At 42.8% G+C, this 144,179-nt stretch overlaps 3 protein-coding genes, 1 long non-coding RNA gene, 5 other non-coding genes and 1 pseudogene across 11 annotated transcripts; 8 read left to right on the forward strand and 2 right to left on the reverse strand.

The window, feature by feature from the left end:
* The first annotated feature begins 13,457 nt into the window (after positions 1–13,457).
* On the forward strand, positions 13,458–90,564 carry TMC2 (transmembrane channel like 2). Its single transcript, XM_027559283.1, has 18 exons — positions 13,458–13,770; positions 17,269–17,421; positions 31,329–31,419; positions 38,084–38,165; positions 38,507–38,613; positions 48,447–48,545; positions 52,371–52,513; positions 55,035–55,182; positions 60,069–60,257; positions 65,353–65,532; positions 66,949–67,098; positions 69,331–69,459; positions 70,973–71,040; positions 72,043–72,282; positions 81,119–81,244; positions 84,549–84,627; positions 86,237–86,348; positions 89,063–90,564. Exons 1-18 carry the CDS (start codon positions 13,481–13,483, stop codon positions 89,278–89,280), a joined length of 2,604 nt encoding a protein of 867 aa, XP_027415084.1. The 5' UTR covers positions 13,458–13,480; the 3' UTR covers positions 89,281–90,564.
* Positions 90,565–101,154: 10,590 nt separating this feature from the next.
* Positions 101,155–103,649, reverse strand: LOC113903320. Its single transcript, XR_003514076.1, has 2 exons — positions 103,529–103,649; positions 101,155–101,407 (listed from the first exon to the last, which is right to left on the reverse strand). It is a non-coding gene; the product is annotated as an uncharacterized LOC113903320 (long non-coding RNA).
* A 66-nt stretch (positions 103,650–103,715) lies between these two features.
* On the forward strand, positions 103,716–109,006 carry NOP56 (NOP56 ribonucleoprotein). The gene is made up of 12 exons (XM_027559284.1): positions 103,716–103,791; positions 103,946–104,035; positions 104,400–104,514; positions 105,122–105,283; positions 105,429–105,627; positions 105,968–106,155; positions 106,237–106,388; positions 106,576–106,676; positions 107,044–107,192; positions 107,413–107,534; positions 107,721–107,855; positions 108,543–109,006. Exons 1-12 carry the CDS (start codon positions 103,789–103,791, stop codon positions 108,915–108,917), a joined length of 1,791 nt encoding a protein of 596 aa, XP_027415085.1. The 5' UTR covers positions 103,716–103,788; the 3' UTR covers positions 108,918–109,006.
* On the forward strand, positions 104,899–104,970 carry LOC113903756. Its single transcript, XR_003514295.1, has one exon. It is a non-coding gene; the product is annotated as a small nucleolar RNA SNORD110 (small nucleolar RNA).
* LOC113903740 lies at positions 105,715–105,850 on the forward strand. Its single transcript, XR_003514282.1, has one exon. It is a non-coding gene; the product is annotated as a small nucleolar RNA SNORA51 (small nucleolar RNA).
* Positions 106,740–106,825, forward strand: LOC113903752. Its single transcript, XR_003514292.1, has one exon. It is a non-coding gene; the product is annotated as a small nucleolar RNA SNORD86 (small nucleolar RNA).
* LOC113903803 lies at positions 107,251–107,321 on the forward strand. The gene has a single exon (XR_003514334.1). It is a non-coding gene; the product is annotated as a small nucleolar RNA SNORD56 (small nucleolar RNA).
* Positions 107,580–107,651, forward strand: LOC113903802. Its single transcript, XR_003514333.1, has one exon. It is a non-coding gene; the product is annotated as a small nucleolar RNA SNORD57 (small nucleolar RNA).
* IDH3B (isocitrate dehydrogenase 3 (NAD(+)) beta) lies at positions 108,996–113,982 on the reverse strand. Of its 3 annotated transcripts, XR_003514075.1 has the most exons (13): positions 113,874–113,982; positions 113,674–113,754; positions 113,450–113,548; positions 113,236–113,356; positions 111,397–111,457; positions 111,188–111,320; positions 110,950–111,083; positions 110,755–110,857; positions 110,528–110,674; positions 110,192–110,286; positions 110,025–110,085; positions 109,229–109,426; positions 108,996–109,133 (listed from the first exon to the last, which is right to left on the reverse strand). XR_003514075.1 is itself a non-coding variant. In XM_027559286.1 (12 exons), the coding sequence occupies exons 1-12, from the start codon at positions 113,907–113,909 to the stop codon at positions 109,053–109,055; spliced, it is 1,152 nt and encodes a 383-aa protein (XP_027415087.1). In that variant the 5' UTR covers positions 113,910–113,982; the 3' UTR covers positions 108,996–109,052. The 3 variants fall into 3 exon arrangements, 2 of the variants coding, with proteins under 2 accessions (XP_027415087.1, XP_027415086.1); XM_027559286.1 differs by lacking the exon at positions 109,229–109,426; XM_027559285.1 differs by having other exon boundaries at positions 108,996–109,426.
* Positions 113,983–128,959: 14,977 nt separating this feature from the next.
* Positions 128,960–130,088, forward strand: LOC113902809 (annotated as a pseudogene).
* The last annotated feature ends 14,091 nt before the right edge of the window (positions 130,089–144,179 follow it).

Consider the following 144,179-nt stretch of genomic DNA (forward strand, 5'->3'; position numbering starts at 1 on the left):
AAACAAACAAAAAACATGTTTGTTCTTATTAAACCAGAAGTATTAAACTAATTCCCCTGGAGTAGGAAATGGCAACCCACTCCAGTAATCTTGCCTGGAAAAATCTATGGACAGAAGAATCTGGCAGGCCACAGTCCGTGGAATTGCAACAAGTTGGACACAACTCGGTGGTTGAGCACGCACACACACATGCATTAAATTAATTCATTTGCCAAATGCTTATTAAATTCCTAGGATTTTTTGGAATATTTAATTTATATAAACACACTGATATCTTATGAACCAATCAAATGAGCTCCTTTATTTTATTATTACTCATGTATTTATGTATGACTGCACTGCATCTTCAGTGCTGCGTGTGCACTTTCTCTGGTTGTGGTGCCTGAACTCTAAGGCTTACAGGCTTCAGTAGTTGTGGCTTACAGGCTCTAGAGAGCAGGCTGAGTAGTGGTGCACAGGCTTCGTTACCCAGTGGCAAGTGGAATCTTCCCAGACCAGGGATCAAACTCATATCACCTGCATTGGCAGGTGGATTCTTAACCACTGGACCACCAGGAAAGTCCCTCCTACAAATTTTGATAAGTTTTATTTTCATTTAAATTTAGTTCAAAGTATTTTAAAATTTCTCTTGAGACTTCTTTATCCCATATGTTATTTAAAAGTGTGTTGTTCTATCTTCAATCATTTTGGTATTTTTTAAGTTATCTTTCTCTTAGGGATTTCTAAGTTAATTCCATTGTGATCTGACAGCATATTTTGAATAATTTCTATTCTTTTAAATTTGTTAACTTATGTTCTATGGGCCAGAATGTTGTCTATCTTGGTAAATTCTTTAAGAAGAGTGTATGTTCTGCTGTTGTTGGATGAAATGTTTTATAAATGTCAATGAGATTCACTTGATTGGTGGTGCTATTCAGTTCAATTATGTCCTTACTGATCTTCTGCCTGTTCTATCTTTCAGTTACTGATAGATGTGTGTTGAAGTCTCCAGCTGTAATAGTGGATTTGTCCATTTCTCCTTGCAGTTTTATCAGATTTTGCCTCACATATTTGGGTGCTCTGTTGTTAGGTGTGTAGATATGAGAGATTGTTATGTCATCTTGGAGAACCAGCCTGTTTACTAGTTTTTTAAACTTTTTATTTTGTATTGGGGTATAGTCAATTAACCGAAAGTGTTGTCACAGATTCAGATGAACAGCAAAGGGACTCAGCCATACATATACATATATCCATTCTCCCCCAAATCCCCCTAATGCCCTACTTTATCCCTAGTAACTTTCCCTGCTCTGAAATCTGTTTTGTCTGAAACTAGTACAGTTATTCTAGCTTTCTTTTGGTTACTGTTACCATGATATTTTTTCTCCATTCCTTTACTTTTAGTCTATATGTGTCTTTATATTAAGTGGATTTCTTATAGACAACACATAGTTGTCTTTTTTAATTCACTCTGACAATCTGTATCTTTAATTGCTATATTTAGACCATTGACAACATTTACCATATTGGCCACAGGACTGGAAAAGGTCAGTTTTCATTCCAACCCCAAAGAAAGGCAATGCCAAAGAATGCTCAAACTTCCACACAATTGCACTCATCTCACACGCTAGTAAAGTAATGCTCAAAATTCTCCAAACCAGGTTTCAGCAATATGAACTTCCTGATGTTCAAGCTGGTTTTAGAAAAGGCAGAGGAACCAGAGATCAAATTGCCAACATCCACTGGATCATGGAAAAAGCAAGAGAGTTCCAGAAAAGCATCTATTTCTGCTTTATTGACTATGCCAAAGCCTTTGACTGTGTGGATCACAATAAACTGTGGAAAATTCTGAAAGAGATGGGAATACCAGACCACCTGATCTGCCTCTTGAGAAATGTGTATGCAGATAAGCAACAGTTAGAACTGGACATGGAACAACAGACTGGTTCCAAATAGGGAAAGGATTTCGTCGAGGCTGTATATTGTCACCCTGTTTATTTAACTTATATGCAGAGTACATCATGAGAAACGCTGGACTGGAAGAAACACAAGCTGGAATCAAGATTGCCGGGAGAAAGATCAATAACCTCAGATATGCAGATGACACCACCCTTATGGCAGAAAGTGAAGAGGAACTAAAAAGCTTCTTGATGAAAGTGAAAGGAGAGTGAAAAAGTTGGCTTAAAGCTCAACATTCAGAAAACTAAGATCATGGTATCTGGTCCTATCATTTTATGGGAAATAGATGGGGAAACAGTGGAAACAGTGGCTGACTTTATTTTCCTGGGCTCCAAAATCACTGCAGATGATGACTGCAGCCATGAAATTAAAAGACGCTTACTCCTTGGAAGGAAAGTTATGACCAACCTAGATAGCATATTCAAAAGCAGAGACATTACTTTGCCAACAAAGGTTCGTCTAGTCAAGGCTATGGTTTTTCCTGTGGTCATGTATGGATGTGAGAGTTGGACTGTGAAGAAGGCTGAGCACCGAAGAATTGATGCTTTTGAACTGTGGTGTTGGAGAAGACTCTTGAGAGTCCCTTGGACTGCAAGGAGATCCAACCAGTCCATTCTGAAGGAGATCAGCCCTGGGATTTCTTTGGAAGGAATGATGCTAAAGCTGAAACTCCAGTAGTTTGGCCACCTCATGCAAAGAATTGACTCATTGGAAAAGATTCTGATGCTGGGAGGGATTGGGGGCAAGAGGAGAAGGGGACGACAGAGGATGAGATGGATGGATGGCATCACTGACTCGATGGATGTGAGTCTCAGTGAACTCCGGGAGTTGGTGATGGGCAGGGAGGCCTGGCGTGCTGCGATTCATGGGGTCGCAAAGAGTCGGACACGACTGAGCGACTGATTTGATCTGATCTGATCTGACCATATTTGTTGCTGTTGTCTATTCATTGCCCTTGTTTTTTGTTCCTATTCTTGTCTTCCGCTCTTTTTCCTGTATTTTGTGGTTTTTGATTGAGCATTTTCTATGACTCCAGTTTCTTTCCTTTGTAGCATATCAATTACACTCCTTTTTCACTTTTTTTTAGTGGTCGTAGAGTTTGCAATATACAGTTAGGACAAAGTCAAGTCCACTTTCAAACAAAACTATACCTCTTCATGGGTAGTGCAGGCACCTTATGACAGTGTTCCCAATTCCTCCTTCTCATCTCTTTAACATTGTTGTCATTCATTTCGCTTACCTATTAGCTATAATCATCTAATATATTGTTGCTATTATTATTTTAAACAAACTCATCTGTTAGATTGAGAATAAGAAAAATAAAATATTTTACCTGTCCTTTGTTCCTTCTTAAGTGCTCTTTCTTTATGACCTACGTCATTTTCTTTCTCTCTGAAGAACTTAACATTTTTTGCAAGGTAAATCAACTCAACTTTTGTTTGTCTGAGAAAGTCTATTTCTCCTTTATGTTTGAAGAATAATTTTGTTTAATACAAGATTAGGCTGTGGGGTTTTTTTTTTTTTCTTTTATTGCTTTAAAATATTTCACCTCACTCTCTTCTTGCTTGTGTGGTTTCTGAAGAGAAATCTAATGTAATTCTTATCTTTCCTCCTTTATAGGTAAAATGAGTTTTTTTCTTCCTCCCTCTGGCTTCTTGCAAGATTTTCTCTTTGTCTTTGATTCTCTGTAGTCTCAATACAATATGCTTTTAGATTAAAGCATATTGGCATTTGTTCTTCCTGTTATTTTCTGAGCTTCCTGCATCTGTGGTTTGGTGGTTGTCATTGATTTTGGACATTTTTCAGCCATTATTGCTTCAAATAGTTCTATTTTTTTCTCTCTTTCTTCTCCTTCTGGTATCCCCATTACTCTATGTTACACATTTTGTGATTGTCTCACAATTCTTGTGATATTCTGTTATCTTTCTTTTTTCCTCTTTGCTTTTCAGTTTTGGAAGTTTCTATTGACGTATCTTTCACTCAACTGATTTTTTTCTCCTTGACTATGATCAGTCTACTACTGAATCCATCAAAGATATCCTTCATCTCTCTTATGGTGTTTTTTGTTCCGATCATTTCCTTTTGATTCTTTTCAAAAGTTTGAATCTCTCTGCTTACATTACCCATACGTTTTTGTATACTGTCCACATTTTCCATTAGATTTGTTAGCTTATTAATCATAGTTATTTTTAAATTATTGGCCTGATAATTCTAAAACCTCTGCCATATCTGAGTCTGATTCTGATGTTTTCTCTGTCTCTACAAATTTTTTTTTTTTTTTTTTGCCTCTCAATGTCCCTTGTAATGTTTGTTGAGAGTCAGCATGATGTACTGGGTAAAAAGAATTGAGGTAAATAGGCCTTTAGCATGAGGTTTTATTTTTGTCTGGCTAGATGTTAGATCGTGTTCACTGTTCATTGTAGTTGTAGGTGTAAGAGGACCCAATTTCCTTTAAAGTTCTTGTTCTTGTCTCTCCAGATGTTTTGAGTTTACTTGGGAACTCCTTTTTTTTTTTTTTTTTAGTCTGGGCCTTGCAATTCTTTCCATTGTCATCTCCTGTCATTGTATCAGAATTCTGTTGATGTAGCGGTGAGATACGGGGCAGGGGAAGTTCTATAATCTTGTGACTAGATTTCAGTCTTTCGTGAGCCTGTGCCTCTGGGCTGTGACCTTCACAAATGTTTCTCAGCCTTCTCCTGCTAGCCTTCAGTGAGACAAATTATCTAGAGGTCTGGAGTGGGGTACTTCCCTTCCTCCAGGTCAGTTAAACTGGTAAACTCTGGTCAGTTAGGCTCACTCTGGGAAAATAGTTTCCCTGGAGCCTAGGTATAAAAGAAAAACTCAGTTTTTTCTTTCCCACCTAGGGAAATACCCAATTCTTCCCTACTGTGAGTTTCTTCCCTGTGTGTCTCCTTTATCACTTACACAGAATACTTCACTTCTGACATTTCACCAAATGTGTGGATAGTTTTCCTTATAACAAACAATTCTCAATGACATTGCTGGGTGTCCCACAATATAAGTCAACTGTGACACTACCTACCCAAAGATAGCATCAGACCCCACAGACTCATTTCCTCAAGACTACAACCCACTTCAGATGCCAATCACAAGCCCAGGTGCTTCTGACCAACCAGCTATAGATCAAAGTTTCCAAAGACCCCCTCCTTGTGTTCAGTTATATTTGCTAGTTTAGCTCACAGAACTCAGAGAAATATTTATTTACATTTACTAATTTACTAACAGACATAATAAAAAATGGGCTTCCCTGGTGGCTCAGATGGTATCTGACTGCCAATGCAGGAGATGTGGGTTTGATACCTGGGTCAGGAAGATCGCCCGGAGAAGGGACTAGTTACCCACTCCATTATTCTTGCTTGAAGAATTCCATGGACAGAAGAGCCTAGTGAGCTACAGTCTATGAGGTTGCAAAGAGTCAGACACAACTGAGCGACTAACACAACAACAACATGGTAGAGAATGGGCTTTCCAGGGTACTAGTGGTAAAGAAAAAGTTAGTCGCTCAGTTGTGTCTAACTCTTTGTGACCCCATGGAGTGTAGCCCTCCAGGCTCCTCTACCCATGGAATTCTCCAGGCAAGAATACTGGAATGGGTTGCCACTCCCTTCTCTAGAGATATTCCCAACCCTGTGATTGAACCCAGGTCTCCCACACTGAAAGTGAAGTCACTCAGTCGTGTGCAACTCTTTGCAACCCCATGGACTGTAGCCTACCAGGATCCTCCATCCATGGGATTTTCCAGGCAAGAGTACTGGAGTGGGTTGCCATTTCCTTCTCCAACACTACAGGCAGATTTTTTACCATCTGCGCCACCAGGAAAGCCTGCTAAAGAATCTTCCTGCTAATTCAGGAGACACAAGAGACACAGTTTCGATCCCTATGTCAAGAAGATCCCCTGGAGGAGAGCATGGCAACCCACTCCAGTATTCTTGCCTGGAGAATCCCATGGACAGAGGAGCCTGGTGGGCTACAGTCTACAGGGTCACAAAAAGTCGGACACAATGGAAGCGACTTAGCATGTGTGCACATGATAAAGAATACAGATGAAGAGATACAGACAGCAAGTCTGGGAGTTGGGGTATGTCACCCTCCTGGTCTGTGGATGTGTTTACCCATCTGGAAGCTCTCCAAATCCACTGTTACTGGAATTTTATGGAGACTTCCTCATGTAGACATTAGCATTTTTTACCTTCCTTTCTAGCCCCTCTCCCATCTCTTGAGAATGGGAGTGGGGTGGGGATGACAATTCCACGCTTCTAATCATGGAGTGGTTTTTCTGGTGACCAGCCCCCATCCAGCCATTCAGGAGCCCACCAGAGTCACCTCTTTAGAACAATAGATGCTTCTCATGCTGTTAGGGTTTTACAGAGATTTTGGGACCTCTGTGCCAGAAAGTGGGGACAGAGACCAATACACATTTTCCATTATCTCACAATAGGCCTTTGTTAAAGAGAACAGGACACTGAGTTACTTTTCATGTTTTAAAGTAACAACTTTCTCCTCCCTCTGCTAGAAGCACCAGGGATTTTTCTACAGTCTCCACAGTGAGAACCTGTTAGGGCGCTCAGGAGGTAAAACTCATTTAAGTGTGCCCCCTAGGCAAAGGAGAAAGGGAAAGATATACCCATTTGAATCCAGAGTTCCAAAGAATAAGAAGGAGAGATAAGAAAGCCTTCCTTAGTGATCAATGCAAAGAAATAGAGGAAAACATCAGAATGGGAAAGACTAGCGATCTCTTCAAGAAAATTAGAGATACCAAGGGAACATTTCATACAAAGATGGGCACAATAAAGGACAGAAATGGTATGGACCTAACAGAAGCAGAAGATATTAAGAAAAGGTGGCAAGAATACACAGAAGAAATGTACAAAAAAGATCTTCATACACACCGAGGAAACCAGAATTGAAAGAGACACGTGTACCCCAATGTTCATCACAGTGCTTTTTATAATAGCCAGGACATGGAAGCAACCTAGATGTCCATCAGCAGATGAATGGATAAGAAAGCTGTGGTGCATATGCACAATGGAGTATTACTCAGCCATTAAAAAGAATACATTTGAATCAGTTCTAATGAGGTGGATGAAACTGGAGCCTATTATACAGAGTGAAGTAAGCCAGAAAGAAAAACACCAATACAGTATACTAATGCATATATATGGAATTTAGAAAAACGGTAACGATAACCCTGTTTGCGATAAAGCAAAAGAGACACAGATGTATAGAACAGTCTTTTGGACTCTGTGGGAGAGGGAGAGGGTGGGATGATTTGGGAGAATGGCATTGAAACATGTATAATATCATATAAGAAATGAATTTCCAGTCCAGGTTTGATGCAGGATACAGGGTGCTTGGGGCTGGTGCACTGGGATGACCCAGAGGGACGGTATGGAGAGGGAGGTGGGAAGGGGGTTCAGAATGGGGAACACATGTACACCCATGGCGAATTCATATTGATGTATGGCAAAACCAATGCAATATTGTAAAGTAATTAGCCTCCAATTAAAATGAATTAAAAAAAAAAAGATCTTCATGACCCAGATAATCACGATGGTGTGATCACTCACCTAGAGCCAGACATCCTGGAGTGTGAGGTCAAGCAGGCCTTAGGAAGCATCACTATAAACAAAGCTAGTGGAGGTGATGGGATTCCAGCTGAGCTATTTCAAATCCTAAAAGATGATGGTGTTAGAGTGCTGCACTCAATATACCAGCAAATTTGGAAAACTCAGCAGTGGCCACAGGACTGGAATAGGTCAGTTTTCATTCCAATCCCAAAGAAAGGCAATGCCAAAGAATACTCAAACTACCACACAATTACACTCATCTCACACGCTAGCAAAGTAAATGCTCAAAATTCTCCAAGCCAGGCTTCAATAGTACATGAACCATGAACTTCCAGATGCTCAAGCTGGATTTAGAAAAGGCAGAGTAACCAGAGATCAAATTGCCAACATCCGTTGGATCATAGAAAAAGCGAGAGAATTCCAGAAAAACATCTACTTCTGCTTTATTGACTACACCAAAGCCTTTGACTGTGTGGATCACAACAAACTGTGGAAAATTCTTAGAGATGGAAAAACCAGACCACCTGACCTGCCTCCTGAGAAATCTGTATGCAGGTCAAGAAGCAAAAGTTAGAACTGGACATGAACAACAGACTGGTTCCAAATAGGAAAAGGAGTACATACGTCAAGCTGTATATTGTTACCCTGCTTATTTAACTTATATGCAGAGTACATCATGAGAAACGCTGGACTGGATGAAGCACAAGCTGGAATCAAGATTCCCAGGAGAAATATCAATAACCTCAGATATGCAGATGACACCATCCTTATGGCAGAAAGTGAAAAAGAACTAAAGAGCCTCTTGATGAAAGTGAAAGAGGAGAGTGAAAAAGTTGGCTTAAAACTCAACATTCAGAAAACTAAGATCATAGTATCCGGTCCCATCACTTCATGGCAAATAGATGGGAAAACAGTGGAAACAGTGACAGACTTTATTTTTCTGGCTCCAAAATCACTGCAGATGGTGACTGCAGCCATGAAATTAAAAGATGCTTGCTCCTTGGAAGGAAAGTTATGACAGCATATGAAAAAGCAGAGACATTACTTTGCCAACAAAGGTCCATCTAGTCAAAGCTATGATTTTTCCAGTAGTCATGTGTGGATGTGAGAGATGGACTGTGAAGAAAGCTGAGCGCCGAAGAACTGATGCTTTTGAACTATGGTGTTGGAGAAGACTCTTGAGAGTCCCTTGGACTGCAAGGAGATCCAGCCAGTCAATCCTAAAGAAAATCAGTCCTGAGTGTTCATTGGAAGGACTGATGTTGAAGCTGAAACTCCAATACTTTGGCCACCTGGTGTGAAGAACTGACCTATTTGAAAAGACCCTGATGCTGGGAAAGACTGAAGGCAGAAGAAGGGGATGACAGAGGATGAGATGGTTGGATGTCATCACCAACTCAATGGATGTGAGTTTGACTAAGCTCTGGGAGTTGGTGATGGACAGGGAAGCCTGGTGTGCTGCAGTCCATGGGATCACAAAGAGTCAGACACAACTGAGCGACTGAACTGAACTGAACTGAACCTCCTCCGAAGACTGGACCCTGCAGTTTTTAACTCTCAAGTTAGTCCACACTGAACCTCCAGCATTTCATCAATTACAGTTTGTATTCCTACCAGTAATAGCCATGCTTTTTATCTTCTAAAGTCTGATCCTATAACACCTTGAGGCTTTGCTGGCCCTGGAGAGACAGCCCTCCCAGTTTTAGCTAATTCTTAGAAATAGCAGACAAGTCATCAGCAAGCTTTCCTTTCATATGCAGACCCACCAACCCAGAGCTTATAAGCTCAACCACCTCCTTATCAAGTTCATACTCTGGACTTCTATCCACCTACCTTATTCAACCCAGGACCTGTTACCAGAAAACTAGGGAAAGTCCCTATGCTTCAGGGCCCACTGAAAGTATTCAAAATAGCCAATTATAGCTCTGCATATGCTGGCTCACCCTTTCCTTTCCCTAGAAACCATAATAAAATTTCTTCCCCACATCCTTCCTCTCTACCTTGCCATCGACTGAAACTGCTGCTGCCTCATGTAGCCCTATGTGGCATGGTGTCTCTTGGGATCTGTAAGTACATGATGATCATTTCTGTGTCTGAGTATCTAATTAAAATAAGCCCTGAATGCTCTTCCTTTGGGCTTCCCTGGTGGCTCAGGAGTAAAGAATCTGCCTGCAGTGCAGGAGACAAGGGTTCGGTCCCTGGGTTGGAAAGATCCCCTGGTGAAGGAAATGGCAACCCACTCCAGTATTCTTACCTGAGAAATCGCATGGACAGAGGAGCCTAGTAGGCTACAGTCCACGGGGTCACAAAAGAGTCGAATACGACTTAGCAGTGGAACAACAACTCTTCCTTTAAGCACTATGGGTACTGGCTTCCATGGAGGGCTTCTGCTCAAGATAAGCTATGATTCTCTGCCTCTCTCTCCAGTTTCTGGACGGTAGCTTGCCCTACAAACCCAATTCTCTGATGGATCTATTTATAATTGGTTTTTAGTTCACTAAGATTTTTTTTCTTATTGTTAGGATGGAGCTCTTTACAGATTGGTGTGAAACCCAGAAGCCCAATCATTTAATTTTCTTACCTATTTTCTCTATCTTCTTAGCCAAGGCAGAACATTTCTTTTCCCAGTATCCTTTGTGGTTATAGTTTCTCCAAGTATCTTTATCAATAAACTCCCTCCATTGGGGTTTGAATACCGAATGGGACCTTTATAAAAGCATGAACTGACCATATCTTCTCTGCTTAAAATATTTCTGGGTCTTTCCCACCCACTCACTACCTAACCCTACCCTATACCCACCCACTGCCCACACACACACCTCAACACACACAAACTCTGTTTTCAGGTCCTAGTTTAGAAGTTTCTTCCTCCAGTATATTTTTCTCAGGTCTGGGTAAAACTCACCACAGTACTTCTTGAATCCTACAGTATCCTAGCTTGAGATCCAAGAAGAGAATTTTGGGTAGTTTTTCTTTGAAACGCAAAGTAAATTCTGCTTGCTAAATCCAGCATGTTACAGCTTACATCACACTTGTAGACATGTTTTTTCAGTTGAATTTACCTACCACACTTTGAGATGGGTGTCTATAGATAGATCAGGTATCTAGAAGAGATGGGGATTCTTGTGCCTGTGATTTATTGAGGGCAGTTCTCAGGTGATAAGCAGTAAGGGAAGCAGGACAGATCAAGGGAAGAAGCTGAGCAATGATGTGCGTTCAGCTGGAGCCTAGCCTCTGCCTGATCCCATGGGGAGCCCTGGAACATGAATGAACCACCAGCCTTACTCTGCCTGGAGGCCAGAGGACTGGACATTTGTATTCCATATCAGTTAGCAATTGTCTGTCATCTGACTTGAAGAGAGGGGACAGATGTAAACTCCCAGGCATTTACCAGCAAGATGGTTTCCATCAACCTTGGGCTCCCTTGGAAAGGGAGAAGCTGTGAACTGTCAGGGCCAAGATGCAGAGCAGCTAAGGAACAATGCAGTGGCCAGATAATGGAGATCTGGTTAGACCACCAACAGCATACCCACGAGGAAACTGATTCGGGAGACTAGGCAACCTGCCCAGAGTTACCCAGGTAGTAACCAGCAGAACAAGGCTTCAGGCTCAGATACCCAGACTCTAAATCCCCAGTTCAGTCTGCCCAAATCCACCAGTGACCAGTTTTTGTTGCTGTTTCACAGGGTGGCTTGCTTCTCAGAATGTAAAGTGCAGGGATCAGGGGAGCAGTGAAGAAAACTCTCTGTGGCTGCTACATTACATGCACAACCTTGAGAGGCTGGAAAGGGAGTGGGACAGAGGCAAGAATTTGAGAACTTGGGACTCCTTGTCCTGGATTCCATCGCTGATGTGACTGCCACTGGGGATGTTGGGTGACAAAACTCCACTCTGTTCTGTTTTGCCCAAAGTTGGGGCTCTCAGAACTCTGTTGGGAAAATCAGCCTGGTCATAATCAGGCAGAAAAGCCTGGGTGGGGAGCCTCTGTGAACAGTGAGAAACTGTGCTCTGCAGCCAATCGGGTTCTAGGTGCCCACATAGAGCACAAAAGTGGCAAGGCAGGCTGAAGGGGCAGTAAGGGAAAGGCCTTTGTTGTGTTCCTCCCATGAATCAGATCCTTTATTCCTATTAATTTTTTTAATTGATTTATTTTATTTTATTTTATTTTTTAACTTTACAATATTGTATTGGTTTTGCCATATATCAAAATGAATCCGCCCCAGGTACACATGTGTTCCCCATCCTGGACCCTCCTCCCTCCTCCCTCCCCTTTATTCCTATTTGAATTAACCCAACCACGTAGGGGAATAGCAGCTACTAATGGCACCCCACTCAAGTACTCTTACTTGGAAAATCCTATGGATGGAGGAGCCTGATAGGCTGCAGTCCATGGGGTCGCTGAGGGTCGGACACGACTGAGCGACTTCACTTTCACTTTTCACTTTCATGCATTGGAGAAGGAAATGGCAACCCACTCTAGTGTTCTTGCCTGGAGAATCCCAGGGACAGGGGAGCCTGGTGGGCTGCCGTCTATGGGGTCGCACAGAGTCGGATACGACTGAAGTGACTTAGCAGCAGAGCCATTTTACAGATGAGAAAACTGAGGTTCGATAAAGCTAAGTAGTTTATCTGTGGTCACAGAGATAAGTACAAGATAGAACTGATATTTTCATGCAGACTGGCCTAGCTCCAAACCTGTGTTCTTTTTACAAGTAAGAAGATCTTATTTCTGGATAAGAGTATCAGAGTAATGATGTCTGTTCTCAGATGTCAGTCACTGTGTCATGTTCATTAACAAGCTGTTGGAGAGGTAACATCCCCATGTTAGAGATGAGCTGAGGCCCAGAGAGGTTAAGTGACTGGCTCAGACATCCTGCTAGTAAGTGATGGAGAGGCTGCTTATTAATACTAGAATCTCATTACAATTTTTCCTGTGTTTAATGTTGTAAATGCCCAGATAGGATAGTTGTGCTTAAACAAGGAGTTGGGCAAGCTGTTGCAGAAAGATCACACTGTAGAGCAGATTCTGTTTATGCTAAGTCACTTCAGTCGTGTCCGACTCTCTGCGACCCCATAGACGGCAGCCCACCAGGCTCCCCCGTCCCTGGGATTCTCCAGGCAAGAACACTGGAGTGGGTTGCCATTTCCTTCTTCAATGCATGAAAGTGAAAAGTGAAAGTGAAGTCGCTCAGTCTTGTCCAACTCTTAGCGACCCCATGGATTGCAGCCTAACAGGCTCCTCCGTCCATGGGATTTTCCAAGCAAGAGCCTTTTGCCAGTGTTATAAAGTAGTAGTTTAAAATAACAGCATCAAAAAATAAAATAACAGCATCAAGGTTGGGGCAGTGCTGAGGAGCAGGATAGGCTCTGGCACCTGCCCTGGCTCTCATGCCAGGCAGGACACATAAGGGGACAGCCCCTGGAGAGTGGAGCCAGCAGGCCAGTGGTCCAGCCTTACCAAACAGAGGCCCATGTTTGGCCTTGGTCCTGGGCAGAAGCAGAGGACTCAGCTGTGACCCCAGTGGACCGCACCCCAAGCAGAGGAAGGCCTGGGTCTTTAGCTGAGGTTTAGATGAGAGTGTGGGAGTGCCTGCTGCTCAGGGAGAGAGACCTTAGCTCTCACCCCAGACCAGAGGCTTTATCTGAAAGAGCCTTTGGAGCCAGTAAGCTCCAGGAAGCATCTATTTTTAAAAAACATATTTATTTATTTTGGCTGCACCAGGTCTTAGTTGTGGGCTGAAAGATCTTTTAGTTGCCATGCTAACTCTTAGTGTGACAGGTGAGATCTAGTTCCCTGACCACGGATCCAACCGGGCTTCCTGGTTGTAAGGAGGAGTCTTAGCCACTGGACCACTGACGTCTCACTGCTGGGGGCACTTTCCTGGGGAGGAGGCCCCTGAGGCCAGAACTACTTATTCTCTGCCCTTGCAGGTGACAGGTCCAGGAGGAGCCCCTCGATGAAGCGGCCTCATAGAGCCGAGAAGGCGCCAGTTCCGCGCAGAGCCCAGCCAGGCCAGAAGGAGCGGGCCGGGGGCAGCCCAGGGTCCGGGTCTCCTCGGAGGAAGCAGGCAGAGCGCAGGGGACGCCGGGAGCTGCTGGGGGACCGGGAGCGGGGGTCAGCAGAGAAGACCTGCCGAGGGAGGAGGAAGGATGGGAGGGCTTCCCTCAGGGAGCAGAGAGCTCCTTCAAAGAAGGAAAAGGAGGTCCGGAGGAAGGAAGAGATGTGGAAGCAGCTGAAGAAACACAGGTGTGTTGTGACCCGACTTCAGGCGCGTTTCAATGCGCCCTCTCCCTCCTGCCAGCCCTGCTCCCTCCCTTGAAAGGGTCAGGTGCCATCCTCCCTACCCCCTCCCACGAATGGACGGCCCTTGCTCTCTCCAGCTTCCCTCTGCCTCTACCTTCGTCCCTGCCCGGCTCACCGGCTCACCGCTGGGGCCAACCTGGATGAGGATCACACTCATCCCAGGTGGAGTGGCCCTGCGCACTGTTGTCCCAACCCCTCCAGTAGGGCAGGTGCAAGCGGAGGCTGTGAATGGGGAGGTGACACAGCGGCACAGTGGGACAAGATCCCAAATCTCCTGAATTTCAGCTGTAGTGGTGACTCACTACAGCTCTTGAAGAGGAGCTGAGAGAAATCTAAAATTAATTATTAAAAATTAAAATTTTTAAATTTCTAGTTAAAATTGGAAATTAAAAATTAAAATTGAATTTAGGAGTCATAAGAGGGCTTAAGCATGCCGTTTCCCAACCTGACCTGCATCCTCTTCTGTGAAATATGGTTTTGATCTAGAAGAACTTCAAGAGTCCCATCAGCTCTGAAATTCCAGGATTAGGGGGTTTATTTGCTGTATTTCCTTTGTTCTATTAGCATTGGCACACGGGGGGTTAATTGATAGAGTTGGTGTATGGAATCAACAGGTTGGGATTTTAGTTTCATTTTTTTGCTACCAATTTTGATGAACCATCTCCCTCTCTTTGCCTCCCTCTTCCACTTTACTTTGCATCACTTCTGAGGATGTTTTAAGAATCCCCATTGTTAATGGGTGAAGAGGCTTTGGAAACAGATACTAGGATTATGGCAAAGAGTTGATACTCCTTCCACCCATTTCTAATAAACCTTATTTGCCCACACTCTCACTCAGGTGTTCCACTGTACATCTCCAACTTTACAGAGGGGAAATTAAGGCCCTCAAAAGGGGCCACTGATTTCTTCCATCACCCCTGCCAGCCATTCCTGGCTCCCTTAGGGCTTTTGTTTATTGTCTGGTTGTCCCTGCTGCTGCTGCTGCTAAGTCACTTCAGTCATGTCCAACTCTGTGTGACCCCATAGATGGCAGCCCACCAGGCTCCCCCGTCCCTGGGATTCTCCAGGCAAGAACACTGGAGTGGGTTGCCATTTCCTTCTCCAATGCATGAAAGTGAAAAGTGAAAGTGAAGTCACCCAGTCGTGTCGGACTCCTTGCAACCCCATGGACTGTAGCCTACCAGCCTCCTCTGTCCATGGAATTTTCCAGGCAAGAATACTGGATTGGGTTGCCATTTCCTTCTCCAGGGGATCTTCCCAACCCAGGAATCGAACCCAGATCTCCTGCATTGTAGGCAGACGCTTTTGCCATCTGAGCCACCAGGGAAGTCTCCTGTCTGGAAGACAGATGCAAAGTAAGGGATAAGGACTCAATTGTGCAATTTTCAGCTTCATGCCATAGCAGGGCATAGAGATGAAAAATATCCAGCCTTCTTCCCCAGAGGCTGACAGTCTGACATGGGAAATAAGACAGGGTTATCAGCTATCATAGCACAAGTGTTAATTGCTCAGTTGTGTCCGACTCTTTGAGACCCCATGGACTGTAACCCACCAGGCTCCTCTGTCCATGGACTTCTCCAGGCAAGAATACTGGAGTGGGCAGTCATTCCCTTCTCCAGGGGATCTTCCAGATCCAGCATTCAAACCTGGGTCTCCTGCATATTTCAGGCAGATTCTTTACGGTCTGGGCCATCATCATAGCACAAAAGAGAAAGCAATATGTATACCAGAAAGGATTTGATGAAGAGTGTACTGCTGGGAGGCTGGGGTTCCTCTATGGAGAAGGTAAACATTTCAGTAAGACTTGGAAGACCAGATGGAATTTGAACAGTGACTGAATGTCGCACCTCCACCACCACCCAAACTGAGGGAACACCTTATACAGAAACTCAAGGGCAGATGTCCTGGGGTGTGCGTGAGGCACGGCAGAAAGCCCCTGTGCTCTAGGCTTCCTAGCATTCAAGAGCTAGGGTCCCTCCTCTCCACCTCATTCCTATGACCGCTCCTTGCTCCTCAGGAGTTGATCAGAAGCTAAACTCACAGAGTCTGCTGCAAACTGGTCTCTAAAGCCCATGGTAACCCAAGTCCACATCCTGATATTTCCAATTATGACTTGCTAAGCAGGCTGCCCAGGAGAACCCTTCTCCAGCCCCTCCCTTACCCTCTGTCAGTTGCTGCCAACTCAGCTGAGAGTCACTGTTTTTATGAGTGAAGGAGGCTGTGAGCCACACAGACAAGAACTTGGATTTTGTGGCAACTGAGCGCACAGTCTTTGTCAGATGGTGAGGGTCCTCACACCCTCCAGCTGGAAGGGTTCTGCAGCTGTGCTGTCCCATACAGCAGTCACTAGCCACATGTTGGGCATTTGAAATGTGGCTGCTACAACTGAGGAACTGAACTTTTAATTCAATTTAACTTTAATCTGATGTTAATACTACTGAGTTAAAACAAGAATTAGCCTTGCCCAATGGCTCAGCAGGTAAAGAAAGCTTCTGAAATGCAGGCGATACAGGTTCAATTCTGGGTCAGGAAGATCCCCTGGAGGAGGAAATGGCAACCCACTCCTGTATTCTTGCCTGAAAAATCCCATGGACAGGGGAGCCTGGTGGGCTACAGTCCAAAGGGTTGTAAAGAGTTGGACGCACTGAATGCACACACGCACACACACACACACACACACACACCAAGAATTAGTAAATTTACTTGGACAGATGTAGTTTTGAGGTTGATTTAATTTTGAAACCAAAGCATTTCTTCCCCCCAAAAAAGACAGTTTCATCAGTGCAGATGTGAACATCAAAGGAAAATGATATTCTATCACTTGATTCATTTATGAGAAAAGTTCTAAGTATGTCTAAAACAATTTAAATATGTGAATCTACTCTTTCAACTAAATTTTATGAAATCCAAATACAGATTAAATATGTTCAATGAAAATTTCATGTCTGAATTGACAGTGAGTACAAGGTGAACACTGGATTTTGAAGACAGAACAAAAAGGATGTAAATTGTCTCATTAATAATTTTTTCACTGATTATATGTTTAAATTATAAAATTTTAATATATTGGGTTAAATGAAGTGTATTATTAAAATTATTAATAATATATTCATGTTATTTTATAATATAGCCACTAGAAACTTTAAAATTATGACACGTTTCCATTGGGCAACCCTACGCAAGTGAGGATGTCTGTGTGGGTAGGATTCAGAGGCATGGAGTTTGGAGATGCAGCCCTCAAGGCACTCCAGGCTGCAGGAAGAGTAGTGGCCTCCTCTGCCAGATGGGTGAAGTCACAGAGGGTTCTGAGCAGGGCAGGCCTGTGCAAGGTGGCAGCTGGGAGCATCTCAGCATTCTGTGGGGCTCCTTGCATCCCACAGAATCCCCGAGGACCCCGCCCTCCTCCCCACTCTCCTCCACTCCACCCCGCCTCTGCTCCAGGTCATCCTCCGTGGCCTCCAGCACCTCCAGTGGGGAGTCTCTGTCTGAGGAGGAACTGGCCCGTATCTTGGAGCAGGTGGAAGATAAGAAGAAGCTGATCGCCAGCATGCGGAGCAAGCCCTGGCCCATGGCGAGGAAGCTGGCAGAGCTCAGGTGAGGGGTGGCAGTTGGCCAGGGCTCTCCCAGTTGAGAAGGCTCAGCTCCTCTAATGGGCTTGGGAATCCCTTCTCCTCTCCTCTCCACCTAAAAGAGTTCAACAAGAATGGGGGTTCACCCTTCCACCCTGCTTCGGTCCCCCTGTCCCCAGCACATGACTGGCCACTGGCCCTGCTGTTGGTTAGCACCGAGCCAGGCCTAGTAAGAGACAAGGAGGATCATGGCCCTTGGGCTACACCCTGCCTCCACTGCCTCGTCACCCCTTTGTCTCACACCCCACCCCATCTGGTGGCTTCTGCGCTTCCCTCACAACTAAACAGACATGCCTTCTTTGTATGTGTGTGTGTGTTAATTGCTCAGTCATGTCCAACTCTTTGAGACCCAATGGACTGTAGCCTGCCAGGCTCCTCTGTCCATGGAATTCTCCAGGCAAGAATACTGGAGTGGGTTGCCATTCCCTCCTCCAGGGGATCTTCCTGACCCAGGGATCGAACCTGGGTCTCCCTCATTGCAGGCAGATTCTTTACCATCTGAGCCACCAGGGAAGCCCATGCCTTCCTTGGTGGTGGTGGTGGGGTGGGGGGCGATTATGATCCCCCGCCTCAACAAGTTCCTACCTCTCTTGTGTTCTCTAAGCACCAGAATCTCTCCCCTTGTCACACACTCACCCTTGCAGTGTGGAGAACAGGGGGATGGGCTGTCTTAGCTACACTTGTGTCCCGGAGGCCTAACATGGGGCCAAGCTTGCAGTGACGCTCCATAAATATTGCCTGGCCTCGTGCCCATGCCCCTGAATTCTATTTTCAGCTCAGCTGCTTCCCTGGTTTCCATATGACCAGCCAGCTCATCACTCATCAGTCTCTGCTGCAGTTTTGAAAGAAGAGCAGGATGTTTCTACTAGAAAACTATAATCTGATTTTACTGTCTTCCCCCAAGTCCTGCCTCAATCTTTCTGCCATAAGATTGGGTGACTCCCTTCCTCGTTCCCTCTATATAAAGCTATTATTTTTCTCAGCTCTTCTCACACCTGAGTTTCCTCATTGCTCAAATGGCTCACCCTTTATCACAGAACAATTTGGCAGCCATATTTTGACCTTCAGCCTCTCTGTTTGTGTCTCCAAGGCACAGCAAGGATGTTGGCTGTGCAAATGGGGTCTGGCCCTGACAAGTAATCTGGTAAATAGAGCTTACTCCACTGTGTTGAGGGCTCCCCAGGTGGTGCCATGATAAAGAATCTGCCTGCCAATGCAGGAGATGTGGGTTCTATCCCTGGGTCAGGAGATCCCCTGGAAGGGGATATGGCAACCCACTCCAGTATTCTTGTCTGAAAAATGACATGGACAGAGGAGCCTGGCAGTCCATGGGGTTACAAAGAGTCGAACATGACTGAGCAACCGAACACACCTGCCACTGCCCTGAGAATATTACCTTCTCTCAAAGTCAGTTGCTGGAAGAAATGCCTCCCCGCAGTGCCTCCAGGCCAGTGCTGACCAACAGAACTTTCTGAGATAATGGAAATGTTCTAACTCTATGCCAATAGAGTAGCCACCAGTCACATGTAGCTAGTAAGCACTTAGAAAATAGCGCAACTGAGAAACTGAATTTATGTTTTATTTTAACTTATTTAAACTTAGGTAGTCACACAGAGAAGGCAATGGCAACCCACTCCAGTACTCTTGCCTAGGAAATCCCATGGACGGAGGAGCCTGGTAGGCTGCAGTCCATGGCGTCGCTAAGAGTCGGACACAACTGAGCAACTTCACTTTCACTTTTCACTTTCATGCATTGGAGAAGGAAATGGCAACCCACACCAGTGTTCTGCCTGGAGAATCCCAGGGACGGGGGAGCCTGGTGGGCTGCCGTCTATGGGGTCGCACAGAGTCAGACACAACTGAAGCGACTTAGCAGCTACAGCAGGTAGTCACAGGTAGCAACAGTTTAAGTGGTAGGTACAGCTTCAGGCAGTGGGCTGTCTGCCTTGCCAGCTCCCTTTTTCTGAGTCTCTTCTTCCTGCTCCCCCAGGGCCAAGTTCTTCCTCCTTCCATCTGTCTCTCTAACAGAACCTCATCCCCACTCAAGTGTCACTGGGACACATCTTTTATTAACAGTGGAAAAAGAGCAACCTTGCTGTTTATGGAAATGAGATAGCCAGCTGACTGGAACTCTCAGGGACCATGAACATCCCTGAGCTGCCCAGAGGAGAAGTCTGTATCTCCTCCAGGCCTGGGGGCAGAGTTCCTGCTCGTGGTCAGTGTGGGAAGTGGCTAAGGCCCGAGAAGCTGAAAGGACTCTCATCTCTCCCACTGGAGCAAGTCCTCCTGACAATAGTGATCTCTTCCCTCCAGCCTGCCCGCCTTCCTCTTCCCTCTTGCAAGGCTCCCTATCCCAGACTCAAGTTTCAGGCTCTCCAGCCTCTGGGTCTCAGCTCCAGTAATGCCTCTGCCTTGCCCACCTGGCGAGGTCCTACCTTTTGAGACTCAGGCCAAGTGTTGCCTCTGCAGGGAAGTCCCTACTGATCCTACCTGCATTCAGGCTGAGTTAGTTACCACTTCTCTGAGCCTTAAGGCCCTATCCCTCACTTGACTGGCTGCTCTAGTTTGCAAAGCTGTGTCTTATTCATCTTTTAATTTCTTTCTTTGTTATATTTTGCCAACATTTGCTGCATGCTCCCTATGTGCCAGATATTGTTCTGAGCCTGGATGTGTAAAAATTCATTTAATCTTCCTAATCACCCTCTGATGTAGATACTATTGTTATTGTCCCCATTTTACTGATGGCAAACTGAGACACAGAGCAATCTAATAATTTTTCCAGGCCACACAGTGAGTTTAGAGGCCTGGCCAGAATTTGAACTAAGGAATTCTGGCTCCAGAACTTGCACTCTTAAATTATAATTGCCTCTCTAGAATTCCTAGACATTCTAGAATACACCCTTTGCCTCCTGTATGATTTCCTCTTCTGGCATAAAGTCTTCAACTGCAGATCTGCAGATAGCATCCCCAGACTACATCTTTTTTTAGAAGCAATGGTGTGGGGACCCCAGTCTCTGGCCGACTCAGGCAGCTGGCTGACTTTGGCATACTTGTTGTAGACAATTGAAGAAGGGTGGTAAGGGATATAAAGCAGCAGCAGTGAACTGGGGCAAGCCTGCATTCACACTTCTACCATATCTGGGTGATTTGACTAGCTATTCAATCCCCCTCAGGCTGGCTTCCTTCCCTTAACCTCTCTGAGCCTCACAGCCTTTTTTGTAAATTAGGAGTAATATTATCTACCTTCAGAGTTATTTTGACAAATTCAAAATATTTATTTAAGAGCCCAGCATGTAATGTACAATTAATAGATAGTAGTTATTGCTATTATTAATGGTTGAACATCTTGTGCCAGACACTGTGCTAAACCCTGAGAAATGAGGATGGGGAACAAAGGTGAATCAGAGGAGACTTCACTAGTGATGCACATCAATAATGGCACAAGGCAGGCTGATGATGTTGGTAAATGAGTTTCTTGTGCCCTTGAGTCTGGGATGTTTGCTTTAATCATAGAATTAATTAGGTGTGTCACTCAGCTTTGTCAGAAACCCAATGTGCTAGAAAATTAGCCAAAGTGCTTGCTCTCTTCAGAGAGATCTGAAGAATTCCACTTCCAAAAAGACACAATAGACATACTTCTCCATAGTCTTCCCATGAAGCACAACTGAAACCCCAGACAGTATGTGTAAAGCAAACATAAGAGACTCAGAAAGGTGGAGAGAAGAAAGCAGACTGGCTAAGGACCTCAGGGTCAAATGGATGACAGGGCATCAAGTTCTAGGTTTCCTTTTTGTCTATGTATCCAAACTGGATACTGGGAATATTGGAGAAGCTGGCAGCCCCAAAACATGGACAGATACTCACAAAAACACCTCAAGAAAAGACAGAATACTTGGCAATGAAAACAGTCCTTCTCCAACCAAACACCATAAATAAAAAACATCTCTAGCCCCACTCCTGGCAGCAAAAGTCAAGTCAATGTTTCCTCTGTTGCCAGGATTTAACATGATATCCCAACACCCTTATTAATAAATTATCAGAGAAAGCCAAGTGAGGAGCAGGGACATTCATACCCACTGTAGTAGCAAGCTCTCCCTCTCCCTGTGGTGTCAGTGGAGACCACACAGGGAGCATGAACTTTCACCACAACCAGGCAGTAACAAATTATACCTTCAAGCCAGGATGGTATGAGTAGAATGCTTGTGGAAGCCTGAACTCCCATCCTGACTCACCAGTAACAAGGAGCTCCAGCCCAGTCCCAGGTGTCAAAGGAGGCCAAGTGAGTAATCTGGACTTCTACCTAGAAGTAACCGGGCAGCATCCCCCTTCACCTACTGAAGCAGTGTCAGAAGAGGCCTGCTAAAACACAAGATTTAAGTAAGATCCAGACTCGCATAACAAAAAATCCCAAATGTCTAGGCTTCAATTGAAAACTCACTCATCATACCAAGAAACAGAAAGATCTCAAACTGAATGATAAAAGATAATCAACAGATGCTAACATCAAGATTATATAGATGTTAGGGTTATCTGACAAAGATTTTAAAGAAATCATCACAAAAATGTTTCACTGAGCAGTTATGAACACACAAAACAAATAAAGAAATAGTCTCAGAAAATGAATAGAAGATATAAAAGAGAGGAACTGGAAATTTTAGAAATAAAAAATATAGTAACTAAAAATTTTTGAATGGGCTCAACAGCAGAATGGAGAAAACTGAGTAGATTATCAGTGAAGGTAGAACAAGACAGATCACTCAATCTGAACAATAGCAAGAAAACAGCCTGGAGGGAAAGTGAATAGAGCCTCAGGGACATGTAGGATTATTTTTAAAAAATCTAACCTTGGTGTCTCCTCCAAATCCCTAGATATGAAAGAAAAAAAGGAGTTGTCAGAACATAGAGTGGGGCTGGAAAAAAAGTCTTCAAATATATAAGGACTGAAAAATTTTCAAATTTGACAAAACTTAAGTATTCAAGAAGTTAAACAAAACCCCAGTAAGATAAATCCAAAGTAATCCATGCTAATACACATCATGGTCAAACTTCTGAATACTTTTAAGAGTCTGAGAGAAGCAATGCATTACTAAAGAAAAAAAAAAAAAAAACAAATAGAAAGACAGCATATTTCTCATCAGAAACCATGGAGAACAGAAGTACTAAGTGAAAAGAATTGTCAGTCCAGAATTCTATATCCAGCAGAAACATCCTTCAAGAATAAATGAAAAATCAAGACATTCTCAGATGAAGGAAAACTAGAAGAATCTGTTACCAGGTATACCCTAAAGTATAACTAAAAAAAGTTCTCTAAAAATAAAGGATATGATAAAAGAAGGCATCTTGGAACATCATGAAGGAAGAACATGGTAAGAGAAAAAATCTTGGGAAATACCATGTTTTTTCCTTCTCCTCTTGATTTTTAAAATTATGTTTGAAAGTTGAAGCAAAAATGAAAACACCACCTAATGTGATTCTCAAAAATGCAGAGAAAATAGTTAAGACCATTATAAATGAGTAGGATAAAGTGACATAAAGAGAAATAAGGCTCTACACTTCACTCTAGCTAGTAAAATGAATCCATAGGTTTTGATAATACATATAGATAGGTAGATAACAGATAGATGGACGACAGATATAGGTCGACACATAGTAATGCCTAGAGCAACTATTGAAAAGGCTATACAAATTGATATACTAAAAAACACTGCAGGTTAAACAAAATTGAATTCTAAAAAAATGTTCAGGAAGACAGGGAAGAAGGCAAGTAGAAATGAAAAACAGAAAACAAGAAATAAAATGTTGTATTTAAACTGTAACATCTAAATAATTATGTTAGTGGTCTAAATATATCAATTAAAAGACAGAGATTGGCAGACTGGATTTAAAAGATGATCCAAGTACATGCAGTCTATAAGAAACTCACTTTAAATATGATATACATAAGCTGCAAGTAAAGAATGGCAGAAAATACACCATGAAAAATTAACCAAAAGAAAGTAGGAGAAGCTATGTAAATGTCAAAGTCAATTTCAGAGCAAAGAAAATCACCAAGGTTACAGAGGGACACTATATAATGAGATGGCAAGAGTGAATGTCAACATTTTAGGAATCAGTGAACTAAAATGGATGGGAATGGGCAAATTTAATTCAGATGACCATATGTACAACTGTGGGCAAGAATCCCTTAGAAGAAATGGACTAGTCCTCCTAATCAACAAAAGAGTCCAAAATGCAGCACTCGGGTGCAGTCTCAAAAATGACAGGATGATCTCGATTCATTTCAAAGCAAACCATTCAATAACAGTAATCCAAGTCTATGCCCCAACTACTAATGCCAAAGAAGCTGAAGTTGAATGAGTCTATGAAGACCTACAAGACCTTGTAGAACTAACACCAAAAAAAAAAAAAAGATGTCCTTTTCATCATAGGGGACTGGAATGCAAAAGTAAGAAGTCAAGAGATACCTAGAGCAACAGGCAAGTTTGGCCTTGGAGTACAAAATAAAGCAGGACAAAAACTAACAGACTTTTACCAAGAGGATGTGCTGGTCATAGCAAACACCCTCTTCCCAAAACACAAGAGACAACTCTACACAGGGATGTCACCAGATGGTCAATACCAAAATCAGATTGATTATATTCTTTGCAGCTGAAAATGGATAAGCTCTATACAGTCAACAAAAGCAAAACCAGGAGCTGACTGAACTTATTGCAAAATTCAGACTTAAATTGAAGAAAGTAGGGAAAACCACTAGGCCAGGAAAACCGCATGACCTAAATAAAATCCCTTATGATTATACAGTAGAAGTGACAAATAGACTCAAGAAATTAGACCTGACAGATAGAGTGCCAAAAGAATTATGGACAGAGTGCTGGAGTCAGTGATCAAAACCATCCCCAAGAAAAAGAAATGCAACAAGGCAAAATGGTTGTCTGAGGAGGCCTTACAAACAACTGAGAAAAGAAGTGAAAGGCAAAGGGGGAAAAGGAGAGAGATACCCATCTAAATGCAGAGTTCTAAAGAATAGCAAGGAGAGATAAGAAAGCCTTAAGTGAACAATGTAAAGAAATAGAGGAAACAATAGAATGGGAAAGACTAGAGATCTCTTCAAGAAAATTAGAGATACCAAGGGAACATTTCATGGAAAGATGGGCACAATAAAGGACAGAAATGGTATGGACCTAACAGAAGCAGAAGATATTAAGAAGAGGTGGCAAGAATACACAGAAGAACTGTACAAAGAAGACCTTGATGACCCAGATAACTGCGATGGTGTGATCACTCATCTAGAGCCAGACATCCTGGAGTGTGAGGTCAAGTGGGCCTTAGGAAGCATCACTATAAACAAAGCTAGTGGAGGTGATGGAATTCCAGCTGAGCTATTTAAAATCCTAAAAGGTGATGCTGCAAAAGTGCTGCATTCAATATGCCTTAGCACTGGCCATAGGACTGGAAAAAGTCAATTTTCATTCCAATCCCAAAGAAGGGCAATGCCACAGAATGCTCAAAGTACTGCACAATTGCACTCATTTCACAAGCTAGCAAGGTAATGCTCAAAATCCTTCAAGCTAGGCTTCAATAGTATGTGAACTGAGAACTTCCAGGTATACAATCTGAGTTTAGAAAAGGCAGAAGAACAAGATATCACATTGCCAACATTTGTTGGATCATAGAAAAAGCAGGGGAATTCCAGAAAAACATCTGCTTCTGCTTTATTTACTACACTAAAGGCTTTGACTTTGTGGATAACAAGAAACTATAAAAAATTATTAAAGAGATGGGAATACCACCTTACCTGGGCTTCCCAGGTGGCTCAGACGGTAAAGTATCTGCCTGCAATGCAGGAGACCTTGGTTCGATCCCTGGGTCAGGAAGCTCCCAAGGAGAAGGGAACGGCAACCCACTCCAGTATTCTTGCCTGGAGAATCCCATGGACAGAGGAGCCTGGTTGGCTATAGTCCATAGGATCACAAAGAGTTGGACACGACTGAGTGACTAACACTTACCGCCTCCTGAGAAACCTGTAGGCAGCTCAAAAAGTAACAGTTAGAATCAGACATGGAACAACGGACTGGTTCCAAATTGGGAAAGAACATCTAGACTGTATATTGTCACACTGCTTATTTAATTATATGCAGAGTACATCATAGGCAATGCCAGGCTGGATAAAGCACAAGCTGGAATCAAGACTGCTGGGAGAAATATCAATAACCTTGGATATGCAGATGACACCACTCTTATGAAAGTGAAGATGAACTGAAGAGCCTGTTGATGAAAGTGAAAGAGGAGAGTAAAAAGCTGGCTTAAAACTCAACATTCAAAAAACTAAAATCATGGCTTTTAGTCCCATCACTTCATGGCAAATAGATGGGGAAACAATGGAAACAGTGACAGACTTTATTTTCTTGGGATCCAAAATCACTGCAGATGGTGACTGCTGCCATGAAATTAAAAGACACTTGCTCCTTAGAAGAAAAGTTATGACCAACCTAGACAGCATATTAAAAAGCAGAGATACTATTTTGTCAACAAAGGTCCATATATCAAAGCTATGGTTTTTTCCAGTCATCATGTAAGGATGTTAGAGTTGGACCATAAAGAAGGCTGAGCACCAAAGAACTGATGCTTTAGAACTGCGGTGCTGGAGAAGACTCTTGAGAGTCCCTGACAGAGATCAAGCCAGTCTATCCTAAAGGAAATCAACCCTGAATATTCATTGGAAGGACTCTTGCTAAGCTGAAGCTCCAATACTTTGGCCACCTGATGTAAAGAGCCAACTCATTGGAAAAGACCCTGATGCTGGGAAAGATTAAAGGCAGGAGGAGAAGGGGACAACAGAGGATGAGATAGTTGGATGGCATCACTGATTCAGTGGATATGAGTTTGAGCAAACTCCAGAAGATAGTGAAGGACAGGGAAACCCAGCATGCTGTAGTCCATGGGGTCGCAAAGAGTTGGTCACAGCTGAGCAAGAAAGAAAACATAATGATAAAAGGGTCAATATACCACGCAAACAGAACAATCCTAAATGTATATGCACCAAAGAGATCAGTGGTTTGGATTCTATTGGTTATTAATTTTCCAGTGCTATGTAATAAATTACCCTAAAACTTAATAATTGAAAACAATAAAAAACATGTGTTATCTTCTGTTAGTCAGAAATTCAGGATCAGTTTAGCTGGCAGCTCTAACTTGGAGTCTCTTGTTGAGGTCCTTTAATGGACCGGAACTTGGTGGTCCAGAGTCGATGAAAAGAAAGTAAAGGAGAGAAAGAGGCTGATAGTCCTTCGTTTACACAGAAAGCCAATAAAGCCCCTGCACAGGGCTTGCTCTGTTCACAGAGGCCTCAAGCGCCCTCTCGATGGGGTGAAGGTGCAGAGCACCTTCTCGAGAGGGTCTTAGAAGCCGGACAGGAAAGTGAACTCAGAGAGCCTCTGCGCTGCAGGGGATCAGCCTGAAAAAGAGAGAGAGAGAAAGAAAGAAAGACACGGGGACCAGAGCTCTGATGGAGCAAAGGTGTTTTAATCAACATGGTGTGGGCATATATACTGTCTTACAAAGTAGTTATTCTCAGCAAAGATAAAGATTAAAATTCCAGACTTACAAAACATAGGCAATCCATATTAAAGAGAGAGATTTGTAAACAATCACTTTTACCGTATGGCCGAAGAATTGATGCTTTTGAACTGTGGTGTTGGAGAAGACTCTTGAGAGTCCTTTGGACTGCAAGGAGATCCAACCAGTCCATTCTGAAGGAGATCAGCCCTGGGATTTCTTTGGAAGGAATGATGCTAAAGCTGAAACTCCAGTACTTTGGCCACCTCATGCAAAGTGTTGACTCATTGGAAAAGACTTTGATGCTGGGAGGGATTGGGGGCAGGAGGAGAAAGGGACGACAGAGGATGAGATGGCTGGATGGCATCACTGACTCGATGGACGTGAGTCTGAGTGAACTCCGGGAGTTGGTGATGGACAGGGAGGCCTGGCGTGCTGCAATTCATGGGGTCACAAAGAGTCAGACACGACTGAGTGTCTGAACTGAACTGAACTGAACTCACAAGAAGGAAGAGGGTACTTATCACCGTATAGAAACACTAATGAAGGAAATGCCTGGATTCCTCAGTCCCGGGAGAGGCTTGCCTCTCCTCTTAATTCCTAAATATTCAGGAATTAATACAGAGCAGAGAATTCCTGACAGATCCAAAACAGCACACAGGAAGCCTCCTGTTAAATGCTTCCTGACAGTCTCTCATAAGGTTGAGTCAAGTTGTTGGTCAGGGCTTCAGCCTTCAGATGACTGGGGGTGGCAAAGCCACTTCCAAGGTTGCTCATATACATGGATGACAAGGTGGTTCTGATTATTAGTAGGGGCCCCAGTTTCTCTCCATATGGGCCTCTCCATAGGCTGCTTAAGTATCCTCATAACATGACAGCTAGCTTCCTCCAAAAGAGGGAGATTTCAAGGGGAAAGTCACGACACATAGTTTCAGAAGTCCTAGTCTCAGAAGTCATAAGTTGTCACTTTTACCACTTTCTATTCCTTGGAGGCACATTGCTGAGTTTGGCCCACATTCAAGGAGAGAAAAATTCATTTCTCCATTTTAAAGGGAGGAATGTCAAGAAATCTGTTGACATAGTTGAAAACCAACACATATGGGAAGTTAGGTATGCTTGGTTAGCCTCAGGTACCTTTAGATTGATTCAGTGACATCTCTAGGCCTGGCTTTGAGTTTCCACTCAGAGTGAGCTCAGCATCTGTTTGATCTTTGCCTCCACAACTGAAAAATAAAAACCACTTGGAGCCAAAGGGAGACACCAAACCAGCGTAATCCAAATTACCTTCAACATCTGGCCATCTCCAATCTCTGGCCACCTCTCTTTGGCCATCTGTGTCCCCTACCTTAATCTAGATGTCTTCTGGATTTCTGGCTGACTCATACACTTTCCCAGTGTTCTGCATGGGACAGCAAAGCTCTGCAAGGATGCTGTCAAACTCAGGCTGCCCTGTGTCTATTTGTACCTCTGCATTGCAAAACTAAGTGTGATTTTGAATCTGATCTGCTTCACCAGCGGTGGGTTTTTGGATGTATCTGGTCTCTCTGAGAGATACTTTGGATCAACTTCAGAGTATCCCTGTTGTGGAAGGCTGCATTGCTGAGTCCCTTGTCCAGACCCCTGCGGAGAAGAAGGCCCTTCACAGCAGCCCCCTGTGCTAGCAAAGAGTCTTTATCAGCTGTCTACTTTAGGAGCTGATATTTCCCCAGAAGGAGAAGAGTGACTGCTTGCTAAATGAAACCACTGTGCTCACATGGTCTGCATCCACATATTTAAATCTCATAACATCAGGCCCATTTCTAGATGAAAACTGCCACCCCAGGAGGCACAGAATCTTGCCTGGCTCTCTCTGGCACACAATAAACCCCTTTTCTCCCAGCAGTAATCACTGGCCACCCCGATGTGTCTTTCAAGCTGTTATTTGGGCCACTTTATCAACAAGGAGGGTCTTTCTAGGGCAATGTGAGGGGCTCCTGAAGTGCTGTCTGTGGGTGGCTACTGAGGAAAGCCATGCCTCAATGGCTTCCTCCTCTCCTGAGTGTTGGAGGGGCCTGAGGGGTTGATAACCACATGTCAAAAGTGACCTTGAAAAAAAAAGTGACCTTGAGATTCAGGCCCCTAGAACTTTACACAAAGCAAAGGATCCCATCTCTTTTGCCTTTTTGCTTCATTTTTCACACACCATCTGGTTTGAGGAAGAGGAGAGATGAGCTTGCATGAAGTTCCCCATTTGAAAGGAGGGGAAAAGGAGGGGACAGGAGCACCCTACAGAAGGAAGATTTGCAGGGATTTCCCCCGGTTGTCCAGTGATTAGACCTCCACAATTTCACTGCCAAAGTCATGGGTTCAATCCCTGGTTTTGGAACTAAGATCCTGCAAGCCACACAACATGACCAAAAAAAAAAAAAAAAAGAGGGTTTGCAGCAGTTGGGAAGTGCAGGGCAAGAGCCAGTGTTTCCATAAACCAACTACTATTTCTAGTAAGGAAGCACATGGATCACAGATAACAGATGTAAAAGGATTTGCTATAAAAATGTTAGTTGTGATTATTTATACACTTTTACTGATCCAAAAAAGCTTGTTGCATCCATCAAAATTGTTAGACTGCTTGGTCTGTTTGCAGTGAACGATCCTTAGAGTTTGTATCCAGTTCTGAGCAGGGACCTCTGTTCTTCTGAGGGCTCTCTGGGTTTCTGGACACAGTCTGAATGTCAAGAAAAGAAGCATTTGGTGCCAGGTTCAGTGGCTCAGGCATAAGATCTGGCTCTTACGTTTGAGATTCTTTTATACAAAGTTACCAAATCTTAAAACGTTGTCACATTCAAACTCACAAACCCTGAATGCTTAGGAGTCCCTACCCACTCATGAAATATAGGAAGAGGACAAAAATATGAGTTTCATGAAAACATTCTTTGTTGTCCTGGAGTCATTGGTAGTCACAGATAACTCACTGCCAGAATGACTGCAGCCTGGGGGGTGCACCCCCCAGGGGCTGACCCCACCAAGGAGCCTTAATCCCATACAGCCCTGCTTTTGACCCCAGACCCAGAAGCTACACAGATGGCCTCATTAACATTGGGACATCATTGAGACATCCTAATAAAACCAGTCCTGGGATTAAACCAGGTTAGAATGTAACTTTGACAGGTAGCAACTACCTGCATTTGCACTTTGGAGGTGGTGTAGGTTATGTTGCCAGCAGGAGAGCCCGAGCAACAGCAGCCAGACACCCAATGTCTTCTTCCACCCACGCTGAGATGGATTTAATTCTTCAACTACTTGTATGGTCTTATCCAGTGGTTGCTGATAAACTGATTCTTTGGGTGTTGGCATGGGAAAGCCCTGATGTGGAACACTTGCTGATTCCCATAGTTTAAATACTCCCACCATGGCCAGTTTCAAGTCATCAACAGTTTAATAATTGGTGGACCAAGTTTCTGAGTATTTAACAATCAGTTCTCAGAAGCCAGCCCTCACTAGCTCCAGCATTTGACCCAAAGTATTTAACAGAGAGGCCTATCCATGTGTTTCTCATGCAGTCTTCCTTGGATGTTCACTTACTCATTCAATGTTCATGCACTCTAAAAATATCTAGTGAATGCTGTATTTTTTTTTATTGCTGCTCTAACAAAATACTACAAATTTAATAGCTTAAGACAGTTTATTAGCTCACAATCCTGTTGGTCACAAGTTCAGAATAGTGTGGCTGGATTCTTTGCTCAGGGTCTCACCAGGCTAGATCAAGGTATCAGCAGGGCTGTGGTTCCCTCCCACCTGGGACTCAAGGTCCTCTTCCAGGTTCACTGACTTTTGATAGAAATTCATTTTCTTCTCTTGCTCTCCAATGTGGCATCCTCCAGAAGGGCCCCAGCAACAGAGGAAAGAGGATTCTCCTTATTCTAATTTCTCTGATTTCCTTTTTTGCCACATCTCTCTCTGACTCTTCTGCCTTCCTCTTCTTTTTCTAAGGGCTCATGTGATGTATGGGCCCTTCCAAATATCCAGTGTAATCTCACTAGGTTAAAGTCAGTAATCTTAATTACATCTGCAAAATTCCTTTTGCTATTCACAAGGGGGTGAAGGTCATGGAAGCAGAAATTCTGCCTACAGGTGCCAACCATGTACCAATCACTGTCCTTGGCATTTGGGAAACTTCAGTGGACAAAACAGACAAAATGTCCTGCCTTTGTGGAACTTACATTCTAAACTAGGGGTATAAAACACTCAAGGCCCTCGGCCATATATATGCCTTCATAGTTCAGATTTCTTTTGCTTGGGTGTTAATTAAATTTCTGCCTTATTCCCTCCTCTAACCAGGGAGGCCCAAGAATTTGTGGAGAAGTATGAAGGAGCCTTGGGAAAGGGCAAAGGCAAGCGACTCTACGCCTATAGGATGCTGATGGCTAAGGTGTGTGGTTCGGAAGCTGCAAACCTATGGGAGGACTTGCTCAGTTCCTGACCATCGCAAGCACCTGCCTGGCTTCACAACTTGTGTCCACCTCCCCCAGAATCCTGAGTCTGAGGTCCAGTCAGTCATTCTAATTTATCCAGGAATGAAACCAACTGTCCATTTCTCTCTGATTAACTGTGAGGGCTTCAATATACTGGAGATTTGTTTCCCTCCAGTGAAGAACTAAACTCACAGAATTAATGGTGTTGAATCTACTGGGATATTATTTTCCAAGCCCCCAAATCAAGACTTTGGTTTGGTGGAGACCCAGAAGGGCCATGGTTTAATCAGAGTCATACAGAAGACAAACAGTGATGTCAACAGAGCATCAAGGACAGCTCTGGTGTGTTATGTCATGACCTGGGCTTCTGATTCAAGCTTAAGTAATGACCTCTAATTGGATATTTAACTATGAAACTATGGAAGTATCTTTCCTTTACCTACTAATCTGAAAAACTATCGTTTTCATTCACTTAATTCTTGTATAGGGCCTTTTTTGAAACTTTTATTTGAATTCATCATTTCAACTATTGATTCAGTCTAATGGCTCATAAGGCTTCCTCTTTTTACCTTTCTTTCTCAAAAATGTCTTGGCCAGTCTTTCCTATGTTTCCATTTGCATTTTGTTATGTTTTATTAGCATTATTTTTTTTTCCATATGCAATTTTAAAATCACTTTGCCAATTCCAATATAGTCCATTGAGATTTTGGTTGGAAATTGTTTTTTAAATGTAGTCAATTTTGTTCTCCTTAAACCACAAAATAGAGTGGAAATTTTTTAAATCTTTGGTTTAATTTGGGAAAACTTATCTGTAGAATATCCAGTCTTCACATCTAAGAATATCATAATTTCTCAAGCTTTAGTTTTATATCCTTCAGCAAAGTTTGTCATTTTCTTCATATAGATCTTTTCTATGTTATATGTTATTTCTACATATATTTTTGTACATATTTACATTTTGGTTGCTTTTGTGAGTGAGATCATTTTTCCTTTTATTTAATAACTAGATATTGCTGGTATGCAGGAAAACTGTGTATTTGAATATTCATTTTTAATCCGCTTCCTCTATTGTACTTCCTTATTAGTTTTAATCATTTTCATCCAATTGTGTATGTAAAGATATTTTTCTTGAGTTCTAAGTCATTCCTGTCCTGAACTGCAGATTAGCAATACTAGAACTGTTTCAGTTGATAATGGTGATCATAAGTCTCTTTGCTTTTCCATTACTTTAATGAAAATGACTCCAATGTTTCACATTAGATTGATGAGAGTTGTTACCTTGACAACTTTGAAATAGATTTTCTTTCTTATGATAAGAAATTATCCTTTTATTTCTAGTTTAATAAGACTTCCATTTTATTGGAATTTCCAAATAGATATTCAATTCAGTTTAGTTCAGTCGCTCAGTTGTGTCCAGCTCTTTGCGACCCCATGGACTGCAAAACACCAGGCTTCCCTGTCCATCACCAACTCCCGGAGCTTGCTCAAACTCATGTCCATTGAGTCAGCGATGCCATCCAACCATCTCATTCTCTGTCATCCCGTTCTCCTCCTGCCTTCAATCTTTTCCAGCATCAGGGTCTTTCCCAGTGTCAGTTCTTTGCATCAGGTGGCCAGAGTATTGGAGCTTCAGCCTCAGCAACAGTCCTTCCAATGAATATTTAGGACTGATTTCCTTTAGGACTCACTGGTTTGATATCCTTGCAGTCCAAGGGACTCTCAAGAGTATTCTCAAACACCACAGTTCAAAAGCATCAATTCTCCCACACTCAGCTTTCTTTATGGTCTAACTCTTACATCCATACATACATCCATACATCCATATATAACCATAGCTATGGTTTTTCCAGTATAGTGAAAACCATAGCTTTGACTAAACATACCTCCTTTGTCAGCAAAGTAATGTCTCTGCTTTTGAATATGCTGCCTAGGTTTGTCCTGGCTTCTCTTCCAAGGAGCAGACATCTTTTAATTTCATGGCTGCTGTCACCATCAGCAGTGATTTTGGATCCCAAGAAGATAAAGTCTGTCACTGTTTCCACTGTTTCCCCATCTATTTGCCATGAAGTGATGGTCTTAGTTTTTTGAACGTTGAGTTTTAAACCAGCTTTTTCACTCTACTCTTTCACTTTCATCAAGAGGCTCTTTAGTGTTTCTTCACTTTCTGCCATAAGGGTGGTGTCATCTGCATATCTGAGGTTATTGATATTTCTCCTGGTAATCTTGATTCCAGCTTGTGCTTCTTCCAGCCCAGCATTTCTCATGACGTACTCTGCATATAAGTTAAATAAGCAGGGTGACAATATAGCAGCCTTGATGTATTCCTTTCCCAATGTGGAGCCAGTCCATTGTTCCATGTCTGGTTCTAACTGTTGCTTCTTGACCTGCATACAGATTTCTCAAGAGGCTGGTCAGGTCGTCTGGTATTCCCATCTCTTTAAGAATGTTCCACAGTTCGTTGTGATCCACACAGTCAAAGGCTTTGGCATAGTCAATAAAGCAGTTGATGTTTTCCTGGAACTCTCTTGCTTTTTCGATGATCCAACAGATGTTGGCAATTTGATCTCTGGTTCCTCTGCCTTTTCTAAATCCAGCTTGAACATCTGGAAGTTCTCGGTTCACATACTATTGAAACCTGGCTTGGAGAATTTTGAGCACTGCTTTGCTAGCGTTTGAGATGAGTGCAATTGTGCAGTAGTTTGAACATTCTTCAGCATTGCCTTTCTTTGGGATTGGAATGAAAACTGACCTTTTCCAGTCCTGTGGCCACTGCTGAGTTTTGCAAATTTGCTGGCATATTGAATGAGGCACTTAATAGCATCATCTTTTAGGATTTGAAATAGCTCAGCTGGAATTCCAACACCTCCACTAGCTTTGTTCATAGTGATACTTCCTAAGATAAATAGATGTTAGATTTTGTTAAATACTTTTCCCATATGTTCATAAACTTAGTTTTGTCAGGCACATCTGATTTTCAAGTATTTTATTTATAATTTTTACATAAAATTTCACAAGATTGATTGAATTTATGTGTGCACACACACACATGCATGCTGTCCTGGCATATTTTAATATTAGGGTTGTACTTGCTTTGTAACATTAAACGAATAGCAAGCATTACCTCCCTTTTATGCTGTAAATCAGCTTGAGGAGCATGATTTTTTTTTTTTTTTTGGAAAATTGAAAGATGACATCCTCAAAACTATACAGGTCAGGAAGCATTTTATAGAATATCTTGATAATTTTTTAATGTTTTTCCAATTGGGATAGTCAAGGTTTAACTTCTTCTTGGGGTCATTTTGATATTTTTTATCTTCCCAGACTTGATCCTTTCATTAAGAGTTTCATATGTATTAACAGAAAATTGCAAATAGATAGTCTCATAATTTTTGTAACTACATTTTATATATGTTGAGTTTAAATCTTTTTTATCCCTAATATTATTTTCTCTTCCTTTTCCATTATAGTTGCCTGACAACTATCTATGGGTCACATTAATTTTTATCTAAAAACCATTTATCATTTAACTGCACACTCAGAATTTTCTTCTCAACTGAGGAACGTGTTCTTCAAATATGTCTGATAAATGATCTAATTTGTTTCTGTTCCAACAGTTCCAGCTTCTGCACTAGGAGAAGGATGGCTGCCAATTCCTCACTCTTTGCATTTACTTTCCCTCACGATTTTTAATTCTTTGCTTATTCTCTCTCTTTGCATCTCAGAAATTTCTCAGGTTTATTTTCAGTATCATTGGATCAATTTTCTTTTGTCTCAGTTAAAGTATAATGTTTATTTTCATTCTATTACTGAACTTTTAGCAATCTTGTAATCAATTCTTCCATACTTCACCTGTATTCTTTTATTTTCCAGCCACAAGGCTTGTGGGATCTTAGTTCCCTGGACCAAGGATTGAACCCATTCCCTCAGCAGTGAAAATGCAGAGTCCTAAACCACTGGGCTGCCAGGGAATTCTGCCCCCCACACACATACCCCATATTCTTTTTTAAAACTCTAATTGCCATCCTGTACTTTAGAAGCCATGTTTTTTGTATCCTGCTAATATTGATGGCGTAGAAAATGGTAACCCACTCTAGTATTCTCACCTGGGAAATCTCATGGACAGAGGAGCCTGGAGGGCTACAGTCTGTGGGGTCACAAAGAGTTGGACATGACTGAGTGACTAAGCACATATGCAAGCAAGAATATTGAACCGTCTCTCAAAATTTAATTATGTATCCTGGAGGAAATACTTTCTAAAAACCTGAAAGAAAGGGATCTCTTTTTCCTTGTTTTTCACACTATTTCTCAGGCTTCACTGGTCGTTTTTGGTTATTCAGATTCAGGTATCATCCTCAGGCAGGATGTGCCGTGTCTCATTTGACTGCTGTTTGAAATCTTTTCTCCTATATACAGCTGAAGAGCAAGATGACACACACAGCCAGGAACCCTGTCCAAAGGGGCAGCTACCATGTCACACAGTTCTGGGGGAGTTGAGGTCTTCTCCCACCCACGCCCAAGCTCAGTTTTCTGATGCTCTAAATCAATGAAGAATAAGAGTTTCAATGCTGAGCTTCTCCCAGACCTCTCTCTGCCTATGCCCCCCACCTCCAGGCATCACTTTTAGGCTGAGATGCCCTCAGCCTTGAGGGGCTGCAAGAGGTTGCCAAGTGACCAGACTGGCAGACTGTGTCTCCAAGGGCCTCACTTGGCAACATGCATTACTCCATTGATCCTTAGCCTCGCAAAGCTATATTTTATACTGATTTTATCAGCACCCTGACAGAGGATCTGTCTCTCAGGGAAGGACTTACATTAACAAAGCTTATAAGACAAATATGTAAAATCAGATACCAGATTACTAATTTACAAGGAGGAATAACCAATGCAAGAACTGAAAAATTTGAAGTCCATAACAGTGTCTTTTATTTTTGATAGTACAGTTATGTGCTATGCTTAGTTGCTCAGTCGTGTCTGACTCTTTGCGACCCCATGGACTGTAGCCTGCCAGGCTCCTCTGTCCATGAGATTCTCCAGGCAAGAATACTGGAGTGGGTTACCATGCCCTCCTCCAGGATCTTCCCAACCCAGGTCTCCACACTGCAGGCAGATTCTTTACCATCTGAGCCACCAGGGAATCCCAATACAGTTTTATGGGAAGCTAAACAATAATCCCAGGCTTCCCAAGTGGCTCGGTGGTAAAGAATCCACTGGAGGAGATGCAGGTTCAATCCCTGGGTGAGGAAGATCCCCTGAAGTAGGAAATGGCAACCCACTCCAGTATTCTTGCCTGGGAAATTCCATGGACAGAGCCTGGTGGGCTACCATCCATGGGGTTGTCAGACATGACTTAACATGTACACATGAATTATTATTCCAATTCCAATCTACTAATTTGCAGTGAAAAAAATTACTGCCATAGAAATCAAAATATTCACAGCCCAGGTGATGGGCAAATGCTTTCCTTATAGACAGACCTACATAAGAAGCCAAATAAACCAAAGATGGTTTTCAAGCACAGAATCAGAACTAGGAAAGGTAGAAGAAGCAATGGGATTGGGGTAGCCAGTGTCTCCACATCCCTGCTCATCTTAAGAAGATCTTTGCCATTATTATGAACCTGTCCTTTGCTGATGGGTCCCTCTTCTCCTTGGCATCTGTGACCATCTCCCTTCTGACAGGTGGTTTCCTTCCTTATATAGTAATTATCCAATAACTATATAGTTAAAGCCTTTACATCTGGAAGTCCATCTGGTTCCTTCAGATAAATTTTCCCTTTTATGCTTTAGTGAATTTACAAATGAAAATCTCATTTCCTTCATGAACAAGTTCTTCTGAGACCTTTGTAACAATAGAAACTGATCTTAGAATTTTCTCTTTACTTTATCTTTGCCTGCTATTTTCTATAAGTTTTTAAAAAAATTCCAAATGGATTTATTTTCAGGGGATAGGACTGTTGAAGAGCATCCCCTGAAAGAGTTGACAGATTTTCATGCAGCCAGCAGACAGCTGCTCAGGTTTCTGATTGGTAAAAAGTGAGTGTTGGAGCTGGAGGAGACCCTGGAAAGGTGCATAATGCCTTCCTAACTAATGTTAGTGGGGTTAAAAAAAAAAACACAGGCTGCCATTTCACTGGAAGAAGAATGGGACACCTGGGGCTGAGATCTCTTTTAGCACTGCCTTCAGTCTTATAGTTTAGCAACAGTTTCTATGAGATTAAGGCACTCGACCGTCTGCCAATTGTAGGTGTGAGATTTTTTTTCCCTTGAATTTTTGGTTTTAGATGAAGGAAGTTACATAAGAGTTTGCTAAACCAATTTGATTTCCCAAATCAGAAATTATACATAGACTTTCTAAGTTCATATGTAAACTGTCCAAACCTGAAATTTTACCAGCATTATAGAAAATCGCAAGACATTGTGTTGCCCTGGCTTCTCTCTCACTCACACCTAGCTTTGAAAGTGATGATGTGAGCCTCCACCTCAGACAGCCTGGTCTCAACAGCTCCAGCGTGACAGCCTCACTCACCTGTTGACCTCGTGTTGACATGTCAACATCCACATGCACCTCCAAGCCCCAAAGCAGCATGTTAAGGAACTGAGGGTGTTGTCTGTTTCATTTCAGAAATGGGTCAAGTTTAAAAGAGACTTTCATAATTTCAAGACTCAGTGTATCCCCTGGGAAATGAAGATCAAGGACATTGAAAGTGAGTATTTTGGTGTCCCTGTTTTTAGTTGGTTTGCTAAAGGGTTTTCCAAGGGTTTGGACTGTGTCCTGGACCAACGGGTTAGTTTATCATAGGTTCTGTTGTATTAGAAAAAGGAATGGGCTTTGGACTAGTTAGACCAGAATTTAAATTGTGCTTCTTCACTTTCTGATTGTAGGAACTTAGGCAGATCGGTTAAGCCCTTTTTATTTGGGAAAAAAAGAAGAAATATGTGTTACACAGACTGACATGCAAATTGTACCCATCACACACATACAGTGCTTGGCAACGTTACCATTCTCCTTCTGTAACACTTACACCCACCATCGTCTTCTCTTCAGGTCACTTTGGTTCTTCAGTGGCATCATATTTCATCTTCCTCCGATGGATGTATGGAGTTAACCTTGTCCTCTTTGGCTTAATATTTGGTCTAGTCATAATCCCAGAGGTAAGAAAAGAACTGCCTATAACTTTGGATAGTGTTATGAGGCTTATCATGACTACCATCTTCATTTATATGAAACAAATACTCTGTTTTACAAAGAATCCATCATTTGTTTTTAATTCGATGCTCACATCAATTGCCCAGAGAACCCAGTATGAAGAATGGAACCAGAATGTTTGCATGTCTGAATGAATATGTGGACCCTACATTTTTCTACCTTTTATTTTACTTTGAGATTAGTCAAGAATTAATACTTCAGTGAGGTGTTTTCTTTTACCCTGAAAAAAAAGAGAGATAGAGTTCACATTACATTATAATTTATTACCCCAAAGAAACCCTGCATTTGAATAGCGCTCCTCACTATTCTCCCATATACAATCTTATTATGGATGTAGATAGATCCTTACCTATAAATGAGTAATAGAGAGACAAAAAACGAACAACTGACCTGTGCAAATCTACATGATAAACTTGTGGTGAATGAGATGCCAGGTTTCCAGAGTGCTGTCCTGGGTCCCTTTCCAGGGGTGACTGTGGCCCACTAGCACTCAGCACAGTAATTGCTATAGTCCTGTCTGAACCTCCTGGCACTAGTGCTGGGCACAGCGGCGGATTTACCTCTACAGCTTAGAGGGTAATGATATTTATGAATTTAGTAGTTTTTCCTTCCAGATTTATTAATCGGCTCTATGATAGATTACTGATTCCTACTTTATTACAAATAATTCCATGAGAATTTTAGAGTCAATTCTATCTGTAGTCACATCCTTGGGAAACATTCCTAAATATCTATTTTTCATGAAATTAAAAGACTTCCACAGAATGTGAATTAAATTAGTTAGAAAAGGTTGAGGATCTATTATAATAGTATTAATACTTGGTAGCAAAGGAGTGTTATATTACTTACAAAATCATTGAATTCTTTTCTACATTACCTAAAGAGTGCACACCTGAAAATCAAGGATTATGAGTCAATCCACTTTGTCCTATAGCCTTAAGCCATTGTCACTCTCGCATACAAAGAAAAGGATTTTAACCTTCTGGTAAATGTATGCAGATGTTCTTGAAACAAATCTGGGTGTCTTCAAGTGGAAAATATTGTCAGAAGTTAAGTTTCACTTCTCCTTTCCATAACCTAGGAAGTAAGAGTTTTCTGCAGTAGTCAGTGAGGAATTTTATCTTCGCAGACTCTTTGCTTTTTTCTTGGGAGTTTTTGATTCCAAATGACTTTACTTCCATAAGAAGAGAGTACATTTAAATGCTGTAAACCTATGAGACATCCCTAGAGTTTTGCTATACAATGGTCCAAGAAGGCTGTGTGTTACGGAAGTTGAATAATTTTAAAAATACTGAGGATTTTTTCTTCTCAAAGAAAACCTTACATCTTGTATAATTTATATAAATTAATATCCAGTGGACGTTTGTTTGAAAAAAATGAAAATTTAGTGATTGGTGCTTTCAGTGAAGAAGGCAAGACCTTAACTGTCCAGGCAAGAGTACCTTGATTTCATTGGCAGGTGTTTATGAAGCTGTATTGGAATAAGATGGAGGAAAGAAGAGAGAGAGAGAGAGAGAGGGAAAGAATAGAACAGAGAGGACTTGATGATGGGTTGGACAACCACAGTTGAGAATATAGGGTATCTCAAAATGCCCTCAATTAGGGTAGTGGGTCTGTCTAGTCAAAGCTATGGTTTTTCTAGTAGTCATGTATGGATGTGAGAGCTGGACTATAAAGAAAGCTGAGCACTGAAGAATTGATGCTTTTGAACTGTGGTGTTGGAGAAGACTCTTGAGAGTCCCTTGGACTGAAAGGAGATCCAACCAGTCCATCCTAAAGGAGATCAGTGTTGGGTGTTCATTGGAAGGTCTGATGTTGAAGCTGAAACTCCAATACTTTGGCTACCTGATGTGAAGAGCTGACTCATTTGAAAAACCCTGATGCTGGGAAAGAATGAGGGCAAGAGGAGAAGGGGACGACAGAGGATGAGATTGTTGGATGGTATCACTGACTCAGTGGACATGGGTTTGGGTGGACTCCGGGGGTTAGTGATGGACAGGGAGGCCTGGCGTGCTGTGGTTCATGGGGTCGCAAAGAGTCCAACACGACTGAGTGACTGAACTGAACTGAACTGAATGGTGTTTCTCAAAGAGCAGAAAGTTGTAATTTTTATGAAGTTCAAATTATCACTTGAAAAAATACCAATTTATTTATTTTGACTGTGCTGGGTCTTTGTTGCTACACGTGGGCCTTCTCTAGTTGCTGCGAGCTGGGGCGACTCTAGTTGCCGTGCAAGGGCTTCTCATTGTGATGACTTCTATTGTTGCAGGGCTTAGGCTCTAGGCATGCGGGCTTTAGTAGTTGTGGTGCATGGCTTCAGTAGTTGCCGCTTGTGGCCTCCAGAGTACATGCTCATTAGTTGTGGCACGTGGGCTCAATTGCCGCGAAGCGTGTAGGATCTTCCCAGACCGGGGATCAAACCAGTGTCCTTGTATTGCAAGGTGAATTCTTAACCACTGAACCACCAGGGAAGCCACAGATTAATTACTTTTTTTTAATGATTCATGCTTTTTGTGTCCAATCTAGGAAGTCTTCATCTATCTTTGGTTGACAGAACCCTAAAGTGACCCCCAATAACCCACACTTGTGTAGAATTTCCTTCTCTTGAATGTGGACTGGACCTGTGAATTTGCTGAAATTTTATGGTGATGAAATTTTACCCCTATGTTAAGTGCTCCTATGGTAGGCAGGTATCTCAGATTGCCCCCAGTGATCCCCCTTTCCTGATATCATGCCTTTGTATAATCCCCTCACTTGAGTAAAGGCCAGACTTTGTGGCTTGCTTTTAACAAATAGAATATAACCAAAATAACAAACTGTCACTTACAGGACTAGCTTATAAAAAACCATGACTTTCATCTGGCATTCTCTCTTGATTCCCTTCTTGGCTCACATGATTTGACGAAGCAATCTGCCAGACTGGAGAAGCCCACTGGCAAGTAACTGATGTGACCTTTGGACAGGAGCCAGCAAGGAACTGAGACCCTCAGTCCAACAGCCCACAAGGAACTAAATCTTGCCAATAACTATGTTAGTGAATCTGGAATCAGATCTTCCCCACCAGGCCTACAGATGAGACTAAAGGACCCAAATAAACCAAACCCAGGTTCCAGACCTGCAGAAACCAAGAGATAGTTGTATGGTAATTTGATGCACAGCAGCAGACATTGGATCCAGTTCCCCAGGGGATCTTAATGTGCAGCCAGGGTGTACATTGCTGCTGTACATTAATTAATTAGCCTAAATAATTCTTTAAAATACCTTGTAAATTCTGCTCTAGGATTCACATAGGCAGCACTCAAGGATTATGAGTTAGTCCACTTTGTCCTATATTCTCAAGCCATTGTCACTCTCCAGTACAGAGAAGCCTCGTATTGATACTTCTTCTAAACATAACTGTTAAAAATTTCAGATATTTAGAAAGGTATAAAGAATGAGCCCACTCACCTACTACTAAGTTTAAGAATAAAAATTACATGCATACTAAAGTCCTCCATCTGCTTCTCCCCAGTTGTATTCAGTTCAGTTCAGTTCAGTTCAGTCACTCAGTTGTGTCTGACTCTTTGTGACCCCATGAATTGCAGCATGCCAGGCCTCCCCGTCCATCACCAACTCCCGGAGTTCACTCAAACTCGCGTCCATAGCGTCGGTGGTGCCATCCAGCCATTTCATCCTCTGTTGTCCCTTTCTCCTCCTGCCCCTAATCCCTCCCAGCATCAGAGTCTTTTCCAATGAGTCAACTTTTCACATGAGGTGGCTAAAGTACTGGAGTTTCAGCTTTAGCATCATTCCTTCCAAAGAAATCCCAGGGCTGATCTCCTTCAGAATGGACTGGTTGGATCTCCTTGGAGTCCAAGGGACTCTCAAGAGTCTTCTCCAACACCACAGTTCAAAAGCATCAATTCTTTGGCACTCAGCTTTCTTCACAGTCCAACTCTCACATCCATACATGACCACTGGAAAAACCATAGCCTTGACTAGACGGACCTTTGTTGGCAAAGTAATTGTATTACCCACATAATTCTCACATGTAATCAGTCTCCTGAACTTTCCATTTCAACTTACATTTTAAAATATATTGGCTTAAAGTTAAATAACATGGTTTCTTTTTTTTTTAATCACTCATGTATCTGAAGTTATATTCCCTTTTGCATGATAGTGTAATTTTTTTCCTCTTTCATTTACATTGAAGGTTTGTCTCTTTTAGTTATTTTATTAAAGAAACAACTGGCTTTGTTGATTCTCTGGCATGTCTTTTTTTTAGTTCACGTTGAGCAGGACATAATGTACATATTGTAAACCTCACTCTTTTAAAGTATACAGTTTGATAAGTTTTGACAAATATATAGAGTCAAGTAACTATCACCACAACTTCTATCACCTAGAAAGTTCCCCGATGCCCCCTTTGCAAGAAATCTCTCCTTACCTCCAGCCCTTGACCAGCAGTGATCTGATTTCTGACCCTAAATTTTTGCCTTTTCCAGAATATCCTATGAATAAAATCATGCACTCTGTAGCTTTTTGTGCCTGGCCTCTTTCATTTAGCACAGTGTCAATGAAATTCATCCATGTTGTTGTATGTATCAAATAGTTTGTCCCTTTATTGCTGGGTAATATCCTGTTGTATGGATGTACCATAGTTTGTTATCTGTTCACCAGTCCATGAATATTTGGGTTGTTTCCAGCTGAGGACTATGATGAACAAAGCTACTGTAAACATTCACCTTTCAGGCCTTTGTCTTATGTATCTCTATTTTCTACATCCTTAATTTCTACTCATAAATTAATAGTTTCTTTCCTGCTCATGTCTTTGAGTTTGTATTAGTTATCTATTGCTGAGTAAGAAAGGTATCCCGAAATTTTTACTAAAAAAACAAACATTTGTTATTTCACTATTTCTGTGGATTAGGAGGGGCTTATCCAAGGTGTTATGAAAACCAGGTGGTATTCTGTTTCTTAAACGAGGTAGTGAATATACGCTAGTTAATTTTCTTTTCATTATGATCAGACATATATACATACATATATATATATACTATTTTATATACAATATGTTTCCCAATAAGCAGAGGTGTGGGTCAGCAGTGGCCTGCTACAGGGTCAGGGGCGCTGAGTGTGGCAGTGTCTGCACAGCACATTTTGAAGGAGGTTGCCATTATCTTCATTACCTCCATACCTTCATTACCTTCACCATAGTTTGGCCTCAGGTCAAACAACAGGGAGGGAACACAGCTCCGCCCATCAACAGAAAGTTGGATTAAAGTTTTACTGAGCACGGACCCGCCCATCAGAACAAGACCCAGTTTCCCCCACAGTTAGTCTCTCCCAACAGGAAGCCTCCATAAGCTTCTTATCCTTACCCATCAGAGGGCAGACAGAATGAAAACCACAATCACAGATATAATATAAATTTTATATATTTTAAAATAATATAAATTTTAAAGCAAGCAAAAAGAAATAGGAGTGAATTACCTAAAAATTATGAACCTATAAATTAAAAAACAAATGTTACATTAGATACTAAACAATAAAGCTCATGTTAGTAAAACTCAAGAGCAATATGGAATGCCCATCCCAGCACTTTTCAACTTTATTTTCAAATTTCTACCTAATGCAATAAGAAAAATAAACTTATACATTTTACATAAAAAATACAAAATTCTTTTAATTTGCAGGTGATATTATCATATACCCCCAAGTACCAATGAGTGCCAAGTACCAAAAGTTTCTTGAATTAATAAAAAAATATATAGAGATGACTAGAGTCATTTTCACTTTTTCATACTGTTCATGGGGTTCTCAAGGCAAGAATACTGAAGTAGCTTGTCATTTCCTTCTCCAGTGGACCACGTCAGAACTCTCTCCCATGACCCGTCCATCTTGAGTAGCCCTACATGGCATGGCTCATAGTTTCATTGAGTCAGACAAGGCTGTGGTTCATGTGATCAGTTTGAGTAGTTTTCTGTGATTGTGGTTTTCATTCTGTCTGCCCTCTGATGGATAAGGATAAGAGGCTTATGGAAGCTTCCTGTTGGGAGAGACTAACTGTGGGGGAAACTGGGTCTTGTTCTGATGGGCGGGTCCGTGCTCAGTAAAACTTTAATCCAACTTTCTGTTGATGGGCGGAGCTGTGTTCCCTCCCTGTTGTTTGACCTGAGGCCAAACTATGGTGATGAAGGTAATGAAAGTATGGAGGTAATGAAGATAATGGCAACCTCCTTCAAAAGGTGCTGTGCAGGCACTGCCACACTCAGCACCCCTGACCCTGTAGCAGGCCACTGCCGACCGACACCTCTGCTGGAGACTCCTGGACACTCACTGGCAAGTCTGGTTCAGTCTCTTGTGCGGTCACTGCTCCTTTCTCCTGGGTCCTGGTGTGTACAAGGTTTTGTTTGTGCCCTCCAAGAGTCTGTTTCCCCAGTCTTTTGTATGTTCTGGCACCTCTATGGTGGGGTTAATGGCAACCTCCTCCAAGAGGGCTTATGCCATACCCAGGTCTGCTGTACCCAGAGCCCCTGCCTCTGAGGCAGGCCACTGCTGACCCATACCTCCACAGGAGACACTCAAACACTCAAAGGCAGGTCTGGCTCAGTCTCTATAGGGTCTCCTGGTGTGCACACGGTTTTGTTTGAGCTCTCTGAGCATCTCTGATGGCTATGGGGTTTGATTCTAAATGTAATTTTGCCCCTCCTACCATCTTGCTTGGGCTTCTCCTTTGCCCTTGGATGTGGGGTATTTTTTTTTTTTGGTGGAATCCAACATTGTCCAAGCCAGGCTTCAGCAATATGTGAACCGTGAACTTTCAGATGTTCAAGCTGGTTTTAGAAAAGGCAGAAGAATCAGCGATCAAATTGCTAACATCATCTAGATCATCGAAAAAGCAAGAGACTTCCAGAAAAACATCTATTTCTGCTTTATTGACTATGCCAAAGCCTTTGACTGTGTGGATCGCAATAAACTGTGGAAAATTCTGAAAGAGATGGGAATACCAGACCACCTGATCTGCCTCTTGAGTAACCTGTATACAGGTAAGGAAGCAACAGTTAGAACTGGACATGGAACAACAGACTGGGTCCAAATAGGAAAAGGAGTACGTCAAGGCTGTATATTGTCATCCTGATCATTTAACTTCTATGCAGGGTACATCATGAGAAACGCTGGGCTGGAAGAAGCACAAGTTGGAATCAAGATTGCCGGGAGAAATATCAATAACCTCAGATATGAAAATGACACCACCCTTATGGCAGAAAGTGAAGAAGAACTAAAGAGCCTCTTGATGAAAGTGAAAGAGGAGAGTGAAAAAGCTGGCTTAAAGCTCAACATTCAGAAAACTAAGATCATGACATCCGGGCCTATCACTTCATGGCAAATAGATAGGGAAACAGTGGAAACAGTGGCTGACTATTTTTCAGGGCTCTGAAATCACTGCAGATGGTGATTGCAGCCATGGAATTAAAAGATGCTTGCTCCTTGGAAGGAAAGTTATGACCAAACTAGACAGCATATTAAAAAGCAGAGACATTACTTTGCCAACAAAGGTCCGTCTAGTCAAGGCTATGGTTTTTCCAGTAGTCATGTATGGATGTGAGAGTTGGACTATAAAGAAGGCTGAGCACCGAAGAATTGATGCTTTTGAACTGTGGTGTTGGAGAAGACTCTTGAGAGTCCCTTGGACTCCAAGGAGATCCAACCAGTCCATTCTAAAGGAGATCAGTCCTGAGTGTTCATTGGAGGGCCTGATGTTGAAGCTGAAACTCCAATACTTTGGCCATCTGATGTGGAGAGCTGACTCATTTGAAAAGACCTTGATGCTGGGAAAGATTGAGGGCAGGAGGAGAGGGGATGACAGAGGATGAGATGGCTGGATGGCACCACCAACACAATGGACATGGGTTTGAGTGGACTCTGGGAGTTGGTGATGGACAGGGAGGCCTAGTGTACTGTGGTTCATGGGGTCACAAAAAGTCAGACACGACCGAGCGACTGAACTGAACTGAACATTCTCCTGTCAACAGTTATTCAGCAGCAAGTTGTAATTTTGGAGTTCTCTCAGGAAAAGATTTGGACTATAAAGAAGGCTGAGCACCGAAGAATCAATGCTTTTGAACTGTGGGGTTGGAGAAGATTCTTGAGAGTCCCTTGGACTGCAAGGAGATCAAACCAGGCAATCTCAAAGGAAATCACTCCTGAATATTCATTGTAAGAACTGATGCTGAAGCTGAACCTCCAATACTTTGGCCACCTGATGTGAAGAACTGACTCACTGGAAAAGACCCTGATGCTGGAAAAGATTGAGGGCAGGAGGAGAAGGGGACGACAGAGGATGAGATGGCTGGATGGCGTCACAGAATCGATGGACATGGGTTTGAGCAAGCTTCAGGAGTTGGTGATGGACAGGGAAGCCTGGCGTGCTGCAGTCCATGGGGTTGCAAAGAGTTGGACACGACTGAGCAACTGAACTGAACTGAGAGTCATTTTAAATAAACAAACATCAGTGATATTTTCTACATTCTCAGTATCAAGTTTGAAATTAAATTTAAAATGTTCATACTCAAAATAGTAATAAATCTATGAAATAACTAGCAATAAATTTAACAAAGTAGATTTCGATGAGGAATATTATAAAGCAAGGCAGGACAAAAATATCACCAAATAAACAGGAGGCACATTCGTGGAAGATAAGATTTAATATCATTTAAAAAAGATCAATCCTTTCTAAATCAGTATGTAAATTTAATATAATTCTGATTTTTTAATAAATAGCAATGTGAATCAAGGCATATATATATGTATATATCTATAGATAATAGAATTATGTACACCCAGACAGCAAATTAAAAAGCAGAGATATCATTTTGCCAACAAAATGATTCCACCAGGTCCATGTAGTGAAAGCTATGATTTTTCCAGTAGTCACGTACAGATGTGAGAGTTGGACCATAAAGAAAGCTGAGTGCTGAAGAATTGATGCTTTTGAATTGTGGTGCTGGAGAAGACTCTTGAGAGTCCCTTGGACTGCCACGAGACCAAACCATTCAATCCTAAAGAAATCAGCGCTGAATACTCATCGGAAGGACTGTTGCTGAAGCTGAAACTCCAATACTTTGGCCCCCTGATGCAAAGAGCTGACTCATTGGAAAAGACCTTGATGCTGGGAAAGATTGAGGGCAGGAGGAGAAGGGGGTGACAGAGGATGAGATGGTTGGATGGCATCACTGACTCAGTGGACATGAGTTTGAGCAAACTCCAGGAGATAGTGAAGGACAGTTTCCTGGCATGCTCCAGTCCATAGGGTCTCAAAGAGTGGGACACGACTTAGTGACTGAACAACAACAACAAAGAACTTGAAATACTCTAATTAATCCAACAATACGGGATTTTTAAAATAGGTTTGGGGTACATACATGTGATTAGGTATTTTGAAGTCATTTTATTTTGAAAAATACCATATGCCATAAGGAACTGGTAATAAAATAATAGTAAGCTAAATAGCCAAGCTAAAACATACATAAAACTCAGAAACTTTGAAAGAAAATATATGAATATCTATCAATCATCTTTAAGATGTGAAAGTGATAGGTAATTTTTTAAACACTCTTCTTTACTTTTTCACATTTTCTACAATGAGTATATACTGTTTTAAATCAGGAAAGTAATTAATGTTATTTTTTTTAAATGAGTGTTCCTGCTCTGAGAAGGAATTTAACCCACTGTGTGCACATTTCTGTGTGTTTGTATCTCCTCCACATTTAATTGTGTCATTCTGTCCCAACACAAGGTGCTAATGGGCATGCCCTATGGAAGTATTCCCAGAAAGACGGTGCCTCGGGCTGAGGAAGAAAAAGCCATGGATTTTTCTGTTCTTTGGGATTTTGAGGTACCATTGCCAATGTGCACAATGTTGTGAGTGTGTATAAGTGTTGAAATGTTTAATTATTGGAAAGCCAGTGCTTCAACCAGCGGGATCCCGGCACTGTGCAGAATAAGCTAGCCAACCATGTCCACCTAGGTCCCCTTCATGGGTCTTTCCATCACACATCCTGATGCGCACAAGTTCCCCACAAGGTCACTGCTCCCCCCATTCTGCCAGATCTATGTAAGGCAATCTTGCAAGATGGTTTTATCTCATTATAACCCAGTAAGACCCCAGGGCTATTGCCAGTCCAACCTTTCCCCAAGCTTCACTTGACATCTTCAACTAAGTATCAAATTTGCTTCTCAAATCCAACAGCTATCCAACCAAACTCACATCATCTTTTCTCATCTCTTTTATGGGAACCACCAGTCATCCAGTCATTCAAGTCTGAAACCTGAAAGTCATCCCACATTTTTCTGTCATCACTACCACCCCTCACATCCAACGAATCACTGAATCTGAGCCTGTCTACTAAATATTTCTTAGTCTCCTTTTATCTTTCCCTTGGACCTCTGCTCTGAATAACACTGTACCAAGATCACTGTCAGAATCTTCTGCCTGTGCTCCCAGCCTTTTCTTGGCTCCTCACATCTCCATTCCCTATGCTGCCAGGGACCTTTCTAAAATACAAGCGTGACCCTGTGACTCCCCATGGTCAATATTCATTCATTCCCATTCCCAGTTGGAATAAAACCGAGTGTTCTGAATTGGGTTTACAAAAGAATTGTTCATGACCCAGTTGCCCTCTATCTTGCCAGTCCCAGTCTGTCTAAGACCTCATATTTTGTGTCGCAATATTATCAACCTGGGGGGAAGTCCAGTGCCCCGTGCCTTTGCTCAGGGTCCTGTGCCCATCCTTCCCTCAGAAAAGTGTGAAAGTGAGTTGGAGACTTTTTTTCAAGTTATCTGGAAAGGAGTGTTTCAAATAATTACTATACCACTAAGAATTGCATACTATTGCCACTATATGTGGGTTTCCTTGGTGGCTCAGCAGTAAAGAATCCACCTGCAATGCAGGAGACCCGGGTTTGACCCCTGGGTCAAGAAGATCCTCTGGAGAAGGAAATAGCAACCCACTCCAGTATTCTTGTCTGGGAAATCCATGAACAGAGGAGCCTGGCGGGCTACACTCCATGGGGTCACAAGAGTCAGACACAACTTTAGCAACTGAGCACACACACACACCACCACCACTACTATATGCTGCTACTGGGAATTTCCTTTATTTTTAAAAATATTTATTTATTCATTTATTTATTTTTAGCTACTCTGGGTCTTCCTTGTTGTGTGCAGGCTTTCTCTAGTTGCAGCAAATGGGACTACTCTCTAATTCTGGTGCACAAGCTTCTTATTTGCGGTGGCTTCCTTTGTTAGCTCAGTTGGTAAAGAATCCGCCTGTAATGCAGGAGACCTCGGTTTGATTCCTGTGTCATAAAGATCTTCTGGAGAAGGGATAGGCTACCCACTCCAGTATTCTTGGGCTTTCCTGGTGGCTCAGCTGGTAAAGAATCCACCTGCAATGAGGGAGACTTGGGTTCGATCCCTGGGTTGGGAAGATCCCCTGGAGAAGAGAAAGTGTTCTGGCCTGGAGAATTCCAGGGACTGTATTAGTCCATGGAGTTGCAAAGAGTTGGACACGACTGAGCAGCTTTCACTCTCTTGTTGCAGAGCACAAGCTCCAGGCACATAGGCTCAGACTTAGTTGCCCCATGGCACGTGGAATCTTCCCAGACCAGAGATCTAATCCACATCCCCTGCATTGGCAGGAGGATTCTTAACAACTAGACCATCAGGAAACCCTTCTTTATTCTTTATTTCACCCAAGAACCCTTGTTGAAATGTCCTACCCACCCCAGACCAACAATTTTTTCAGCAATAATCCTACGTTGTATTGTTGTTGTTGCCAAGGATAAATTTTTATATTTCAAGTAAAAATAGAAATTTTGGAAAACTTACATCCACCACCATGACAATGGCAGTTTCTCAGTAGTTAAATACTTTTCTGATGAGATCAATGGAGATGTGATTTTGGGGAGTCCAGTGGTTAAGACTCTGCTTCCACTTCAGGGGCACAGGTTCAATCCCTGGTCAGGAAACTAAAGATCCCACATGCCATGAGGCACAGCCAAAGCTAAAACAAAAGAGAAATTTTCTTATACATTGCTTGTATAAGAAATGTGTTGACATTTGGTGTATGTTCATAACTCAGTGAACTTTCCAGATGACCAATACAAAATGATGTGTGAGTGAAAGATCCCACATCTTGATAGCAAAAGATAGAGCAATTGATTTTTTAAAACTTTATATTTTGAGATAACTTTAAACTTATAGAAGAGTTGCATAAATATTACAGAGAGTTCCCATATACCGCTCACCCATTCACTATGATATCCATAGAACAATCATCAAAACTAAGAAATTAATCTTCATCCAGTATTATTAACTGAAATACTGTATTTATTTGGATTTCACCTGTTTTTCCACTAATGTTCTTTTTCTGTCCCAGGACCCAATTCAAAATCTCACATTGATTTGTCAAGTCTCTTTACTCTCCTCCAACCTGTGACTATTCTCTATCTTTCAGTGACCTTGACACATTTGAATAGCTGATCAGTTGTTTTTGGAAAATGCCCCTGAATTTGGGTTTGTCTGATGTTTTCTCATGATTGTATTAAGGTTATGCATCATTGGGAAGAATACCACAGAGGTAATGTGACTTTCTCAGGGTGTCAAATCAGAGTTACATTATGTTGAGCTCTTGGTTAAAGTGGTATCTGCCAGAGTTCTCTACTGTAAAGTGAGTATTTTTCCCTTTTCAATTACTTAGTACTTGGGGGAGAGCAATGGATCTTAAGGTATAAAAAGTTCATTATATGATTCATATTCCACATGATAGCTAACTTTTAAGAACTAGTTATGGGGTTGAGGTAAAATATCAAAGAAGAAATAGTCACAAGTATATGAAAAATACTATTAAAATTTGGCTCCTCTCTCCAACTACACATCTGTGTGAAGCCAGAATAATCCCATGTTTTATGTTCAGCAAAGATACAAAAGAAGTGCTAAAATTCTAAGTTAATATTATACCTAAATACACCTAAAAATTACACTTAAAGTCAATTATGTGCCTGTGCTTTTGTGCTTAGTCTCTCAGTCATGCCTGACTCTTTGCGACCCCATGGACTGTAGCCCACCAGGCTCCTTTGTCCATGGGGATTCTCCAGGCAAGAATACTGGAGTGGGTTGCCATGCCCTCCTCCAGGAAAGTAAATTATACCCAGAACCAAACTGAAATTAAAACTCAGGTTAGATTGTGAGCTTTATCACACAGTTTTCTTTAGAAGTTTTGAGACACTGAGAAAGTTCATGGATTTCCATCTAGTTCGAGAGCGTTAAATTAAGACCCTGGGCACAGGAGGCAGAGCGGAGGGGAGCTTGGAGTGGTATGTGCAGGCACACACAGACACACACACACAAATATCCCTCATCCCTAATTCATCCCAAATGTTAACCATAATCTCCTCTCTCTTCTGTATCTCCGTGTCCTCTGTACTCAGTGTAATGGAGAAATAGAAGGGGAAAGGAAAGAGGGGAGAGTGGAGACCTGCACAGACTCTGGAGCAAACCAGGGGAGTGAAGGGAAGAACAAGAATGTCCAGAGCCCTTCCTTCCTCCCCTCCAGCTCCCATCATACCTCTGAAAAAGAAACCCCAGGTCGGACAGGAGGGTCTGATGACTGTCACTCTAAGCTCACTAACCCAGAGCATTTGCTTTGCTGACGCCCAGGGCTACATGAAGTATTCTGCTCTCTTCTATGGCTACTACAACAACCAGAGGACCATCGGGTGGCTGAGGTACAGGTTGCCCATGGCTTACTTCATGGTGGGGGTCAGCGTGTTCGGCTACAGTCTGATGATCGTCATTAGATCGTAAGTATGATTATCTCATTTACAGGTATTTAATCTTCCCACAAACAGCCCACTCCTATGGTCACACTGTGCCTACTTACCGTCTTCTCAAGGATTTAGAGAGAAAACAAGGAAACAAATAAAGCAAATGCAGATTGTCATACGAGGCATGAAAGATATATACAGGTTAATGTGGGAAGTTCTGGAAAATGGGATAGACACTCCTTTAGAAGAAGCTGGCACAGCACTTTAGACAAAGCAAGAGCATGTGCAAAGGCCCTGAGGCAGTGAATATCCTACTGGGCCCCCAAAACAGTCAAAAAGCCAGTGTAGGGCTTCCCTAGTGCCTAAATGGTAAAAAATCTGCCTGCCAGTGCAGGAAGCACAGATTCAATCTCTGATCCAGGAAGATCCTACCAGACATGGAGCAGCTAAGCCATGTGCCACAACTATTGAACCTGCACTCTAGGTCCTGGAAGCCACAACTACTGAAGCCCACATGCCCAGACCCCATGCTCTGCAGCAAGAGAAACCACTGCAATCGCAGCAAAGAGTAGTCCCTGCTATCTACAACCAGAGAAGGCCCACAGAGTGAGGAAGACTCAGGACAGCCATAAATAAATACATAGAAATGATTAAAATCTTAAACAAAACAAAACAGTATGGCTTGAAGAGGAACATGGTACCTGGTAAGAAAATGCTGGAGAAGTTTTCGAGGCCTGTTTCGGTTTTCCTCAGAGCCTGGCTTCCTCAGAAAAACCCTCTGCTGTAAGCTCACATGAGAGCTGAGGAGGCACTTACGAAGAGGCTAAATGAGGCCATTGAGGCTTCACACAGCGTATGTGGCAGTGGCTAACCTTGGTGTCCTCTCTGACCCCAACTCTGCTTTTCTCTGTGGTCAGAAATGGTGCTTTAATACATTTGTGCCTCTTAATTCATATTCTCTGAAGAAAAAAACTTGGCTTACCCCTCCGGATTGCCTTCTTCTAAGTCAGGGGATCCCAGTCAGCACAGGCTGTGCAGGATGGGGGCACAGTCTGTGCACAGACCTGACCACCAGGCCCCCCCTTCAGCAGGGCCACCGGAGGTCACGTATTCTAGAAGAGCAGAGCAGCTGTGTATGCAGCAGAAGCGGAGAGCCCTTGAAGCCCAGCCAGGACCCCCGCAAGGCGATGGACGGGCCCAGCTGGGTTTTCTATCTCATCCACTCAGAGGAAAATGCTGCTGTTCGTGAGAGCCTATCTGCCATGAGACAGTGACCACTACATGACATGTGGCTACCCAGCTCTATCAAGCAAAAGGAAAAAAACAAGGGGGCAGGCGAGACAGGGTTGGTTTTATTCTTAGCCCTGACATTGTTACATTTTTCCCAGAGAAGTGTAAGGATATGGAATGTTTCCCTGTTGAACCAAAAAGCTAACGAAAGCAACCAGGCCCCTGAAACAGCAAATCCCAAAAGCCAACATGTCAGACAGAGTCAGAGAGAAGCAAACCCCCCATTGCATATGATGGAACCCCTGCCTGGAATTCTATGGTTCTCCCAGGGTGGACCTCCAGGAAGCACAAAAAGAGAATGAGGACAGGGAGGTTGAAATAGGGGGCTATTAAAGCAGCTCCAAAGTACTTTCCTCCAAGCTTGCTTAAAAAAAGGATGTGTGCATGATCCGGCTGTAATACCAACTGCCTCAGGGCGTATTGAATTTTATATCAGAAAAATATAATTTTTATCCAAGAAAATAGATGAATTAGAAGGGGATGTTCTTGAATTTATGGTTGCTAGGGGGAAGGATGAGGGGAAGGGATAGTTAGGGAGATAGACATCTACACACTGCTATATTTAAAATGAATAACCAACAAGGAACAACTGAGAACTCTGCTCACGGTTATATGGCAGCCTGGATGGGAGGAGAGTTCAAGGGAGAAGGGATACATGTATATGTTTATATATGGCTGAGTCCCTTTGCTGTTCACCTGAAACTATCACAATATTTTTAATTGGCTATACCCCAGTGAAAGCGAAAGTGAAATTTGCCCAGTTGTGTCCAACTCTTTGTGATTCCATGTCACAAAGGCTCTATACAGTCCATGGAATTCTCCAGGCCAGACTACTGGAGTGGGTACCCTTTCCTTTCTCCAGGGGATCTTCCTAACCCAATAAAATACCCCAACAGAAAAGTTTAAAAATTAAAAAAAATACATGTGCAAAGAAGTAATGGAAATAAATTTTAAAAAAGGAAGGGATGTTCTCTGTGAGAAGAGTTCTAAAACATTGGCAAATGAGTCAAGTCACAAGAATTTAGACGTCAGGGTAGAAAACATGGTTACGTGTCCTGAACCCATGCTGGATTCTTGTTGTCCAACTGACTCCATGTATGCTCACAGGGCACTCTGACTTTGAGAGGAAGGTGCTCTGGCTGTCAGTAGCCTGACTCAAATCCATCTTAGCTCTTTTCCTTCACTGGATATCTGCCACCTGTGCCCAAGACTGGGCTGACACAGCAGACACGGAGCAGACCTAACGACAGCGGTCTATGCCCTGCAGGATGGCCAGCAACAACCAGGGCAGCACGAGCGAGGGGGAGAGTGATAACTTCACATTCAGCTTCAAGATGTTCACCAGCTGGGACTACCTGATTGGGAATTCAGAGACCGCTGACAACAAATATGCCTCCATCACCACCAGCTTCAAGGTAGTCACCTCAGGGCCGTTCCCACTTCCTGGGGAACTCTGAGTCCCTCTGGTCACTGGGAGAATTTTCCCAGCCGGGGCATGGGAAACAAGATCCCTAATTAGTTTGTGGTAAGAACTTTCCCTGAAGTGGGAGCCTAGCTCTCAAACCTTCAAGAAAGAATGCTCATGGGTGGTACTCACCATCTGTTTCTTAATACGGTTGAGAATCATGGATGCTGGGCCCTGCCTCTTTCCTCTCAGAACTGCTTTCTGCTGGAGGAAGTGAAAGGAATCATGTGGGGCAGCTGTTCTCAACTTTAACACGTATTTGCTTGATCTGAGGCACTTTAAAAAATCTTCTGGGCCCCACCCCCAGAGATTCTCATATAATGGGTCTAGGGTGGGGTCCTGGCATTGGTTTTTTTAAAAAACTTCCCCAGGCAACTAGAACACCCATAGAGAGTTGAGAACCCTGGTTTGGGGGTGTGGGAATAAAGGAATCAGTTAAATGTATAATTCCACACTTAATTATCTTATTAATTTGCTCACAAGAGAGACGTGAGGTGGCCTACAGAGTAAAGAACAAAAACAAGCCTGAGGGTAAGCAGTTGGAATGAAGGGGGAAGCACTGCACATCTCAGTTTTTCCCTCCATGACCGTGTATACCACTCAGGGTTCTTTACTTTTAATTGAAGTATATTTGATTTACAACGTTGTGTTAGTTTCTGTTGTACAGCAAAATGATTCAATTATACGTATATATTCATTTTCATATTCTTTTCCATTATAGGTTATTACAAGATATTGAATATGATTCCCTATGCTATACAGTAGGACCTTGCTGTTTATCTATTTTATATATAACAGTAGTTTGCATCTACCAGTCCCAAACTCCTAATTTATCCCCCTGCTATCTCCTTTAGTAAACATAAGTTTGTTTTCTAAGTCTGTGCGTCTGTTTCAGTTTTGAGGAAAAAAAAGTTTATTTTTATCATTTTTTAGACTCCACATATAAACAGTATCATGACATTTGTCTGTCTCTGATTTACTTCACTTTCTATGATAATCTCTGGATTCATCCATGTTGCTGCAAAAGGCACTATTTCATTCTTTTTTATGGCTTTTTAAACTTTCATCCTTTTTAATATATAATTTTTCATATGTACCACATCTTCTTTTTTCATTCATCTGTGAATGGATTCTTAGGTTGCTTTCTTGTCTTCGCTGCTGTAAATAGTGCTGCTTGGAACATCGGGATGCTTATATCTTTTTGAATTAGAGTTTTCATGTTTTCCAAATATATGCCCAAGATTGGGATTGCTGGATCATGTGGTAGTTCTACTTTAGTTTTACTGTTCTCCATAGTGACAGCTCCCAGGTAGCCAATGCAGGAGACATAAGAGATGTGGGTTTGATCCCAGGGTCAGGAAGAGCCCCTGGAGGAGGACATGGCAACCCACTCCAGTATTCTTGCCTGGAGAATCCCTTGCACAGAGGAGCCTAGAGGGCTACAGTCCATAGAGTCACAAAGAGTCGGGCACGACTGAAGTAACTTAGCATGCATGCATATAGTGGCTGCAACCACTTACATTCCCACCAACAGTGTAGGAGGGTTCCCTTTTCTCCACATCCTCTCCAAAATTTGTTATTTTCTCCCATTCTGTAGGTTGTCTTTTTTTTTTTTATGGTTTCCTTTGCTGTTCAAAAGCTTATAAGTTTGATTAGGCCCCATTTATTTATTTTTGTTTTGTTATTTTTATTGCCTTAAGAGAAGGAAGGAAATTTTTCAATCAGCTAACAGGTATTGTGTTCAGGTTCAGCTTCAACTAACTCATCAGGCAGTTAAAATACATTAATGTACACAGTTCTCACAACATGTGCCCTGTTATATATTATTTTGGCTTTTAACATATTCAAAGGAGAAGCCTTCTCCTTCCTAGATGTTCAAAGTGCTTCATAGGCATTGACCTGCTTTGCCTCTCTCTAGTAGTACTGGAGGAAGGGTCAAAACCCCTGTTGATCCCTACCCTGCCCTTAGATGCTCCATCACAGGCTCCCTGTTGCTGTGGATGGGAGAACTGAGCCAGCTCCCTGCTCCAACAACTGTCAAACCTAGAGGACTCTGGGGCTCATGACTCAAGCCCTGTCCCTGGTGGGTTTACCTGCCTTCTGCAAGCAACAACTGGTATCAGTGGGCAGCAGTCCATTCTCCTCCCAGAAGGGCCAAGAGAGAGGAGAGGGAAGAAGACAAGACCATCAAGCACTGCTGTGGTGTAGATCTGACCCCTGTAAGGTCCTGGAGTAACAAAGTCTGACTGATCAGACAGGGGAAGCATTGGACTATCAAGAACTCTGAATGGTTTCAAAGAAGACATACAGATGGCCAGCAGGCACATGAAAAGATGTTCAACATTGCTAATTAATAGAGAAATGCAAATCAAAACTACAATGAGGTGTCACCTCACACCAGTTAGAGTGGTCATCATGAAAAAAATCTACAAATAACAAATGCTGGAGAGGGTATGGAGAAAAGGGAACCCTCCTTCACTGTTGGTAGGGATGTTAGTTGGTATAGCCACTATTGAAAACAGTATAGATGTTCCTCAGAAAACTAAAAGTAGAATTACGATATGATCCAGCATCCCACTCCTGGCCATATAGCCAGACAAAACTATAATTCAAAAAGATACATGCACTACTGTGTTCATAGAAGCACTATTCACATTAGCCAATATATGGAAACATCTAAATGTCCAACTATAGGTGAATGGATAAAGAAGATGTAATATATACACATACTACTTGGTCATAAAAAAGAATGAAATAATGCCATTTGCAGCAACATGGATGCAACTAGAGATTGTCATACTAAGTCAAGTCAGAAAGAGAAAAATACCGTATGAGATCTCTTATATGTGGAGTCTAAAATATGACACAGATGAACCTACCTATGAAACAGAAACCGACTCACAGACGTGGAGAACAGACTCGTGGTTCCAAGGGGGAGGGGGCTGGGGGAGGGGTAGAGTAGGGGTTCAGGTTTAGCAGATGTAAGCCTTTATATATGGAATAGATAAACAACAAGGTCCTACTGTATAGCCTAGAGAACTATATTCAATTTCCTGTGATAAACAATATTGGAAAGAATGTTTTTCTAAAAAGGAATGTATACATATTTAACTGAATCACTTTGGTGTGCAGTTGTAATTAATACAACATTGTAGATTATATTCAACTTTGAAAAAGTAAAGAAAGATCTCCTTCCAGGACTTTTGTGTCCAGGGGACCTCGTTTTCCACCCTTATTCTGCCACATACTAATTGTGCCACATTCTAATTTCACATACGATAAAAAACGTACTAATGCAGGGTATAAGTTTAATAATAAAAAATCTATTGTATTTGTATACACTAGCAGCAAACAATTAGAAAGCAATTTCATTCCATTTATAATAAAATGACACAAAGTACAATAAAATGACATAAAGTATAAAAAATTCCAAGGAATGGATTTCACACACCAAAAAAAGTGTGCAAAGCTGCCTACACCAAAAAAGTATAAAACATTGCTGAAAGGAATTAATAAACTCTAAATAAATGGAAAAATATACCATGCCCATGGATTAGAACAGGGATCAACAAACTATAGCCCTGGGTCCAAATCCAGCCTGCTGTCTATTTTTACAAATAAGATTTTATTGAAATAAAGTCATGCCAATTTATTATATATTGTCTATAGTTGCTTTCATGCTACAGCAACACAGTTAAGTAGTTATGAAAGACACCATGTGGCCTGCAAAACCAAAACTATTCACTTTCTGATTTTTTTATAGAAAAAAGTTTGGCCAGAACTTTTTTATAGAAAAAGCCAGCCCCTGGCTTGGAAGACTCGATATTTTAAGATTCAATTTTAATCTATTTGATCTGTAGATTTAAAACAATCCCAATGGCTTAGAAAAATCTCTCTGGGCATTAGTATCTATAATTTGGGTAATAACAGTAACTACAGTTGGTTTATTGTTGGGACTAAGAAGAATAATGCATGGAAAGCATTTAGCACTGCAGCTGACATACAGTAAGTTTCCAATAAATCTAAGCTTTTGTCATTACATGTACCGAAATAGCAGTAACAACAAAAAATGTAATTTTTTAAGATTCCTTTTTTTCCTTCCAGTTCTATTGGAATACAATTGAAAGACAGCACTGTATAAGTTTAAGTTGTACAGCATAATGCTTTGACTTACATCATGAAATGATTAACACAATAAGTTTAGTGACCATCCATCATCTCATATAGATACAAAATTAAAGAAAAAAATTTTCCTTGTAATGAGAACTTAGGATTTACTCTCTTAACAACTTTCATATATAATACACAGTAGTGTTAATTAGGTTCATCATGTTGTACTTTGGGACTTCTTTATCTTATAACTAGAAGTTTGTATCTTTTGACTACCTTCATCCAGTTCTCCCTCTGCCTCCAACCCCTATCTCTGGTAACCACAAATCTGATCTCTTTTTCTATAAGTTTGTTTGTTTGTTTAAATATAACTGACCTACAATTCAGTGTTACTTCTTCTTGTACAGCATAGTGATTCAATATTTCTATACAATTCAAAACGGTCACCGTGGTAAGTCTAGTCATAATATGTCACCAAAGATATTTGTACATTTTGTACATTTGTACATTTCATACTCATGACTCAGTTATTTTGCAAGTGGAGGTTTGTGCCTCTTAATCTCCCTCACCTATTCAAAGTATATTTTCTTAAAGAACTAACTCCCACGAGACAGCAGTGCTCTCTACCACCCCAATTATTTAATTTCTGAAAATACAAAAAGTAGTCATCTCAGGAACCGAGCGACAATTCCTTGTTATAATTCACATTTCATTTTCACCATCCAGGAGTCAATAGTGGATGAACAAGAGAGTAACAAAGAAGAAAATGTCCATCTGACAAGATTTCTCCGTGTCCTGGCCAACTTTCTCATCATCTGCTGCTTGTGTGGAAGTGGGTACCTCATTTACTTTGTGGTGAAGCGATCCCAGGAATTTTCCAAAATGCAGAATGTCAGCTGGTATGAAAGAAATGAGGTAAGATGCTATACCTGCTGAAGTGAATATCCTGAAATTACCCTGTTCCTATGCCATTCATCTGGACCATGGGACTTATTTTAAAAAGTGAAATTACATTGCTTTCAAGCCAAGTAACATGAACATCTTGAACAGTCACCTGTTATTAGGCTTTCATAGCTGGATAAAGCTGGATTCAATTAACATGTCAATCAGCTAAGTAGCCAGTTGTCATAACATGAATTTTTTAAAAAGATGGTCCTTTCCTCAGGTCTCTACAGAACCGTAGATCATAAGTCAGTTGTCTAGTACTGCATGGGTGTGATTCTGGGCTGCCTTTCTGTTCCACAGGTCTATTTGTTTATTCCTGCACTAATAACATATTGATAAACTGTGACTCTATAGTATGTCACTGACAGAGTGAGTTCTCTCATCAAGATTGACAATAAAACATATTAAGGTTTTATTGTGATTATGTTGAACCTATAAATCTCAGGAATTTGACATCTGTGGTAGTTGGAAAAAATGGCTACAAGTTCTTCCCATCCTTATATGCACATTTTTTTTTGAAATGTGATTTTATAGCCCCTCCCATGAAGACGTGAAATCTGTTTCCCAACACCTTGCCTTAGTCAGTGAACAATAACAACCATGATACAGTTCAGTTCAGTTCAGTTGCTCAGTCACGACCGACTCTGCAACCCCATGGACTGCAGCATGCCAGGCCTCCCTGTCCATCACCACCTCCCACAGTTTACTCAAACTCATGTCCATCAAGTTGGTGATGCCATCCAACCATCTCATCCTCTGTCATCCCCTTCTCCTCTTGCCTTCAATATTTCCCAGCATCAGGGTCTTTTCCAATGAGTCAGTTCTTCTCATCAAGTGGCCAAAGTATTGGAGTTTCAGCTTCAGCATCACTCCTTCCAATGAATATTCAGGACTGGTTTCCTTTAGGATGGACTGGTTTGATCTCCTTGCAGTCCAAGGGACTCTCAAGAGTCTTCTCCAACACCACAGTTAAAAACATCAATTCTTTGGCGCTCAGCTTTCTTAATAGTCCAACTCTCACATCCATACATGACTACTGGAAAAACCATAGCCTTGACTAGACAGACTTTTGTTGGCAAAGTAACGTCTCTGCTTCTTAATATGCTGTCTAGGTTGGTCATAACTTTCCTTCCAAGGAGTAAGCGTCTTTTGATTTCATGGCTGCAGTCACCATCTGCAGTGATTTCAGATCCCAGAAAAATAAAGTCTGACACTGTTTCCACTGTTTCCCCATCGATTTGCCATGAAGTGATGGGACTAGATGCCATGATCTTAGTTTTCTGAATGTTGAGCTGTAGGCCAACTTTTTCACTCTCCTCTTTCACTTTCATCAAGAGGCTCTTTAGTTCTTACTTTCTGCTATAAGGGTGGTGTCATCTGCATATCTGAGGTTTTTGATATTTCTCCCGACAATCCTGATTCCAGCTTGTGCTTCTTCCAGCCCAGCATTTCTCATGATGTACTATACATATAAGTTAAATAAGCAGGGTGACAATATACACCTTTGAGGTACTCCTTTTCCTATTTGGAACCAGTCTGTTGTTCCATGTCCGGTTCTAACTGTTGCTTCCTGACCTGCATACAGGTTTCTCAAGAGGCGGGTCAGGTGATCTGGGATTCCCATCTCTTTCAGAATTTTCCACAGTTTATTGTGATCCACACAGTCAAAGGCTTTGGCATAGTCAATAAAGCAGAAATAGATGTTTTTCTGGAACTCTCTTGCTTTTTTAATGATCCAGCAAATGTGGGCAATTTGATCTCTGGTTCCTCTGCCTTTTGAAAACCAGCTTGAACATCTGGAACTTCACGGTTCATGTATTGTTGAAGCCTGGCCTGGAGAATTTTGAGCATTACTTTACTAGCGTGTGAGATGAGTGCAATTGTGCGGTAGTTTGAGCATTCTTTGGCATTGCTTTTCTTTGGGATTGGAATGAAAACTGACTTTTCCAGTCCTGTGGCCACTGCTGAGTTTTCCAAATTTGCTGGCACATTGAGTGCAGTACTTTCACAGCATCATCTTTCAGGATTTGAAAGAGCTCAACTGGAATTCCATCACCTCCACTAGCTTTGTTTGTAGTGATGCTTCCTAAGGCCCACTTGACTTCACATTCCAGGATGTCTGGCTCTAGGTGAGTGATCACACCATCATGATTATCTGGGTCATGAAGATCTTTTTTGTAAAGTTCTTGTGTGTATTCTTGCCACCTCTTCTTAATATCTTCTGCTTCTGTTAGGTCCATACCATTTCTGTCCTTTATGGAGCCCATCTTTGCATGAAATGTTCCCTTGGTATCTCTAATTTTCTGGAAGAGATCTCTAGTCTTTCCCATTCTATTGTTTTCCTCTATTTCTTTGCATTGATCGCTGAGGAAGGCTTTCTTATCTCTCCTTGCTATTGTTTGGAACTCTGCATTCAAATGGGTATATCTTTCCTTTTCTCCTTTGCTTTTTGCTTCTCTTCTTTTCGTAGCTGTTTGTAAGGCCTCCTCAGACAGCCATTTTACTTTTTTTTTCTTGGGGATGGTCTTGATAACTGTCTCCTGTACAATGTCACAAATCTCCATCCATAGTTCATCAAGAACTCTGTCTATCAGATCTAGTCCCTTAAATCTATTTCTCATTTCCACTGTATAATCATAAGGGATTTGATTTAGGTCATACCTGAATGGTCTAGTGGTTTTCCCTACTTTCTTCAATTTAAGTCTGAATTTGGCAATAAAGAGTTCATGATCTGAGCTACAGTCAGCTCCCAGTTTTGTTTTTGCTGACTGTATAGAGCTTCTCCATCTTTGGCTGCAAAGAATACAATCAGTCTGGTTTTGGTGTTGACCATCTGGTGATGTCCATGTGTAGAGTCTTCTCTTGTGTTGTTGGAAGAGGGTGTTTGCTATGACCAGTGTGTTCTCTTGGCAAAATTCTATTAGCCTTTGCCCTGCTTTATTCTGTACTCCAAGGCCAAATTTGCCTGTTACTCCAGGTGTTTCTGGACTTCCTACTTTTGCATTCCAGTCCTCTATAATGAAAGGACATCTTTTTGGGGTGTTAGTTCTAGAAGGTCTTGTATGTCTTCATAGAACCGTTCAACTTCAGCTTCTTCAGCATTAATGGTCAGGGCATAGACTTGGATTACCATGATACTGAATGGTTTGCCTTGGAAATGAACAGCGATCATTCTGTCATTTTTGAGATTGCATCCAAGTACTGCATTTCAGACTCTTTTGTTGACTTTGATGGCTACTCCATTTCTTGTAAGGGATTCTTGCCCACAGTAGTAGATATAAGGGTCATCTCAGTTAAATTCACCCATTCCAGTCCATTTTAGTTCACTGATTCCTAAAATGTCGATGTCCACTCTTGCCATCTCCTGTTTGACCACTTCCAATTTGCCTTGATTCATGGACCTAACATTCCATATTCCTATGCAATATTGTTCTTTACAGCATCAGGCCTTGCTTCCGTCACCATGATACAAGCAGACTTGAAAAGTGCTTGTGTTTTGGAACTTGCTTTCTTGGGAACCTGAAATATCCATCATGTGGATGATGCCAGGCTGGCCTCCTAAATGATGAGAGACACATGGCCCAATTTTCTCATCACCCTAGGTGATTAGCAGATCCACCACCAGATGTATAAATGAAAACATCAGCCATCAGCTGACTATAGATATTAATACATGAATGAACCCAGGTGAGACCAGCAGAAGAACCACCTTGCTAAGCCCAGAAAATATTACAGACCCAAAGAAGAAAGAATCTTCCTCCCATCAAAAGGCAAGAAAGGATAAAAAAGGAAATGTGGAACTGGCAGGACAAATATAAAGCAGAAAATCAGATAGACTTAAGTATAAATGTATCAGTGATTTCAATGAAATGTGAATGAATGAAAGCTATAGCTCAAAGTCAGTGATAATCAGATTGAGTTTTTTTTTAATTATATTTACACTTAATGTCTAAAACACTAAGTTATGAGAGGAATACAAAGATGCTCAAGATGAATTCTGCCTTTAATGGAATTGCCAATCTCCTCAGGAAGCAGGTTTGGCAAGAATAAACTTTGGCACAACCAGTAATAGGCAGGAAGAATGTGATCAAATAAGATGTTTTGCATTTCAGATGTGTGACAGGTGGGAAAGCCCATGTGAGCCAGAGAGACTGGGGGATATTATGGCAAAGGCAGGAATCAAGCTGAGCATCAGACAAACGTTAGAGAAGGGCCTTGGTGGATGTGATGCCAGGATGGCTTTCTAGGTGGGAAGAACTGCATGAGCAGGGCTGAAGGAATGAAGGTTATGAGAAGCCAACCCAAAGGTCAGTGTGAGAGGGTGGAGGGGAGTGAGCCACAGTCCAGAAGAGCTGATCAACCTGCACTTTGATCAGCAGTTCAGGATACTCTCCACTAGGTGGGCAGAATCAGTGGCAGAGAGAATGTTCTACTGTGGCTGGCAGTTCCATTATTCGAGTCAGGATTTTCCCAAAGTTGAAGCCAAAATTTAGTTCTTACCAGTTCTGTGCTGTCGGCTTATGACTTATCCCCTGATTCTTACAACGAAGTCCACCATCACCATTTTACACACAAAGAAACAAGAAGCTCAGAGAAATTATGTAACTTTCTCTAAATTACAAAGCCAGCAAGCAATAGAGCAGGGGCCAAAACCCAGAGAGCTGACCCCAAAGGTCACACCCCACACCACATACCTCTACTGTTGATTTTGTTCCATGATTTCAGCTTCTGGTCTTCCATTCTCCTGAGATGAGATGACTCTTAATGATACACAACTTTTACCAAACACAAAGCACTGTCCCATGTGTTAATTCATTTCCTTCTCAAAGATTGCTATTTTTATCAATGCTGCTGGTAACAATCATTGTGACAAGCAGTCCCAGGGCATATTGGTTCCTATGTCAGGGTCGCACAGCAAGTTGTGGAGACCCCAGGTGGGGCTTTTCTAGAGGCAGAGGAGGGGGCAGGCAACCGGGAGATGGAGATGCATGACCCTGAGGGTACAGAGGCGGTGGACAACCAAGTGACATTGATGACAAGCTAGCCCAGCTCTCCTGACTTCCAGGTAGAAATTGTGATGTCTCTGCTTGGGATGTTTTGTCCCCCTTTGTTTGAAACTATTGCCGCCCTGGAGAATTACCACCCACGCATTGGATTGAAGTGGCAGCTGGGGCGCATCTTTGCACTCTTCCTGGGAAATCTCTACACCTTTCTCTTGGCCCTGATGGATGACATCCAGCTGAAGGTAGAGACCACAAACTTCTTCCCAATTCCTAGTATCCAACATGTTGCTTTTTTAAATATAATAATTTCCTTGTGTATGATTTATATTAAGTAAATTTTAGAAAGGTCAGAAAAATAAAATGAAGAAAAAATGTCACCAGATTCCTATGACCCAACTGTTAACGTTTTGCTTCAGTTCTTTACTGTCTGTTTCATAGGCTGTCTTTTTTCACATCCTCCTCTAGTCCTTTGATAACCTTAATATTTTGTCTGCAGCCTTTCCAGTACTGTTTCTTAGCTGCCATATGTTTACTAGCTGACAAGTGTCCATTGAAATGATAAGTGATGGTTGAGTTACCCTTTCATCCCTGCTCACTAGTTATGGTGCACCCACCAAGTCAGGCCCTGGGGGTACAGCAGACAGCAAGACACAGTCCTGTTCCAGGGGAGACAGACTCATTCATCACAGCACTCTGGGCCAGGTGCTTCAGTGGGGGTGAGCCCAGGGTAGCAGGACAGTGCACAGGAGGGGCTGCAGACCCCACCATGAGGGATCTTAGCGGACACTGGAAAAAATCAGAGGAAAGAGCTTATGCAAATAGAGAACTGTGAATTAGCTGAACAAGTGCATGAAGGGCAGGAAGTGAAAGATGAAACTGGACAAGGGTCAGATGGTGATGCTCCTCTTTCCCATGCCTCCCTCCTCATGAATTTTCCTGAGATTAACAAGAAGCTGCTGGAAGATTCTAAGCATAGTAGTGACTGGATCTGGCCCTTGCCTGCCCTCCATCGGCATCTCTCACTTCCCTCCTACCCTAAAAAACTGCTTCACCCTTCTGAGCTCACATTTCCTCCTCTCTTGCCTCACTCTCCCCTCTCCTCCCCGTGTTTGACTAGTTGAGTTATCCTTCTGCAGTTTGGCTCAGATGTCCCCACCTCCAGGAAAGAGCCCCATGGTCTGAGGTGGATTTCCTCAGTCCCCAGAGAAAATTTCCCACAGCTTCTATCACTCTGTTCTGCAAGTGTCTGTTCATCTTTCTCACTTACTACTAGACTGAGGAAGTGTAAGTATCATTTTCTAGACTGGCAATTTTCTGAGGTAAACTCCGTTCACTACTATGTCACTCTTGTGTCTCCATTGCCTTATATGCCCAGAATAAATTAATCTCAAAATAAGAATGTATACTTGGATGGATGAGTAATAACTTAAAGAAGAAAAATTCCTGGAAAAGACCCAGGGACTTCAGCCAGTTGCCCCCGCCTCTTCTCTATAGATTGAAAGGCTGGGGAGGGCAGTTCTGGAGAGACCCTGTTAAGGGATAGGGCAGAGGCTAGATGGTAGGGTTGTGGCATATGCTGGCTTGAATTGTTCTTTCTGTAGAAACTGTTGAACCTTCCCTGGCTCTTTCCAACCCCACATCTCCATCTTCCCTTCTAGCTTTCTAATGAAGAGACGATAAAGAACATCACTCACTGGACTCTGTTTCACTACTACAACTCCTCAGGTTGGAATGAGAGTGTCCCCCGGCCCCCCCTGCACCCTGCAGATGTGCCCCGGGGTTCTTGCTGGGAGACGGCTGTGGGCATTGTGAGTAATTACGCTCTCCTGAAAAGATGGTCCCTATTCTCAGTTCTTTGTTATCCCTTCCTTGATGTTTCCATGTCTCCAAAATATCAAGCCAGCATGTCTTAGGAAAGTTCCACCTTTTCACATTGCCCTTTTTCTCAGCGTCTCACACATTTCTCTATGTCTTCCATCTGCCAATCTATACCACTTGAATTTATTTAGAGTTTTACTGCAGATTTCACTAAAAGCCTGAGGTTCTCCACCTGGAAATCATAAATAGATAATCCTAAAAACTGGGTACAGGATTTTGTGTGTATATGCATCTGTGCATTTTTCTGTAAAGAGAATTAAAGGTTTTCATTAGAAAGTCAAAAATTAACAACAACCATTTCCGCTTACCCACTTTCACTACTGTCCTTATACTTTCACGGTGCAGATTTCTAGGGCTAGTGTTCTTTGTTTTCACAGGCAGAAATCTGAAGTATTCACGGGTAACATAGGGATCAGCTGCCATCTCCTCCTCAGCTGCATCTCTTTGCATGGGGTTTCTATTCACCTGTCACTGCTGAATAATCTAATGCACCCCTAGAGCATTAGACAGAGAAGGCAATGGCACCCCACTCCAGTACTTTTGCCTAGAAAATCCCATGGACGGCGGAGCCTGGTAGGCTGCAGTCCATGGGGTCACTGAAAGTCGGACACGACTGAGCGACTTCACTTTCACTTTTCACTTTCATGCATTGGAGAAGGAAATGGCAACCCACTCCAGTGTTCTTGCCTGGAGAATCCCAGGGACGGGGGAGCCTGGTGGGCTTCCGTCTATGGGGTCGCACAGAGTTGGCCACGACTGAAGCGACTTAGCAGCAGCAGAGCTTTAGAAAATAATGTTTTTAACTGAGGGTAGTGAAGTCCAGTGGAAGAGGGGATTAATCATACACCCTGACAAACACTGCCTGCAGGTCCAATAACAGATATTTTCCTGCTGCAGAGTCTGTTTCCCACAGGGTCCTGGGGGATTTTCTCTCTACTTGCTTCATGGAGGGCTAAGACTCACCACTTCTCATGTCCTCTGGTTCAGAGTACCCCATTCTCATCAAGTCCTCTTCATCTTTAATGTGAAGAGCAACTCACATTTCTAAACCCATCACAGCTGTGTAACAGAGAAAGTCTTCACATGAGTAAAACCCACCCTCTTTGGAAGACAGAAGAGTTCATTACCTACATGATTCCTTTGGAATATTCTGCTGTAGAATTTCTCTTTTCCCACCTCACATCCTTGGAGGGCATCTCTCTTGACTCCTCCCTAAATGCCCATCACTGATTAAAGCTTGCTTCTTTCTGAGCTTGCTGGTGATGATAGGTTTGAAATGTTATGTCCTGCTTACCCATGTTCATCTCCACCCCAGGCCCCAGAGCATCACCTTGCACAGATGTGGAGACCAAATACAAGTTGGTTTGCCTTTTACTTAACAGCATTAGGATTGAGGAAAAACCATAAAAACTCATCAGCTGTTCATCCAGCAAACATTTATTAATCATCTTGGAAGACACAAAAATGAATAAAGCAGGCCCTATGCCCCTGGGAACTCCAAGTCTATTGGATGTCTTGAAGGCTTAATGATGTCTGGTAGATCTTTTCAACTTTTTAAAAAATTAATAAATTATATGTACTCTGCAAAGCAGAGAAAACTTTGTTTCTTTGCATTGAGCTCTTATTCCATATGCCTCTGTAAAAAACCTAGATTATTTTCTCTACATACCCCCCGCCAAAAAATCAATCAGCAGGGGGTGAAGAATGTCAGCGGCTGTCCCCAAGGACAGTGGTCAGATTCAGTCTTAGTTGGTACAGATGGTACTTCAGAGCAGGTGGGGGAAGCAAGGAGTAAGCCTTCAGATCTTTCATTTATGCAATAGTGCTAATAACTACCAAATACTGGGTGTTACCAACTGCCAGAAAATTTGTATGCATAATCATTAAGCTTCCCAATAAACTTGCAAGGTTAATGTCAACATCAAAATGTTCAGAGACTATTCAAAGCAATAAATTAGTAACTTGTAACTAACTTAACTGGAAACTGTAGTAAGCATTTTTCAAAGCATGGAGTCTTATCTGCACCACCATTCTGCTACTATCAATCAGAGAGTCACAAAAAAGAATATGGAGTTGGGGGGCATGGCATGGCTGCAGTCAGTTGGGAGAAGTGGGCATGGTCAAACCCTGACCACCCCCTTTCGCTTTGTTCCTTTTTGCAGGAATTCATGAGGCTGACAGTGTCCGACATGCTGGTAACGTATATCACCATCCTGCTGGGCGACTTCCTGCGGGCTTGTTTTGTCCGATTCATGAACTACTGCTGGTGCTGGGACCTGGAGGCTGGATTTGTAGGTCACTATTTCCTGAACATTCTGCAGAAAGGCATTCCAACCATCCTCTCTGATATAGTTAGATGCATTATATTATTCTGACATTTAGATGTTTAATGTCAATCTCCACTCTGTGAAGTAGTAAAGTATTTCATTTTTTTCTAGGCAAGTCACAAAATTCAATAGATAAAGAAGTTTTAAAAAATATTTTCAAATTTTAAATCCCCAAGATTTAACCTTCCTGTATTTGGATTTGGCATGTTTCCTCCTTTGATCCACACTCATGTGACCTTCCTTTTCTCTCTCCTAACTTTGTTTTCCTCTTCTCTCATTCCTGTCACTTTTTATCTCCATAGCTGGAAGACAAATCAGGAAGCAGGTTTAAGCTGGCCTCACAAAGACCCCAGCTCCCCACTGCAGCTCCCCTGTGCTCACACACTTTGTATCCTTTCAAACAATTGACTAATCTCCAAAACTCTGAAAATCAGAGTCAGGTTGAAAATGTGAATCTGTCTGAGCTCACTCCTTTCCAAGAGGAAGATGAGAAGGAGAAAAGAGAATTGGAGGAGTGATTGATTTATTTTGTTTGCTTTTAAAGCTTTCTTTACATTTGACTCCTCGTTTAATTATTTGCATTTTGTTATTTATTTTATTCACACTTTAGATTACTTGATCATAATTTCAAGATACATTTCTGATTAAAGCATTGATAAAACATTCTCTTAGGGGGTGTCCCAAGAACACACTGTCAACCTGCAGGCCCTAAAAGGTAAAATTCTCTCTCATTTTTTAAAAATCTGACTACACCCTGTGGCTTGTGGAATCTTAGTTCTCTTACCAGGGATTGAACCTGGACCCCCAGCAGCAGAAGGAAGGAGCCCTAATCCCTGGACCACCATGGATTTTCCAAAAAAATAAATCTCATTTTTTAAATTGAAGAAGACATTGAAGAATGCTTCAAGTTTGAGAAATTTAAAACTCTTTTTAGGGGCTTCCCTGTTGGCTCAATGGTAAGGAATCTGCCTGCCAGTTCAGGACCACAGTTTCAATCCCTAGTCCGGGCAGATCCCACATGCCACGGGACAACTAAGCCCGTGGTTCAACCACAAGTATTGAACCTGTTCTCTACTGAGCCTGTGAGCTGCAACCACCAAAGCCCAGGCACATTGCAAAGCCATGTGCTCTGCAACAAGAGAAACCACTGCAATGAGAAGCCCGCGCACTGCAACTGGAAAGTAGCCCCTGCTTGGCACAACCGAAGAGCAGCAACAAGCTCTCCACGAGCAGCAATGAAGACCCAGCACAGCCAAAAATAAATAAATAATAAATAAATCTTAAGAAAAAAAAAAAGCTCTTTTTAAAAAGTTGAAAACATGTTAAAGAAATAGAACCCTGAATCTGAGGTTCCTCTCTGCTCACCAGAGCAGGCTCTTTGGGGTGGAGTGGCTTGGTCAGTTGGCTGGTGGTGGGATCTGGCTGACACCACCTAACAGACTTTCTCTCTCTCTCCTCTTTCTCTCTTTCCCTCCAGCCCTCATATGCTGAGTTTGATATTAGTGGAAACGTGCTTGGTTTGATCTTCAACCAAGGAATGATCTGGTGAGTTATCCATTTCCTCTGGGCATCAGCTCATCTGGGAAGTCAAATAGCTGGAATCCCAGGCTTAGCCTCTCAGTCAGCAGGAGAGAAGCTGGGCAAGTCATCTGGCCTCTCTGACCTCCTTTCCTTCACTTGAGCAGGACTAGATTTGAACCAGGATGGTGTCTGGCCCACTCTGTTGCTACCATGTACATAGCAAGAGGAGAGAAGAGTGAAGGAGAGAGAAGGAAAAAAGGAAGAGGGAGGAAAGAGAGAGGAGAGAAGCAAGAAAGAAAAAAGGAAAAAGTAGGATGGGAAGGAAGGAAGAGAAAGAAAGGGAGGCAGGAGGAAGTGGTGGGGAGGAAAGATAGGAAAGAGGGAGACACATGAACTAAGGAAGCTGCCTGACTTCAGCCAAAGGCTTTCAAGTGTGTTAGTTGCTCAATCATGTCCGACTCTGTGACCCCATGAACTGTAGCCCACCAGACTCCTCTGTCCATGGGATTCTCCAGGCAAGAATACTGGAGTCGGTTGCCATTTCCTTCTCTGGGGGATCTTCCAGACCCAAGGATTGAACCTGGGTCTCCTGCATTGCAGGCAGTTTCTTTACCATCTGAGCCACCAGGGAACTGGGCAAAGGCTTCCACGGGCTCATTGCAAGCCAATATCCAATTCTTTTAATTTAAGGACTTCTGATACTTTTCTGAGCAGCAGCGCAGTTTAATGGAGACCACAGAGTAACAGGAGGCCATGTAATTTGCTTCATGGCTGGAGGTGGGGCAGTGGTAAAATCCTGGCCAGAACCCAAGCCAGTAATGCTTAGAACATCCCTGTCCTGAGGAATGGATGGCTATGGCTTGGTGATAAATGTCCTGGCTAAGTGGGAGATCCCTTCCCTTGGGACGTACAGGGAAAGCAGCAAGGCCTCCTGCCCCTAGCCCATCAGCCCCATTTCCTTCTGCCGTCTTTCCCTGGCCTCTCCTGCTGTCTAGTCAACCAGGTGTGCCATCTCTGCCCTTCCAGGATGGGTTCCTTCTACGCCCCAGGACTGGTGGGCATTAATGTGCTGCGCCTGCTGACCTCCATGTACTTCCAGTGCTGGGCAGTGATGAGCAGCAACGTCCCCCACGAACGCGTGTTCAAGGCCTCCCGCTCCAACAACTTCTACATGGGCCTCCTGCTGCTGGTGCTCTTCCTCAGCCTCCTGCCCGTGGCCTACACCATCATGTCCCTTCCGCCCTCCTTCGACTGCGGGCCATTCAGGTGCACAGTCTCGGTTGGAGGGGAGCAGCTCCTTTCCTGGGGCAGTCTGCTCAGAGGTCTCAGGCCCAGAATTCCAGTTCTGATATCACATCAGCCTGCAAAAGGCCATGGAGTGGAGCTTTGGGCAAGTTATTAACACTGTCAACAGAGCTTTCTGCAGGATGGAGATGTTTTATGTCTGTGCTATCCAACATGGTAGCCACCAGCCACATCTGGCTGTGGAGCACTTGAAATCAGGACCAAGAAGTTCAAGTTCTAATTTTATTTCATTTTAATTAATTTTAATGTAAATAACCAGCAGTGGCTAATGGCTACTATATTTGTTATGGTATGGTTATAGTTCTCCAACTCATATTGGAAAGTGCAGTTCTAACTTTTTAACATATGGGTAATCTACTGCCCTGGATTACCTTAGGATGAGTTAACAGGGAGTATTCTGAAAATGAAATGACCATCCGTTTACAAGTGCCATTCAAATGTGAAGCAGCTGCCGAGACTCTTGACTGGGTCCCCATGCTCTACAGAGCACTATGGGCCAGACTAGGTTCAGAGACAGTATATAAAGAGATAATTATGTAAAGAGGTAGATGGAGAGGTAATGTGTATCTACTGCTCTGCTTCCAAATGCAACACCCTCTGAAAACAAAGCCCTTTCTTTCCTGTGTAAAAAAAGACTGTGGTTCAAGAGTTTGGGATGCTGCCCCTCTTATCAGCCACCTCCTTACTTAGAAATACGCAGTGCACACTCCTTTATTCAAGGCTCTGCAGTAACGTGCAGGGAGATATGGTGTGCAAGCTGGTGCCTCTATCCCCAATAACCACAGACCCTTGCTTCACAGAACACCATCCAGGGCCAGGAGGAGGGTGAGGCAAGTAAGGTGCCCACCCTGCACTTTTTCAACCCCAAGGGCAGTACCTCGTTAAACTGTGCACCCCAAGGCCTCACCCACCTCACTCCAGTCCTGGCCCTGCCTGCTAATGTGGGTCCACATGCTTTGGGAAATGCTGAGCTGGAACTTAGTTTATAACAGACTGACGTTGAGAAAGCCTGTGGTTGTGCCCCACAGCAAGGGCCTGGAGTTCTGAGGAGTTCTTGGCAGGAAGGCTCACAGCAGAGTGTGATAGGGCTGAAAAGGGGTCCAGACAGAAGAAAAAGGGGGGCTGAATCCAGAGTGGAGCACCACACTGAGCCGTAGGAGGCCTACGTGCCAGGCTGAGGGACAACCTCAGCGGCAGAAGTGGCAGAAGCTTCTTTTGGCTTCTTCCTGAGCAAGGTTTGGAAGGCTGGGCTCTGGAAGTGAACTCTGGTGCCCCTTTTTCCAAACCGCCCACCTGTCCCAGGCAGGAGGTCAGTGAGTGGGCCCGCACCACGTCTGGCCCTCAGCACCTGCCCCACTCTTGCTTCATCTGCTTCCTGAGGCCCTTGACAGCCGACCCCCAGATGGCAGAGGAAGGGACCTGAAAATGGAGCCAGGAGAACATATGGCTGCCACCTCCTTCCTATCCGTCTTCTGATCAAAACCCAGCAACAGCTAGAACATTCATCACAGCTGTTCTCTCACTTCCTTCAGTGAAAGTGAAAGTTGCTCAGTCCTGTCCGACTCTTTGTGACCCCGTGGACTATGCAGTCCATGGAATTCTCCAGGCCAGAATACTGGAGTGGATAGCCTTTCCTTTCTCCAGGGGATCTTCCCAACCCAGGGATTGAACCCAGGTCTCCCACATTGTGGGTGGATTCTTTACCAGCTAAGCCACAAGGGAAGCCCAAGAATACTGGAGTGGGTAGCCTATCCCTTCTCCAGGGGATCTTCCCGACCCAAAAATTGAACCAGGGTCTCCTGCATTGCAGGGGGATTCTTTACCAACTGAGCCATCAGGGAAGCCACTTGTTTCAGAGCTTTACTCAGTGGTCTCATTTTCAGTGAGGCCTTCCCTAGAAATGGTAACTAAAATCACACATACACACACACACACCCCTTATCATTACTTCTGATTATCACATCTCTTCATCAACATCTAGCACGCCACTCTTTTTCCTTTTTTAATCTTATTTGTTGCCCCGACCAGACCATAAGCTCCATGAAGGTATGATTTTCTTTTTCTTCCTTTCTCCCTGGTTTACACCCAGTATCTAGGAGAAAACACCTGGTTTATGGTCAATGCTTAAACCAGCCCCTTCACCTTGCAGAAATTCATTTTTCCAGGGAGGGACTTAGGGTTTGGACCAAATCCAGGCAGGCAACATAAATGAGTGAGGTGGACAGCATTGTATAGCATGAAGTTAAAAGTAAGGATTGGCAAACTACAGCCATGGACCAAATCCAGACCACCCCTTGTTTTTGTAAATAAAGTTTTATTGGGACATAGCCTCATGCATTTCCTTGCATATAATCTATGGCTGCTTTCTAATTACAACAGCAGAATTTAAATAGTTCCAACAGAGACCACCTGGTTCACAAAGTCTAAAATCTTTTCAGAGAAAAATTGCCACCCCCATGATTTAGAGCATAGAGTCTAGAGCCTGGTCTGTTGTTTGCCAGCTGGGTCATCTTGAACAAGTTACACTGCAAGTTCATCATCTCTGAGATGGAAATAATGGTAGTGCCTCCTTCATAGGGTGGCTATAAGGATTTAGTGGGCTATTATCTATTAAGTACTAGGAGAAGTATGCTAATCCATTGTAGGACATATATACAAGTTTGTTAGTTTCAGTCCTGCCCAAATCTGGGGTAGCTGGTAGTCATAACAATACTACGAGGTGGTGAGCATTATCTATACCAGGGATCAGCTAACTTTTTCTTTTAGAGCCGGAAAGTACATATTTTAGGCTTTGGGGATCAAGAGGCAAAAATCAAGACTATTATGTAGGTACTTATATAACAGGAGAGGAACAAACATCCACAAAGTTTTTATTGACAAAAATATGATAATAATAGAGTATAAATTTTTGTAATACAGGGCTATGCATGAGAAGAATGGAATTCTTCTGAGGGAAAGGAGGTGATATTTCACACAATAGAAGTTCAAAGTTGCTATTCTCTATCGTCAAAAATTAGGGGATTCCTTGGTGGTTCAGTGGTTAAGACTGCACTTCCACTGCAGGGGGTGTGGATTCAATCCCTGGTTGGGGAACTAGGATCCCACAGGCCATGCGGCCAAAAAAAAAAAGTCAGTTGTCCTGCCCAGACTGCTGCCTTTTCTGCCTGGATCCACTTTAGTAACATGGCAACACATCTACCACCATAGGAAAAAAAATTGACACAAGCTTCTTTACTGCCAAGCCATTGAACTGCTGTGCAGTAGGACAAGTCAGGATATTCTGTTTCTATTTCTGATAAAAATTTACAAATATTAAAATGATTAAAAGTCATGAAAGAAAATGTTTACCATTGACATTGTTGATTCAGTTGTACACGATAGATTCAAATGTTTTCTGCAAATTACTTAGTGATGAATAAGAATAACCATAGTCTGCACAAACTGAAAATTTCACAAGCTATGTTAATTTGTTCAGTTGTGCCTTCTTCTTCACTGTATATAGTTTGACCATTGTCAGTTGTAGCACATCATAGCAGATTCTCCTTTATTTCAGTTGTGCTGAATCCCAGTCAATTCAGTTGTACTAAATTAGTGTTTTCTCAATTTCTTTGAGAAACTTTCACCCATATATGTCCTGCACAGAATATTCATGGGATTTAATTCTCCAGTCATCTTAGACTTGGCATTAACTCCTCAAATAAATAACTGATCAGTATCAGTTACATCTATTGACTCATCAAAAGCCAAGGTAAACCACTTGAGATCACTTGCCTTGTGTCTGAATAGGACATCATTCTCAATATTTTCAACTCCTCAAGCAGCTGCTCTTGGTGGAAAATCTAAAAGTTTTAAGTTTATTTTCTCTGAATACATTTCTTTAGCTCCTACGATTTAATTACTTCATCACTGGTAAATGAGAAACATTTGGAAACTAGAGGAAAGGGGATCCTTGTTGTATAGAGACAGAAAGCTTTAGCTAAACTATGTCCTTCCGTTACATGGAAAGATAAATTTGTAAACGATAAACTTGAATGTTTAGCTGAGGATGTTTTTTCGAGATCAATCTTAGTAAAAACTATTTTTCTCTGTTTTTTAATTGAAGTATAGTTGATTTTCAATGTTGTGCCAATTTCTGTTATACAGCAAAGTAGTTATATACATGCATACATTCTTTTTTAAAATATTCTTTTCCATTATAGTTTATCCCAGGAGATTGGATATACCTTCCTGTTCTATAAGTAGGACCTTGTTTATCCATTCTAAATGTAATAGCTTGCATCTCCTAACCGCAAACTCCCAATCCATCCGTCCCCCAATCCCCGCTCCTTGTCAACTGCAAGTCTGTTCTCTGTGACTGTGAGTCTGTTTCTGATTTGTGGATAAATCCATTTCTGTTATGTTTTAGATTCCACATATAAGTGATATCATAGGATATTTCTCTTTCTCTTTCTGACTCACTTCACTTAATATGATAATCTCTAATTGTGTCCATGTTGCTCCACATGGCATTATTTCATTCACTTTAATGGCTGAGTGGTTTTCCGTTGTATGTATGTACCACATCTTCTGTATCCATTTATCTGTCAGAGGATACTTAGGTTGTTCCCATGTGTTGGCTATTGTGAATAGCGCTGCTATGAACATAGGGCTGCATGTATCTTTTTGAATTACAGTTTTGTCCAGGTATATGCCCAGGAGTGGAATTGCTGGGTTATATGGTAGTTCTATTTTTTCGGTTATTTTAAGGAACCTCTATAATGTTCTCCATAGTAGCTGCACCAATTTACATTCCCACCAACAGTGTAGGAGAGTTTCCTTTTCTCCACACCCTCTCCAGCGTTTATTTGTAAACTTTTTCATGATGGCCATTCTGATCAGGGTGAGGTAGTACCGCATTGTAGTTTTCTTTAATTAATTAACTTTTTATTTGATTTTTGTTTGTGCTGGGTCTTCATTGCTGCGTGCAGGCTTTCTCTAGTTGCTGAGAGTGGGAGCTACTCTCTAGGTGCGGTGCTCAGGCTTCTCACTGCGGTGGCTCCTCTTGTTGTAGAGCACAGGCTCCAGGGACACGAGCTTCAGAAGCTATGGTGCATCGGCTTAGCTGCTCGCAGGCAAGGGGAATCTTCCTGGACCAGGGATTGAACCTGTGTCCTCTGTGTTGACAGGCTGATTCCCATCCACTGAGCCACCAAGGAAATCCCTTACTGTAGTTTTTATTTGCATTTCTCTAATAATTAGTGGTGGTGAGCATCTTTTCATGTGCCAACTGGTCATTTGTGTGTCTTCTTTAGAGAAATGTTTATTAAGATCCTCTGTCCATTTTTCAGCTGAGTAGTTTGTTTTTCTGTTGTTGAGTTTATAAGCTGTTCGTATATTTTGGATATTATCAGATCAGATCAGTCGCTCAGTTGTGTCCGACTCTTTGCGACCCCATGAATCGCAGCACGCCAGGCCTCCCTGTCCATCACCAACTCAGGAGGATATTTCTGAGCAGTGTTGAAGGTGCAGCCTGGTTACTTCTTGCCATTTATACTAAAATGTAAGAAAGAGATAAATTGAGGAAAGAACTGATAAGCAAAAAGGAACCAGGACTTGATGATTTTAGAAATTCTCAGCCTAGTCAGACTGCAGAAGACACGAAGAGCAGATTCTCTGTCAGGAAAACATGCTCTAAGGAGAAAGTCAAGGGGGAAGCTGGACAACCTTTTGCTAGCACTTCTAAAGGATCATAAGATCTGAATATTCATTCACACAGAGGATTCTTTTAAGAATCTTTAAAGAAGGTTGTTCAACTCAGATCCCCTCAACCATCTCAGCAGAAGCCTGAAGAAGCAGAAGAAATAGAATATCCAGGAATGATCTGTGTAGGACTCTCTTGTGTAGTGAACTGAATTCCCATGACATGGGTAGAAGATCCACCAGGTATTTGAGAATGTGTTATGAGCAGTAACACAGCTTGGCCTGAAAGGGGAATAAAAAAGACAAAACGAAGGAAGCTGCTGGACTCCAAATATTCTACAGACAGTAAACAGGCTAATTAAATCTCCTTAGCTGAAACATGTGCTACTCTTCAAGAAAAGGGAAGGATAATTCCAAGGCCAGAGTTTTGGACCTGGAAGGCAGAGCTGCATGCAGGCAGGTATGTCAAGCCAAGGAAAGATTATTTTCAGGTCTTTGAAATCTAATGGAATTTGGCTGATTGGATTTCAAAATTGCTAGGAACTTGTGATTTCTTTCTTCCTTCCTTTTTCTCCTTTTTGAATTGGAATGTCTATAACTGCTATCCTGGCTGGCCCACCATTGTGTTTTGGGAGTAAATAACATGACTGAAGTGATTGAGCATGCATGTACAACTTGCTTTCTAGTTTCACAGCTCTCATTAGAGATAGAAAGGAATTTTGCCCCTAAAATGTATCATACTCTTGAGTCTTATCTACATCTGTTTAGATGATGAGATTTGGGACTTTGAGTCCATGATATTTAGGTGAGCTGAGACTTCAAACATGTAGAGATGGTGGTGAATGTATTTTGCAGGTAGAATGAGTATGAATCTTTGAACCCAGAGAGCAGACTGGTGGGTTATATAATGGTTCCCCAAAATATCTAGGTCCTAATTCCCGGAATGTTACCTTATATATCATAATGGCCTTTGATTATCTGATTAAGGATGTTGAGATGGGGAGATTGTCTGAATTACCCTGATAGGCCCTAAATAGCAAGTGTCCTTATTAGAAGGAGGCAGAGGGAGATTTGACTATAAAAGATCAGTAAGTGGTGTGACTTTGAAAGCAGGAAGAGATTTGAAGCTTTTATCCTGCTAGCTTTGAAAACAGAAAGGGGCCATAAGCCTAGGAATGCAAGGAATGAATCTTTAAAAGCTGAAAAAGGAAAGGAAATAGTCTTCCTTAGAGCCTCCCTCTGAAAGGGGAGCAGCCCTGCCAACACCTTGGTTTCAGTCCAGTGAAACCATTTCAGACTTTTTGGGCTCCAGAACTGTAAAAGAATAGTTTGTCTTGTTTTAAGCCACCTATGTAGTAATTTGTTATAGAGTAATCACTGAAAACTGATACATCATCTAATACATTATAATTCAATGACAAAATAATCTACACTCTATTGTGACTTAAGCGTACCATTTGAAGTCCACTTTTCTTGTTTTTACAAACAAGAAAATGGGTATGCACTGGTAATTTTAAAAATAATAAATTAAATGTCACAATATGGTGATATGTATGGCACCTGAAACCACAGACAATACACAAATAAATGAGCATGGTTGTGTGCCAGTAAAACTTATTTACAGACACTGAATTTTTATAAGTCTCAAAATATTCTTCTTTTGATCTTTTCCTGTTATTTAAAAATGTAAAAATCATTCTTAGCCCCCAGCCCTTATAATATCAGGTAGCAAGCAGAATTTGGTCCATGGGCCTTTGTTGGCCAGTCCTAATTGACACATAAGAGCAAAGCAAAGCTTCTAAATGCAACATTTTGCAGGGCACTTATAATTTGACAGCCCCATCCTCAATATTTCATATGAATTCATGTCTATATTCTCTAAACAACCTTCTGAGGCAAATGCTGTTATTATATTTATAATACCATATTATACTATATCATTACTGTACTATATTATACAGATGAGGAAACCAAGGCAGAGAAATTTTCAGTATCTTACCCAAAGATATCAAATCTCTGCAGCACTACCCAATAGAACTAAATGAGGGGGAAAAAAAATCCACATCAGCTCCTCAAATATAGGAGCTATTAGTCACATGACTACTGAGCAATTGAAATGTGACTAATATATTGAATTTTTAATTTAATTTTAATAGTCACATCGGACAGTACAGCTCTACCAGGGAGAGTGAGGGTATAAATACAGGCAGAAGGTAAGAAAATTGTCTGTGGTGTCCCACAGCTAATAAATGGAGAAATGAGGATTTAAATCAGGACTTTCAAAACACAAATTTCATTTCTTGGCACCAAACTACCAATCAAAAGCTAACAGCAGTCAGTAATCTCTGGGCGGGTATTTATGGAAGGCAGCCTACAAAATGGTTGTTAGGTATTCAAAGAATATCAAAGTTACTGTTGTAAATTGTCCAGGAGCCTACCCTAGGCAATCAGTCTCCTGGAATTACAACCTGAAGACTAACTGTAGGTATCTTTGAGTCACCATGACGGTGTCCATCACATCAGTCTCTGGAGAGCTGCCCCCAAGTCCAGGGGCCCAGAGGAAGCTCCATGTTGGTCTCTAAGCCACATCACAGACCATTTTCTCCCATGAGAGTACATAAGGAAAAAACAAACATTGTCATCTTGCCAAGGAAGGGACCAGGCACAGGAAACCGAGGTAGCTGAGAGATCATGAGGAATGGTGGGCTGGGGAGTCAGGATGCTGGGGCAGCCCTCTCTCACCTACAGGACATCCCCTCGTGGGGCTTTTTTCCTTTTTTCAACTTTTATTGGACTACAATGTTGTGTTATTTTCTGCTGTATAGCAAAGTGAATCAGCCGTTTGTATACACGTATTTCCTCTTTTTTGGATTTCCTTCCCATTTAGGTCACCACAGAGCATAGAGCAGAGTTCCCTGTGTCACACAGTAGGTTCTCATTAGTTATGTTTCATACATACTGGTGTCTGTGTCAATTTACTGCAGTCCCTGTGCAGAAGAGCTCTGTTCTTCCAGGAGAGCAGTGGTGAGTGGCAGCCTGGACCCTCCAGGTATGGACACAGTCATTCATGCCATATGAGCTAAGAAATATGCTATAATGTATCCTCTCCTCTTTCCAGTGGGAAAAACAGAATGTATGACGTCATCCAAGAGACAGTTGAAAATGATTTCCCAACCTTCCTGGGCAAGATCTTTGCCTTCCTCGCCAATCCAGGCCTGATCATTCCAGCCATCCTGCTGATGTTGTAAGTTAGCCAGGAGCCATGGCCCTGCCTCATGGAGACCTCCCCTTGCAGTTGAGACTTCCTTGGCAGGTCCTTCTTTCTTGCCCTCTCAATCTAGATTTCCCAGAAGTAGATCCTCAGACAAGGATTTAAGTGCAAGCAGTTTCTTGGAGGGGACAGTGTGTGTAGGGACATAAGACAGAGAAGGGACAGGAAGGTGCATTCTAACTCCTGTGGTGACTTTAATCCTGATGGAAGCTCTGGGAAACAGTGTGCCTCTGAGTTATCCTGCTCAAGGGTGAAAGATCGGGACATTTTAGGTCAGTTCCCATCCATCACGGGTTGAGCGCCGCTGGATGTGGCAGGGGAGAGGTGTTGGTTAACTCCCCAGCAGTTTGGGCCAGCGGCATCCATGGGCAGAATGATTTCTATGCAGGCTGGAGAGGAGGCATCAGGCACTGGCAATGTATGTCTTTCAGGGAACACACTGAAGACAGGGCCCAAGGATAAGGGGAGTCTGGCAGCAGCTACAGCTCTCTCCAAAACGTCCATCAGAAATATCAAAGACCCACCCCTCAAGAAAGCCGAGGCTGATGCAGCCTGTGCCTGGCTGGCCTCACGGGATTTCTCTGCAGAGCACCCTGTACACGAGCGCATTTGCTACATTTGTCACCATCATCCTCACAGACCGAACCTGTGAGTGGGCTTGGTGATCTCTGTGTGCCCAGTACCAGCTCCATGGCTGGGGCACAGAAGGCAATGAATGTTCAAGGAAGGAAGAGGGCAGTATGAAATATTCCCAACGTACAGACATATACAGACAATCATGTGCAAGACCACAAGATTAAGCAGATGTTAACATTTAGCAATATTTGCTTCCGATCGGCCTCTTTTTAAAAGAAATAAACAGTCCACGTCAAGCCCACCTAATTTTCTCTCTCCCTCCCTCTCCAAAGGTAACCGCTATTTGGATTAATTTTAATCATTTTCAATCTGAACCATTTAATCACATGTATGTACTATTGCTTCTGAGTTATAAAATTTTTCATGACTGGTTCAGACTACATAGCTTCCCTCACTCACATTATGTTTGGGGGACTTTCTCATGTGGATACATGAACACACATTTTAATGACTCTTCTGTGTTCCACTGTGTCTCAAAAATAATCAATAAACAATCTATAATAGGAAGAGAAAAGGATTTTATTTGAGCCAAACTGAAGACTATATCCTGGAAGACAGCCTCTTAGATAACTCTGAGAAGCTGCTCCAGAGAATCCTGGTTTTCAGCACAGTTTTATATCTTGTCAGAACAAAGAACATTAAACAAATCAGGGATACATTCCTTCAAGGTTTCAAAAAAAAAAAAGAAATAGATCAGCACATACACAATGAGTTGGTATGGCCTTGGCACCTGGGAAGAGAGTCTTATCATTGAAGAAGGACTGGAATTGAAATCCTAGGAAAGGAGACATTTAATCTTTGTTTTTCACATGGACATTCTTTACGTCTAGTCAATGCACCCTTTTCTTTCATAATTAAAGCTGATCTAGGAATCCCCTGGTGGCCTAGTAGTTAACACTGGACTTTCACTGCCCTGGCTCAATCTCGGGTCAAGAACTGAGATCCTATAAGCCAAGAGGAGAAAACAAAGAAAGAAAGCAGATGTACAGTGTATGTTTCATAGGCCACAAACGGGCTATTTCAGTTAGCATAAAATTCAAGTTAACTCCTTTTTAAGCCAGAGTGACTTCCCCAAACCTTAATATGTGAAAACTGCTTTTATCAGTTGTATGAATAAACCATAATTTACCCATTTCTCTGCATAGAGATAGGTTGTTTCCACTCTTCTGCTATTGCAAATGCTCTCCTTATATATGTTTCCTTGTACACAGAGTTTTCTCTAAAACAGACTTCCAGAAGTGGAATGGCTGGGTCATAGGTATGTGTTTCTTCAATCTTTGTAGACAGTGCTGAATTGCTCTCCAAAATAGGTATATTTCCTTACATCCTTGATTTCAAATATCCTCTGCATCTAGTCTGAATGTGAGGGAAGGTTGACATGGTCGTGACCACCACCTGAGGAAATGCTGCAACCCAAATGCCAAACCCGACCTTGCAGGCTGCACAGGGAAACGCTAAGCTTGGAAACAGCCTCAAAAGAAACAGCTACCGAGGAGCATTTTATCATCTCTCATCTCCAGCTCCTCCCTAAAGAATGCGCTGTGAATTAGGAGAGCAGGCTGCGCGCCTTCCCGACAGATGGTGGTCCCTTCACTTGTCCTCCCTTTGGCCTCTCATCACCCATAGTCCTCTGAGTCTTTGCTTTAGGAGGCTCACAGGACACCTCTGACCTATACTCTGCCAAAGGCAAAGTAGTTCCTCCCTTCTGCCTGCAAGAGAGCTCTTGGACCCCGCTGAAGTGACTCACAGTGGCCCCAGGGCAAGGATCAGATGACCCAAGCTGGGCAGCTGAGGCTTGAAATGCAGGAAGAAAAGAAACAGATAAGGACAAGCTGGCAGAGCACCTAGTCCAGGAGGCATCCCAGGCTTTTGTGGCCCCTCACTCTCAAGTGGTACATCCAGGTCATAACCCCAAATCCCAGGTCCCATGAAAGAGAAACCAGGCTACAGCTTTAAGGACACCCAGTCAGCCAGCGGGGGCTGGCCTCTGAAAACCACAAGTCCAGGACAGACATTTCTGTCCATGTACCCTGAGGGAGGGTCTTCAGGGTCTATGCACTTGTGTTTCTAGGCAAACTTGGAGCAGGTCACCTAGCACCTCTCTCTCCTCCCTCTGCATGTGAAGACTGTGGAAAGGGCTTTGGCATCAAATTTGGCCTCTGACAAGTGCTAACAGATAAGATGGCCTTGGGCAAATGACTTAACTCTCTGCATTCCGGGATGCTGACCCTTAAAGATGGAAGTCATCATTTCTTCTTACGGGGTTTCAGCAAAACCATGGAGATGTGGAGTGGGATCCACATGGCACAGAGCCTGGTACCCAGGCTGCTCCTGCAGACAAGAAACACTGCCTCTGCCCTGCCTCTTCAGATTTCCAAGAAGGGGAATGATTCCTCTAGCTAACCTTTATTAAACACTCAGAGAACTAAAAATGTGTTCAATAAAATAGAGAGAACAGGGATATCTAAGACCTTCTTGATACTAGGCAGGGAACTTAGGATGGTTAGACTTCCCACCACCCTGCCCAGAGGCAAAGTAGGTCACCTATTCCCGGAAGCCAGCTATGATTCCTAGGTAAGGTGTCCAGCTCTCATCATCTTCCAAGATCACAGTACCCCTGGAGCATTCTTTTCTCTTGCAGCCTGGCCATCTACTACTTGAACTCAGTTTCCAAAAGCCTTTCTCGAGCAAATGCCCAGCTGAGAAAGAAAATCCAAGCGGTAAGTCTGTCGGGAGTTTTCATTAAACAAAATGTTGTGTTTTTGGCTTTTGCTAATTCACCTTTTGAGCCAAGTTGTATTCTTTAAAGGCCTTCTCCTAAACCAAACCCCAAGTTATCTGTATGGTAGGAAGCAGCCTTGAGAGATTCAGTGACACCCATTTATATTCTGAGGGTATTTGGGAATACATAATAGTAATCCCCTGGTGGGTCAGATGGTAAAGTCTGGGTGCAATGCGGGAGACTGGGGTTTGATCCCTGGGTTGAGACAATACCCTGGAGAAGGAAATAGCCACCCACTCCAGTATTCTTGCCTGAAAAATCCCACGGATGGAGGAGCCTGGCACGCAATAGTCCATAGGGTCGCAAAGAGTCGGACATGACTGAACCACTTCACTTTCTTTCAACAGTAACGACTTAGATTTTGAGCAGTTGCTAAAGAACAGGAAAAAGTCAATGGGTTAAACCGGTGTTCAAACATAATAAAACTAGTACCCACAATAACTCCTACTGATTAAAACTGTTGTAGCCACACGTTCCAGGAAACATACTCACTCAGAAGGACAATGCAGATAGTGGAGTGCAGTTTATTACACCGGCGGGCCCAAGGCAGAGTCTCCTCTTAGCCAAGGACCCCGACCAGCATTTGTGAAAATCTTTTGTACCCCATGTGTACGTGTCTGAACCCACCACTCCAAATTCCTTGAGACTTACATAAACCAAGGAAAATACAATCCCAATAACCCCATCATTCACATACTATGTGCTCACGTGCTCAAACAGTCAAACAATTAGCCAATAATCAATAAACCCAAGGTTACACTCCGATTGATACGGAAAAATTTATGGCCTGTCCGGAGGAAGGGGTGATTAGTGGATGTTTACTCTTAGGCGATGAGTAACCTAGATACGATCTTCAAGGTTCCCCAGTCTGGAGGGGCCTTATCCTTCGGTTGTTGTTTTCATAGGCACTAAACACAGAGTTCAGAGTCCATTGGAAAGGTGGCCGAGCATGATCAGCATGAACAGGCCTAAGATGGAGTCCAGGCCCTATGAATTCCTTCTTCAAAACGAGTACTAGAAATACTAAAGAAAACAGCATTGTCAGAATGACATAGTGCTTGTGCCCCATGGCCTAAGGAGCCTCTGTAAGTCCCCTCCACACAAGCACAGCCTCTCTCAACATCCCATGACACCCTGACTCCTCTCCTGCTCTCACAACACCCACCCCCACCTCTTTAATGTGGAAAAAGCTGGACCCCAACCCTCCCTAAGCCCTGTCCTTGCTTTCTCACCCTCTCTTCTGGAACTAATCTCGTCAGCCTCGCTGCCAGTTCCCCACCCACACTTCCTTCTGCCACTCTCACTGTCCTCCTGCCCAGGTGTAGAAAACCACTGAAATACAGGATTGGCTGAGGGTGTCTTCCCCTAGCCAGATGTTCCTTCAAATGCTATGCAAACCTGAGTCCTGGGGTGCCCTCTCTGACCAGTGGTGAGAACAAGAACCAGTGATTTAAGGTGGCTCCCCTCTGGATCTCACCATCCTGGGGTCCGAAACTCAAAACACCCATTTCCCTGGCCAGGACCAACCATTCATTTTTTCTCTGCAGCTCCGTGAAGTTGAAAAGAGCCATAAATCTGTCAAAGGCAGAGCCACAGCCAGAGATTCAGAGGACACGGATAAAAACAACTCCAAAAATGACACCCAGCTCACCAAAGAAGGTATATTCTATTTCACGATGATTTTTACAAGGCGACATGGAAAGTGAAAAGAGCAAATGCTATGAAATCAGATGCATGTGGGACTGAAGTCAGAATTCTAACAACTACTAACTAGCTGTATGAAGTTGGGCAAATAGAAGCAAGAGTAAATCATAGGTAACCTCACAGGGTGGTGCAAATGAGGTGGGATTATGCATGCGAAGTGCTTACAGACTTCCTGGAACCAGTAGGAGGAGGAATGTCTGTAAAATGGGGAAATAACCAGGGTTGTTTCCCTCATTTCTATCCTGAGTCTCTTGCCACATTTTCTATGGTGATCGTTCTTCATTTCTGAAGTGACTTTGCCTTCATCTCACTCCAGATCCATCATTTCCCATGTCATATCCTCTTAGTATCTGGCTACTTAAACCACTGTAAGAGCATGCCTGGTGTCCCACCCATATCCCTTTAAGATGCCCTGAGGTTGGCAGCTGCCAGGGATGGAGGAGCTACTTGTTTTCTGCGCTGTTTTGAGCATTTTTTTTAAGAGAAGAAATAGGGACATTTGTATCTAGCTGCTGCTACTCCCACCAGAACCAATTCATTTTCTCTTAAAAGACAAGAAGCACTAGAACAGCTAGAATTACATGGTGAGGAAGGGCCACACACATTCCAAAGTTGTGACAGAGCTTCAGAGGGGAGTCATCACAGACCACCTCTGCTTCGGCAGTGAGGAAAGCAAACTGAAGGAGACCGTCTCTGAGCTGTTCTTGTTTTCCAAGGATTGTCCCTGTATCAAAATTTAAGTATCAGCATGCAGCAATTTTGACCTTTCATGTGGGAACTCAATGAGATGCACAAGAAATGGCTGAGAGTTTAGGAGTTAGAATTTATAGTACGGAAATTACTTGCCATTTATTTGATGCCTTTATAACGTATAGGCAAGACTTCAGGAAACAAAACCAAGAATCTAATCCCACAGTGGTATTTCCCCGAAGGTGAAAACCCTCAGTTCCCCAGATGCAATAGTGCAGAGAGTGACTGTAGAAGCAAGTCAGGAGGAAAAAGGGCACCTGTGTGGATATTCCTAGCAAATGCTCATTGATATTGGAATAGCAACAGGTTATTAAAATAAGCCATGAACAAGTGGGGGTTGCAAAAAGAGGACAAGAAGTCTGTGTGAACACAGAACCTATTCCTGGTGAGTCTCAAAAATGTATGGAAGGCATTTCAAAGCTACAGCCCTCTTAGCAAGATCAGCTGCAGTCCGTCCACAGCTCGGAAGGCTGGTTCAGAGATGAAATGCCACAGAGCGAGTGGTTGGTATTTATCATGGAGCTGAAGAAAGTGTTTGAGTTCACCTGATTTTTTTCACAAGGGGTAGGAAATGGAATAAATGCGATATTATGTTGCTGTATCACCAACAAAAAAAAAGACAAAAAATGGAATGCATGTATTTGAACATCAATGGAAGAGAAAAAATAGGTTTATAAAACATTTTCCATGAGAAAGCAAGAAACTAACGTTGGTTTGACAGTGGTCCCTTCATGGCCCCATAGTACCAAGGTTCCTGTGCCCCTTATCCACTCCCTTCCTCTACTTTCTTTACTGGCTGCTGTTCTAAAGTTTGCTCCTCTCCAAATTTGAATTTTTTATTACAGATCTGAAGCTCTTTTGATTTTATGCTAATTAAATCAATATTGCAGTGTTTGATTTTTTTTTTTTTTTTTTAATGAATGGGCTATCAGAACACATCAGTGGGACTAGGATGTTGGGGGAAACTGAGGAGTGTTAAACTTTCACCTGGAAAACTCCCAACAGCAGCTATTGCTGCCTTCATTTAACTTCTCTTGTCATTTCCTTCTCCAGAGAATCTTCCCAATCCAGGGATTGAACCTGGGTCTCCCACACTACAGATTCTTTACCATCTGAGCCACCAGGGAAGCCCTCTCTTTCTTGAAGTATTCACTAATATGACACTGCTCTAACAAGCAGGCCTAAAACAGCTAATGACTCAAACACAATAAAAATTTCTCACTCTATAAAGCCCAAATTGGGTATTTCCACTTGATGGCCACTCTCCTCCCAAGTAGTGATGTGGGGAAGCCTGGCTCTGTTCATCCTGTGACTATACCTGCATCAGGCTGGGAGTGGGAGGAGCCTAGAGGTCACACATGGATACAGTGCCCATCAAAGCCTGGACTTCAGCCACAGGCCATACTATCCACAATGGAAATTTAGTCTATTTCCGTCCTGGAACTGGGTTTGGTGAAGAACAAGCCAGTAATTTTCCCCAACTCGGAGTTAGGGAAAGGAAGGAAACAAGTAGGTCAAAGGGCTGGAAATGGATCTGACTAGCAAGGCACTGTCCTGGGGTTGATCCAGTTTCCACAACCCTTTCTATCATCATATTTGACCCTGGTAGCCATTTGTGAGCTGTTATTATAGCTCCAATTTTATTCTCAACAAAACCAGGCTCAGAGAGTCTAGCTTAAGGCCAGCATTCAAAATCTAGCTCTCTATCCAGCAGATCACACTCCTCCAACACAGCTGTTTATACCAAGAATGGGCCAAGGTGCCCCCAGGTGCCCAAAGGGTGATTCAACCATTCTCACATCACCAAATAGGACTGGAATCCACCTAAAGCACGGGGCAGCTTCCAAGAACTCCAATTCCACACCAGGACACTGTAGGGAAATCTCCTATATCCTCATTCTTGTCTTGTTCATTTCCAGGGACTGCCCATCACTCTGCTAGCCAAAGCCTGACCCTGGACCAGAAGGCGCAGGGCCCTGGGGCCTCCAGTTCTGCCGGCAAGACTGTGCTGCCTGCCTCCCAGCACCTCCCTGTATCTCGGGCCCCTGGTGTCAGACCAGACTCTGGCCAAGCCCGGCCTCAGGCTCATCCTTGGAGGTCAACCTCTGGAAAGCGGGCCTGGAGACCACCCCACTGACAGCTGGGACTAATGGAGCATGGTCCTGGGGCTGATCCTCAGACCCCACCAACTCACCCCACCCCCCAAATCAGTCTCTCTTCCTCTCTTCTCTAGTACACATGCATGTTCTCTCTACTCTCACTGAACGTGGGAACTTTGATTACTCAGTCTCAGGCTCTTGTTAGCTACCAAAAGAGGACGATGGCTTCATCCACCTCTTAGGAGAGCTGAGCCTTCCCCCCACTAACTATCCATCCCAGAGTCTTGGCTCAGGCAGCTCTGGACCCTGCACTCACAGCAGATTCCCTCAGCTCCAGACTCGGGAGCAGGTGCAGGGCCATGATCACCATCATAGACTTTTTGCATGGAGCCCACTTGGGGACAGGTTTCTACCAGCTCCACCAACTGGTAACAGGTTGCAGAGGGACACATGTTCCTGACCACCAACCACTTCCTTCCAAAGGGGGTGATGCAGTGTAAACAAAAGGTTCAAGAAGCCAATGAAAATAAAAGTAAAATGAAGTCCAGCCTTGGTGAGTGGGAAGATGGTGATTCTCCAGAAACCAGCTGGAGGAGAGCTGATGCCATCAAGCATCAAAAGGGCACTGGAGCCTCCCTGGCAGCAAGGCAAAGAGAGAGCAGCATGGTTCCTCTGACCTAACTGAGAGTGTTAGTCACTCAGTCGTGTCTGACTCAAGACCCCATGGACTGTGGCCCACCAGGCTTCTCTGTCCATGGAATTCTCCAGGCAAGAATACTGGAGTGGGTTGCCATTTCCTTCTCCAGAGGATCTTCCTGACCCAGAAATCAAACCTGGGCCTCCTGCATTGTAGATGAATTATTTACATTCTGAGCCATCAGGGAAGACCTGGTGAAGGAAACAAAATACTGCTCAGGGCAGAAAAATCTTTCTCATGCAAAAAATACTAAAATGAATGATTGTTTACTATAAAGGGTTTGGGGGGGGAGAGGGGGCGGAGTTCTGCAAAGAGTACAGTGCAGAGCCTTGTCTCTGGTGATCACATCCTGCATTTCACATCCTGGTTCTGTGCAGAAGTCTTGTGGGGGCATCAGCCCTGGAGGCCAGACCACTGAGGAGGCCTTGCCAGCATGGGACAAGTATCAGCAGGGTGCCAGTCTCAGTCCAGGACTCCCAGAGGGTTACCCTCAGGCTTCCAAGGCTGACCAATATCCCTACTCACCCACCACAAATACAAATTATCCTGCTCTGATGACACATAACTTTATGTGAAGGAATGTATGTTATCTATTGTTACATAATAAATTATCGCCCAAACTTAACAGCTTAAAACAGTATACGTTTGTTATCTCACAGTTTCTGTGGGTCAAGAATTTGGGATTGGCTTCACCAGGAAATTCTGGTTCTGCACATTGCAGTCACAATCTGAGGCAGGGCTTCAGTCATCAGAACATTTGTCAGGAGCTGGAAGATACATTCACAAGTAGCTCACTCGTGGCTCCTAGCAGGAGGGATCCTTGCTGGCCATCCACAGACTTGCTTACTCTCTACACTGACCTCTCCATAGGGCTGCTTAGGTATCCTCACACACAGCAGCTCACTTCCCCCCAGTGATCTGACAGCAAGGAGGAAGCCACACCTCTTATAACCTGTTCTCAAAAGTTACACTGTCAACTCCACCAGTTTCTGTTCATTAGAACAGAGTCACTAAGTCTAGCTTACACTCAGAGATGGAAATTAGGCTCCAGCTCTTGAATGAAGAGTGGTCAAAGAATTTTTGGACACATTTTAACAGGTTTCTTAATTTAAATGGTTACCAGATCTCTGTCATGAAAACACTGAAGCTTTTCTGAAAGATCCATCAGTGGATTCGTTAATGGTGGATCCTGGGATCATCAAGCAAAAGGAAACTTCTAATGATCTAGGGAGATGGGTAGAGGAAGAAGGCATGGGTAAGAGAGAAGGGATGTTCATCTGGTGTGACTTTATAGCTGGGACATTTCATTAGAAAACGGTGTGAGGGGAGTTTCATCTCTGCCTTCTCAGGGCTGATCTTCCAGCTCATTCCATCTTAAAGCTTCAGTTATCAGCCTAGGGATCATCAAGCATGAAGAGCACCCTTCCATCCTTCCCTCTTTCCTTTCTTTCCTCAATTCACCTAAGAATGATTTGAATTTTGTTGCTGTTCAATCACTAAGTGGTGCCCCATTCTCTGTGACCCCATGGACTTCAGCACACCAGGCTTCCCTCTCCTTCACGATCTCCCAGAGTTTGCTCAAACTCATGTTCATTAAGTCGGTGATGCCATCCAACCACCTCATCCTCTGTCACCCCCTTCTCCTCCTGCCCACAATCTTTCCCAGCGTCAGGCTCTTTTCCAGTGAGCTGGCTCTTTGCATCAGGTGGCCAAAGAACTGAAGCTTCAGCTTCAGCATCAGTCCTTCCAATGATTATTCAGGGCTGTTTTCCTTTAGCACTGACTGCTTTGATTCTTTGCTGTCCAAGGGGCTCTCAAGAGTCTTCTCAAGCACCACAGTTTGAAAGCATCAATTCTTAGGCACACAGCTTTCTTTATGATCCAACTCTCACATCTGTACACGACTACTGGAAAAACCACAGCTTTGACTATACAGACCTTTGTTGGCAAAGCGCTATCTCTGCTTTTCACTAGAGTGGATAGCCATTTCCTTCTCCAGGGGAATCTTCCTGACACAGGAATCAAATGCAGGTCTCCTGCATTGCAGGCAAATTCTTTACCGTCTGAGCCACCAGGAAAGCCTGATTGAACTAGCAAGTCTATTTAATAGTTTATCCAGAGAACTATAACTGTTATCTTACCGATATTAGCTTAGTTTCTCTGCACATTCCTTACTGGAGGGAAATGAAACAGACACTGAAATTTTCTGTCAGACACTATTTTTGAAGGCTGATTCTTTCATTTCTAAGAATCTACATGGTTAATGTCCATAAACAGGTCCATTATACAAAGAAGCATATAAGTAAAAACACACTCCTGCTGCAGATCGAGGGGGACACCTGATTGCCCCATGACTCAGATACTCACAGAAACTGGAAGTGATGCACCAGCCAGCAGGAACCTAGGCAGGGTACCAACAGCACCCACTACACTGGTGACCCTCAATTCAGATACGCTTTGTAGAGCCCACCCAAAGCTGGGGCACCAAAGTTCCATATGCTGTAAAAGGGACAATAAGGAATAAACCTGCCATGCAGAAAGGGACATTGGTCTATTTTGACCTCAGCAGAAAGTGGAAGACGAAAAGTCTCCTTTGAGAAATTATATCACAAGACCCCCCTCACACAGAGAATCAAAAATCCCCATACCAGCTGTGTGTCAGAAAAACTCAAGGGGACTTCCCTGGTGGTCCAGTGGCTAAGACTCCATGCTCCCAATGCAGGGGGCCTGGGTTTGATCCCTGATTGGGGAACTAGATCCAACATACTGCAAATAAAGATCCTGTATGCTGAAACAAAGACTGAAGATCCCATGTGCCTCAACCAAGACTCAGCCCAGCCAAATAAACAAACAAAAAAATATTTTAAAAGTTCAAATGGAAAATTTAATTTAAAGTGACCTTAGGTTATTTACAATCACATCAAAATGAATAAAATGCCTAGGCATAAACCTACCTAAAGAGGCAAAAACCTGTACTCCAAAAAACTATAAGATGCTGATGAAAGAAATTAAAGATGACACAAACAGATGGAAAGATCTACAGTGTTCTTGGATTGGAAGGATCAATATTGTTAAAATGACCATATTACCCAAGACAATCTACAGGTTCAGTGCAGTTTCTATCAAATTACCAGAGGCATTTTTCACAGAACTGGAACAAAACCAAAATTTAACTTGCATGGAAAAAAACAAAAAGACCCTGACTAGCCAAAACAATCTTGAAGAAGAACAGGGGTGGAAGAATCTGAATTCAAAATAAACTCCAAAGCTACAATAATCAAAGCAGTACAGTACTGGCACAAAAACGGACACACACGTCAGTGGAACAGGACAGACAGTCCAGAAGCAACCCCTGCTCTTACGGCCAATTAATCACAACAAAGACGGCAAGAATACACAGCGGAGAAAAGACTGCCTCTTCAAGAAATGGTGCTGGGAAAACTGGACCACTGTATGTAAAAGAATGAAACTAGAACATTCTCTAATACCACATACAAAAATAAACTCAAAATAGATTAAAGACCTAAATGTAAGACCAGATACTATAAAACCCCTAAAGGAAAACATAGGCAAAACACTCTTTAACATAAATCACAGGAATAGTTTTTTGGGTTCATCTCCTAGAGATATGCAAACAAAAGCAGAAATATGCAAATGGGACCTAAGTAAGCTTAAAAGCTTTTGCATAACAGGGGAAATCATAAACAAAATGAAAAGATAACCTACAGAATGGGAGAAAATGTTTGCAAACAATGCAGTCAGCAACAGATTAATTTCCAAAATACCAAAACAGTGCATACAGCTCAATATCAAGAAAAAAAGAAAAAAAAAACTATTTAACCAAAAAATGGGCAGAAGACCTAAATAGACATTTCTCCAAAAATGACATACAGATGACCAACAGGCACATGAAAAGATGTTCAACATCACTAATTATTACAAAAATGCAAATCAAAATTACAATGAGGTATCACCTCACACTTGTCAGAATGACCATTATCAAAGTCTACAAATAATAAATGATGGAGAGAGTATAGAGAAAAAGGAACCCTCCTGAAATATTTTTGGGAATACAAACTGGTGCAGCCACTATGGAGAGGTTCCTTTAAAAACTAGAGAGTTACCATATGATCAAGCAATCCCACTCCTGGCATATATTCAGAAAAGACAAAAACTCTAATTCCAAAAGGTACATGAACCTCACTGTTCATAGCAGCACTATTTTCAACAGTCAAGACACAGAAGCAACCTAAAGGTCTATCAACAGATAAATGGATAAAGATATGGTAGGGACTTATCTGGTAGTCCAATAGCTAAGACTCCATGCTCCCAATACAAGGAGCCAGTACACACACACACCTATCTATCTATATAATGGAATATTACTCAGCCATAAAAAATGAAATAATGCCATTTGCAGTAACATGGATGGACCTAGAGATTATCACACTAAGACAGAGAAAGACAAGTATCATATTATTATATCATTTATATGTGAAATCTAAAAAATTATTATGCAGATAAACCTCTCTATGAAACAAGACTCACATAGAAAACAAATTTATAATTACCAAAGGAGAAGGGGGGATAAATTAGAAGTTTGCAATTAACAGATAAGTTGTTGTTCAGTTGCTAAGTCATGTCTGATTCTTTGCAACCCCATGGGCTGCAGCACGCCAGGCTTCTCTTGTCCTTCACTATCTCTAGGAGTTTGCACAGATTCATGTCTATTGAATCAGTGATGCCATCTAACCATCTCATTCTCTGTCATCCCCTTCTCCTCCTGCCCTCAATCTTTCCCAGCATCAGGGTCTTTCCCAATGAGTCGGCTCTTCACATCAGGTGGCCAAAGTATTGGAGCCTCAGATACACAGTGCTATAAATAAGAATCTACTGTATAGCACAGGAGACTACATTCAATATCTTCTAATAAACTCTAATGGAAAAGAATCTGAAATATATATATACATGAGTCACTTTGCTATATACCTGAAACTAACACAACACTGTAAATCAACTATACCTCAATAAAAAAAGAAAAAATACGTTACTAAAACATTAAAAATAAAGTGATCTTAGGTTACTAGTGCCTCTAAGAAAAAGGACAGGGGACAAAGAAACAAAAAACAGCACAAATACAAAGCATATATGACACTAGAAATAAATCAAAATATATCAGGAATTAACCTAAGGACCGGAGAAGGCAACGGCAACCCACTCCAGTACTCTTGCCTGGAAAATCCCATGGATGGATGAGCCTGGTGGGCTGCCATCTATGGGGTCGCACAGAGTCGGACACGACTGAAGCGACGCAGCAGCAGCAACCTAAGGACAGGTGCACGGGGACCTCCAGATTCTGTTGTGAAGATTCAACAAGCTGACACATATAAGACTAAGTGCCAAGCATCAGATTAAGTGCTCAATAAGCAACAGATATCATCATAGGCCTGGGTAAGATCAAACATCCTCAGGCTCAGGTCATGAACACAAACAGCATTGACTTTTTAAAACTTTTACCCAGTATTCCTAAATGATCTTTCTAGAAGGCTTCCCATTCGTATGTGTCTCTGTAAAGAAATGCTGCAAATATGTATAAATCATTACCAAAGAATGTTGCAGGGTTTATTTGGCCTAGGAATTGCCAGATGCCTTTGGAATTTGATGTGAAAAATTCAGGAAATGAGTGTTAAGTGCTGCCATCCTGTGGTTGTTTCATGTAATTTCCTTTCCTGAAGCTCTGCCTAGTCCTTTGAACTTAAATAGCACATTAATTTCCGTAAGTCCCCATTAACACTGCTCAGAGTAAAACCTCTGGCTTAATTACACCAAAATGACACAGTGAGCCATATTTTACACACCAGGCTAAATAAAAGAGGAAGAGATGCTGCAGTGTATTATCCTTCCCGATGGGTGAATAGAGACAAGAAAGGCCCACATGGCTTGTCAAAGCTGAGCCTGGAGCACACCTGGCAAGCCAGTAGCCTCCTTCAGACCTGCTGCCATTTTCTCAGCTGGAACTTGGTGGGAAATGTTTTGCACATCACCTCTAAACTAATCTGCTAAGACTGCCTTATGGAGAGTAAGAGTCATCAGGCCCAAGGCCCTCACCCTGGGCTTCATTCGAGGCTTCATGCATTCTAGATCTTTCATGTTAGATCCTTCAGTCTTTCATCTAACTACCGAGCAGGATGAATCTCTTACACCTCCAGGAGTTTCTTCTCTCTGGATTGGCTTTCAACTCTTTCCACCCTCCATCTCTAAACGACCTGTTTAGAGATGTTCTGTGAACACCTAACTTCCTGCCCCTGAAATCTTCCTCAGGAACCCTGGTCAGCCTCCCACACTGCCACATCTAGTGAAGTCTCTGAATGAAGAGGCCATGGGTTAGCACTATCACTGCTTTCATCATCCTTCCACATCTCTGCTCGAAATGCTGCCTCTCCACTGAGGGACTCGATGCAACCCTCCTTAACATGTACCAACGTCTATGGTACCAAGTATGTGCTACATACTTACTTGATTCCGTGTCTCCTAGGATGTAAACTCCACGGTGGCAGGGACTTGACTTTGTATACCACTGTACCCCCAGCATCTACAAAGATATTTGGCATACAGTAGGCACATAAAAACCATTTTTTTTCTTCTAAGGAATGGAAAAACTGATTCTGTAGCTTCTTGAAATTCATTACAGAGCTGATGCCTCATCCACAAAAGATGTTAGATCACATAGTCTTCAAGATGCCCACTAGCTCAAAACTTAGCTGTTCTTAGGGGCCCCAAAAAGACCAGTTGAATTACATGACTTAGTTAGGGTTCTGAGAAGATGAACAGATGCAGCTTTAGGCTCATTTCTCCATGCACCCTCCCACCACCCCCACCAGTTCAAGCTTCCTGTCTGTGAGGTATCTGCAGACTACAAATGAATCCCTGGGCCTCACGTGAACACATAAAATGATGCCAGCTGTCAGGGCCACACCAGCACTTAAAGAACTAGGTGGATACTGACAGAAGCTGGAACAATACAATCAGGATAGTAAATCTGAGATGAGGAAGTACAACAGCCTGTAGCACCCCATAACTGTTTTGATCCATAGTATCTTGCCTCCTCATCCAAAAAGTACACTCCTTCCCAGTACGAAATCGAATGCTACCAGGCAGTAATGGGTGGCTGGGGGTTTTCTCAGAGAAAGAGGAAATGATGTTTAGAAAGCAGCAATGGAAAGCAAGGAGGACTTCACCCTTTAATACCCATCTAAACAACATGTGGGTCCTTGAAGCAATCATAATGGAAACTAGAATAAATTTGATTTGAATTATAATGAAAGTATTGCATGCCAAATTAGTGAATACAGCTAAAGAAGTGTCTACAGAGAAATGCTTATTGAAGGAGAATATTTTAAACCAAAGAAGCAACTTCCATATTAAGAAACAAAACAGCAAAATAAAGCCATCAAGTAGAAGAAAGGATAATACAAGAATAAAAGTAAAAAAAATACAATAGAATCAACAAAATCTAAAGTTCAATGTTTGAAAAGGAAAATAAAATTAACATATTTCTGAGGATGAAAATAAGGTAAAAATAAATATTAAGGATAAAAAAGATCACAGCTATATATGCTACACAAAACATAAAAAAAAATCTATCTATACTAAAAAATGTGAAAGCACAGATGAAATGCTTTATTTTTCTTGGGCTCCAAAATCACTGTAGATGGTGACTATAGCTATGAAATTAAGAGGCTTGCTCACTGAAATTAAAGCTATGACCAACCTAGACAGCATACTAAAAAGCAGAGGCATTACTTTGCCTACAAAGGTCCATATATTCAAATCTATGGCTTTTCCAGTAGTCATGTATGGATGTGAGTTGGACCATAAAAAAGGCTGAGTGCTGAAGAATTGATTTTGAACTGTGGTGTCAGAGAAGACTTTTGAAAGTCCCTTGGACAGCAAGGAGATCAAACCAGTCAATCCTGAATATTCATTGGAAGGACTGATGCTGAAACTTAAGCTCCGATACTTTACCCACCTAATGTGAAGAGCCGACTCACTGGAAAAGACCTGATGCTGGGAAAGACTCAAGGCAGAAGGGGACGACAGAGGATGAAATGGATGACATCACCAACTCAATGGACAAGAGTTTGAGCAAACTCGGGAGATAGTAAAAGACAGGGAAGCCTGGTGTGCTGGAGTCAATGGGGTCATGAAGAGTCAGACACGACTGAGTAACAAACTATATGAAATGAACAAATTCCCAGAAAACTAACAAAACTGGTACAAGTAGAAATCCCGAACAATTTGTGACCATTATAAATTTGAATTATTTAAAATATGCTTTCAAGACCGTCTCTTGGTTCTTGGTGTTTTGCTGGTTTCTTACAAGGGTACAAGCCTGGACTTCTTTATCCTGTTTGAGACGCATTCCCGTACCTCTGGCTCGATGTTTTTCATCAGTTCTGGGGAAACTGCGTCCACCAGCTCTTCAAATATTGTTCCTCCTGATGATGGTTAATTTTACGTTGTCAACTCAGCTAGACTAAGGGACCCCCAGATAGCTGGTAAAACACTGTTTCTAGTTGTGTTTGTGAGGGTGTTCCTGGAAGAGATTAGCATCAGTTGGTAAACTGAGTAGAGCAGATGGCCCTCCCAAACATGGATGGTCATCAACCAATTCACTGAGAACAAGAACAGAACAAAAAGGTGAAGGAAGGGCAAACTCGTTCTATCTCTGCTTGAGCTGAGACATCCATTTCCTCCTGTCCCTCGGACACTCTGGGTTCTCAGGCTTTCAGTATCAGACTTGGACCTACATCAGCTGCCCTCAACCCCATTCTCAGGCCTTTGGGTTCAAACTGAATTAACATCATCAGTTTCCCTGGGTCTCCTGCCCACAGATGGCAGACAGGAACTTCCGGGCTTCCACAAACATGGGAGCCATTTCCTATAATAAATTTCCTCTTATCTATATCTATCTATGTGCGTGCATGCTAAGTCGCTTCAGTCACATCTGACTCTTTGTGACCCTATAGACAGTAGCCAACCAGGCTCCTATGCCCAGGGGATTATCCAGGCAAGAATACTGGAGTGGGTTGCCATGCCCTCCTCCAGGGGATCTTCCCGATCCTTTGATTCTCCAGGGATCAAACCGGCTGTTTCCTGCACTGCAGGCAAATTCTTTACTCCATTCTGAGCCACCAGGGAAGCCCCATTCATTGTATCTATCAGTTCAGTTCAGTCACTCAGTCGTGTCCGACTCTTTGCAACCCCATGAATCGCAGCACCCCAGGCCTCCCTGTCCATCACCAACTCCCGGAGTTCATTCAGACTCACGTCCATCGAGTCGGTGATGCCATCCAGCCATCTCATCCTCTGTCGTCCCCTTCTCCTCCTGTCCCCAATCCCTCCCAGCATCAGTCTTTTCCAATGAGTCAACTCTTCGCATGAGGTGGCCAAAGTACTGGAGTTTCAGCTTCAGCATCATTCCCTCCAAAGAAATCCCAGGGCTGATCTCTTTCAGAATGGACTGGTTAGATCTTCTTGCAGTCCAAGGGACTCTTAAGAGTCTTCTCCAACACCACAGTTCAAAAGCATCAATTCCTCGGCGCTCAGCTTTCTTCACGGTCCAACTCTCACATCCATACATGACCACAGGAAAATCTATAGCTATACCCTATTGCTTCTGTTTCTCTGAAGAGAACCCTCACTAATATCCTTCCTGCTTTCTAGGCTTTCTAGGCTAGACATCTCCTAACCTTGTTGCATTCTCAATAAATTATTTGGTTAGATCTTCCAGTTCACTAATACTCTCGTAAGCCATGTCTATTTGCTAACAAGTCAATGCATTTCTTTTAAATTTCAACGAGTTTTTCATTTCTACAAATACCATTATCTGTTCACTTCTGCCATGCTCCCCAAACATGGCACAGATGAAACTGCCTACCTCCAAGAACAGGGACAGCCATACGACCCTGAAAACACCCAATCTCGTCTGATCTCAGAATAGGGACTAGCAATCCTTTTGCATAAATTGTCAGATAATAAATATTTGAGACTTTGTGGGCCACATATATAGCCTCTGCACACACTCCCCAAAAACTTAAAACCCTTTAAAAATGCGAAAATCATTCTTAGCTCTGAGGTCCTACAAAAATAAGCCACAGGCCAGATTTGGTCCCCAGGGTCATGGTTTGCTGACCCCTGCTCTATCGGTCCCACACTCAACCTGATGCAATGGTCAGTGCAGCAGAGGAAAGCTTACAGAGCATTCATGAGGAGTGGGTGGCCATTCCCTTCTCCAGGGGATCTTCCCAACCCAGGGATCAAACCCAGATCTCTTGCATTGCAGGTAGATTCTTTACTGTCTGAGACACCAGGGATGTCCTTCATGAGCAAAGGGTTAGGATAAAAGTTCCTCTGGTGATAAGCGTGGTCCTCCCAGCCTATACACGGCAGACAGGTGACCCCAAAGACCACACATGCCTTAGTGAGGAGTATTTCCACCAATAGAGGCCTGACATAAGAAGATACAGCTCAGAGATTTCAAGTATCTGGCTAAGATCAGTGTGGCTCAGAGGATAAAAGTATACAGGTCCAGGGACCAGTCCAAAGCAGCCATTTTATAGCAGGGATTGATGGTGTCCCAAGACACAGCACCAGATCCTAAGCACAGAGAACTGAGAAATCCCCCCTCTTCCCCTGCAACTAGGGTATAAGAGTGCTCCCACAAATCCCACTGCCATTTTGAAAAGACCTGAAGAAGACAGAGGAAACCTGAAAGATTCTTAGCAACCCTATTTAAATAAAAAAACAACCGAGATACCAATAACTGGCAGGTTAGCTGTCTTCCGTGGTGGCTCAGACGCTGAAGCATCTGCTTACAATGCAGGAGACCTGGGTTTGATCCCTGGGTTGGGAAGATCCTCTGGAGAAGGAAATGGCAACCCACTCCAGTACTTTTGCCTGGAAAATCCCATGGATGGAGGAGCAGTATATATGTTCAGTATATAAAATATGTTCAGTATATAAACTGGCAGGTTTATATATATATTGAACATATTTTCAGGTTTCAACAACATTTAACCAGTAAACCGTCTATCTACTGCCACTGGAAGTTGAAAAACAGAATGCGTAACTGTTTTACCATGTGAAACTAAACTTAGTTTTAGAAGTGCTCTGTCTATGTGTGTAAGTTAATGTTAGAAATGAATCAGAGTAGTTGGGTTTATAAAGATTGGGGTTTTAATAGATTCTATGAGAAGTGATGGGAGAACTGGGACTCAACTGAGAATAGGTAAAATGAAATAATGTGATAAAAAATTATCACTATTCACTGATAAAAGAGATTAAAAAAAAAAGCCCACCAATATTCATTGAGTTCCTACTACATGCCAGGTACCACACCTGTGTCACACCTGGCCTATGTTCAGTAAAATGTATGTTGAGGGATGAATGAATCCTCCATCTTCATTCTGAAAAAAAAAAAAGAAAGCAAGCTTAGGAAAGTTGGGTGATTAACTTAAGGTCATGTTGTAAGCAGCAGAGCTCAGATCTGAACCCAGGTTTGCTGACTCTGATTCATATTTACTGCTACTTAAAAATTATCCCCAAATTCAGTGAATTTAACAAACAGCTCAAAGGCAAAGGAGATATCATCTTTGACATCACATACTGCAAAGATGCCCATGGAGGTCAGGATTATGAAGCACAAGGGGAGATAATTTAGCAAAGAGAGGGAGATAAAGGAGTGTTCGGAGAAGGCAATGGCACCCTACTCCAATACTCTTGCCTGGAAAATCCCATGGACGGAGGAGCCTGGTTGGCTACAGTCCATGGGGTCACTAAGAGTTGGACACAACTGAGCGACTTCACTTTCACTTTTCACTTTCATGCATTGGAGAAGGAAATGGCAACCCAATCCAGTGTTCTTGCCTGGAGAATCCCAGGGACAGAGGAGCCTGTTGGGCTGCCATCTATGGGGTCGCACAGAGTCGGACACGACTGAAGTGACTTAGCAGTAGCAGTTGAAGTGCACTTTTCTTCAGCTACCCCTCTAAGTTAGCAAACTGCTTTAACACAGTTCCTTTATAACCAGAGGACTCAAATCTATCTAAAGCCATGAGGTAAACTTTCAACTCAGTGACTCTCAGGCTTTTAGTACATAATCCACAGAAATGTGCATATACATAACATATATATGGTGTATATATATGTATATATTTGTATATACATGTATATATGTATATTTACACATATGTATATATACATGTTTGAAACAAAAATTTTAACAAATCAATACTCCTTACTCTATGTGATGGACTATTATTTCCTTATTTTTTCATCCTACTTTTTTAATGCTGGCCAAGAATGTCTAAATTAATTCTGCAAACCGATTAATGGATTCCAACCTCTCCTCTGAAATTCCCTACTTTAGCAGACAAGCACCTGTAACCCCAGGAATATTTAGGATTAAGTATAGAAGTAATCCAGTAAATCAGTCATAGCAGTAATATTTTCCAGTACATTTTGGAAACTTCTATTTAATTTGGCATTTATAATGCGTTAACATTCTCATGTAACAGATTAATTTTGCAATTCCATTTTAAAACATGAGATGGAGTAACTAATCCAATTCCATTTTAAAAACATGAGATGGAGTCTGAACTCATGATTCTAAGTGGATACAGGCAACAAAATGTAAGCACATTTGTAAGCAATATTAAGACTGAGATTTTAAGATTTATGATTAAAATTTAATCTATTAAATTTAATCCAGATTTTAAGAGCTCAATACTCGAATCTTGTCAAATAACTGAACTGGCTTAAGAAAATACCTTGAATTTATAAATGCACGCTAGTTGTGGGAATTTAAGTTGTAAAAATCCCCTTAAGATGATTTATTTTTAAATTTACCAACATATATATACCATTTTGGGGTAACCAGGTTTTGGACTTGTAACTCAGACATTATTAAACAAAACTATCAATAATTTCAAAACAGTCTCCTGAGTGCCTTAAAGCTGCCCAGAGGACACGACAGCAGCTCCCGTTCACTTGGAACTAACGGGGTACTAAGAAGTTGGGAAGTGCCCCAGGGCGAGTGACACGTGGCCCCGCAAAAGAAAGGTTCTGCCGAAGCAGGGAACAATAAACCGAACCGAAAAAAGATAGGATCATCTTTCTTTCCTACTTCAGCGCCTGAAGCCCTTATTTTTAAAAATAAAATATAACTGAAAAGCACGAAGTCAGGCAATGGGAATCACGACTTCAAAGTCCGCGCCAGCGCGCCCCAGGCCCAGCTTCCGCCCCAGTAATGAGGAAAGCCCGCGCAGAACCCTGGCCCAGGAGAGTGTAGACCCCTATTGCTGGGTGGGGAAGCAGGGGATCCTGGTATCCTGGGGGCGGGGGCGGGCCTAGGTCCTGAGATGCCTAACGCTGCGGAGACTGGGCTCCGCAACAGTTTTTGCTCTGAAGTGTCACCGCGAAAAGTGCGGGGGTCTCCAGCCCGGATCCCACCAAGCTCTGCTGCCTGTAATTTACAGGATGAAAACAAGAGTGAATGGACAGTTAGCCAGAAAAGCGCCTTTCCAAACCGTTTTGCAGCCTGCAGGGCCCGTTCCGGCCGGCGCGTACCAAGCAACCACGCCGCAGCACAGATCGGAAAAGGAAGACTTGCCGGCGCTCGCGCCCCATTCCCGCCTGCGGGCCGTACCACCCCGGGCGACCCCTCCCGACAGAAGGTACCGTCCCCGGCCCCTGATTGGCAGACGAGGCGGGGGCGTGGCCTCCAGAGCCTGGTTCCGCGCGCCAGAGCGCGCTCGCCGCAGTGCGAGCCGGACCAGGAGCGAGCGCCATGGTGAGGAGTGGTTGTAGGTTGCGGGCCAGGTGGAGGCCGTGGTTTAGGCCTGGGTTTGGGCTGGAGCGTGGGCCGGGACCAGGGCCTTCCCCGGGGACGGGGCTAGGCAAACGTGAGATAGGCGCTTACTCTGGCGTTCCGGCTCCCTTTTCAGGTGCTGCTGCACGTGCTTTTCGAGCACGCGGTCGGCTACGCGCTTCTGGCGCTGAAGGAGGTGGAGGAGATCAGCCTTCTGCTGCCGCAGGTGGGTGGACGTGGTGGGCTAGCCGGCGGCTCCGCAGCCCCTCGGGCCGCGCGTGCCCCAGCATGCACCGCGCGCTCCCACGTGGCCCGCCGCGCGTTGGGAGGTGCGCTGGGCCCGACAGTTCCAAAGCAGGGGGTCCTTACCTGCATTCGTGATTAGAATTGCGTTAGAAGCATTAAAAAGTAAGCTTCCCGGACTCCACCCCGTACCGATGAAGCGGAACCTGGATTTAGGACCCATGATCTGTCCATTTTTAGTGTTCGGTTGGTCCTAAAAGTGCGTTCAGGTCCAAGAGCTGCTGCTGCTTTACTGCGCCCTAGAGGCAAGAGGGAGGGAAGAAAATCACTCATCTTTCTCCCCCCAGGTGGAGGAGTGCGTGCTAAACCTGGGCAAATTCCACAACATCGTTCGTCTTGTGGCCTTCTGTCCCTTTTCCTCGTCCCAAGTTGCCTTGGAAAATGCCAACGCTGTGTCTGAAGGTGAGTGAGTTGGCCACTAAATATTGTAGGGAGATGAGCCGAGATGTAGTTCTTGCTACTGTTAACCCTTTAACAACCTAGGATGTAGGCTTTATTTCTTGTGGGCACTGTAGTAATAAATGATTTTTAAGTGAAATCAGGCTGGGGTTGAGGGGCTGGTATAATGGTAGATCCAATCAAATGTGGTTCTCTGCTAGTTTGTTCAGTTGATTGCAAAGGGCAATTTTGATGCCAAAAGCCTGGAGAAAGAGTTTTAGTCCCAGAAGGCAGATCTGGTACTAAATACATCCATTGTGCTCCAGGGTGTGTTTCAAGCTTTCAGTAATATATTTTACATTTACGTTATTGGGCCTGAGTTCTGTTCTCCTATGGTTGATGCTGGCTTTGCAGTGATGACTTGAGTCTGTCAATCCCCTGAGTGAGTTTAATCACTGATGTCTCCATGTCTCTGAGCAAAGCCTCTGAGTAAGAGGAGGTCTGTAGGCACAGGCCATCTTAGCATGCTCTGCAAGACCAATGTAAGATCAGTCTCACTGATCAGTAGTTGCTTTTTTACGATTTAAATATCCTTCAGCATGTTAGTGGGAGCTCTGTTCTTTGCCTTGAGGTGTTGTTCATGAGGACCTCCGCCTGCTCTTGGAGACTCACCTGCCACCCAAAAAGAAGAAAGTACTTCTGGGAGTTGGGGACCCCAAGATAGGTGCGGCTATACAAGAGGAGTTAGGGTACAACTGCCAGACTGGAGGTGTCATAGCCGAGATCCTTCGAGGTGAGACAGTTTTGAAATCTGGGGGTGGGGGTGGTTCTGGAAACCTAGCAGGTTGCTTTTTAGAAGCCCTCCTGCTTGTCTGGTGCGTGTGTGTGCAGGAACTAGCTCAGAGCCTTTCCTTACTCACAGTCTCACCCTCTTCTAGGAGTTCGTCTGCACTTCCACAACCTGGTGAAAGGTCTGACCGATTTGTCTGCTTGTAAAGCCCAACTGGGGCTGGGACACAGCTATTCTCGTGCAAAAGTTAAGTTTAATGTGAACCGAGTGGACAACATGATTATCCAGTCTATTAGCCTCCTGGACCAGCTGGATAAGGATATCAATACCTTCTCCATGCGTGTCAGGTAAAGTGCAGGGGTGACCTGAGAAACAAGGTCTTGGGTCTGTGGGTTAGCTAATTTTGAATCCTAAAATCAGAACTGGTAGAGCTGGGCCTCCTGATGCTTACCACAGGCTGTGTTCTTACACTGACTGTATAGAAAGAGGAGGCAGAGTAAACCCACCCCATATACACCTCAGCCCAGGCAGGCCCTTTACCTGGTCTGCATTGTGAATGGGGAGACATGGAGGTTTTTGGATCTGATTTGTTCCCATTTCCTCCAGGCATGAAGTAGATATGGAGAGGGCTGAGTGTAGCTTTGAGGCATGGCAGCTGGGCCAGGGAGTGATTGTGGTTCTTTGCAGGGAGTGGTATGGGTATCACTTTCCTGAGCTGGTAAAGATCATCAATGACAATGCTACGTACTGCCGCCTTGCTCAGTTCATTGGAAACCGGAAGGAGCTTAATGAAGAAAAGTTGGAGAAGCTGGAGGAGCTGACAATGGATGCAGCCAAGGCTAAGGCTATTCTGGATGCCTCACGGTCTTCCATGGGTCAGTACAGAGCCTAGCAGTGAAAATAAGGTATGGGGCTCTAAATATTGGGCTTCTGCATTCACACTTGACATTCTTTAGGCATGGACATATCAGCCATTGACTTGATAAACATCGAGAGCTTCTCCAGTCGTGTGGTGTCTTTGTCAGAGTACCGCCAAAGTCTACACACTTACTTGCGATCCAAGATGAGCCAAGTAGCCCCCAGCCTGTCTGCCCTGATTGGGGAAGCGGTGCGTCATGGGAAACCAAAAGATGGGGGATTATGGGATTACCATGTATATTCGTCATATTGTTGTTGTATTTCGTGACCTATCATATCTTCCCCAGTTGAACTTGATGGGGAAGGAGGTTGAAGCAAGTTATACAATTGGTATGTTGGCAATTCCAGCTTCATTGACTCCTTGACTCTTTCTCTAGGTAGGTGCACGTCTCATTGCTCACGCTGGCAGTCTCACCAATCTGGCCAAGTATCCAGCATCCACAGTGCAGATCCTTGGGGCTGAAAAGGCCCTGTTCAGGTACCAGTGAGGGCACCTGCTCACACTCAGGTGCCACTTCTGGTGCCCACTTGCTTGTTTGGGGATCACAGTGATGGTTGACCAGGGCTCCCTGACCTATACAGGCCTCTGCTATGGGGGTGATGGCCAGTCCTGGTGTCTGAGTGATTCCCTGGGCCCAGCAAAGGGACCAAGTTTCCAGGTCAGCGACATTGGATGCCTTCCCTCTGCCTCTGGGAGCGGTGGGTTGGCATGAGGTGGGGTAGCAACCCAACCTGGCCTGAGGCTCACTCTGGAAACTGCGGGGAAAGGGAAGGGAGGCACTGCCTTAGCTAACACCGTTGAAGTTTCTGATCTTAAAAGTCTCCGCTGAATATTCTTCTCCCAGAGCCTTGAAGACAAGGGGTAACACCCCAAAATACGGACTCATTTTCCACTCTACCTTCATTGGCCGAGCAGCTGCCAAGAACAAAGGTCGCATCTCCCGATACCTGGCAAACAAATGCAGTATTGCCTCACGAATCGATTGCTTCTCTGGTATGGGTGGGGGAGTGGGCAGTTGGGAGGGTGGGGAGGCTGACTACCCTAGCAGCTTCTACAATGATGGCAGTATTTTTCGTCAACAGCAGTTCACCTAGTGAGTGTTGATACTTTGGGTCTGAGTAAAGCTGAGGGTAGATGGAATACTGGAGGTTGAACTAGTAGTTTGTCCTTCTGGGGGCTGATGTGCTTTATTTACTTATATAAACACATCCAGAGGTGCCCACCAGTGTTTTTGGGGAGAAGCTTCGAGAACAAGTTGAGGAGCGGCTGTCCTTCTATGAGACTGGAGAGATTCCCCGAAAGAATCTGGATGTCATGAAGGAGGCAATGGTTCAGGTCAGTTTGGGTCAGGTCAGGTGGGGTAGAATAAGAGTTGGCTGTTGGAGGTGATGAACTGTCTTACCCTGACCATGAAGTGTGGAGGCAAAAAAACTGATTTAATGAGCCTGATCCAACAAAACCATGAGAGAGACCTAGGGAACCAGAAGTCTTCAAGCATTTTCAGCATCTTTCTTTGGCCAGGCAGAGGAAGCGGCTGCTGAGATTACTAGGAAGCTCGAGAAACAGGAGAAGAAACGCTTGAAGAAGGAAAAGAAAAGGCTGGCTGCGATTGCCCTGGCTTCTTCAGAAAATAGCAGTGCCCCGGAGGAGTGTGAGGTCAGTAGTAAACTGTCAGCCCTCAGCCCTAGGTAAAGATCTTAGGTTGTAGGACAGAAAACAGCAGAACAGAAAATATAGCATCTCAAGTCAGGGTCTAGAGTACATGCTTATGGATTGAATTGAAGTCTTGAAGTCTACCTCTTGATTCTATAGGAAGGAGATAGGTGCTGAGAGAATTCATTCAAGAGCCCAGAGAGCTGGTTTGTAGCAACACCTGTTCATTCCCTGGGCAAGTGTGTTCTGCCTCTGCTGCCTTCCAGAAGTTCCTAATCAGGGGTAGTGCAAACTGCTCTGCTTATTCTCAGATGTATCTAGAGATGATAGCAGCTCATACTGGGAATGGGGAACAGGGAGGACTCCAATGTGCTGCTATGGTAGAATCATTCTCCCTAGGAGTGTCAGCAGTGCCAGTGTTTCAGGGTCCCCTCTGGAACTTGGCATCATGATTCTTTTTTGTGACCAGCATGGTGAGGTTCTTCTGTAAATTACCTAAGGATATTTGTGTGTTCTACCTTTTTTTGACATGGATTTCCAAAGCTAGAGCCATTCCATTAAAAATCATCCCAGAAACAGTGAGCAGTTTTAATGCCATTTTCACTAGTCTTTCTTCCCTGAGTACTTAACAGCTGGAATTCTAATAAAACAGATGACACTTCATGCCCATTTTTCCCTTTCTGCCATCAGGAGACAAGTGAAAGACCCAAAAAGAAGAAAAAGCAAAAGCCCCAGGAGGTTCTTCAGGAGAATGGAATGGAAGACCCTTCTGTGTCTTTTTCCAAACCCAAGAAAAAGAAATCTTTTTCCAAGGAAGAGCTAGTTAGTAGTGATCTTGAAGAGACAGCTGGTACTGGAAGTCTTCCCAAGAGGAAGAAATCTTTTCCCAAAGAGGAACCAGTTACTGACCCTGATGAGTCAGAAAACAAGAGGGTCCCCAAGAAAAAGCGGAAATTGTCTCCCAAGGAGGAGCCACTCAGCAGCGGACCTGAAGAGGCTGCTGCCAGTAAGAGCAGTGGCTCCAAGAAAAAGAAAAAGCTCCGAAAGCTATCCCAGGAAAGTTAGAATGGACCCTAGTGGGGCATAACTTAACACAGGTATTCCCCATCCCATTCCCTAGAGCCCAATAAAAATAAAAACAGATTCACAAAGAGTCATACCATGTTTTATTGGACATCTTAACATGGGTGTGGGTGGGACCTATGGGTTGGACAGGGCACCAATGACAGCCTCAGTGAAGTCTTGGCAGGTGGCATAACCACCCATGTCAGAAGTTCGAACCTGTAGGGGAGAATTGTTATCATCTCTGTGGCCTGGGCCCCATCCCTAACCCCCCACCACCTAACTGTTCCCTAAGGAAGCCAGCTCTCAACAACCTAGGCTCTGCCCAGAAGGTAATTATGGTCTAGAAGTATAGGGCTCTTCTCTGGTCCACAGTACTGAAGGGAGGTGTATGGTCCTTGTGAGGTTGGAGGGAATAAAGGGCTCTAGCCCCCATAGGGGTGCAGGTGGCCGATGACAGACTTGATGAAGTCGGTTGTGGTGCTGTAGCCGCCCATGTCTCGAGTCCGTACCTACAGCCACCACCGGCAATAACCGTGGTGAAGAAGAGAAGAGAGCCCATGAAGGTGAGGGGCAGGGCAATGTGATGGAAATGGAATCCAAAGAGGGTGACAAGGCCAGGAAAACAAGATGCGATGCAGCAGAGATGCAAGGAGGCAGCCAGGTTTGGAAAAGCACAAACCTGTGCGCTCCTGTCTTCTGAGGGCCAGAGCCACGATTCATGCTCTGCTGCAGCCTCAGCAGGTTAAGCTCAGCATGAGTGAGATGGGAAATGCAAGTCAGACAGAAGGAAGATACCTAACTGCAGGGTGGCAGATAAGGATAGGCTTCCAGGTGTGGAGAAAGTGGTGCCTCATCCTGTCAGCTATCTCCCTCTGCTGCTCCATCTCCCCCCACGCTAGATAGGAAGCTACAAGTTCTGCCAGTGGATGAAAGAGGAAATAGCAGATGGGAAACTAAGAGGCAAACATGATCAAGAGAATGAGACAGCCCTGACAGGATTGGGGGAAGAGCAGAAGCTCTGGGGACCTGGAGGGAAAGGAGGCCCCAACTCAGGTTCCCAGAAATTAGTGCCCAAGACCCTAAACCCCACAGCCTTTCTAAACTTACCTTGCCAACTTTAATCACCTTCTTCACTGCCTCTGCAATCATGTTGGAGTGATGCTCGAGACTGCCAATGTGGACAGAAACTAAATTACCCCCACGTCATCTTCCTGATTTCCCCACCCATGCTTCCCAAACCACCCAGCCACCATCCTAGCCTGGCAGTGACCTACTTGAGATGCCGCAGCATGTTGGAAGCTGACAGCAGCATAGCTGTGGGGTTGGCTATATTCCTGCCCACTGCCTGGGCAAATGGATGCCGGGCACCCTGTGGACAGATGAGCAGGCCAGAGTCACTAGCAGCAGACATTCTGCAGAATCTGAGGCCAGGAAAGGGTATTACATGAAAGGTCAGGCGAGGAACACTGAGAAGATGCAAGGGGTGGGGGGACAAGAGCAGGCCACGGTCATGAGCAGGCCAGGGGAATGCACTGGTGGAGAGCTATCGGGGATATGAGGTCAGATGAAGGGCACACAAGAGGGCTGAGGGAGGAGATGACCTCACTCACCGTCTCAAACACTGCGTACTCTGCACTGTAGCTCTCACCAGGGACCACACCAGCTCCCCCAACCAGGCCAGCAGCCAGATTGTCAATAATGTTCCCATAGAGATTGGGCATCACCAGCACGTCAAACTGGTAAGGATTCTGCACCAGCTGGGGGCATGGAGAAGAGACATAAATCCAACTCCTTGCCTTGCTTCTCACTGAGAACAGAGACACTGGGAGGGCCTTACCTGCATGCAGCAGTTGTCTATGATCATTTTCTCAAACTTGATCTTGGGATACAGTTCAGCAACTTCCTCACAGCACTGCAGGAACAACCCATCCCCCAGTTTCCTGTTCATGGGCCAAAGGGAACAGATTCAGCTGGGAGAGTGCTGGGGGCTACCTTCCCAGGACCCTACCCCATGCAAAGTTATGTCCCTCACATGATATTGGCCTTGTGGACAGCCGTGACCTTGCCCCGCCCCTTCTTAGTGGCATAGTCAAAGGCGAACTTTGCAATCCGCTGTGATTTGGTTCGAGTGACAATCTTCAAGCACTCAATCACACCCCTCGCACTCTGCATAAGAGAGAAGCAGCTGGGTGACACTGGAAAGAAGGGAAGAAGGAGCTAAGCCTCTCTCCCCTCTTCACCCCTGCTCCCCACAGTTTCTAGGATCTCACCTCGTGTTCCAGAGAACTGTACTCCCCTTCTGTCTGCTCTCGAATAATCACCAAATCTAGATTGTTGTGTCGAGTCTTGTACCCAGGAAGTGACTTCACATGGACCACATTGGCAAACAAGTCCAACTTCCGCCTGGGGATAGGGCAGAGCCATAAACACTGTGCCTGGTGCCCCAGTACCCCCTCACCAATAGCCTCCCATCACCTACCTCAGCCGCATATCATAGGAGGCTAGCTCCCCTTTATACTCCATTGGGGTGTGGATCTTTCCTGCATAAAAAAGGAGAGGTTGTGGGGGGAGAATCAAGCACAGGCCAAGTTCAAGGAAACCCGGAGTGGTGTCCCCTCAGTGACATAATGCAACCCACACTCCCACCTCACACTCCCAAATAAGTGACCCTTAAATGCCTTTGGAGGCAAGGGGCAAAGGAGAATAATGTAGTTAAAACCAGAAACATTGTGTCCACTGTTTCATTTCTAGTCACCAGATATATGTTGAAACTTCAAAATAACCTAAGAGGAGAACAGAAAAAAATTTTCTCATGTTCTCAAAGGGCCTGGATTAAATAGGTTGAGAAACAACTTAGATCTGTGACCTTTCTTGATGTTTCTGTGTCTACATATGTGACATCTTTTCAACCAACACATGTGTCAGGCACTAGGAATACCAACCAAAAAACAACACAAACTCCTGTCTTCAAGGGCAAACAATGCACTGGGGGAAGAAAGTCATAGGAAGGACATGATAAATACCGTGGGAGAGGTATTACCAACGTGCACAGGAGCGCAGAGAAGAAAGGGATGCACAGAGGGATCTGGTGGTACCAGGAAGTATCATAGAACATCTGGCACTTCAGCCAGACCTTAGTCTGAGTGAGTGTACCAGGTTAAATAGTGATCCCCAAAATGATATGTCCATGTTTTAACTCCCAGAACCTGTAAATGTGACTTTATTTGTTAAGACAGTGTCTGCAGAGATAATAAGTAAAGGATCTTGAGATGGATTCACACTGGATCCTTGTAGGTTCTAAACCCAGTAACAAGTCCTTTACAAGAAAAGAAGGAGAAACAGATACACAGACACAGAGTGGAGAAAACCATATCAAGACAGAGGCAGAGACTGAAGTGACACGTCTGCAAGTCAAGAAACACTGAGGAATGTCAGTAGCTACCAGGAGCCACCAGAGAAGCTGGAAGAGGCTAGGGAAGATTCTTCTCAAGTCTTTAGGCGAAGCTCTGCCAACACCTTAATTTTGGGATTCTGGCCTCCAGAACTGGGAAAGAATAAAATTTCTATTATTTTAAGCCACCAAGTTTATAGTAATGTGTGGCAGCATTCAGAAACTAATACAGTGAGTAAGGAAGATTCTGACAGGAGGAACCAAAAGGAGAATACTGTGGGCAGAAGGAACAGCAAAAGTCAAGACAATACACATTATTTGGAAACTAACACAGCCTGGAGTGACCAAAGAACAGAACACATGTTGCATAAACAAAGGCAGAAAAGCTGAGGCAGAAAAACTCATAACGAACTTACTTTCCTACCCTAGGGCTGGGACTGGCAAAGTCATGGTGGTCTTTCCAAGAGAAGAGCTGTAGAGGATGGACTGTAGGGGCAGAACTGAAAGCCAAAAAGTCTAATGAGGCAGTTACTATAGGAAAGCAGAAGGAAAGACAGAAAAGAGGCAGCTAGAAAATGGCATTTCTGAAGACACAATTAACAAGACTTGATGACCACTTCCCTAGAGAAGGAAATGGCAACCCATTCCAATATTCTTGCCTGGAAAATTCCATGGACAGAAGAGCCTGGCGAGCTACAAGCAAAGAGTCTGACGGGACTGAGCACCATGACCCACGACGCAGCCCCATGACAGACTACAAATTCATAAAGCCTTCTTGCATAGAGCATGAGGCACATGATCTCTTAGCTCCTGGGTTTCCAACTGGGTTCCCACTAATGGTCACCAATCAGTGGTGAGAACTCAGAAGAGTTAATGTATTAGTGTGTGCTGAGGGAAGCTTAATGTGCATTTATTCGGCACACATACCAATGATGGCCACTTTGTTCTCCTTCATGGAACTCAGCACCTGCTCCAGCTTCTCCTCAGATGCCATATTCTGCACCTCGCTCAGGTGATGCTCCTGGAACTCCACTGGGACAGAGGCAGCCTTCAAGAACAGGTGCCAAACATCACAGGATCAGAATCGAGTAAATCCTTTGCAACTTAAGCAATCGTCCCTGTCACGCCCCAGGGCACTCACCTTGAACACCTCCTTGACAGCGTGCATCAGCTCAGGCCCCACGCCGTCTCCTGGCAGCATAGTCACGGGAAAGGCGCCCTCCACCCTCACGTCCTCGCCCTGCAAGCAGGGGCAGCAGAGCTAGAGCTGGGGCGAGGAAAGGGGTTCTGGGGCGGGGTGGAGGGCATGACCAGGAAAGGAGATGTCAGGGGACTGAGCGAGACTGGAGCCGGGCCTGCGCTTACCTGGGTCCGCGAGGAGGCTTGCGCCACGGTTGAGGTACACAGGCTCCTCCATGCTCCGGGATTCGGAGCGGCGACCAGTGCCTGCAACAGACACACAAGCCTTTTAAGTCGGATCTGGGCGCCTCAGGCCCCGAATACTTCCGTGAGCCCGGTACAAACCCGCCGCCCTCCCGCCTGCCGTTGCGTGTCCCGGGCCTCACTCGGGTCAGCCAGCGGACACGGCTGAGGGCAGCCATGTCATTCGCAGGAAGTCGCGGAGAAGTGACGCCGGAAGCTGGAGCGGCCCAGGGCCCCTGTTTCCGGCCCGGCAGGGATGTTGGGCGGTATCCTTATTTCCTCCAACCAAAACAGCTAACCAGATGGTTTTCCTCCGCTGGCATCCTCTTGGGCTCACCTCTTCCGGTACCCACTGATGCGGCAGAGAGCTGCTTTGTCTATTGCTTTACTTTCATTCACCGTATTTATGTTGAAACTTGAAAATAACATTAAAGGCGAATATGAGGTTTCATTTCTATCAAACGGTGACCTAAATTTAATAGCAAGTTGAAAACAATACTGGAGAATATGTCTTAATGTTTTTGTGTCCTCGTATTTGTTATTCTTTTCATCCATTCTCACTGAACAATCGTATGTCCGACACTAAAGACGTTAATGAACACCACACAATGCATAGGAGATGGTGTGTATGTGCCTGGCTTATTCAGTCTCGGAGCCTGTGCGGTTATTAATCTGTATTAATCAAGTTTCCTCGTTGTTTTTTCCTAGGTGATCTTGTTCTTTGCTCTGACCTTTGTTTTCGAATAGTGTAGCCCAGGCTTGAACTCCCCTGAGCAGGATAGTAATTAGAGACAAATTATCTCAACCTAGTAAGTGTGACCCTAAAAGGAAAGTTCAGGCCGATTTTCCAAATTTCAGTCACATGCCTAAAGCACAAGACACAAGTGGACATGGAGCACTTGTTAAAAATGCAGACTTACGTCACTCCAGACTTGCTGAATCCAAATTTCAGGACTGGGTCCCCAGAAAGCATATTTAACAGGCTCCTTCAGATGATACACACAAATTTAAAACCACTAACTAGGTTGTCTGTGATTTATGTACCTAATCCTTCCAAAAGCGTGCAAGGTATTCTCCCAGCCCAAGGGAAAGAATGCAGTGGTTCTAATCTTGGGGACCAAGAACAGGCTTTGTGTCTCTTCTCTGCATTCCTTTAGGCAGGGCGTTCTCTACTGTTGTGAGGTGAAAAGATTTAAATTAGAAAATAAATGTGTAAGAAACTTGAACACATGAAAAGTTCTGTGTCAATAAAAGGCTGTTAATAATATAGCTAATTGATATTATAATTGATAATATAATTATCAATATTAATGTGACAAACTCCTCCATCTCCAGAATCAAAACCAGAGAACAGCACCATCTTGCCTTCATAGACTCTCTAGTCCCAAGTTACACACTGCTCTTGCCATTCACCACCATTTTTTTTCTTCCAAATATTGCTCTTTCTAGTAGAGAAAAAGTGGGAGATTTACAATTTCTCAAAGCTATGTTTTCCGTTACTTTAGGAAATTGAGGGCAGGAAAGGATATGTGCCATCTTAGTCTAATCTCTGATAATCTAATTTTCATCCCAGAAAATATTAATTTCCTTGAGGGCAACTACAACATTATTTCCATACCTAAATTCTGCACAAATCTGAGTCCAGTCTGACAAACAACATCTGCTCATGATATCAAGCTGTGTGGCTGTCAAAAGAATGAAAGGAATTGATGAATGGTACCAAACGACTCAGGCCAAGGAAATGTGATCATCACTGTTTCAGGTCATTGTATTCTGGTGAGTTTGGTGAGCTCTCCTGGACTCTGAGTTCTTATTAAGGCATCTCTTACTGATATTACCTGAGAATAGGGAAGTTCAGTCTGGACCCTTGAATAGTTCCCTAACCAGACTCTTGGACAAGTGAGAGAAGTTAAACCATCTTGTTCCTTCGAGTTGTTATGAAGCATATATTAGTGTTCAGTGTGAGGCTGGATGATTTGAATGTCACTTTCCTAGGCCTATAAAAACTCCACTTCAGGGGTCCTAACCAGAGCTCCAGGTATCCATCAGTAGAAATCAGTACCATGAACCTGGATGAGGAAAATAAAAAAATCCCTTCTTTATTCTCAATGACCTTTAACTGAAACTTAGTGTTTCCTATCATTACGAATGTAAAGTGAGGGACTGCCCTGGTGATCCAGTGGTTAAGACTCTGCCTTGCAATCCAGGGGACATGGATTTGATCACTGGTTGGAAAACTAAGATCTCACATGCGCAGAGGAACTAAGCCCACCACCACAACTACTGAACCTGCACTCTCCAGAGTCCAAGCACCACAACTAGAGAAAGATCCTGCATGCCACAACTGAGACCTGGCTCAGCCAAATAAATAAATGTATTTTTAAATGAATGTAGAGTGATAGTGTAGTGCTATTTGTAGTACCCTTGATATTATCACTAATAGGAATTATAATTCATGCTGCATTTCATTTTTCACAGATATCTTCAAATATTATTTACTCTGATCACTACTTTAATATTATTTGACCTAATGTGAGATTGAGGTTATTGATATTTCTCCTGGCAATCTTGATTCCAGCTTGTGTTTCTTCCAGTCCAGGGTTTCTCATGATGTACTCTGCATATACGTTAAATAAGCAGGGTGACAATATACAGCCTTGACGTACTCCTTTTCCTATTTGGAACCAGTCTGTTGTTCCATGTCCAGTTCTAACTGTTGCTTCCTGACCTGCATATAGGTTTCTCAAGAGGCAGGTCAGGTGGCCTGGTATTCCCATCTCTTTCAGAATTTTCCACAGTTTATTGTGATCCACACAGTCAAAGGCTTTTGCATAGTCAATAAAGCAGAAATAGATGTTTTTCTGAAACTCTCTTGCTTTTTCCATAATCCAGCAGATGTTGGCAATTTGATCTCTGGTTCCTCTGCCTTTTCTAAAACCAGCTTGAACATCTGGAAGTTCACGGTTCATTACTAGCGTGTGAGATGAGTGCAATTGTTTATTTTTGTTTATTTGTTTATGTTTATATGTTTAATGTTTATGTTTGTTTGTTTATTTTTGGTTTTATTTCCATTAATCTAGGAGGTGGGTCAGAGAGAATCTTTCTGTGATTTATGTCAAAGAGTATACTATCTATGTTTTCTTCTAAGACCTTCAGAGTTTCTGGACTTACATTTAAGTCTTTAATCCATTTTATTTTTGTGTCTGGTGTTAGGAAGTGTTCTAATTTAATTCTTTTCCATGCAGCTGTGCAGTTTTCCCAGCACCACTTGTTGAAGAGGCTGTCTTTTCTCCATTGTATATTCTTGCCTCCTTTGTGAAAAATAAGGTGTCCATGTGTGTGGGTTTATCTTTGGGCTATCTTGTTCTATTGATTATTTCTGTTTTTGTGCCAGTACTATATTGTCTTAATGACTGTAGCTTTGTAGAATAATCTGAAGTTAGGGAGGTTGATTCCTCCCTCCATCTTTCTTTCTCAAGATTGCTTTGGTTATTTGGGGTCTTTTGTGTTTCCATACACATTTTGAAATTTTTTGTTCTGGTTCTGTGAAAAGTGCCATTGGTAATTTGATAAAAATTGCATTGAATCTGTAGATTGCATTTGGTAATATAATCATTTTGACAATATTGATTCTTTCAATCCAAGAGCATGGTATACCTCACCATCTATTTCTGTCATCTTTATTTCATCAGTGTCTTACAGTTTTCTGCATACAGGTCTTTTGTCTCTTTAGGTAGGTTTATTCTGAGGTATTTTATTCTTTTGTTGCAATGGTGAATGGGATTGTTTCTTTAATTTCTCTTTCTGATTTTTTATTGTTAGTGTATCCAAATGCAAGTGATTTCTATGTATTGATTTTATATTCTGTTACATTACTAAATTCATTGATTAGCTCCAGTAGTTTTTTGGTAGCATTTTTGGTGGGATTTTTGGTGGTTTTGGCATTTTGGTGAGCATTTTGATGGATTTTCTTTGTATAGTATCATGTCATCTCCAAACAGTGAGAGTTTTACTTCTTCTTTTCCAATCTGGATTTCTTTTATTTCTTTTTCTTCTCTGATTTCTGTGACTAGGACTTCCAAAACTATGTTTAAATAGTAGTCACTTCCAAAACTATATGTTTAAATAGTATGTTTAAGTAGTGGTATCTGGTTCCAAATAGGAAAAGGAGTACGTCAAGACTGTATATTGTCACCCTGCTTATTTAACTTCTATGCAGAGTACATCATGAGAAACGCTGGGCTGGAAGAAACACAAGCTGGAATCAAGATTGTCGGGAGAAATATCAATAACCTCAGATATGCAGATGACACCACCTTTATGGCAGAAAGTGAAGAGGAACTAAAAAGCCTCTTGATGAAAGTGAAAGAGGAGAGTGAAAAAGTTGGCTTAAAGCTCAACATTCAGAAAACTAAGATCATGGCATCTGGTCCCATCACTTCATGGGAAATAGATGGAGAAACAGTGGAAACAGTGTCAGACTTTATTTTTGGGGGGCTCCAAAATCACTGCAGATGGTGACTGCAGCCATGAAATTAAAAGACGCTTACTTCTTGGAAGAAAAGTTATGACCAACCTAGATAGCATATTGAAAAGCAGAGACATTACTTTGCCAACAAAGGTCCGTCTAGTCAAGGCTATGGTTTTTCCAGTGGTCATGTATGGATGTGAGAGTTGGACTATAAAGAAACCTGAGTGCTTAAGAATTGATGCTTTTGAACTGTGGTGTTGGAGAAGACTCTTGAGAGTCCCTTGGACTCCAAGGAGATCCAACCAGTCCATTCTAAAGGAGATCAGTCCTGGGTGTTCATTGGAAGGACTGATGCTAAAGCTAAAACTCCAATACTTTGGTCACCTCATGGTGACTCACTGGAAAAGACCCTGATCCTGGGAGGAATTGGGGGCAGGAGGAGAAGGGGATGACAGAGGATGAGATGGCTGGATGGCATTACCGACTCGATGGACATGAGTTTGAATAGACTCCAGGAGTTGGTGATGGACATGGAGGCCTGGCATGCTGCGATTCATGAGGTCGCAAAGAGTTGGACACAACTGAGTGACTAAATTGAACTGAACTGAACTGAGAGCACTTGTCTTGTTTCTGATCTTAGGAAGATATGCTTTCGGTTTTTCACTGTTGAGAACAATGTTTTCTGTGGGTTTGTCATATGTGGCCTTTATTATGTTGAGGTATGTTCCTTCTATGCCAATTTTCTGGAGAGTTTTTTTTTTATAATAAATGAGCAATTAGTTTTGTCAAAAGCTTTCTCTGCATAGATTTTTTATCACAGTTTCAATTTCAGTGCTTGTGATTGGTCTGTTCATATTTTCTAATTCTTCCTGGTTCAGTCTTAGAAGGTTGTACATTGCTAAGAACTTGTCCATTTCTTCCAGGCTGTTCATTTTATTGGCATATAGTTGCACATAGTAATCTCTTATGATCCTTTTTATTTCTGCATTGTCTGTTGTAACTTCTTTTTCACTTCTGATTTTATTAATTTGAATCTTCTCCCCTTTTTTCTTGATGAGTCTGTCTAATTAATGGCTTGTTAATTTTGTTTATCTTCTCAAAGAACCAGCTTTCAGTTTTATTGATCTTTGTTATGTTTTCCTTCATTTCTCTCCCATTTATTTCTGCTCTGATATTTATATTTCTTTTTTTCTTCTTTTTCTAGTTGCTTTAAACGTAAGGTTAGGTTGGTTATTTGATGTTTTTCTCATTTTTTGTGGTAGACTTGTATTACTATAAACTTCTCTCTTAGCATTGCTTTTACTGCATCCCATAGGTTTTGAGTTGGCATGTTTTCATGGTCATTTGTTTGAAGGTATTTTTTTATTTCCTCCTTGATTTCTTCAGTGATCTCTTGGCTATTAAGAAGTATATTTTTTAACCTCCATGTGTTTGTATTTTTTACAGTTTTTTTTCCCCTGTAATTGATATCTAATCTCATAGCATTGTGGTCAGAAAAAAATGCTTGATACAATTTCAATTTTCTTAAATTTACCAAGGCTTGATTTGTGACCCAAGATGTGCTCTATCCTGGAGAATGTTTCCTATGCACTTGAGAAAGAAGTGTATTCTGCTGTTTTTGGATGGAATGCCCTATAAATATCAATTAGGTCTGTCACGTCCAATGTGTCATTTAAGGCTAGTGTTTCCTTATTAATTTTCTGTCCAGATGATCTGTCCATTGTTGTGAGTGGGATATTAAAGTCCCCTACTATTATTGTGTTACTGTCTATTTCCTCTTTTATAGGTAATAGCTTTGCCTTATTATTGAGGTGCTCACATGTTGGTGCATATTATATATTTATAATTGTTATATCTTTTTGGATTGATCCTTTGATCATTATGTAGTCTCCTTCCTTGTCTTTTGTAACAGTCTTTATTTTGAAGTCTATTTAATCTGATATTAATATTGCTACTTCCACTTTCTTTTGATTTCTACTTGCATGGTATATCTTTTTCCAGCCCCTGACTTTCAGTCTGTATGTGTCCCTAGATCTGAAGTGGGTCTCTTTTAGACAGTATATATATGAGTCTTGTTTTTTTCAATCCGTTCAGCCAGTCTGTGTCTTTTGGTTGGAGCATTTACTCCATTTACATTTAAGGTACCTATTGATATGTATGCTCCTATTACCATTAACTTTATTGATTTGGGTGTGGTTTTTTTGTTTTGTTTTGTTTTTTTAGGTAAGAAATGGTTTTATTCAGACTCAGAGAGAAGCACACTCCACAGACAGAGTGTGGGCCACTGCAAAGGGCAAGTGCCTTGGATTTGTTTTTGTAGGTCTTTTCTTTCTGTTTCCTGTGTAGAGAAGTTCCTTTAGCATTTGTTGTAAAGCTGGTTTGGTGGTGCTGAATTCACTTAATTTTTGCTTGCCTGTAAAGATTCTGATTTCTCTGTCAAATCTCAATGAGATCTTTGCTGGGTAGAGTATTGTTGGTTGTAGGCGTTTCCTTTCATCACTTTAAGCATATCCTGCCACTCCTTTATGGCCTGCAGAGTTTCTGCTGAAAGATCAAGCTTTTAACCTTATGGGCATTCCCTTGTATGTTATTTGTTGCTTTTCCCTTGCTGCTTTTAATATTTTTTATTTGTGCTTAATTTTTGTTAGTTTGATTAATATGTGTCTTGGCATGTTGCTCTTTTTGGATTTATCCTGTATGGGACTCTCTGGGCTTCCTGGACTTGGGTGGCTATTTCCTTTCCCATGTTAAGGCATGTTTCAACTATAATTCCTCAAATATTTTCTCATACCCTTTCTTTTTCTCTTCTTCTCTGGGACCCCTATAAGTCGAACGTTGGTGCATTTAATATTGTACCAGAGGTCTCTGAGACTGTCCTCATTTCTTTTCATTCTTTTTTCTTTATTCTGTTCTGCTTCAGTTATTTCCACCACTCTATCTTCCAGCTCAGTCAGTTATTCTGCTATTGGTTCCTTCTAGTGTATTTTAAATTTCAGTTACTATGTTGTTCATTGTTGATTGCTTGTTCTTTAGTTCTTCTAGGTCCTTGTAAATTATTTCTTATATCTTCTCAATCCTTGTCTCCATTCTATTTATCTGTGCCTCCATTTTATCTCCAAGGTTCTGGATCATTTTTACTACCATTACTCTGAATTCTTTTTCAGGTAGATGGCCTATTTCCTTTTTCGTTGTTTGGTTTGGTAGTTTTTACCATGCTCCTTCATCAGCTGTATGTTTCTCTGTCTTCTCATTTTGTTTAATTTACTGGGTTTGGGGTCTCCTTTCCGCAGGCTGCAAGGTTCTCAGAAGGTCTCTGGACCTGATGTTGGTGATGTGGGATCAGCTCCGACTGAGATCTGGCCTTACTCCAACTCGTACTTGCTTCCAAAGTCCACAGTTGCCCCCAAAGCTCACAGTCTTAAGCCAATTGCAGGGATTTAATCTGCTGCATCCGCTCCTGCCAGAGTGAATTCCTTTCCTCTTCTTTGGTCACACAGCCCCTGGTGTTCCGCTTTGGTTTTGGCCCCCGCTCTGCGTGTAGGCCACAGACAAGAGGGGCCTAATAAGGCCACGGGCTCACTTGCTCAGTCAGGCTAGGGAGTAAAAGGGGTAGGGCAGACACAATGAGGCAGTGCCTGTGGCAGTAGAGACCTGCTGAAAGCTGCTAGAGTCAGAAGTGGGTCACGTGCTCTCCCAGGCGAACTGACCCTGGGTCCCTTGGAAGAACCAAGCTACACAGTCTTCCAGGAAGTTGTGGACAGTGACCTGCTCCCACTCACAGCTTGGCAGCCACTGTGGCAGCCGTCACAGCCACCTCCGGTGTCGCAGACCATACCCTCATGCCATGCCCCACCTCCTTTGACACTCGTGCCATCGTTGATGGCAGTAGGTCCCCGGGCATGCCCACCTCTGGGGTCACAGACCACAGCCAGCTCACCCCACCTTATGACACTCACAAAGGCACAGTCCTGTAATCTGTGAGCACTTGGAGCTAGATGGTCCCAGTGGTGATGATCTCTTGCCTCTCTGGCAGACCCAGGCTTCTCCCTGGGCTCTTTCTGCATGTTGTATTAGTACCCTTAGAGTAACTTCAGGGCAGGCAACCCCAGTCCTCGTCTTGGGGTCCGACTCCTGAAGCCTGAGCCTCAGCACCCAACCCCCACTTGCTGCAGTGGGCATGAAAACTGCTTCTCAGCTGGGAGTGCTGGTCAGCAAAAATCTCTGTGCTGAATTCTCTCCCGTTTGCCTTCAGAGGACCTGCTGCACCCGCCTCTGAGGTTCCGAAGCTCCTGTGAGGAGGGTTCAGAGGAACTTTGCCTCCTTCACGACTCTCTCCCTGAGGTGCAGGATTCCTCCCATTTTCCTTGTCTCTTTTTTTTTTTTTTTTTTCTTATTGCTGTTCCCTACCACTTTATTCAAGATTAGCTATAGAGATTAGCTTGCCTTTTTGGAAGTCTGAAGCCTTCTGGCAGCATTCAGTAGGTGTTCTGTAGGAATTATTCCATGTGCATTTTTCATGTATTTTGGGGGAGGAAGAGGATCTCCACATCTTACTCCTCCAACATCTTCAACACCTCCCTTCCAAAAATATAAACTTTTGCTTGAGTATTTTTAATTGGACTGTAGGTAAATGATCACATTCCTTTTTTAAAAATTGTATAGCTTATAAATAAGGCCAAAGTCTCCTACCACCCCAGCCACAGCCCCAGTCCTTTGCCCTTTCCCCATAAGCAGCTGGTTGTCTCCTTTGAAACCTTTTTCCTATGTGCATATACCCTCCCCCTTACACACACAGAATAAAGTATTGTTTTTAGTGCGTGGGTGTGTGTTTCAGAATAAATTGTTTCATACTCTATATATTTGCTTTTTTTTTTTCAGCACTTACTGTGTTGTAATTTACTTTTTTTCCCTCAACACCATGTCTTAGAGATCTAAGATACCACGTTTTGGAAAATGGGCAGGTTCATTGTTTTATTTTGTTGCATAGTATTCTATAGTGTGAACTTACTCAATTTATTGAGCCTTTCTCAATTTGATGGAGCCTTAGGTGATTTCTAGTTTGGGCCATCACCAGTGATGATGCTGTGCTTATCCCTGTGCAATTTTCTTGTACACATGAAAAATGTGTATGAATATGATCTGCTGCAATAAGCAAGAAACTCATTAAACAAATAAGGGTTGTTGGGTTTTTCCCCCTCTTTTCTGAAGGTAAGGAGTAACTGGGATTGCTTTAGTTGTGTGGTGATGCACCCTGAGATCCAGGCTCTCTAACTTTTCACCCTGCCAACTTTAGTATGTTGTCTAATATCATCAACCTTGGTGCCTCATACTCACCATATGGTTGCAGCAGCTCTGGACATCACTTCTGGGATCAGAGCTAGAAAGGGGAAGAAAGAAAGATCATAGCCATTTATGTTCCTTCTTATCAGAAGTACAAATACTGTCTAAGAAACAATCTCAATGAATTTCCACTTAGGTATTGCAGGCCAGACCTAGGTCCTTGACCTCTCCTACTGTAATGGAGACTCAGAAAGAGGGAAGAAGCTTGTCCTGATTGGCTTAAACCAATTCTTCAAGTCTTATTGCATATTAGATACATATGAAAGTGAAAATGTTAGTCACTCAGTCATGTCTGATTCTTTGCAACCCCATATTGCACACCCGGCTTCTCTGACCATGGAATTATCTAAGCAAGAATACTGAAGTGGGATGCCATTTCCTTCTCCAGGAGATCTTCCCAACCCAGGGATTGAACCTGGGCAGATTCTTTACCATTTTAGCCACTAGGGAAGTTCATTAGCCTCATGGGTGAGCTATTTAAAAATACCCATGTCTGGACCCCACTGCCAGAGGTTTTGATGTAATTTGGTCTTCAGTGAGTTCCAGATACCGGTGTTCTTTAAAAACTCCCTGTATGACTAAAAAGTCAATCAGAGCTGAGAACCAGTGGCTTACACCAATCATGATCTTCTTCCTGGGGCTGAGATTTATCAGTTAGGATTAGATTCAGGTGCAAGTGACCATGTGCAGCATAACCACAACCCACACAAGATAGGGGTTTACTTCTTGCTCAAGTAAAAGTTCAATGATAGTTGATTCAGGGCTAGATTGGCCTCCATCCTGTCAGAGGCTCAGACTTCATTATCTTGTAGATCCACCATTCCCAACTTTATTCAAAACAGTTATTTCAGCTCCAGCCACCATTTATGTATTCCAGCCAGCAAGAAGAAGGACAGAGGAGGAGAGCAGAGGCCCCAGTCCTTTAATGACATTTCCTGCCAGTTGCACACACCACTTCTCCTCTCCTCCCACATAATACAGAAAGCAATGTGTCAGTCTTAGTCAGTGCTTTCATTTCAGAAGGTCTCCTCTACCTTAAGACAATAAGCATATTTTCCAATGTTTTTTCAAGTGCTGTAATGGTCACTAATTTATCTGAAATGTAGTTTTATATAAAATGTGAAATATAAATATCTAACTTAATTTTTTTCTGAAAGTTTAGCTAATTGCCCCAGCATCATTTATTATCTGTTCCCCCAGATAAGAACTTCTACTTTTATCATTAAATTCCCACATATATATTAGGTCAAACAATGTGAAAGTGCTGATATCTATCACTTCACTGGAGCTTTATTTTCTTAGTTATACCAGTCACTATTAGATGTCATATTTTGTTTCTTTGTTTTTTGTCTGTGTCTGCTGCTTGAATGTAAGTTCAATGAGGACTGGAATTTTGTCGTTTTTGTCAACACTGGGTTCATATGTATCTGCTAAATGAGTGAATGAAATTTATCTCTATGTTTGTTAATATATATTGATAAATGTTTTCATGACTGAGCCATCCTTATATGTTAGAAAAACTTGGTTATAATACAGTATTCTTTAAGTATACTGCTCTAGTTGATCTGTTAAGATCTATGTAAGTCCTTTGCATCTGTGATCTTAAAAGAGCTTGGGTTTCTCTTTTATTTGTTTCTGCTGCCACAATCCAATCTGGGTGTTAGGACTGAGAATCAGGGATTTTCAAAGAGACAAGCATGGCCTGGAAGCAGACATGGAGTAGGAACTACCAGGAGAAGCAACCGGCCACAAGCCCTGGGTGTCCCTGTGTGTGTCTTCCTGGGTAAGCCAAGGATGCAGGGTCCTAATGGCTCTTTGCCATTTCTCAGGCTTGTGTCTGCAGTGAGGGATGAACTAAGACCTCCCTCTAGGACAAAAAGCAGTCTTACTTATTTCCTGCTATAAAGCAAGTGGGTTCTCCAAGTTCAGTGTTCCTCAGATGCCACATAAACCCATTGTATGCAGAGCATCTACTTGGGCCCTTCATGTTGCCCCTGTGGGACTTGGGGGGCAAGGGAGCCAATGTAAACATTATGCCTATGCTGCTTGCTGTGAGTAATAGATCCTTTGTCTCTGTCCTTAAATCGTAACTTGGCCAGCATCTATGAAACATTAAGAGGCTAATTATTGACTATCAGCAGGGAAAATTCAAATGCCAGACCCTGACAGTTTTGGCAATGAGGATAGGGTGCTGACAGGGGTATGGATTGTGGAAAAGGAAGGACAAGGGCACTGTCGATCATATCAGGGTATATGCCAAGACTCGCTGGCACATGTTAGTGAATCTGCTCACTCAAATGGTGAGCAGGATGAGGGTGGCTAGAGTGAGGGTCTCACATTGTCCTACCTGTTAATGAGGCTAAGCAGTGAGAGGCAGGATTGAAAAAAGCCACCTGAATGGTGCTTTGGTTCCTGCTCACTCAACCCCATGCAGGAGGAGGGGGGATATTATGACAATGGGGCAGGAAGCTGCACAGCCTCACCCAGAGGTCAATGTGGATGAGGCTGCTGAATAAAGGGTCCCAGTATCTGAAATAAATGGTATCAGCTGGGATGTTTGGAACAGAGCTTTAAATGAGCCCCAAAACATGACAAGCTTATTTGATTGAGCCCCACAGATGGCATTCAAATCCAAAGTGAACAAAAATCTTTGCTTCTGGCATAGATCTGCCCTTTGATGCTGTGTTCCCCATCCCTCACTCCCATCCACACACCACACTCAGCTGCTTTGATGAAAAAGCGAACTATGCTGAGAACTTCATGGAACTGAGGACCTCAAATGCTTACAGCTCTGTAGGACTCAATGTCCGTGTTACCATCTTACCCTGTCCTGTGGATGAATGCAGGCAGAGGTGGCTGAAGTCACCAAGGGATGCAATGTGAAGTGGGGGCAAAATGGTCCTGGGCTTGGGTTCTCTCTGGACTGATGCTGGAGATTCACGAGGAAGGAGGCAGTGGCACACCAACCCTGAAATCAGAGGCAAGAGCAAATGAAAGTCTTCCAGCTTCCCAGCTTCCTGCCATGAGCTAGCACCCCCTACCACCCAGCACTCCTATTATTTTTATTTGTGGCTGTTGCTGTGCCCAGGTTGTGGTGAGTAGGGGCTACTCTCTAGTTGCGGTGTTCAAGCTTCTCATTGTGGGTTGTGGTGGCTTCTCTTGTTGGGGAGCACAGGCTCCAGAGTGTAAACTCAGTAGTTGTGGCACACAGGCTTAGTTGCTCCCAGGCATGTGGGATCTTCCCAGACAAGGAATCAAACCCTGCATTGGCAGGCAGATTCTTAGCCACTGAACCACCAAGGAAGTCCTTATTGCATTTCTATACCCTAACAATGAACACTCAGAAATAGAGAAATGAAAAAATAAGCCTATTTACAATTGCATCGAAAATAATAAAATACCTAGGCATATATCTAACTAAGGAGGTAAAAGACTTGTTCTCACAAAACTATAAATCACTGATGAAAGAAGTTGAAGATAAGACAAACGGATGGAAAGATATACCATGTTTATGTATTGGAAGAATTAATATTGTTAAAATGACCATACTACCCAACACAGTCTACAGATGCAGTAGACTACCTGACAAAATACCAATGACATTTTTCACAAAATTAGAAAAAATAATTCTAAAGTCTGCATGGAAACACAAAAGATCCCAGATAGCCAAAATCTTGAGAAATAAAAGCTAGTGTCATCAAAATAGCTTGATACCAGCACAAAAACAGACATTCTGATCAATGCAACAGAGTAGAGAGCCCAGAAATGAACCCACACTTATATGGGCAGTTAATCTACCACAAAAGAGATAAGAATACAGTGGAGGAAGGCTCTTCAATAAATGGTATGAGAAAAATGGACAGCTACACGCAAAAGAGTCAAACAGGACTACTCTCTCACACCATGCACAAAGACAAATTCAAAATTGATTAAAGACTTAAATATAAGACCTGAAACCATAAAACTTCTAGAAGGAAGCATAGACAGTACACTGTTTGACATAGACCATACTAATATTTGGGGGGATATTTTTCCTCAGGTGAGGGAAACAGAAGCAAAAACAAACATTTAGGACTACATCAAACTAAGAAACTTTTGCACAGAGAAGGAAAATGTCAACAAAACAAAAAGGTCAGCTACTGGATAGGAGAGAATATTTGCTCAACATCACTTAATCATCAGGGAGATGCAATTCAAGACCACAATGAGGTATCACCTCACACCCATCAGAATGGCTACTAAAGAAAAGACAACAAATAACCTTGTTGGCTAGGTTGTGGAGAAAAAGGAGCCCTTGTACACTGTTGTTGGGAATGTAAATTGGTGTAACCACTATGGAAACAGTACGGAGATTCCTTTAAAAAATTAAAAATAGAACTACCATATAAACTATGAGAGTTGGACCCTAAAGAAGGCTGAGCACTGAAGAACTGATACTTTTGAACTGTGATATTGGAGAAGACTCTTGAGATTTCCTTGGACTGCCAGGAGATCAAACCAGTCAACCCTAAAGGGAATCAACCCTAAATACTCATTGAAAAGACTGATGCTAAAGCTGAAGCTCCAATACTTTGGCCACCTGATGCAAAGAGTCAGCTCATTAGAAAAGACCCTGATGTTGGGAAAGATTGAAGGTAGGAGGAGAAGGGGACAGCAGAGGATGAGATGGTTGGATGGCGTCACTGACTCAATGAACATGAGTTTGAGCAAACTCTGAGAGATGGTGAAGGACAGGGAAGCCTGGCATGCTGCAGTCCATGGGATCACAAAGAATCAGACATGACTGAGTGACTGAATGACTGAACAACAAAAACCATATAAACTAGTAATTCCATCCTGGGTATTTATCTGAAAGTAACAAAAACACTAGTTCAAAAAGACATATATCCCCTTATGTACATTATAGCATTATTTACAATAGCCAAGATATGGAAGCAATCTAAGATTCCACTAATAGATGAATGCATAAATAAGATGTGGTATATGTAAGAAATGGAATATTATTCAGCCATGAAAAGAATGAAATCTTGCAATTTGCAACAACATAGAGGGTATTATGCTAAAGTGAAATGTCAGACAGAGAAAGACAAATGAATTCCCTTAAATATGGAATCTAAAAATCAAAACAAATGAACAAACATAACAAAACAGAAACAGAGTTACAGATACACAGAACAAACAGGTGGTTGCCAGAGGGGAGAGTAGAGGAGGCAGAAAAGAAATAAGTGAGGGAGATTAAGAGGTAAAAATGTCCAGTTGCAAAATAAATGAGTCAAGGGTATGAAATGTACAGTATGGAAGATACAGTCAATAACTCTGGCCTCCCAGAAATAGGCCTGGCAGAAGTGCAACCTTAAATCAAGGAGGCAGAGCTGAGACTGGGTCTAAATTTTTGAAATTAAAGTAGGTCTACATGTTATGTCTTTTCTTGTAAGTAAATGGAATTAGGCGCTAGGTTTCTGAAAAGTTCATTGTTGGGTGCCTAAGAGATTTGGAACCGTTTGCAGACCAATATGGTAAGTTCAGAGTTGATAGCATCCTTCTCTAAACAGGAGATCATGAGTAAGTTTTCGCCGGAGGGAGGTTGTTATGAACTTCTCATTATTATAGGTAAAGGATTTGAGGACCTGATAATAGTGAATCTAACAAAGTACACACCAATGGGAGAGTATGTGACCATACAAAGGATTAATCTAGAAGTTCATTCCAATGAGATGGTGACATTCTTGCAGCGGGAGCTCCATGTCTCTAAGTTTCTCAGCCATCCCAATACCTTGCCATATCAAGCCACTTTTATTGCAGATAATGAGGTGTGGGTTGTCACATCATTCACAGCATATGGCTCTGCAAAGGCCATCTATACACACTTCGGTATGAATGAACTGGAAATTGCTTACAGTCTGCAGGGGGCGCTCAGGGTCCACGACACCCACCACTTGGGATGCGTGCACAGGAGTCAAAACCAGCCACTTACATCCTGATCCTAACAGCAGCTCAGCACGATCAGTCACTGGCAGTAGCAGCCCAGTACTTCCTCAAGTGCTGAATCAAGGTTCTGCCTTGGCTCAGCTCATAAGTCCTCTGGCAGAATCTTCAGGTTTATGTTGCCAAATTTGACATTGCAGTGTGAGAATCACAGCCTGTGAAGTGGCTGATGGCCACGTCCCCTTTAAAGATATGCCCGCCACCTAGATGCTGCTGGAGAAGCTGAACAGCACAATGTCCTGCCTGCTGGACACCAGCACCAACCTCCCTGAGGAGCTGACCATGAGCACCTCATATTCAGCCATTATGGCCTGAGTGACAACCTGGCCACCAGCACTCCCGGGACCTCCAATGGCGACTCTCCATCCCACCCTTATCACCACAACTGCTCACCCCATTTCCTCCACTTTGTGGAGCAGTGCATTCAGTGCAACCCAGATATAAGACCAAGTGCCAGCTCCCTCATGAACAATTCTTCCTTTAAGCAGATCAAGTGACATGCCTCAGAATGTCTAACTTTGCCTAACTTTCTTCATCCTGTCACCCCCAAAACCAGTTCTGAAGGCCACTAGTCTCCAGATCACAGTGGAATCTTTGGCCTGGTACCAAACCTGGAAGAGCTGGAGGGGAAGACTGGGAGTGCTAAGCCTATGAAGAAGGTACACATTTTCCATCTGGGGCCATGTGAGCTTCTGGGACCCTTCCGGAGGGTTGGCCACATTCCCACCCTCCTGGGGGGCAGATTGGGCAGAAAGGACATTTCTGCCAGGAGGGCCTGCTGCTTGCTGACTAGGAAAGAAATTCCTAGACAGAAACTTTATTGCTCCAGGGCTTTTGAGACACAAGGGAATCCCAACAACCAGGGATCAAGAGGGGCCAAAGAGCTGATATTCCTGGTCCTGCGAGCTCAAGTGACCTGACCTCTTCAGAAGGAAAAGATGCTGTTCTGGCCAAGGGGGACTGAAGTCCAAGCCCAGGTTTTGACTCATCCACCCAGGGAACTGTGTGACTTCTTCCCACTCTGGCTTTCCTATCAGCCTCGTTCCATTCTTCTCCCCTGTTCTCAGATCCTATAGGTCCGTGGAGGGGCAAGTAATAAGATGCCCTCCCCTCAGAAAGGAAAGAAAAGTGAAGTTGCTCAGTCGTGTCCAACTCTTTGTGACCCCATGGACTGTGACCTGCCAGGTTCCTCCATCTGTGGGATTTTCCAAGCAAGAATACTAGAGTGGGTTGCCATTTCCTTCTCCAGGGGATCTTCCCAACCCAGGGATCGAACCTGGGTCTCGCACATTGCAGGCAGACTCTTTATCACCTGAGCCACCAGGGAAGCCTCCCTCCCTTCAGACAGCTCCTAGTGACTGAAGGGAAGGGTATTTTTTCTTTTTAAAGCACTAGGTTAAGGCTAGGGCAGTCCATCCTCATCCTCCTTTTCGCTGGGGCCCTGACACCTAAAACCTTCCTTTGGTTCATCTGTGTAGCTCAGTCCTTTCCCAACAAGAGTCCGTGTTACCGCCTCCTGCCAGCTGCCACGGTGCTTCTTCCAACGGCCATGATGCCTTGCCTAGCTTGAGGGCCTAAGTCTTTATGCCATGTTACATGCATTGCCGGAACAGATGAAAGCTTCCAAAGATTCCAAAAAGAAAACCTCTGTGATATCCTTACAAGGTGACATACTGTAACTAGACTTTTATTTGTGGTCATTTTAAATTTTAAAAATATCAAGTCACTTTGTTGTATAACAGGAACTAACATAGTGTTATAGGTCAATTATACTTCAAAAACAAACAAATTCATAGAAAAAGAGATCAAATTTGTGGTCACGAGGGGGTGGATAGAAGGCAAATTGCATGACAGTGATCAAAAGGTACAAACTTCCAGCAGTAAGGTAAATAAGTACTCAGGATGTATACACGTTAAATATAATTAACATTATAATACGTTATATATGAAACAATAAATTCTGAGAATTCTCATCACAAGGAAAAAATTTTCTACTTCTTTAATTTTGCATCTCTATGAGACGATGTGATAATCTTATTGTGATAATCATTTCACTATGTATGCTTTACACCTTAAACTTATACAGCACCAAACATCAATTATTAATATATCTCAATGAAGGTACTAAAAAGAAAAATCATCCAATTTCAACTGATGGGCTATGAGCGAAGTTTAGTGGGGACAGGAAATTAAATTGACCCTACAATTTAATTGTAATTTAAATGACCCTGGGTCACGCATGCTGTGCTCAGCCACTTCAGTCGTGTCTGACTCTTTACGACCCTATGGACTGCCTGCTGAGGTCCTCCATCCATGGAATTATCCAGGCAAGAATACTGGAGTGGGTTCCCAAGCCCTCCTCCAGGGGATCTTCCCAACCCAGGGATCCAACCTGCATCTCTTAAGTCTCCCGCATTGGCAGGAGGGTTCTTTACCACTAACGCCACCTGGGAAGCCCCACAGGTGGATCTTTTGAGGTCAGCTCAATGTACTGTTGTTGGGGCTGCCACTGCTGAAAGTGTAATTAGTACTGAAGTTTGTACAGGTTTGTACTGTGAATGCCCATAAATGTCAGAGGGGATTCACTCATTCAGAGACTGCTATGTGTATAGAGTTGATTCCTGAACCCTCTAGACAACCCAGAAGAAAGCCCATGAGCTTCCAAAAAGAGAAAGGGAAATAGGAAAAAGTCAATTCGATGGCTGCGATTACTCAGAGATCAGTTTCCTGCACAACAGCACCACCTTTCGGACATAGTCGGTACCTCCCTTTTGGCCTCTTTTTTTTTTCCTTTTTGGCTGTGCCATGCAGCATGCGGGATCTTAGTTCCTCAACCAGGAATCGAATGAATCTGTGTCCCCTGCAATGAGACAGCGGAATCTTAACCACTTGACTGCCGGAGAAGTCTCTCTTTTTGGAACCTCCTAATTTCTTACTTCCTGACCCACGCTCAGTCGTGTCCAACTCTTTGCAACCCGATGGACTATAGCCCACCAGGCACCTCTGTCCATGGGGATTCTCCAGGCAAAAATACTGCGATGGGTTGTTGTGCCCTCCTCCAGGGGATCTTCCCCTCCAAGGGGTGGAACCCAGGTCTCCCACATTGTAGGCAGACTCTTTACCATATAAGCCACCAGGGAAGCCCAACTGATCCATAGAGGTCTATGTGACTAGGGATGGGTAAACTTGGATCTGGGCTTCCCCGGTGGCTTAGATGGTAAAGAATCTGCCTGCAATATGAAAGATACAGGTTTAATCCCTGGGCTGAGAAGAACCCGTGGAGAAGGAAATGGCAGCCCACTCCAGTATTCTTGCCTGGAGAATTCCATGGACAGAGGAGCCTGGCAAGCTACAGTCTATGGGGTCACAAAGAGCTGGACACAACTGAGTGACTAACACACACACACACATAAATGTGGACTTGGTGGCTATCTATGGAAAGACAAAAAAAGGCCTTGCTCAGACAGTTCAGTCACTCAGTCATGTCTGACTCTTGGTGATCTCGTGGACTGCAGCACACCAGGCCTTCCTGTCCATCACCAACTCCCAGAGCTTGCTCAGACTCTTGTCCATCGGCATGAGTCTGCAATGAGTCGGCAATGCCATCCAACCATCTCATCCTCTGTCATCCTCTTCTCCTGCCTTCAATCTTTCCCAGCATCAGGGTCTTTTCCAATGAGTCGGTCCTTCACACCAGGTGGCCAAAGTATTGAAGTTGCATTTCCTTTAGTATTGACTAGTTGGATCTCCTTGCAATCCAAGGACTCTCAAGAGTCTTCTCCAACACCACAGTTCAAAAGCATCAATTCTTCGGTGCTCAGCTTTCTTTATAGTCCAACTCTTACATCCATACTTGACTACTGGAAAGACCATAGCTTTGACTAGATGGACCTTTGGTTTGCAAAGCAATGTCGCTGCTTTTTAATATGCTGTCTAGATTGGTCATGGCTTTTCTTCCAAGGAGCAAGTGTCTTTTAATTTCATGGTTGTAGTCACCATCTGCAGTGATTTTGGAGCCCAAGAAAATAGTCTGTCACTGTTTCCATTATTTCCCCATCTATTTGCCATGAAGTGATGGGACTGCATGCCATGGTCTTAGTTTTCTGAATGTTGAATTTTAAGCCAACTTTTTCACTCTTCTCTTTCACTTTCATCAAGAGGCTCTTTAGCTCCTCTTCACTTTCTTCCATAAGGGCAGTATCATCTGCATATCTGAGGTTATTGATATTTCTCCTAGCAATCTTGATTCCAGCTTGTGCGTCAACCTGCCTGGCATTTCAATGTATTCTGCATTTAAGTTAAATAAGCAGGGTGACAATATACAGCCTTAATGTACTCCTTTTCCAATTTGGGACCAGTCTGTTGTTTCCTGTCTGGTTCTAACTGTTGCTTCTTGACCTGCACACAGATTTCTCAGGAGGCAGGTCAGGTGGTCTGGTATTCCCATCTTCTGAAGAATTTTCCACGGTTTGTTTTAGTCAAAGGCCTTGCTCATCAAATGGAAATGCTATATAGTAAGTCCCCTACATACAAACCTTCATATTGCAAACTTTCAAACATGCAAATATGCACTCCATGTACAATCAGGGGTCTGGTGTACACTGTCACATGCAGGTATCCTCTTTGAGTGGCTGTGCCTTTGTGTACTTTCCTGCACAGTACTGAATAGAGTACAGTAGGACAATATCTGTATTTCAAGGCCAGGATATCCAAAAGCAAGTGTAAAATCAGCAGTGATGTAGCTGGTGCTGCTAAGAAGTGCCAAGCAATAACAAAGGAAACAAAAGTGAAAATAATTGAGAATGGAGCAAGGCAAAGAGATGGTAGACACTGCTAATTCTTATAACATGAATCATTCAACCATTGGCACAGTCCTAAAGAACAGGGACAAGATCATGGAACATGTGAAGTCTGCTGTGCTAATGCTGTCAACAATAATATTGAAGAAGTGTGGAAGTGATGAAGGAAATGGAGAAACTTCTCGGTGTGTGGATGCAGGATAAGCATCTGTGTCGAGTCCTGCTCAGCTTAATGCTGATTCAAGAGAAAGCTAAAAGATTTTATGAAGATCTGGAGAAGAATCATGGTGAAGAATCATAGGGCACATCTATTCCTGCCAGCCATGACTGTTCTCACCAGTTCAAGGCTAGAGCCAACCATAAGTAAGTAGCAAGGTAGCAAGTGCAGATATGGTAACTGCCTAGGAATTTCCTGAAACACTTTGAGAAATTACTGATGAAGGTATGTGTTTATCCGACCAGCTTTTAATGTGAATGAGACGGGACTGTCCTGGAAGAGGATGCCAGACTGAAGTTACATCAGTAAGGAAGGAGGAAAAGATGATGCCAGGCTCTAAAGCAGTAAAGGATAGGCTAACTCTGTTGTTTGGTGGCAATGCTGCTGGGGATATGAAGCTGAAGTTGCTCTTCCTTGATCCTTCAGACAACTCAAGAGCACTTCCTATTGTGTGGAAGAGTAATGCCAAAGCCTGGGTTACACAGGCCATTTTTTCTGGACTGGTTTTTTCAGGACTTTATCCTATTTTCCGGGATATTATCCCTGGGGTACGGAAATATTACTTGGAGAAGGACATCCCATTCAACATTCTTTTTTTACTCAACAATGCTCTGAGCCACGCCCATTCACGGATGACTTTCATCCCGATGTTGAAGTAGTGCATCTGCCACTGAATACAGTGTGGCTCATCCAACCGAGGGATCAAGGAGTTATAGGGACTTTCAAGAAATATAATTTATGTCACACTTTTCATCAAGCAGTAAGGGTGAGTGATAAATGAGGAACAACTTTGTGACAATTTGGAAGAACTATAGCATCTACAAGGCCATAAACAAAATCGACTTTGCTTAGCATGAGGTTACAACCATCACCATGACTGGGGTTTGGAAGAACCTTTGCACAAAGTTTGTTCACAATTTTTGTGGATTTGAGAAGGTGGATGAGGAGTCAAAAGAGGTCTTCAGCAACTTAGTGACCTTCAGCAAGAAGCTGGAGCTAGGTCTTCAAGAGGAGATGACTTCATTAAACTCCTTGTGTGCAGCCTGAGGAGCTTGCTAATGAAGACCTGATGGAATAGGAGGCCTAAAGAAAGAATGAAGAGAGACGAGAGAAAGAAGAAGTAACTGAAGAACCAAAGAGATGCATGATGCAGGAAATGGCAAGGGGATTTTCTTCATTTGAAAAGACACTTAATTTTTGAGGCACCGGACCCAAATGCAGAATGGTACATGAAGGTTGCAGCAGCCATTCAGAATGCAATCCAGTGTTAAAGGGTCATCTATGAAGAGAGAAAAAAGAGCTACTACCCAGATATCCCTGGATCATTTTTTCAAGAGGGTAGATTGAACTGAATCCAGCAAAGAACCCAAACCTGTGCCGTCGATATCAGGTATGAGTGAGATTGCATCTTGCCCTCTTCAGCTCTACCACCTTCTCTCCCTCCTCCAGTCAGTAAGTCTTCTTGCCTGTTCACTTGATGCCAGCCACTGTGTGCCAACTGTTATACTCTACTACTGTGCCTTTCAAGATTTTCCCTGGTGGCTCAGTTGGTAAAGATTCTCCTTGCAATGAGGGAGACTCAGGTTCAATCCCTGGATTGGGAAGATATCCTGGAGAAGGAAATGGCAACCTACTCCAGTATTCTTGCCTGGAGAATTCCATGGATAGGGGAACCTGGTGGGCTACTGTCCATGGGGTCACAAAGAGTCAGACACAACTGAGTGACTAACACTTTGTACCTTTCAAGGTACTGTACTATGATTCAAAATATTTTCTTTATTTTCTGTGTTTGTTCTTTTATGTATTATTTGTGTGAAAAGTATTATAAACCTCTTACGTGTGGTACAGTAATGGTATTACATTACAGTAATACAGTATGGTATTATATCGTGCATTGTGTTAGTTGGTTACCAAGGCTAATGCTGTTGGATTTACAAACAAATTGGACTTGTGAATGTGCTATCAGAATGGAACTCATTTGTATGTAGGAGATTTGCTGTATTTAGGAGCATACCTGACCTAGTTCTAACATTATCTGGGTTTTACATGAAAGGGTGGCAGTAATCCCTTTGGGGAAAACTTTATTCCTCACTTCATCACCCAGAGCATAAGTGCTAGCTCAACGGGGCCTTCAATTCACAGAGGATCTGCTAAGTGCCTGCTTGGTTCATTGGTGTTTCAGCTGACACCAGCGATGTCCATATTCAACCTCAGCACCAGCTATGCAGAATCAGAACCAGGCATAGTCATTCTGTTCAATGGGCATCACTCAAGGCAGTGCTCATAGTTCTGGCCATACCTCCCCTGTTGAAACTTAGTACATTTTTACTGCCTTTTGTAGTTGCCAATGGCCTAACTGTCTTGTCTGCAAAACTGGCAAGTTGAAGACATTCGTCTTTGGAACTACAAACTGTGGCAACAAATTCAGCTGCCAACCAGATAATCTGGCTCTCATGGAGATGCCCACGGTTAAGGGCCCTTATTTAATAAGATCAACTTAAATCATGCTGCTGATCCAGCCTGTACCACCCATATAACCACCATGACTGCCTGGATCCATCATTGCACCAGATGTGGCAACACATCCACCAGCATGAATGGGGCACAAAGTAAAGAACTATATGTTTCTGATGCAGAAAGCACCACTTCAAACAGACTTGTGACACCTCCCAAAAGTTAAGCTGTTTGTCTTATAGTAAAGAGGTGACACTGCACAGGGCATTGTTCCCCCTACTCCTGAATGACTGACTATCCCAGACCTTTGACCTCTCCTCTGGACTATCACTGGTGCCTCACTACTCTGGGGCACATTTTCAAGTTGCAGTGTTGCTGTTATAGTTTGATTAGGAGACTATGGCCTCACCATTGTAGCCCTTGTAACTAAGCCATGTTGTTTTTGACTTTCAGGTCATCCACTGCCTAGCAACAATGCACACTTTGTTGCAAAAGCCACCCAACAATGAGCCAATAGTCAAGGTATCCAATGGCTATGCCATACTCACTAAGATCTGCCAGTGTCCTGTATTACTGAACACTGGAATGGCCTCCTCAAAAATATGCTCAATCAAAACCTATGCGATGCAGCAAAAGCACTTCTAAGAGGGATGTTTATAGCAATATAATCCTACCTCAAGAAACAAGAAAAACATTGAATAGACACCTAATTTTATACCTAAAACAACTGGAAAAAGAAGGACCAAAAAACCCCCAAAATTAATAGAAGGAAAGAAATCATAAAGATTCGAGCAGAAATAAATGAAAAAGAAATGAAAGAAACAATAGTAAAGATTAATCAACTAAAAGCTGGTTCTTTGAGAAGATAAACAAAATTGACAAACCTTTAGCCAGACTCATGAAGAAAGAAAGAGAGAAGAATCAAATTAACAAAATTAGAAGTGAAAATGGAGAGGTTACAACAGACGTTGCAGAAATACAAAGGATTGTAAGAGACTATTATGAACAACTATATGGCAATAAAATAGATAACCTGAAAGAAATGGACAGATTCTTAGAAAAGTTCAATCTTCCAAGACTGAACCAGGAAGAAATAGAAATTATGAACAACCCAATTACAAGCACTGAAATTGAAGCTGTGATCAAAAATCTCCCAAAAAACAAAAGCCCAGGACCAGATGGCTTCACAGGAGAACTCTATCAAACATTTAGAGAAGAGCTAATGCCTATCCTTCTAAAACTCTTTCAAAAAATTGTAGAGAAAGGAACATTTCCAAACTCATTCCACGAGGCCACCATCACCCTGATACCAAAACCAGACAAAGACAACACACAAAAAAAGAAAACTACAGGCCAATATCATGATCAACATAGAAGCAAAAATCCTCAACAAAATTTCAGCAAACAGAATTCAGCAACACATCAAAAAGCTCATACACCATTATCAAGTTGGGTTTATTCCAGGGATGCAAGGATTATTCAATATACGCAAATCAATCAATGTGATATACCATATTAACAAATTGAAAGATAAAAAACCATATGATAATCTCAATAGATACAGAAACAGCCTTTGGCAAAATTCAGCACCCATTTATGATTAAAACTCTTAAAAAAAAATGGGCATAGAAGGAGCCTACCTCAACATAGTAAAGGCCATATATGATAAGCCTACAGCAAACATTATTCTCAATGGTGAAAAACTGAAAGCATTTCCCTTAAGATCAGGAACAAGACAAGGGTGTCCACTTTTGCCACTATTATTCAACATAGTTCTGGAAGTCCTAGCTACAGCAATCAGAGAAGAAAAAGAAATAAAAGGAATCCAGATTGGAAAAGAAGAAGTAAAGCTCTCACTGTTTGCAGACGACATGATACTGTACATAGAAAACCCTAAAGATAGTATCAGAAAATTACTAGAGCTAATAAGTGAATTTAGCAAAGTTGCAGGATACAAAATCAATACACAGAAATCACCTGCATTTCTATATGCTAACAGTGAAAAATGAGAAAGAGAAATTAAGCAATCAATCCCATTCATCATTGCAACAAAGAATTAAATATCTAGGAATAAACTTACCTAAGGAGACAAGTGAAGAAGGCTGAGCGCTGAAGAATTGATGCTTTTGAACTGTGGTGTTGGAGAAGACTCTTGAGAGTCCCTTGGACTGCAAGGAGATCCAACTAGTCCATTCTGAAGGAGATTAGCCCTGGGATTTCTTTGGAAGGAATGATGCTAAAGCTGAAACTCCAGTACTTTGGCCACCTCATGCAAAGAGTTGACTCATTGGAAAAGACTCTGATGCTGGGAGGGATTGGGGGCAGGAGGAGAAGGGGACGACAGAGGATGAGATGGCTGGAGGGCATCACTGACTCGACGGATGTGAGTCTGAGTGAACTCCTGGAGTTGGTGATGGACAGGGAGGCCTGGCATGCTGTGATTCATGGGGTCACAAAGAGTCGGACACGACTGAGTGACTGAACTGAAATGAACTGAACTGAACTGAAGGAGACAAAAGAACTGTACACAGAAAATTATAAGACACCAATAAGAGAAATCAAAGTTGACATAAATAGATGGAGAGATATTCCATGTTCCTGGGTAGGAAGAATCAATATTGTAAAAATGACTATACTATCAAATGCAATCTACAGATTCAATGTGATCCCTATCAAATTGCCAATGGCATTTTTCACAGAACTAGAACAAAAATTTCACAATTCATGTGGAAACACAAAATACCCCGAATAGCCAAAGCAGTCTTGAGAAAGAAGAATGGAGCTGCAGGAATCAACCTTCCTGGCTTCAGATTATACTACAAAGCTACAGTCATCAAGACAGTATGGCACTGGCACCAAAAAAAAAAGAAAAGAAAGAAAAAAAGAAATAGAGACCAATGGAACAAGACAGAAAGCCCAGAAATAAACCCATGCACCTATGGGTACCTTATTTTTGACAAAGGAGCAAGAATATACAATGGGGCAAAGATAGCCTCTTCAATAAATGGTGCTGGGAAAACTGGACAACTACATGTAAAAGAATGAAATTAGAACACTTCCTAACACCATACACAAAGATAAACTCAAAATGGATTAAAGACCTAAATGTAAGACCAAAAACTATAAAACTCTTGGAGGAAAATAGGCAGAACACTCGATGACATAAATCAAAGCAAGATCCTCTATGATCCACCTCCTAGAGTAATGGAAATAAAAACAAAAGTAAACAAGTGGGACCTGATTAAACTTAAGAGCTTTTGCACAGCAAAGGAAACTATAGGCAAGGTGAAAAGACAACCCTCAGAATGGGAGAAAATAATAGCAAATGAAACAACTGACAAAAGATTAGTTTCCAAAATATATAAGCAGCTCATACAACTCAATACCAGAAAAACAAACAAACTAATCAAAAAGTGGGGAAAAGACCTAAACAGACATTTCTCTAAAAAAGATATACAGATGGCTAACAAACACACAAAAAGATGCTCAACATCGCTCATTATTAAAGAAATGTAAATCAAAACTACAATGAGATATCACCTCATACTGGTCAGAATGGCCCTCATCAAAAAGTCTACAAACAATAAATGCAGGAGAGGGTATGGAGAAAATGGAATGCTCTTGCACTGTTGGTGGGAATGTAAATTGATACAGACACTATGGAAGATGGTATGGAGATTCCTTAAAAAACCAGGAATAAAACTACCATATGACAAAGCAATCCCACTCCTAGGCATATACCATTAGGAAACCAAAATTTAAAAAGACACATGTATTCCAGTGTTCATTGCAGCACTATTTACAATAGCTAGAACATGGAAGCAACCTAGATGTCCATTAATAAATGAATGGATAAGGAAGTTGCAGTACATATACACAACGGAATACTACTCAGCCATAAAAAGGAATACATTTGAGTCAGTTCTAATGAGGTGGATGAACCTAGAACCTATTACATAGAGTGAAGTAAGTCATAAACAGAAAGATAAATATATTCTAATGCATATATACAGAATCTAGAAAAATGGTATTGAAGAATTTATTTACAGGGCAAAAATGGAGAAACAGACATAGAGACTAGACTTATGGACATGGGGAGAGGGGAGGAGAGGGTGAGATGTATGGAAAGAGAAACATGGAAACTTACCTTACCATATATAAAATGGACAGCCAATGGGAATTTGCTGTATGGCTCAGGAAACTCAAACAGGGGCTTTGCATCAGCCTAGAGGGATGGGATGGGGAGGGGGGATGGGGAGGGGGGATGGGGAGGGGGGATGGGGAGGGAAACGGGAGGGAGGTTCAAAAGGGAGGGGATATATGTATACCTATGGCTGATTCATGTTGAGGTTTGACACAATACAACAAAATTCTGTAAAGCAATTATCCTTCAATAAAAAAATTAATTAATTAAAAATAAATAAACTCAAAACACTTCTGACTACTTCCTTCATCTCCTTTTGGTCCACACACCCTACTGCTACATGCTCAGTCTTTGTTGCCATGTTGAGGCTTTCACTAGTTGAAGCAAATGGAGGCCACTCTTCGTTGCAGCACTTGGACATCTCATTGTGATGATTTCTCTTATTGCAGAGCACAGGCTCTAGGTATGTGGGCTCAGTAATTGTGGTGCATGAGCTGAGTTGCTCCGAGGCATGTGGGATCTTCCCAGACCGGGGATCAAACCCATGTCCCACTGCATTGGCAGGAGGACTTCTAACCACTGGACCTCCAGGGAAGTCTCTTGAGTTTCTGTTGATAGTGTGTGTGTGCATGCTAAGTCACTTCAGTCATGTCTGACTCTTTGTGACCCTATGGACTGTAGCCTGCCAAGTTCCTCTGTCCACAGGATTCTCCAGGCAAGAATACTGGGGTGGGTTACCATTTGCTTCTCCAGGTCTATTGATAGTAGCCTTAATTAAATTCTGATTGAGACAGATTGAGCAGATTTGGTCTCAGTCTCTATTTAATCAGATTAATGAGAGTGGTGAATGGAGTGGTATATTCACGTAAATAGTCAAGTTCAGCCAACAATGTGTAGGTCAATTGTTGAGAGAGTTTAGATGCCATAGACCTTGTGCATCACTGCACATTTTTACGGGGCATGCAAAGAATATAAGGTCTTGAGCACTCTGCCTGCACTATTTCTCAGGGTGTGTGTGCAGACAGCAATCTTGAGGAATAAAGCAATCTCTCTCTCCAGGACAAAGAGCTTGCTTATTGTCTTCTATAAAAGAAGTGGGTTCCCCATTCTCCTGTTCCTCAAATGCAAAACAAACCCACTGTATGCAGGGCATCCACAGGGCTCCTTCACATTGTTCCTATGGGACTTGGGAGTGGGAGCAAGAGAAACTGATGAAAACAATGCTTTTGCTACTTGCTGTGCTTTGAGTACTTTGCTGTTCTTTGTCTCTGATCCAGAAATCTCATGTCTTCTACCAGAATTCGTGAAATGGTAACAGGTAAATCAATTAGCTTGAAAGTGGGGCAAAGTCAAATTCCAAGTAGTTACATGTAGTGAGGTGAAAGAATAAACAGTAGCTGCCAGAAAGGGCCTTTAGAAGAAAGGGTGTCTTAGGGTGTTGCTTTAGTCTGCTCAGGCTGCCATAAGAAAATACCAAAGACTTGGTGGCTTAACCAAAGAGATTTATTTTCTTACAGTGCTGGAGGCTAGGAAGTTCAGGATCAAGGCACTATCAATTCAGTTTCTGGTGAGTGAAACTGAGCTGCTGCTGCTGCTGCTGCTAAGTCGCTTCAGTCGTGTCTGACTCTGTGCGACCACATAGATGGCAGCCCACCAAGCTCCCCAGTCCCTGGGATTCTCTAGGCAAGAATACTGGAGTGGGTTGCCATTTCCTTCTCCAATGCATGAAAGTGAAAAGTCAAAGTGAAGTGGCTCAGTCGTGTCCGACTCTTAGCAACCCCATGGACTTCAGCCTACCAGGCTCCTCCATCCATGGAATTTTCCAGGCAAGGGTACTGGAGTGGGGTGCCATTGCCTTCTCCAGTGAAACTGAGCAGGAGCCTACAAAGCCTCCCCAGTGGCAGATTGCTCTGTGTTCCCCTGTTCCTGTTTGTAAAAAAAAAAAAAAAACACATAAGAAAAAGAAGAGGGTTTTAGTCACCTAGGCCTTCCCTGAATTCCAAGGAGCAGACTCACATAGTTACTAGTCAGAGAAGTGAGGGAATGCAGAGAATAAAGGAAAATCAGTCAAACAAGAAAAGTAATAACTTAAGCAATAGTTCAGCTGTAAAACAGGCACAGGACCCCTAGTTGCTTCTCAAGGGGTAAAGATAACAATCTGACACATATTCTTGAGTTGTTTTACTCAAGTTGTTTTACACCCCCCCCAACAGAAACTGCTGACCACAAGCATAAAGACCTCAGACTTGTTAGAATCAGGAGATAAATGACAAAGATTCTTGAAACATCCTGCTACCTCACCACTAACCAATCAGAAGAATTTCCATGAGCACATCATGCACCTTGCAACCCTCACCCCAATGTTGCCTTTAAAACCTCTTCCCTAAAAAACGTTAAGGAGTTTGGGTCTTTTGAGCATTAGCTACCCATTCTCCAATAAAGGCTGTACTTTCCATCACCACACTCGAATGTCAGTAGATTTGCTTTGCTTCACACCAGGAGAGCAAATCTGAGTTCAATCTGATAACATGATGACTCTCTTCCTGGCTTGCAAATGACTGCTTCCTTGCTGTATCCTCACATGAGGCAGAAAACTCTGTTATTTCTTCCTCTTCTTATAATGACACAGTCCTATCAAGTCAGGACCATCCTTTGACCTTTGACCATCATTTGACCTTTATCCTCTCCTCACAGGGCCTGTCTCTGAATCTAGTCACATTGGAAGCTAGGGCTCCAACATATGAATTTCCAAGGGACATAAACATACAGTCTATAACAGGTGACATCAGGTTTCAGTTAAGGCTAGAGATGAGAGAAACCATTTAAAGAAATGTTGAGAATATGAGGAAATTGGCTAATTAGAAAGAAGGGTTCGAAGAGTGTGGCAGATGTTTTGGGGGTGAAGAAGCGGTCAAGATGAGTCAGGGCCAAAGAGGAATAGTATGAGACTGAGTATGTGAGTACCTAACTGTTCCTACTCAAATCCAGATCCTAAGGGAAGATTTAGTAGCCTTCGTCCCTGCTGACTGAAGCTCATAC

This window comes from Bos indicus x Bos taurus, chromosome 13 (assembly GCF_003369695.1).
Source record: "Bos indicus x Bos taurus breed Angus x Brahman F1 hybrid chromosome 13, Bos_hybrid_MaternalHap_v2.0, whole genome shotgun sequence".
NCBI classification, from domain to species: Eukaryota; Metazoa; Chordata; class Mammalia; order Artiodactyla; family Bovidae; genus Bos; species Bos indicus x Bos taurus.

Excerpts from the sequence above, each read along its gene's own strand:
- TMC2 (XM_027559283.1), top strand. The coding sequence starts at position 13,481 with ATGAAGCGGCCTCATAGAGCCGAGAAGGCGCCAGTTCCGCGCAGAGCC. Across the intron at positions 52,514-55,034 it reads CTGATGATCGTCATTAGATC|GATGGCCAGCAACAACCAGG; the intron begins GTAAGTATGATT and ends TATGCCCTGCAG. Across the intron at positions 60,258-65,352 it reads GCTGGTATGAAAGAAATGAG|GTAGAAATTGTGATGTCTCT; the intron begins GTAAGATGCTAT and ends CCTGACTTCCAG.
- NOP56 (XM_027559284.1), top strand. Across the intron at positions 106,156-106,236 it reads TGCCTCACGGTCTTCCATGG|GCATGGACATATCAGCCATT; the intron begins GTCAGTACAGAG and ends GACATTCTTTAG. Across the intron at positions 106,677-107,043 it reads GCTGAAAAGGCCCTGTTCAG|AGCCTTGAAGACAAGGGGTA; the intron begins GTACCAGTGAGG and ends TTCTTCTCCCAG.
- IDH3B (XM_027559285.1), bottom strand. The coding sequence starts at position 113,909 with ATGGCTGCCCTCAGCCGTGTCCGCTGGCTGACCCGA. Across the intron at positions 110,086-110,191 it reads AACATGCTGCGGCATCTCAA|TCTCGAGCATCACTCCAACA; the intron begins GTAGGTCACTGC and ends CCACATTGGCAG. Across the intron at positions 109,427-110,024 it reads AGGTGATTAAAGTTGGCAAG|GTACGGACTCGAGACATGGG; the intron begins GTAAGTTTAGAA and ends TGGTGGCTGTAG.